Source organism: Lygodium microphyllum, chromosome 13 (assembly GCF_053477565.2).
Source record: "Lygodium microphyllum isolate KBCC chromosome 13, Lygodium_microphyllum_v1.1.10, whole genome shotgun sequence".
NCBI classification, from domain to species: Eukaryota; Viridiplantae; Streptophyta; class Polypodiopsida; order Schizaeales; family Lygodiaceae; genus Lygodium; species Lygodium microphyllum.
The window spans coordinates 46,496,595-46,640,773 of NC_141147.1; the positions used below are offsets into that span (position 1 = coordinate 46,496,595).

At 39.6% G+C, this 144,179-nt stretch overlaps 1 protein-coding gene across 6 annotated transcripts; it reads right to left on the reverse strand.

Moving 5' to 3' along the window:
* Positions 1 to 31,695: 31,695 nt before the first annotated feature.
* Positions 31,696 to 88,089, reverse strand: LOC148026587 (DEAD-box ATP-dependent RNA helicase 3, chloroplastic-like). 6 transcript variants are annotated; one of them, XR_015692773.1, is made up of 6 exons: positions 87,916 to 88,087; positions 87,130 to 87,841; positions 86,849 to 86,983; positions 86,669 to 86,755; positions 85,466 to 85,583; positions 31,696 to 31,803 (listed from the first exon to the last, which is right to left on the reverse strand). XR_015692773.1 is itself a non-coding variant. In XM_087690480.1 (5 exons), exons 2-5 carry the CDS (start codon positions 87,088 to 87,090, stop codon positions 85,572 to 85,574), a joined length of 246 nt encoding a protein of 81 aa, XP_087546606.1. In that variant the 5' UTR covers positions 87,091 to 87,841; positions 87,916 to 88,089; the 3' UTR covers positions 84,952 to 85,571. The 6 variants fall into 6 exon arrangements, 3 of the variants coding, with proteins under 3 accessions (XP_087546606.1, XP_087546604.1, XP_087546605.1); XM_087690480.1 differs by lacking the exon at positions 31,696 to 31,803 and having other exon boundaries at positions 84,952 to 85,583; positions 86,849 to 86,952; positions 87,048 to 87,841; positions 87,916 to 88,089; XR_015692775.1 differs by lacking the exons at positions 31,696 to 31,803; positions 85,466 to 85,583 and having other exon boundaries at positions 85,674 to 86,755; positions 87,130 to 87,468; positions 87,565 to 87,841; positions 87,916 to 88,086.
* Positions 88,090 to 144,179: the final 56,090 nt, after the last annotated feature.

Below are 144,179 nucleotides of genomic sequence, written 5' to 3' on the forward strand. Positions count from 1 at the left end.
AAAGCATATTGCTATACGCAATTTACACAAACAAAGTATTCGTTGAAGAATATATTCATCAATTTTTGTACCCGCAAAAAGGAGAAAGATCACAAAAAAGCCATTTTACAAAAAAGAAACAAGCCTTGTAAATCCAACATTGAACTACGCTCATCCCACTAACAAGATTTTGAGTGTGTGAGGTTGTTTGAAATTTTATAGGATGACTGATCAAAATATGGAAGATTTTATGGCCGAAGGAGATTTACTGGAACCAATGGTGGAGCAAAAATTGGACCTAATTATGATGCAACTTCAAGAGGAACGAAAAGCACATCAAACTTTGCAAGCTCAACCGGCCACTTTTCAACAATCTACTATCAAACAAGATGGACTGCAACCCGGAGATGTTATACGACGTACGATCGATTTGACACTCGAAGCACAATCTATCCGAAAAGAAGCCAAGATAAGTAAAAGAAATTTCAAATTCTGTACTTTTAATGGGCTACGTGATGGAAAGACTATTCTTGCTTTTATGAGTCAATTTGATTATTATTTCCATGAAGAACAATATGTTGAAAAAGACAAACTCAAGTGTGTCACTAATCATTTAGTGGATAGAGCATCACTATGGTGGACTACTGTCCGCAAAAGTATTGATTGTCCTACTACTTGAGAGGCTTTTCAAAAGAACATTTTACAGAATTTTCTTCCACCTCAATTCCACAAAAAAGCAATAAAACAATGGAATCTTTTGCAATAAGGAGATTGTGAGCCTATTTCACAATATACCAAGCGTTTCTGGAATGCCTTATTACAACTTTGAATGCTCGAAGATGTTCCTGAGGCAATCCATAAGCACAAGTTATGTCTGGTTTGCTTGGTCACTTTTATGCGGAGGTGAACATGTTCAAGACAACAACTCTCGAGGATGCGATTTTTTGCCTATGATACTGAAGATGAAATTCGAGGATGAGAGAAGCGACCGCAACAATTCCCAACTAATAGTAACTTCGGTACAAAGCAATTCAATTCTAACTTTTGAAGATTCAATCAAAATCGCTTTGTTCCATCTTCTCTTCGTAAATCTTGGACACGACCCCCTGCTTTACCATCCAACACAAATCCAAATCCTAAGCTATCTTTCCAGCCAAATCCCAACATTCCTAAACTCCCAGCTATTACCAATAATATTTCCAAGGCCAAAACCATAGACTGCTACTACAATTGCCATCAACCTGGACATCTAGCAGTGAATTGTCAATCTAAAAAGCAAATTGTTCACATCAACTACTCGAGAGCAACTGAAGATGAAGACCATGAAGAAATGCTCGATTTCATAGAAGACAATGAAGATATCAGTACTACTTCAAATACTCTACCAAGTATGCCAAATTCTCATTCTTTATTAACGATGAAATGTCTTGTGCATGGTAAAGAAAAGATTGTTTTACATGATGACGGAAGCACACCAGATTTTATTTTTGCAAAATTGGTCAAAGAATTGAATTTACATACTGTTTCATTATCACATCAAGGTTGCATTCTTAGGTACTAGATACAATGGAACACAAGAATTGCATGACTTAGAAATTAAAATTGGCAATTATGTTGAACGTAGAAATTTCTTAGTTGTACCTTTGCAATCTAGTGACATTATTTTAGGAATGCCTTGGCGTCATAAATATAATCCCGATATAGATTATTCTACGCATTCAATGAAGAATCATTTTAATGGGAAACAAGTCACATTATATGGTACGCATACTTTTGATAATTTTCCATTGCTTAGTCACACACAAGCTAAAGGTGCATTAAGAAAAGGTAGCAAATCCTATTTATGTTGAGATGACAAGCTCAACACATGCGGACATTGATGATAGACCACCTGTTTAGATGGGTCCACACGTCTACACTTAGCACATCGATGGTCATTATGACTCTCACATGGCCACTGACTCATTACTTATTATATTCAGGTTGTTACACCTATTTACAGCAGCTGGCATAGTTATAGTGCCAGTTGACTAGTGTAGTCGGTTATGCATTGTTTGACTTAGTAGGCCACTTTCCTTTATGTTGTATCTTATCTATACTTTGTGTACATTGTAAAGAGTGTGCAAGAAGAAGAAGAAACCAGCAAGAAAATGTTTTAGCCTCCATCTCTCTTTGTGTCTCTTGAGTGAGCTTCTCCTTGTGCATTCTGTGTGTGTTCGGCGCAGCATCTTGAGCAAGTTCCCCCACCACGCGATTCTTGACATGGTATCAGAGCCGCGCCACTGAGAGAGGCTGATTTCGAAGGCTAAAGTGAAGGAGAAGAAGCAAGGTTCGAGCAAGAAAGCCACGGGTAAGAAGCTCTCCCATCCTTCCACTCTTTCTCTTGGATAGTGCCTGTGGAGGCACCGGAAGTAGGGCAGAGCAAAAACCTCAGATTGCAGTGAGATTTGGTGTGTGAGAAGAGCGCTATGTATTCTGCAAATAAACCCTTTAGGGCTTTTTTCGTAGTTATTTTGGGCATCTGAGGCAGTTTCAAGCCCCGTTTTAGAGCCGCAAGGTTGCGGACATCAGTTTCAGGATACACTGTGATTTCGACTGTTTTGATCGAAAGTGGGTGCTCAGGGTACAGATTGCGAATCTGTCATTCTTAAGGTGTTTGCAGGAAGCAAACACAAGGTTTATCTGCAAACAAGTTGCAGATTGCATGTATTGTTGAGCAGATAGTGAAAAAGGATGTCTAGTGTTTTGCTGTGCACTACAGGTTGAGGGTTGCAGAAGATTTGCTTGCTGTTTGGTATTAGTTTTGTGATAATGGCAGAGAACAGTGGAAGCCCCATCATTAGAAGCTCGACAAGAACAAGTACCCTTCATGGAAGTTCCGTGTCACGAACTTCCTTATTGAAAAAGGCCTCTACGATTTTGTTTCAAGTGAAGAAAAGGAGCCGGACGTGAGTGATCCTCCAACTGCAGAAGAGACAAAGGCACGGAAGGAATGGAATGCAAAAGACAAGAAGATCATGTATTGGCTGTTTGCAGTAATTGACAATAATATGCTAGGACATATTAGAAATATTGAGAATTCATATGCAGCTTGGACCATACTTGAAAGTATGTTTTCCGTAAATACAAAGGCACAAAAGATTCAACTCAAGCAAGAGTTGAATACATTGAAGAAAGGGAAGATGCCTATCAATGAGTATGCACTGAAGGTAAGGAGCATTGTAGATGCATTGGGAACGATTGATGCAATGCCCGATGATGATGATTTGGTGTCGTTTACCTTGGGTGGACTTAACAATGAAAAGGCTTGGAAGTCTTTTGTAACTTCTATATATGTCAAAAAGCCATTTCTAGATTTCGATGAGTTGGTCTCCCTTATGATCATTGAAGAGATCAACATGCAGAGTGAGACATCTAAAAGAAGTGGTGAATAGGTCCAAGCTTTCTACTCCAGTTCAGGAAGGGGACGTGGTAGGTTCTCTTCAAGAGGCTGTGGTACAGGACGTGGTAGTGACAACCAGCAAAACAGATTGAATCAGCAATTTGGCGATATGAAGGTTTCAGGAGGTTGTGGTAACTTTAGAGGCAAGGGGAGCTTTAGAGGAAGAGGTGGATGGTAGAGGGAGCTTTAGAGGAAGAGGTGGATGGTAGAACAAAGGTTCTAACAACTCTGGTATTGTGTGTCACTACTATGGAAAAACAGGTCATATTGCAGCCCAATGTTATGCTAAAAAAGATGATATTCGCAGTGGTAAGTTGCAGCAAGGAAACTATGCATCGTCTTCACAACAGAATGAAGACAAAAATGAACGTATGTTTGTTATGCAGCATATGTTGAATGCTGTTACAGGAAAGGGAACACATGATGATGTTTGGTATGTTGATTCAGGTGCATCCAATCATATGACTAACCATGCAGAATGGTTTGGAGAGATGCAGGATTTGCAAAATGCAAGTTATGTGCAGACAGGTGATGATTCATGCCACCCAATTTCACACATTGAAAAAGTTTCCTTATCCTTGCATGATGGTAAGACAAAGAGTCTTTCAGATGTATTACATGTGCCATCTATTACAAAGAAGTTGGTGTCAGTCGGTCAAATGGTAGAGCAAGGGCTGCAAGTCAGATTTAATGCAAAGGGCTGCTTTGTAGAAGACTTCAATAACAAGTACAGGTTGGTAGCAAAGGGAAGTAGAGTTGGATGTATGTTTACTCTGGATGCTGGAATTCCTACTATGAATGCTGTTATGTATGCTAAAGGAAAAGGTGTTGTTGCAGATATTGAAATTTGGCACAAATGCATTGGACATGCAAATGTACAAAGGCTAAAATTAATGCAGTCCAAAGGGTTGATTACAGGTTTGCCTACATTTAGAGTTGAAAAATTTCATAAGGTATGCGAAGCATGTCAGTTTGGTAAGCATGCAAGACAACCCTTTTCACATGACAGAGATGTAAGCTGAAATATCATTTATGTTGTGCATACAGACATTGGGGGCCTACACAAAATGTATCTCTTGGAGACAGTTCATACTTTGTCACATTCATTGATGATTGTTCTAGAAAGATGTGGGTATATTTTATGAAGGAAAAGAGTGAAGCGTTTGAGCACTTTAGAACTTTCAAGGCTGCAATTGAAAGAGAAACAGGCTTGAAAGTAAAGTACTTGAGGTCAGATGGAGGGGGAGAGTACCTCTCGAATGAGTTTAGTGATTTTCTGAGGTCTCATGGGATAAAGAGATAGTTCACATGCAGATATACCCCACAGCAAAATGGGGTTGCAGAAAGGAAAAACATGCATATTGCAGAAGTTGTACGTGCCTTGATGGTTGAAAAGAATATACCTAAGCATTTTTGGTCTGAGGCTGTTCATACTGTTGTTTATATTATGAACAAAACTCCCACAACTGCAGTTCATGGGATGACTCCTGAAGAATGCTTTACTAGCAAGAAGCTTGATGTATCGCACTTGAAAGTATTTGGCTGTGTTGCATACGTTCATGTGCCAGATGAGCTACGGAAGAAGCTTGATCCAAAGGCAGAAAATGTGTTTTTATTGGATACTCTTTAGAGCAGAAAGGGTGTCCCTGTCACATGTAAGTTCAGAGTGAGCAGGGATGTCATCTTTAATGAAATGAGCAGTTGGTATGCATCTAGTGGTGATGCATTGGATGATGATGATGATCATGACACTCATGTGCAGGATGAAAAGCAAGAATCACGAACTCTTAGTGACCAGCACATTATCTGGTAGTCCTTGGTCTGGGAGACTAAGGAGTACCTCTACATCTTCAGGTGCATCTAGTAGCACTACATGTAAAGACAAAGGAAAGAATAAAGTGACAGATGGCATTGATGTAGTTCTTAATGGAGACTCTAGTGGCTTAGAGAGCTTGGATGATGAGCTTGGTATTCCTTCTGTCAGGACATCAGGTGTACAGAGAGCTCATAGTAATGTAAAGGCTCCATTGAGTGATCCGGTGGTACGCAGATCTAGCAGGGTCAGATACCCTGTTAAAAGATTTGGTTTTGAAGGTTATGCAGCTCATCATTATGCTTATATGGTGAAACTAGTTGAGGATGTTGAGCCCACATGTTTTGAGGAGGCTGTTGGTCATGCTCATTGGGATGCAGCAATGGATGAGGAGATGGCTGCATTAGAGGCCAATAAGACTTGGGATCTAGTATCATTGCCGAAGGGCAAGAAAGCTATTGGATGTAAGTGGATTTATAAGATTAAGGACAATGCAGATGGTTCTATTAGTAGGTACAAAGCTAGGCTGGTTGCAAAAGGCTATGCTGAGACATATGGCATAGATTATGAAGAAACCTTCAGTCCAGTTGCTAGGATGGCAACTGTCAGATGTGTGATTGCTTTGGCAGCAGCCAAAGGTTGGAGGTTGCAGCAAATGGATGTGAATAATGCCTTCTTGCATGGTGATTTGCAAGAAGAAGTGTATATGGATTGACCAGCAGGTTATGAAGATTTAGAGCATCCCACGTATGTGTGTAGGTTGAAGAAGGTGCTCTATGGGCTCAAGCAGAGCATGGTCTGACAAGATCAGAGAGTATCTTATAAATATTTTCTTTTATGTTTCTGATGCTGATCACTCACCTTATGTGAGAAAGGGAGATGCAGGTTTGGTCATCATAGTCATCTATGTGGATGCCTTGATTATTACAGGTGATAGTGATAGTGGGATTGTTGAGGTCAAGGATTTTTTGAAGAAGAAGTTTGAGATGAAGGATTTAGGTGAGCTAAGGTACTTCCTTGTCATTGAGGTGATCAGATGTGATGATGGTATATGGATGTCCCAAAGACAGTATGGCTTGGATATATTGTCCAAGTATGGTATGACAGCATGCAAACCGCTTTCAGTCCCATTGGAGCAGAATGTAAAGTTGAGTGCTGATGTTGGGGATGAGATAGAAGACCCTATTATGTTCAGGAGGATAGTATGGAATTTGATCTACATGACCATTACAAGGCCAGACTTGAGCTACGATGTTGGTCTTGTGAGTCAACTTATGCAAGTACCTAGAAAGCCACATTTGGATGCAGTCAGATGCATATTGAGATATGTGAAGTCCACATTACATTATGGACTTTTCTATGAGGCAGGTACAGATGTACAAGTGTTTGGATACATAGATGTAGATTGGGCTGGTAGTATATCTGATAGAAGATCTACCAGCGGATACATGTTCTCTCTTAGTAGTGCAGTAGTTGCTTGGAGCAGCAAAAAGCAATTTACAGTTGCTTTGTCGAGTACACAGGCTGAGTATAGAGGTGCTGCTGTTGCAGCATGTGAGGTAGTATGGCTAGAAAAGTTAATGGCTGATTTGGATGTGCAGGTGGAAGGTCCAGTTGTCATTTATTGTGATAACATGAGCAGTATACAGTTGGCTAGGAACCCTGTATTCCATGCCAGGACAAAACATATTGAGGTACACTACCACTTTGTGAGAGAGAAGGTACTAGCAGGTGAGATTGACTTGGTGTATATTAGCACACAGGATCAGATAGCTGACATCTTCAAGAAGGCATTGGGTACAGAGAAGCTTTAAAAGTTTCGAAGCTTACTTGGAGTTGCAGAGATGCAGTTGAGCTTGAGGGGGAGTGTTGAGATGACAAGCTCAACACATGCGGACATTGATAATGGACCACCTGGTTAGATGGGTCCACACGTCTCCACTTAGCACGTCGGTGATCATTATGACTCTCACATGGCCACTGACTCATTACTTATTATATTCAGGTTGTTACATCTATTTACAGCAGTTGGCATAGTTATAGCGCCAGTCGACTAGTGTAGTCGGTTATGCATTGTTTGACTTAGTAGGCCACTTTCCTTTATGGTGTATCTTATCTATACTTTGTGTACATTGTAAAGAGTGTGGAAGAAGAAGAAGAAACCAGTAAGAAAACGTTTTGGCCTCCATCTCTCTTTGTGTCTCTTGAGTGAGCTTCTCCTTGTGCATTCTGTGTGTGTTCGGCGCAGCATCTTGAGCAAGTTCCCCCACCACGTGATTCTTGACAATTTAGTATGGGTGAATGAAATTGAAGCTAAGGAAAATCAGATGCATCCTAGGCACACACAATTTCTTTCGCAATTTAAATATTGTTTTGCTGTTGACTTACCACCTGGCTTACCACCTACACATCTTGAAGATCATAAAATAGACTTAATTCCAGGTTCTCAACCACTATGTAAAGTACCTTATTGACATAATCGAATTGAACAGAAAGAAATTCAAACCCAAGTTGAAGAATTGTTAACCCAAGGACTCATTAGGCCTAGTAGTTCTCCTTTTGGCACACCTTTCCTATTAGTTAAAAAGAAAAATAACACTTGTAGGATGTGCATTGATTATCGTGCCCTAAACAAGATCACTGTCAAGAATAGATATCAGATACTTGTGGTAGACGACCTCATGGATAAACTACAAGGGTCCACAATATTTAGCAAGATAGATCTCAAGTCTAGATACCATTAAGTACAATTGGACACATCTGATATTTTCAAAACTGCATTTAGAACTCAATTTGGACATTATGAATTCCTTGTAATGCCTTTTGGTCTAACTAATGCACCAGCCACATTCATTCGTATGATAAATCACATATTTTTGAAGCATCAGCATTGTGTAATCGTTTTCTTTGATGACATATTGGTTTTCAGTAAGAATGAGAATGAGCATTATGAACATTTATCCTTGGTTTTCAAATTATTGAAAGAGAATCAATTATATACTAATCCTGAAAATAGTGAATTTTTCCAAACCCACATTGAATACTTAGGACATATTGTTTCATCTAACGGTATTAAAGTTGATCCTAAAAATATAGAAGCAATATTGAATTGGCCGATACCTAAAAATGTGCATGAATTATGTTCTTTACTAGGTCTTGCTAGCTTTTACAGAAAATTTGTGAGAAAATTTTCATTGCTTACATTGCCTTTGATAATATTATTAAAGAAAGGTATTGTGTATCATTGATCTGATAATCAGAAAAAGTCTTTTGATTTACTGAAGCATGTCTTAACACATACCCCTGTATTGCAACTACCTGACTTTAATAGACCATTCTTCATGGTAGTCACTGATGCTAGTGGATCTGGAATAGGAGCTATCCTTATGCAAGATTCACATCCCATAGCCTCCTCTAGCTACACAGTTAAACCATTTGAACTCAAGTATTCTACCTATGATAAGGAATTGCTAGCTGTAGTATAAGCTTTATGTCAATGGAAATACTATTTAACAGGATCTGAATTCATGATCAAAACTAATGTTGAGTGCTGAAATGATATGTTTTTGGGGCTGTTTTTTTGTTGTTTTTGTTGTTGAATGGTTGTTTTTGGTGATGGATTGTTTGAATTTGAAGATTTATAGAAGGGTTTAAGTATGTTTGAAGGGTTTATGATGGTTTTATGAGGATATATTGTTGTGTAGGGTTCTATAATTTTTTCTGTTTGGTTCTATAAGGTCTGATTTTCTTCTGTTTTGTTTCTGTTTTGGTAGTTGAGATGGTTAAATGAATGTTTTGAGAGATGGTTGAGGTTGCGTTAAAAGGTTTATGAAAGATTGAATTGGTTTTAGTTTGGTTTTTAGGGTTTTTATGATCTCTGTTGATCTTCTATAAGGTTCTGTGGTTCTGTTGTTTTGTATTTCTCTTGCTCTATGGTTTGTTATGTTTATTTATGTTTAGTGTTATGTTTGGATGTATGGATGTTTTAGAAAGTGTTTTTTATTTAGGAAATGATGAATGGAAGCTCTATTCAAGCTAATTGAAGTGAAGAAGCAGCTGATGAAGATTCACAACAGGTTACAGAAGAACAGTGATAGAAGCCAGATCTCACAGGACACTATGATGTCTCTGGTGTCATACCTTTTGGGAGGTGTATCCACGACCAAGAGAGGAGAATTGAGTTCCATTATTGAGTATTTTAATGAGGCTATGATGTTGTATTATTGAGAGAGCAAGAGTATGTGAGAGAGAGAAGTGAGAGAAACTTAGTTCTATGCCTAAAAACAATGTATCTACTATGAGAGATAGAGAGAGAACTATGAAGACATTGAAGATGAATACTATGTGATTGATTTCCATTCAAAAGTGGTGTATTGGTGCGCAGATCGGACGCAGAATGCTCACGTAGTGAATCCCAGAAGGTCCCCAAGAACAATGAACTCTACCTTTTTGCACAAAAAACCATGTAAAAGCATGCACGACAAGAAGCAAGAGACAAATTGGGTTCAATCTCCCCCATGCCTTGTGTGAGCGCTTCACAAAGCATGTATTTTATGTATATTTCAATCTTCATGCTCAATAATAGCCCAATTTACAAAAATATGACAAGCTTTTAGCTTTTGAGTTTGCTTTCTACAAAAATAGGAAAATAAAGCTAATGGACGGTGCCCATAGAGTCTGGCACGCCCAATCTCAATGTCCAAATAGAAATAACATATCCGGGCGCATAGGCGCATACAAAATAATAATCAATAATCGATGTCTCAATAGACATAACAAAATATAGGCGTGGCACCTATCAAAATATAGTCCAAAGGTCGAATACTCGCTAGACTCCAATGCTTTCCTCCGCCACTGCTGCTATCTCTACACATCAATTGAAGCATTCACAATCATTAGTAAAATAATACAATTAAACCGACAAAAGTGAATACCTAGCAGTCTTCAGCTACATAAATAAATGAACTGGTTAGAAATAAATCCTAACCTTAATTTATTACGAGTGCGCACTCTAAACTCATAAACGTTTATTAATTTAATATGCATTTTGCGGAATCACCCGCTATGGAATCACCCATGTACACACTAAATTAATGAAACGCCCGAAAAGGACAGGCGTCCCCATCAACTTCTCGCACAAAGAATCCTCTTTGTGTATGAGCCCTGGTCATCTAAGTTTACGGAATCCACCGTAAAACCTCACGGAATCCACCGTGGAATATGCCTCTTGGCAATATACCCCCGAGGTAGGATAGCAATTGACCTCAATTGCTATTAGCTCAATGTGGAGCTAACAGAGTGGGGAAAGCATTTAAGTCTCTAGCGTGCATCCATTGTGCTTCCTCTACAAGATGGTTCTTAAATTTAACTAGATATCTAGAATACCTTCGGCCAGTTCTAGTGGTCATGTAGTTAGTGTCTATGATGGCTTCTGGTTCAAGTATTTCAGTCTCTTCCTCTAATAAAGGTGGATTTTCATAAACAAGGTGGATAGGTAATTGGCCTCTAAATGGTCTCAATATACTAATGTGAAATGTATTGTGAATTTTCCAATGAGATGGTAATTCTAACTTGAATGCATTATCATTAATTTTATGAATGATTCTAAATGGTCCATAGAATCTAGGAGCTAATTTGACAACTGGATGTCTATCTACACTTTGCAGTCTACGTTTTTCTATTCTAAGCCAAACATAATCATCAACTTTGAAATTCATAGCTTGTCTTTTCTTGTTGGCTTGTTTGGTATATGATTGTTGGGCTTTAGCAATCATATCCTTAACCTCATCAAAAATACTGTTATGCATAGTAGCAATATCATCAGCACTCTGAATTCTATTAGACAAAGATGCAACAGGTGTAGATAATCTATATCCATAAATGACTTCAAAAGGTGCTTTCTTTGTAGATGTGTACGGTGTATTGTTATATGCAAACTATAATAAATGCAAATGAGTATCCCATGTCTGAGGTTTAGAGATAGTATATGCACGTAAAAGATCTAAAATGGTGCTATTTGTGGCTTCTGTTTGTCCATTTGTTTCTGGATGAAATGCAGATGAGAAATCAATCTTTGTGCCTAGATTTGCAAACAGTGTAATCCAAAAATTATTACAAAATCTAGAATCACGATCTGAAATAATCACTTTTGGCAATCCATGGTAAGTAAAAACAGTTTTCAAAAATAACTATGCTGCTTGTGATGCTGTTAAAGTTTTCTTACATGCAATGAAATATGCTTGCTTACTAAATCTATCTACAATTGTCCAAATCATGTCATGGTTAGATTTAGTATTTGGTAAACCAGTAATGAAATCCATAGAAATATGTTCCCAAGGTTTAGATGGAATAGACAAAGGCATTAGTAATCCATACTGTTTACCATGATGTCTTTTTATTCTTTGACAAATCAAACATTCAGAAACGAAATTAGATACATCTGCATCCATATGCGGCCAATAAAAATCTTCAGTTAACATGCGTAATGTAGATATGATACCTCTATGACCTTGATATGGGGGACAATGAGTTTCATTCAAAACAAAAGATCGGAATGGAATAGTAACACACAGTCTCTTTTCAAAAAACATAAATCCATCATTATATGACAATGAATCAACAGGAATGAAATTATTTTGAACTAATTTTTGCCAATCAGAATGAAAAGTAATATCCTGGTGATATGTATCTTTCATAGCAATCAAAGAATCAAAAGATATGATAGAAATATTATGAATTGCAGGTCTTCTACTCAATGCATCAGCAACTACATTCTCTTTTCCAGGTTGGTATTGAATGATAGGATGAAAACTTTGAATAAAGGAAGCCCATTTGATATGACGGTCAGAAATTTGGGGTTGGCTAAGTAGATGTCTAATGCTTTGCTGGTTAGTCTTTATCATGAATTCTGAACCCATTAAATAATGCTTCCACTGTTTTAATGCTTGTACAACTGCTAATAGTTCTTTGTCATAAGTGGAATATTTGAGCTCAGAGGGTTTCAGCTTAGAACTAGAATATGCTATTGGATGATTGTCTTGCATTAGTACGGCTCCTATTCTTGATCCGCTAGCATCGGTCACAACTAGAAAGAATGGTCTATTAAAGTCAGGCAATTGTAGAACAGGGGCATTGGTTAATGCACGTTTCAGTAAATCAAAGGATTTCTGCTGAGTTTCAGTCCATTGATAAACAATTCCTTTCTTAAGAAGTTTGGTTAATGGTAAAGCAAGTAATGAAAAATTACGTACAAACTTCCTATAGAAACTAGCAAGACCAAGGAATGAGCGTAATTCATGTACATTTTTAGGAACAGGCCAATGCAATATTGCATCAATTTTCTTAGGATCAGCTTTAATTCCTTCTTTTGATACAATATGACCTAAATACTCAATTTCTGTCTTAAAGAATTCACTCTTTTCAGGATTTGCAAACAATTGATTTTCTTTCAGTAATTGAAAAACTAATGATAAATGCTCATAATGCTCTTTTTCACTTTGACTAAACACCAAAATATCATCAAAGAAAACAATCACACAATATTGATATTTCAAAAAGATACGATTCATCATTCTACTGAAAGTAGCAGGTGCATTAGTCAATCCGAATGGCATGACTAAGAATTCGTAATGGCCAAACTGTGTTCTGAATGCAGTCTTAAATATGTCAGTTCTATCTAGCCTCACCTGATGATATCCAGACTTAAGGTCAATTTTACTAAATATAGAAGATCCTTGCAGTTTGTCCATAAGGTCATCAACTCTTTACAGTGATCTTATTTAATGCTCGGTAGTCAATACACATACGATAGGTATTATTCTTTTTCTTGACTAAGAGTACAGGTGCACCGAATGGAGAACTGCTAGGTCGAATTAAGCCTCTATTTAGTAATTCTTCAATTTGACTCTAGATTTCTTTTTGTTCTGTTTGATTGTGCCTATATGGTGCTTTGCAAGGTGGTTGTGTGCCAGGAATTAAATCAATCTTATGGTCTTCTGGACGTGAAGGTGGTAAACCTGGTGGTAGGTCTTCTGCAAAACAGTCCTTAAAATATGCAAGAAATTCCTTATGCCTAGGATGAATATGATTTTCCTTTGGGTGCAATTCATTCATCCAAATGAGATATGATTTAGTATTCTTGCGTAGTGCACGTTTTGCTTGAGTATGCGAAAGCAGTGGAAAAATATGAGATGCATGCATACCATATAATGTAATAGATTTTCCTTGAAAATTAATATTCATTGTGTGTGTGGAATAATCTATATTTGGATTATGCTGGTGTCTCCAAGGCATTCCTAAAATAATGTCACTTGACTGTAATGGGACAACTAAGAAATTTCTTCTTTCAATATATGAACCAATTTGAATTTCTAAATCTTGTACTTCTTGTGTGCCATTATACCTAGTGCCTAAAAATGCAACTTTTATGCGATAATGCGTAGGTACAGTCTGTAATTTCAATTCCTTTACCAATTTTGCTGAAATAAAGTCATGGGTACTACTGTCATCATGCAATATAGTTCTTTCCTTTCCATGCACCATACATTTCATAGTCAACAATGAATGTGGAGTAGGCATACCTGGTAAAGTGTCGGAAGTAGTAGTAGGATCATCCTCATCTTCAGTGAAATCTGGCATATCCTCATGCTCGTCTTCATCCATGGCTCTAAGATAGTTGATATGTGCTGATGGCTTCTTTGAATGACAATTTGCTGCGAGATTCCCTGGCTGGTGACACTTATAGCATACTATTGGCTTGGCTTTGGTTACATTATTTGCAATGGCTGGAAGTCTGGGTACATTTGGATTTGCTTGTGGAATAGGCTTAGGATTTGGATTGACAGTGGATGGTAATGCAGGTGGTTTAGCCCAATTCTTGCGGAAAGATGGTGATGAGAAACGACCTGGATTAAACCTTCTAAAATTGGAATTGAATTGTTTAGATCCATAATTACCATTGGCTTGGAATTGCTGTGGTCGTTTTTCTCTTCCGCGTAACTTATCTTCAGTGTCGTGAGCTAAGGAGATGGCGTCTTCAAGGGTAGCAGGCTTGAACATGTTCACTTCAGCGTAGTAATGTCCAAGAAGTCCAGACATATACTTTCGCTTATGTGTCATCTTTGGTACATCTTCAAGCATGCGTAGCTGTAGGAGTGCATTCCAAAAATGCTCTGTATACTGTGGAATAGGCTCATGATCCCGTTGTAGAAGTAAATCCCATTGCTTGATAGCCTTCTCATGAAATTGCGGTGGAAGAAAATTCTACATGAACTTCTTCTTGAAATCTTCCCAAGTAGCAGGACATTCTATGCTCTTGCGTACTACAGTCCACCAAAGTGAAGCTCTGTCTATCAGATGATTAGTAACACACTTGATTTTATCTTTTTCGGGATAAGTTTCCTCATGGAAATAGTCATCAAACTGGCTAATGAATGATAAAACAGTCTTTCCTTCTCGTATGCCATTGAAAGTGCGAAATTTGAAACTTCGTTTACTTATCTTGGATTCCTTGCGAATGGTTTGTGCTTCAAGAGTGGCATCGATGGTACGTCGAATCAAATCTTCAGCTTGAGGTTCTTCTTTGTCGGTAGACGCTCTTTGTAGTTTTGTCAATTGCGCTTGCAATGCTTGCCTAGCCCTTCACTCTTCTTCCAATTGCAGCATGATTAGATCCAGCTTTTGTTCCATGGTAGGCTCAGGTAAGTCGTCTTCAGTCATAGGATCATCCATATGTGGGGTAGTCATCCTGTAAAACCCAATAAACCTTTCTCACTCAAAATCAGGTTAGTGGGATGAGCGTAGCTCAAATTCGGGGTTACAAGACTATGTATTTTTTGGTATTTTTTTCTCAATTTTTAGAAAATCTGCAATATTTCCGTCTTCGTTTGCTGAAAATACTTCAATGAACTTGTAGATAGGTAGAACACCTTGCCACGAACAACTTTCCAGTTCAGAGTTTTTGCATAGGAACAAGTCTTCTATGAGTTTTAAGCACTAGTCAGTTCTGACTCCAGTTGACTAGTCTGACTTGCAGAGTTGCAGACTTAGCCGACTTGCAGAGTTACAGACTTGCAGAACTTAGGCCGACTTGAGGAACTTGCAGGACTTGATTCCACGTGACTTGCAGAACTTGACTTCAGAAGTGCGGGACCCGGAGTTGCTGAACTTGATTGCCTTAACTGACTTGCAAAAAGCTTAATGGTTTAAGCTTAGTAGCTTAGGCTTATGATGGAGGAGGAATCGTCAGAAAACGGCGCAAATCGTGGAGGACATGGGTATACGTTTGATGCCGTCGCAAAATTTTCGAACCCCCTCATACACCTCGTGATGAATTTTTTTTGAAGTGGTTAAGCTTTCTTCTAAAGCTTAAGTCAAGCTTAAACTTGAGAGAGAAAAGAGATATGAAATTTTCTCACTGTTTGTTGACGACTTGTTGAAGGAGATGGATGCGTGGTCCTCCGCCTACAGAGCCTGGTCCTTCGCGATCTGACAGTAGAAACAGGGGTTCTTGATCGCCAGAAGTCTGCCTATATCGACGGTTCGCGATGAGATTGATTGTAGAGCCCGTTTGTTCCTAGAGCTCCGCCTTCGCCCGAGATTGGTAGCGATTGGAAGCTCTTGATCTCTGCTCCGCTCTGATACCACTGGTGCGCAGATCAGACGCAGAATGCTCACGTAGTGAATCCCGGAAGGTCCCCAAGAACAATGAACTCTACCTTTTTGCACAAAAAACCATGTAAAAGCATGCACGACAAGAAGCAAGAGACAAATTGGGTTCAATCTCCCCCATGCCTTGTGTGAGCGCTTCACAAAGCATGTATTTTATGTATATTTCAATCTTCATGCTCAATAATAGCCCAATTTACAAAAATATGACAAGCTTTTAGCTTTTGAGTTTGCTTTCTACAAAAATAGGAAAATAAAGCTAATGGACGGTGCCCATAGAGTCTGGCACGCCCAATCTCAATGTCCAAATAGAAATAACATATCCGGGCGCATAGGCGCATACAAAATAATAATCAATAATCGATGTCTCAATAGACATAACAAAATATAGGCGTGGCGCCTATCAAAATATAGTCCAAAGGTCGAATACTCGCTAGACTCCAATGCTTTCCTCTGCCACTGCTGCTATCTCTACACATCAACTGAAGCATTCACAATCGTTAGTAAAATAATATAATTAAACTGACAAAAGTGAATACCTAGCAGTCTTCAGCTACATAAATAAATCAACTGGTTAGAAATAAATCCTAACCTTAATTTATTACGAGTGCGCACTCTAAACTCATAAACGTTTATTAATTTAATATGCATTTTGCGGAATCACCCGCTATGGAATCACCCATGTACACACTAAATTAATGAAACGCCCGAAAAGGACAGGCGTCCCCATCAACTTCTCGCACAAAGAATCCTCTTTGTGTATGAGCCCCGGTCATCTAAGTTTACGGAATCCACCGTAAAACCTCACGGAATCCACCGTGGAATATGCCTCCTGGCAATATGTATTCCTTTGTGTTCATTGTTCTATTGATGGATTCTATGAAGATATTGAAGATTATGGTTGATTCTATTAAATCCGTGGGAGATATCTACTATGATGCTGCATGAAGATTTGTTCTTTTCCTTGTTGTGGTTCTCAAAAGAATGAAACAAAAGCTTGTTAATGTTACAAGATCGATTTTCTTGTAGTAGAAACCCCTTTTCCTTGGTGTCTTTCTTGAGTCTCCATGTTTTTGGTGTGCAACCAAGGAAACTTACCATCAACAAGCATAAGAAGAGGCTGAAAATGAAGTAAATGGCATTACCAAGAAGAGGAAAATTTAATGGATGCTTGCAAAGTTCCTTCTTCCACTGAAGAGTTCGAGATTCTCATTTTCAAAGCCACTCTCTATAAGAAGTTCATCCTGAAATGAGGGAAATATATTATCATCATGATGCAAGCTCTATGTGGTGGACTATTTCCTCTTCCTGTTGAAGCAACAGAGACGTGCATCTTGGTTGCAATTTGTTTGGGAACAAACTGAAGGGTAGAAACAGAGAGAATTACCATCCATGGAAAATTTGGCATTCATTGAGAAGTTTCCAGACATCATCAAGTGGGAGATTGTGAAGAAGCTTCAGGAATCGTGGTCAGTGGAGATTCACGAAAACAGGAAAGAAAAGAGTTGGAATTTGTTCGTGGATGCTCAACAGGAGCAAGATATGTGGGATGCTTGGTGTTCTGACAAGTCCACTGGCAACCCACTGGAAGTTGGTAGATAGAGTGTTTTTCACAACATATATTATTGAAACCATCAGAAGCTCGCATTATTGTAATGATGGCACAACAATGATCCTAAGAAGAATGAGTTTTGATACTTTCAGAATAGAATATCTCCCCCTCTGATGGCACAACAATGATCCTAAGAAGAATGAGTTTTGATACTTTCAGAACGAAATATCTCCCCCTCAGTAGTGGTTTGAAAGCTGAGTTCAAAGATGTTGAAAAGAAGAAAGTAGAATAGATGTTGACCAGAGAATCCTCCAGAGACTTAAGCCCCTCTCTGATTCTATTCTATTGAGTACAGACCAACTGGTTAAAGCCAACCCCTGATGAATGATGCAACGGGAAACTTCGAATATGTGTGGACTTTTGAAAGCTAAACTTGAAGACGAAGAAGGATCATTTCCCTATCCCTTTCACAGACCAATTGTTGGACATAGTGGCATGTCATGAGCTCTATTCCCTCTTGGATGGATTCAGCGGATAGAACCAAATCCAAATCGCACAAGAGGACCAATCCAAAACAACCTTCACAACAGAATGGGGAACCTATGCCTATAGAGTGATGCTGTTTGGGCTATGTAATGCTCCTGCCACCTTCCAATGAGTAATGATGGCTGCCTTCTAGAATCGTCTGCATGATTTCATTGAGGTATATCTCGATGACTTCTGTGTCTATAGCTTAATTCGTGAGCATTGGGGACACCTAGAGCAATGTTTTGATAGATGCCGAGAGTATGGGATTTCTCTCAACCCCAACAAATGTGTCTTTGGCATCTCATCAAGAGTTCTTATGGGCCATATTGTCTTTGCACAAGGGATTGCAACAGGCCTGGCAAAGATTGAGAAGACTGCCGCCTTGACATCACTAACAAACCTCAAGCAATTGAGAGGGTTTCTTGGCCATGTGGGTTACCGTAGAAGATTTATTGCACAGTTTGCAACCAAGGAAACCCCTCTGCACAAGCTCCTAAGAAAAGATGTGGATTTCCTTTGGACTGATGATTGCGAAGAAGCCTTTAATACCCTAAAATAGTGCCTCATCCAAGCACCTATCTTGCAGCCTCCTGACTGGATGGAGTTTCATGTGCACACAGATGCATCAGTTGAAGGGCTAGGTGCTATCCTATGTCAAAAGGGCCCCTCTAAATTAGATCAACCAATCTATTATGCAAGTCGGAAAGTAACTGACCAAGAGCGGAACTACATATTGACAGAGCTTGAGTGCTTAGCAATGGTATTTACACTAGAGAAGTTTTGACACTATCTACTATCAACGCATTTCAAGTTCTACGTGGATCATGAAGCCCTCTCCTTCTTGATGAACAAAGAGGATGTCAAAGGACAACTGATGAGATGGTTGCTCCTATTCCAGGAGTTCGGTTTTGAAGTGGTCACTAAGCTTGGTCCTTCCCATGTCCTAGCCGATCATCTATCATGGATCCCTCAAGCTGCAGAAGAGGAACAGGATGATCCAGACCTTCCTAATGCTTCCTTGTTTCTAGTCGAAAGAGTTACTCCCTCGTATGCAGACATAGCCAACCTCCTGGCAACTCAACAGTATCCTCCTAGCATCTCAAGCTGTGAGAAGAAGAATCTTCTATTAGAATCAGCCCCCTATACCTTGCTAGACGGTGCACTATACAAGAGAGGCAAAGATGAAGTGTTGCGAAGATGTGTTGCAGGAGATGAAATCGGTATAGTATTGAAAGCATGCCATGACGAACCATGTGGTGGACACTTCGTAGGAGAAGCAATAGTCAGGAAGGCTCTATTAGCAGGATACTGGTGGCCGACCCTCCATAAGGATGCATATGACTACTGTAAGAGATGCGATGCTTGTCAACAAATGGGAAAACCTACCAAAACAAGTGCCATGCCACTGTAGCCTATCCTTCTCCTAAAGCCGTTTGAGAAGTGGAGGATTGATTTCTTGGGTTCCATTGATCCGCCTACTAGACGAAAGTAGAACAGATACATCCTGATATATACGGATTATGTCACAAAGTGGTGTGAAGCTAAAGCTCTAAAGCGGGACGATGGTAATAGCATAGCCCTGTTCATGTACGAGAATATTATCACCTGTTTTGGCAGTCCCCTTGAGCTGGTAAGTGGCAAAGGTACTCATTTCCTTAACAGGATCATGGAAGAGTTGATAGAACTGTATAAGATCCGCCATCGCAAGTCCACCCCCTATCACCCTAGAGCCAACGGCCAAGTTGAAGTTACCAATCGCATCCTCTGCTCGATCTTGACAAGGACGATTGCCGCACATCACCGCAATTGGGATGATTGTCTTACAGAGGCCCTCTAGGCATATAGAACCTCTTATAAGACAGCTACAGGAAAAACTCATTTCCAATTGGTGTATAATATAGAAGTTTTCTTTCCTGTTGAGTTGGAGTTGCCCTCTTTGTGAGTGGCAGTTAAAGAATGCCTCGGAGATGATGAGTCCCTCCAGCGTTGCCTGCTGCATTTGGCATGTTTGGATGAGATTCGGCGGATGGCCCTACAGTGCATGAAAACCACTCAAGCGCGACACAAGGCTTATCATGATAGCTTCATCAAGCACAAGGAGTTCAAAGAAGGTGATCTTGTCCTAGTCTATGATTCTCGATTTGGCAAGTAGCTTCAACAACGTTTGATGGGTCCCTATAAGGTACTTGCTATCAATTCTAACGTCTCTATCTAAGTGCAAACGGTTGATGCCTCTTATGATCCCTTTCTGATCAATGGCTATCGCTTGAAGAAGTACTTCCCTCCCTGGGGATCCTAACAATCACAATTAACACACCCTTTCCCTTGTGGGTGTCACACTGTCCTTTTCCTTGTGCTTCTGATAGCCCTTATGATATCCCTCATGAGGTGGTCTCGTTTTGCTAGCCCCTCCCAGACAGCTCCCATCCTTACTTTGTTCTCCTCTTGTCTGATCCAATAGTGGTAATGTGGATGGTCTTGCCATATGGTATTTCTACCATACTCTTTATTAAAAGGAAAAAAACAAAAAACAAACAAACTGTTATGGGAGAAAGGGAAGCGATTCCCTGTCATAGCAGGCCTCGTTCCAAGTAAAGGTTGAAAACACCCTTGGACAGGAAGCTGACTTTGGAAAAGGTGGTAACACCCTGCAGTTCAGGATAATTGATTCACCAACAAAACCTTTCCAAAAGTAATTTGAAGCTATCTCCCTTGGTGCGCTATCTCTGCAATATCAGTCTGTCTACCGTCCTTAACAAATGATCTTTCATACAAATTATTGAAGTACCAGACATGTCAGCTACCTCCCTGGGTACGCATCATCTTCAACACTCTGGTGACAACAATAGCAAACACGATCTTCATTGACAACCCCCTGAGTGATGCAAGCTTTCATCCTAACAGGATGGGGATGTGAGTATGGGCTGCCCTCTGTATCTATCAAAAGAGTGCGAGATAGAGAGTGGGTTGAGTGACCAGTCTTTCCCTTCAAATCAAATGAGAGGTGAGATGTGTGAATGGAGTGTTGCACGCACGGGTTGGGCCTCTCAATGCACAACGCACAATCTGTTCCTGTGCACTGCACCATAAGGCTCCCTGGCCTTCCTTCTTGCATTGTATGCCAGCATAGGGTGGGATGCACTGTTGCACCATCAAATGTGCACAAGACATACAACCTCTGCACAAGTGAATGTGAGGATTACATCAATGGGTTTCAGGAATGGACTGCCCTCTGTATCTTTCAACAGAGTGTGAGACAAAGGGTGGGCTGAGTGTGACTCGTGTTTCTCCTCAATCCATTCCAAGGGGTGAGATTGAGGGACGTTACAACAATTGAAGTCATGTACGATTCCGTTTCCCTATGCACACACAGGATGGGTCTCTGTTGCCATCACATGACACGTCACCCTATTCTGTACACTGTACTACAAGGCTCCCTGGCCTTCCTGTCTGCACCTATTCGAGATAGGGTTGGACACACTAATGCACCATCAACTATGCACCTTGGCATACTCCCTCTACACCATTCCCCTTGTCAATTTCTAAACTGGGTGTGAGATTTAGGTTCCCATCAATACTATCTTGAGTAATGTCAATAATGGGGCGAGTGACTGTCGTTCATTCCCATCTGAGTGCTACGAGCTGAGAGACTATCCTTCATCCACAACACCTACCAGACGAGCTTTATCAATCAGCTACCTCCATGGGTGTTGTTGTGTGGACCTTGCCGCGTTGGACGTATGCTGGAAGACACCTTAGTACCTCCTGCAGAGCCAACTGCAACACAGGGCGTGACATCAATCATCAACTGCAATGCTCGGTGAAACGGACCAAGTTTTTCTAACCCTATCTTTATGATTGCAAGTGTATGCAATGTTTTAAGTGTGGGGACGTTAGAGTCCACTCGATTGACGAGTCTTAGGTTATCTTGATGTATTTTACTATGTCCGTTAAGGTTTTAAGTGTGGGAACGCGTCTCTGCGCGTCTGATGTGCATACCCCCTATATATGCCTCAAGTTGATCATGCATGCATACCATGACCTATTTTTACCCTCATGGGGTCCCTTTCCCACCCACCCATCTAACTTTACCCCACCCTTGGGACTATTCCTTCACTATTTTCCTTTATCCCTTGTTTTGTCGTTTTACATGTGAACGCATCCTACGTTCACCGGAATCCAAATCCAACCTTATAGCCTTGTTTGTCCTTTTGACTTGCCCATTTTTCCTTTTCACCAACCCCTGTTTTGACACACGGTTCTTGAGCTATTAATTTTTGACGCATTTTGCATAAATTAGACAGTTTCCCATGTGAACGCCCATTTCTTGCTTCAGAACCGTGATTTAACATGGTAGCCCTGACAACCACATTCCCCTTGATTTTCTTTTTAAAACTCAGTGTCATTCCGATGCAGAGTTGGTCAGATATTAATTTTTGCGGGTTTTCGGGACATTTTCGTGCGTAATTTCCATATTTTTCCCATGTGCATATGCCCTGTTTGCATTGGACTTCCAATTTAATTTTACAGCAGTGTCTAGCCAACCTTTCCCCAAAATTTTTCTTTTTTCTTTCCCCTATTTCGACCGCTAGATTTTTAGTTATTTTTTTCACGTGTTTTCGGGTGTCTTTTTTTGTGTTTTTTACATGTGAACCCCTCCTGATTCCCCCGAAACTGTGTGTTGATGTGATGGCCCTGTGAATCCCCTTCCCACAGACATTTTTCCTTTTTACTGCCCTTCGTTTTGGTGACTAGTTCTTATTATCTTAATTTCTGCCTTCTATTTCGGAGTTGATTTTTGGGTTTTTTCCATGTGAACGGGTCTTATCTCCATTAGAACTGTGTTCTGACATAATAGGCCTGTCTGATATGACTTTTCTTCCTATTTTCATTTTTCTTGTGTTTCATTTTGGTGAATGGATTTTTTGATATTAATTGTCGTATGGATTTTCGGACTTGCTTTTTTGTCTTTTTCCCATGGGAACGCCTTGAGTTGATCCCAAACACCCCGTTGTACTTTTCCACAATCTCCCCCTCACCTTCCGGCCCAGTTTTCCTTTTTACCGCATTGCTTTTCGACTAATGGTTTGTGAGTTATTATTTTTTCTTTGTTTTGTCGTGTTCTCGCGTGCCTCGCCTCTCGCGTGAACGTGCGTGTTTTTTGAATTTTCATGCCTTAAGACGCCCCGTCGTCTTCGCGCCCTTTCGTACCGATGTCTCGGCTGTGTTCAATCCCATCAATGCAAATCCCCCTCCCCTTCGTGCATATGCATGGGATGGGGGTGCGCTCCCCTTTTCCAGGCTTTTCTTTTATTTCATTTCCCTTTTTTTAAATTTCCCCACCCACAGACCCAAATCATAAAACAAACAACACCAAATTCAAAAAAAAAAACCAAAAATATTAAAAACCACAAATTAATTAAAACAAAAAAAGCACCAAACAAAATACAAACAAACAAACAAAATTAAAAACCACAAATTCATTTAAAACAAAACAAAAAAAAACAAAACGAAGAAGAAAAAACAAACAAACTTAACAACATTTAAAAAAACACACACACATACAAAACAACCAACCACAAAATTAATACCAACTAATTATAAAACAAAAAACCACAAAAAACACCCAAAAAAAAACACACAAAAGTAAAAACAACACATTCATTTACAAAAAAACAAAAAACCACAAATTAATTTCCAATACATTAAAAAAACAAAAATAAATAAATCAGTCAATAAATCAACCCTAAAATTAACAAAAAAAACAACATTAATTAAACACAAAACCACGGAAAAAAAATATTAAACCAATCTTTTAAAAAAACAGTTGGCCCCTCCGCGACCAACCACTCTCCCTCTTCTTCTTCTTCTTCTTCTTCTTCTTCTTCTTCTTCTTGTGCCCTGCGCCTCCTCCCTACATTCCACCACCCTCGTCCACCACTCCTCCTCCTTGCTCCTCCCACCCTGCTCGCTGCCCTCGCTTTTTCTCCCTGCGCCTGCCTCCCTCCTCCTCTTCCAACCGCCCTCGCTCCTTCTCCTTGCGCTGTCGTGCGCCTCCTCCTCCTGCCCCTTTCGTCTTCCCTCTCCGCCACCATCTCCCCCACCTCCCTCCTCCTCCACCGCCGCCATCTCCCCCACCTTCCTCCTTCCCCACCACCTCCTTCTCCACCACCTCCTTCTCCACCTCCCTCCTCACCACCTTCCTCCTCCTATTAAGTCCCCCTTTCCACATCCCCTCTTAAGCCCCTCTTCGAGAGTCGTAGCCGAGTTTTTTTGATCAGGTTACCGGTCTTCATTGCAGTTGTTCACGCGCAGCTGTGCGTGGTTGTGGAGTCCGTGGTCTTTGCGGGCGTTCACGCGTGAGGATGCACATCAAACTCGTTCGTGGGCATGCATCGTTGCTGCTGTTCACACACGACTGTTCACCCGCGCGTTCGGGTATTCCTTTTTGAAATCCGACAAATAATTCCACAAAAAAATCATTTTTTAAAAAACATAAAATTTAACTTTAAAAATTCTAAAACATTAAAAAAAACATTGAAACTTTTTCCCATAGTTTAAAAAATTTTCTTCATGGAAAAGGCCATTAATTAATTACTGAAAATTCCAAATTGCCTAAATTTATTCATAAAATGATGGAAATTGATAAAAATTCCAAAAAAAAAACCTAAAAATTGGAAAAAAATTTCCAAAATTTTTCAAAAAATCACACTCACTTTCTTTTCCATTTGGGATATTTTTTTTGAATGAAAAATTATTAAAATATTTTTTGAAAATTACTTCTTTTATGGAAAAATCTTATAACAATGTAATTATCATAAACACATCCTTTGAAACTCCCAAACATGATAAGAACATTTCCATCACATTGAAACATAATAGTTTTCCTCATAGTATGAAAAATTGGTTTCTTGGTTATTCTTAGATTTTTTTTTAAAAACAAAATACACAAAAACAACACAAACCAAACCAACGAAACAAACAGAAATAAATCCTCATTTTTATTCATTATTTATTTTTAAAAAATAAAATATAAAAAATTAAATTAAAAAACACCAAATAAAAACAAGAAAATCACACAAATCAAAATATCCCACTAAAATTCAAATCCACATCTTCTTATTTATTTTGGTCATGTGTATCATTGTTTTTGTTTAGTGAAGGTGTTAGTTAGTTTTCGTTTTTTTTCTATCCACCAGGACGACTATTATCAGTTGACCTTTTGTCCGTTTTTGAGGATTTGCGTGGATTGTGCATTCCATTTTGGAGGACGTGGTTTCAGACCTTGCGAGTGTCCACCCACACATTGTCAGGTCCCTTTCTTTTTTTCCTCTCTCACTTGCACCATAACACACCATTAATTGTAAATAAAATCCATTGATCGTTGCACACACCCAATTAACAGAATACACATTATAAAGTTATAATTAAAAAGAATCGGGCGTTAATTATAAAAGGAACCCCGCTGTTGCACGTGCACCTTTGCAACCTAACTCATGTAATTTATAAATTAAACTCCATTCACAAGTGCACACACACACACACACACATTACAGACACATTAAATTGTAATTAAAATAAACCCCCCAAAGTCACACATGCATGCACTCAAGTGCCATACATCATGTAATTATAACAATGAACTGCATGAGTAGATACTAATTCAAGTCAAGTCGTGTCAAGTTTGAGAGGGGCTAGGTTACGTTTCTGACTCACCATGCATTAACGGATTAACTTAACAATGAATTGTGTTTAATATATTATCTAATAAAAAATGAGTCGTTAGTTTTATCCACCCACTTCACCGCACTATAGAATGCTGAACGTTACGTGGGATTTGGGATTATTAATCTGACTTTAGTCCATATGGTGTTTATTCTATTTTTAGTCAGAATATTTGGTTTAATCATGATTTTTTGAGTCTGTGTCTGGGTTACAATATGTGTGCCATTTTTTATTTTATTTTGCGTACTTGATAAGGGATCTCGAGTGCATGTTTGTTGTATAACATAAAACTTTCAGTCGCATATGTGCGTAGGTCATTTCAAATTTTCTATAGGATGTGGTTTGTTTGGGGTGGTTTGGTCCAGTCAATCTTGTCCTTAGTCTATTTCCTATCGCTAGTCTCAGTGGAGGTTTTGTTTGTGGGTTTTGCAAGTTTTCTCTTTGTCTTCCCAATTTTGTGTGTGTGGGTTTTTGCTATAGTCTGAATGGCACCTACTTCTACCTGTGGTACAACATGTTCCCCTCGCAGTCCATGATTATTCCCTCCTTTTATAGGCAAATTGCATCCAACATACAGGCCTCTGCCCATTTGTTGCCCTCACATTGTCGTCTGTGGGTGAGAAACTTTGTTACTCCTTGGCTTCTTACAAAAACCAGTCTGGTCTAGTTTATAACCGCACCTTCTGTTTATCTATAGCTAATACCAGTGAAGCACTGTGCTTGCCCATTTTTGCTTCATTTGTGCCTAGCGGTAACCAGTTACTCATTGCTAAAGAGATTGTTATGTTGATAAAGAAGGAAACTTCTACCCCCTTGCTCCTTAACCAGCTCATTAATAGTTCAGGGGTATCTCTTGCCCATATCTCTTCTCCCATATGGAAGTAGCTATGTCAGTTCCTCCAGGATCGGTTTATGTCGAGCAAGTCTGTATCCAAGTATCTATCTAAAGAACTGTTCACAGCTTTTGTGAAGATTCTAGAGGGTGCTAAGTTCAATTGGGCAGGATTTTTATTATCCAAGATGGACAAACATTTCCAGCGAGTACGGAAGGGTCAAAATAGTAATGTCTTCTATGGTTCCTTATTACAAAGAATCCTCACTTTTGCATCTCCTCGTGGTGGTGTTCCAGTGCCCGATCCAGCTCCTTTACCAGTGCAGCCTACATCTTTAGTTCCTTCTCCTCGGCCTATGCAACCTAATTCAGAAGATGAAGAGACCCTTGTGTTTTCTCGCAAGAAACGCCTTCACACGAAGGGTCCTTCCAATCCTCTTGTACTAGATTCCCTGGTACAAACATCCACTCCTGCTGTTTCTGGCAGTGGCCTTCCTTCATTCCTCTCCTGTACCAATCTATTTGCAGCCCAAAAGGAAGGACAATTAGATTTGCAGATTCCTTCTTCTTTACAAACCATATTATCTGGACCCATGCTTCCACGAATGGTTTCAAATGTCCAATCTACTCTGGAAGCCTCCCTCACTTCTTGCCTTTAGATGATGTACACAAGTGTTTACACTTCCATGCAAGACAAGGTGGATTCCTTAACCAATTAGTTGAGTAAGGCACTAGAGGATCTGTCTTCCGAAAGGGCTACACTCAGTGATATCCATAACCAAATGACTACTACCATAGCCTTAATGGATTCACAGAAGGTTTTAAGAGTTGGAATCTAAGATTGCTAAATTGGAGGAGGAGAATGTATCTCTGATGATTGAGAAAAATTCTACCCTTGAGGAAATGGTCACTTTGGCTAGTAAACTTGCTACTAATGAGGAATAGTTGCAGCACTCTCAAGAAATTGTAGAGTCCCAAAAGAAACTTATTTAAGAACTTAATCAAAGAGTGGTTGTTCTTTCTGTTTCTCCTCCTGCTCATGTATCTTCTGCTTTGTCTTCCAAAGAGGATCTTGATTAGTTGCAACAAAAAGATAAACTATGTGATGGGTTCTCAGCTAAGGTTGAATGCCTTCAGTAGCATATGGATTGCATGCAGAATGATTTTGTTAGTTATACTGAATTGGTATCACCTCCTCCTTCCTTTTGGGTGAAGTATAACTAGCAGAGATTTGCTTTATGTATATCCTTAAGCAATGTGGATTTGGAGCCTCCAGAGGTTGGATGGTTAAGTCTCTGGCATGTGGATCTCTTGAGAGCTGTTTTTGATTGCTTTGTGGATGACCTGATTTCCCATGAGGTCCAGTTACTATCTTTCATGTATCTTAAAGGCCATTTGCAAATCTCTGATGAAGAAGATTTGAATGTTTATATGGGAGATGTCATCTTACAGACAGTGATGTATGTGCACTCAGTTGAGCCTCTACTAGCAGAGAGTTTGCAAACCTATCACGAGTAGACATTTTGGTGTAAGGGACATGCTTGGCCTCCACCTTTGGAGGATGTTGCTTTGGAGCCTCGTCGAGTCAGAAATGTTTTTCATAAATCTGATATTCAACCTCTACAATCTCAGTTATTGAGCTTTATTGTTGATCACCTGTTATTTACTGAGTCCTTTTTTCAAGATCTTAATTTTTGTTGTTCTATTTATCCCTTAGATCCTGCAGATCTTCTTTCTTATTCCCTCATATCTTATCATTTCCCTCTTTATGTTTCTCCTAGTCGTGACACCATTTCCCTTTTATCCTTTACCCCTTCAGGATTTCCTCATATTCCTGTTTTTACTACATGTCCTTTCATTGCTGATCCTACATTATCTCCTACTCCTTCTGAACCTCCATCTACCGTTCCTCTTATTCCTTCTATTTTTCCAGCAGAATCCCTTCATACATTTTTGATGTATTCTTCGTCTTTTCCACCTTCTTTATCCCTTCATTTACCTTCCTTTTATGATCTATCCTATCCTCCATTACAATGTTCCCCTTTTATTCCATTGCCCTCTCCATCCAATTACATTAACCTTCCTCCTCAGACAGTGCTGGATACACCAGGGTATGATAGTGACATACTTTGTCGATGACAATGGACACTACATGATTCTGCAATAGGACTGGTGTTTAACTGGCCTTTTATCCCAGGGTCCTAGGATACCTCTGCAGCATGTTTGAACTCTTACCTCCATTTTGCTAGAGAACATGTTACTTCAGGGGATACCACTGTTCACCTTGCAGCTCATTTTTGCTGGTATCTTGCTTTCATGCATCAGCATTCCACCCTGAATACTCGAAAGAGTATCCCACAGTTGCAGATTAATTCAAATGAGGATGTAGCTGTTGCTCACAAGGATGTTCTGTAGTACTTTGCACAGGCCTTCCCTACCAGGTTCATAATTTTACTGGAAAGGATGTGTTGTCTACAGTTCCTCCAAAATGTACCTTAGTATTTTGTAGATGAGAACAGAGCCTTGGACTGTCTTAAATTTAGTATGCAATTTAAGAAGAAATACCTTCATCCTACTTAGTAGGAGGGTTTTCATGATTGTATCCTCTCTTTCTTAATGGAAACTTCTTCTTTCTCTCCAAATTTTTGGAGAATTGTGCAATTCAGACTATATTTGTATATGGGTATTTTTTGTATTGGGTTTTGTTTGTTTTTAATATTGTGAGGAGTTGATGAAGATGAAGCTGGGAAGATTGCTGATGATGGTTATAACATGGTTGCAGTGAGAATTTGGATGCTGAACTCTTATATCCTTTAATAGTTTGAGTTATTTTGGTTTTATGGTATTGGACTGGTTTTTTATGTTATTAGTTTTCCTTTCATATGTATTTTAGATACAAGTTCTATGAAGCTGATTTGTTGGGGTTGTGATAGTAGCTGATGATTTGAGCTGGAATGAAGATTCTTTTTAGTAGATATTAGATATTTTATTCTTTTTTTTCTGAGGTCGCGAGGAGGCTTCCTTTCTAAGTGTAGGGATATGTTGAGTGCTGAAATGATATGTTTTTTGGGCTGATTTTTTGTTGTTTTTGTTGCTAAATGGTTGTTTTTGGTGATGGATTGTTTGAATTTAAAGATGTTTTGAAGTGTTTGGAATGGTTTAAGTATGTTTGAAGGGTTTATGATGTTTTTTTATGAGGATATGTTATTTTGTAGGGTTGTGTAATTTTTTCTGTTTGGTTCTGTAAGGTCTGATTTTCTTCTGTTTTGTTTCTGTTTTGGTAGTTGAGATGGTTGAATGAATGATTTGAGAGATGGTTGAGGTTGTGTTAAAAGGTTTATGAAAGATTGAATTGGTTTTGGTTTGGTTTTTAGGGTTTTTATGGTCTCTGTTGATCTTCTGTAAGGTTCTGTGATTCAGGTGTTTTGTATTTCTGTTGCTCTGTGGTTTGTTCTGTTCATTTATGTTGAGTGTGATGTTGGATGTATTGATGTTTTGGAAAGTGTTTTTGTTTTAGAAAATGATGAATGGAAGCTCTATTCAAGCTAATTGAAGTGAAGAAGTAGCTGATGAAGATTCACACAAGGTTATAGAAGAACAATGATAGAAGCCAGATCTCACAGGACACTATGATGTCTCTCGTGTCTCTTCGCATCCGGCATACCTTTTGGGAGGTGTATCCATGACCAAGAAAGGAGAATTGAGTGCCATTCTTGAGTATTGTAGTGAGGCTATGATGTATTATTGAAAGAGAAAGAGTATGTGAAAGAGAGAGAAGTGAGAGAAACTCAGTTCTATGCCTAAAAACAATGTATCTACTATGAGAGATAGAGAGAGAACTATGAAGACATTGAAGATGAATACTATGTGATTGATTTCCATTCAAAAGTGGTGTATTCCTTTGTGTTCATTGTTCTATTGATGGATTCTATGAAGATATTGAAGATTATGGTTGATTCTATTAAATCCGTTGGGAGATATCTACTATGATGCTGCGTGAAGATTTATTCTTTTCCTTGTTGTGGTTCTCAAAAGAATGAAACAAAAGCTTGTTGATGTTACAAGATAGTTTTTCTTGCAATAGAAACCCCTTTTCCTTGGTGTCTTTCTTGAGGCTCCAATTGACCAACAAAGTATCAAACATCTTCTTAGTCAGCCACAAATTTTTGACCGTCATATTAAATGGGCTGCTTTTGTTCAAAGTTTTCATCCACTTATCCAATATCAACCCGAAAAAGAGAATGTTGTTGCTGATGCTTTGAGCAGAAGACCAACTATCCATAATATCTATGTGATATCTTTTGATTTCCTTATCCTTATGAAAGATGCCTATGACCAATGCCCCAGTTTTCAAGCTGATTGGAATAAATTAGTTGCAAATAATTGGATTCCAATTGATTCATTGTCTTATACTGATGGGTTTATGTTTTATGAGAAAAGGTTGTGTGTAACTGTTCCATTTCGATCATTTGTGTTGGACGAAATTCATTGTCCCCCATACCGAGGCCATATAGATATTATTTCTACTTTACGTATATTGGTTGAAGATTTTTACTGGCCACAGATGGAATCTGATGTTTCTAAATTTGTATCTCAGTGTTTAATTTGTCAAAGAGTTAAGCAACATCATGGTAAGCAATATTGCTTATTAATGCCGTTACCAATTCCAAAACGACCATGGGAACATATTTCAATGGATTTTATTACTAGTTTGCCTAACACCCAAGCTAATCATGATATGATTTGGACTATTGTAGATTGATTTAGCAAACAAACATATTTCATTCCATGTAAGAAAGCATTAACTACATCTCAAGCTACACAATTGTTTTTGAAGACTGTTTTCACTAACCATGGTTTGCCAAAAATTATTATTTCTGATCGTGATTCTAGATTTTGCAATAATTTTTGGACTACTTTGTTTGCTAATTTATGTACAAAGATTGATTTTTCATCCGCATTTCATCGTGAAACAAATGGACAAACAGAAGCTACTAACAGTACAATTTTAGATCTTTTGCATGCATACACAATTTCAAAACCACAAACATGGGATACACACTTGCATCTACTTCAGTTTGCATACAATAATACACCATATACAGCTACACAGAAAGCACCTTTTGAAATCATTTATGGACATAGACTGCCTGTACCTGTTACATCATTGTCAAACAAAGTTGAAGATGCTGATGATATTGCCAATATGTATGCTACTATTTTTGCTGAAGTCAAAGACATGATTGTGAAAGCCCAGCAATTATACACTAAACAAGCTAACAAGAAAAGAAAAGCTATGAGTTTCAAAATTGATGATTATGTTTGGTTACACATTGAAAAGAGAAGATTACAAAGTGTTGAGAAACACCATGTTGTTAAGTTAGCCCCTAGATTTTATGGACCTTTCAAAATCATTCACAAAATCAATGACAATGCATTTAAGTTAGAACTTCCTCAACACTGGAAAATCCACAATACTTTTCATATCAATTTGTTACGACCTTTTAGAGGCCAATTACCTGTTCACCTTGTCTATGAAAACCCTCCTTTGTTAGAAGAAGAAATTGAAAACCTTGAACATGAAACTATTCTAGATACTGACTTTATGACCGAACTGGCCGTAGATATTCTAGATATTTGGTTACGTTTAAAAATCATCTTATTGAGGAGGCCCAATGGATGCACTCTTGTGATCTAAGTGCTTACCCTTCACTGCTCACTCCACATTGAGCTAATAGCAATTGAGGACAATTGCTATCCCACCCCGGGGGTATGATGCCAGTAGGTATATTCCATGGTGGATTTTGTGAGGCCACAGTGGATTCCGTGAGGTTTTATTCCATAGTGGATTCTGTGAGGTTTTGAGATGGATTCCTAAAATTATATTTATTTACCGAGGCTCGTACACAAGGTGGATTCCTCATGCGAGAAGTTGACGGGGATGCCTGTCCTTTTCAGGCGTCATGTTAATTTAATGTGCACATGCGTGACTCCACAGTGGGTGATTCCGTAAAATACATATTTAAATTAATGGACATTTCTGAGTTTAGAGTGCACTCGTATTAAATTAAGGTTAGGACAGAGTTCCAACCTATTTATTCATTTTGTAGCTGAAGACTACTAGGTATTCACTTTTGTCGATTTAATTTTATTATTTTCTAACAATTGTGAATGCTTCAGTTGATGTGTAGAGCAGGCGACGATGGCATTAGGAAGCACTAGGCGATAAGCGTGTATTCAAATTATCTAGAAAAAATTATCAATTTTGATGGACGTGCGTCTTATCATTAAAGGCGTGGCGCTAATATTTATTTAGGGATGCTTATTTATTGAAGTGCTTGACAAATATTTATTATTTTGTATGTGCATGGGCACACGGTTTAAATATTTCATTATTGGACATTGTATTTGGGCATAGCCTGACTCTTGGGCCGTCCAATCACTTTATTCTTTATTTGAACAAAATCAAACAAAAAAGCTAAAGCATGCTTATTTGTAAAATTGGGTTATTTTTGAGTTTGGAGATGAATAAAATTATAAATACATGCCTTATGGAGCGCTCTCATAAGGCATGGGGGGAGATTGTACCCAATTGGTCTTTTTGCCTCATGTCATGCAAGTCTATTCTCTTGATTTTTGAACTTAAAGTAGAGTTCTTTGTTCTTGGGGACCTTCTGGTGCTCGCTACGTACGCATCCAACATCCAATTTGTGCACTAGCAAATGTTTATTTCAAGGAGCACTTGTTTAGAAGTTGCCTTAACAATGCAAAAATATGGTTAGTGGGTTGGCTAAAATTAGTTGAGGGTGAAGCATCACTTGCATCACTTGTTATACCATGCACAACAAAGATTATTGCAATGAAAGGTACCTCAATAGATAAATCACTAGATTGTGGACAACATTTGGTGCACAATGATAGTGTTATTGATGAATCCAAACACTACAACAAATTTCTCTCTAGAGACAATGCTAGAACCATTATCTACTACATACACCACTCTCTTGAGTTTGTGTTTATTTGTTAGTAGTGAAGTCTCCATCTCTTAGTGAAAGCCAACCACCTTAAGCCAATTTGAGAGACAAAGTAAAATGGAACACAATTTTTATTTTTCTTTACCACAGCTTGTATTGTTTTGCACATGGCCAATATTTGCATTCATGGTCTAATTAATGATGTGAGATGGCAAAAATCTCTAAGAACAATGGAATTAAATAGCTCCCATGCAAAAGAATCCTACAAGATTCTAGCACATTGGTATTAATTATAATAACATCATCTTTTTAATTCGTAAATATTTTTATGACCTCTCTTCCTCTCTCTATATCACTGTTTTTCCATTAAAATTACTAGTAGAACATGCAAAAGTCACTATTTTAACCTATTACACACCTCGATTATATATATATATATATATATATATATATATATAGTGGGAGAGTAGATGTGAGAGAGATACAGAGAGAGGAAATTGTAATCATTTTAATGATCTCTCTCTCTCTCTCTCTCTCTCTCTCTCTCTCTCTCTCTCTCTCTCTTACTATTACGTTATCAAAATTACCAATGGAGCATGCAAATGTCACTATTTTGCCACCAAAAGTACTTGAAGGAGAGGTGGAGTGCACTTAAAGTGAACTCTCACAAACTCAACTCTCAAGCATGTAATTGTGATGGTATCAGTCACAATTTTTTTCTGGGAGCTTAAACTATTCGGGAGATCTCAATAACTAAGACAAATTGCTTGCTCTTGTCTCAAAACAATAGTCTCTTGGCTCCTTGAATTTTAAAACAATCATTGAGATACATTGGCTTAAAACATATGCTTAAGTGCATGAAAAAAGGAAAGTAAAATAGGAGAGGAGAATATACAAATGCACAAATATGGATAGAAACTCTTATACACTTCATTGATAAAGGGATTTTTATAGTCAATATACAACATTAGCTTAGAGCTAAGCATGATCCATTTTGTTGATACATGAATAGGTAGGATGCCTCTTTATGGGGTCCAATGCACATGATTGTTTCCTTTGGTTGTCTAGTTGTGTGTGTATGTGTGTGTGTGTGTGTGTGTGTGTGTGTGTGTGTGTGTGTGTGTGTGTGTGTGTGTGTGTGTGTGTGTGTGTGTGTGTGTGGATCATGTATTATGCATCCAACACTTTTGTACCCTTGACTCTTAGGTACTCAAAACTACCCAACATTCTCTCAATTACATATTTTGGGCCTTGATCCCTCCTTGATGACTAATTAATGAAACCCAACCTGAAATAAAATTTGCCTATCTTGCATTAAAATAACCAAGAAATCAAGAAAATACATGTGAAACAAGGAGCCATAGCCATGCAATAGTGATGAACTTTGTATTAAACTATAGCACAAGGTAGCCATAAGTGAATTGAATCAAGGTACAATAAGAATAATGATGAGAGGCTTGTGCAATAAATCCACCACTTATAATGGTGGGCATTGAGTATCCACCCTCAAATTTGGTGGGGAAGGTATGAAACCCTTAACCTCAACGAATGGAGAGATTTAAAAATGTGCAAAAGATGTGTTACATTAGCACCCTCTTGCCTTTAATACCCCAGCAAAAAATAAACTAATTAACTAAACTAACATTATGAAATTTGTTTTAGTACAATCCATTCCTAACCAAAACTTTGAATAATAAAATGGTAAATGGATGGTAGAACTGAAAAGGTGGGAGTCCAATGTTGAAATAGGTTTATAGAAGCATTATCAAGGTTCAAACAATGGAAATCTGGAATGTTATCTTGAATAAGGTAGTTATAGAAAATGGCCCATAACTTTGGATAGAAATATTGGATCTACACATATGAGGTATAGAAATGAACTATACTTTATAAGGTATCCATCTAGATAATCAAAAGTCAAATTTAATGTCAATAGACCAATCATTTTTAACACAAAAATTATATACATTAAGTTATACACTGCTCAATGAACTAAGTATCTTCTTGAAGAAGCCATGGAAAATTTTCCAAATATGAAGCATGTTGCCAAGAACACTCTTCCATGGGAAAACCCTTCCACTTAACAAGATATTCCATGTTAATATAGTTCCTTAGAACCTTCTTCCTCTTGCCAACAATCCTCTTCTGAGGTTCCTAAATGATCAACCGATCATCATAAATGGGAGGTAGTTTCTCAAGAACTTGAATATTAGGGCCAATATACTTCTTGAGTTGGGAGACATGAAAACATTGTAAATGCATGTGGTTGAAGGCACATCAAGTTGGTAAGAATTGCATCACATAATCTTTGACATATTTCCAAATTCCTTTCCAATAAAAACATTTATGGATCTAATCAATGATCTTAAATAATCCAATATTCCCTTCCAAAGGACAAGAATGTGTCTCTTGTAATATGCATTGCTTAAATGATATTTGAGGATTTGAGTACACTCTCCCTTTGAACTAAATAAACTCATTTTTTTCATTTGAAATTAGGAAATTCAGATTCATTACCTTGTTGTAATTTCTTCATTCTATTGGTCATGTACTCATCCTATAAATATTCTTCTTGAATATCCTAGATCCAATCTTTATGTGGGGTAGAAATAGTAGAAATAAGATATGCCTACACACGAGCTAATGTATATGCTACTGCATTATCTTTGCTTTCCATATAGGAGATCTCAAAGTCATATCCCTACAGTCTAGCTAACCAACTTCTTTGTCTAGGAGAAAGATTAGGTTGTGAAAGAAAATACTTTAGCACTTAGTGGTCACTCTTGACTTTAAATGGCTACCATAAATGTAGTGATGCCACTTCTTAATGGAAAGTATGGCTAACATTTTCTACTCATAGACATGGAGTTGTCTTTTTTCATCATCTATCTTCCTACTTTCATAAGCAATAACACCATAATCTTGGCATAAAACATCTCAATACCATGACCACTAGCATTAGCAAATATAGTAAAGTCCTTGGAAAAGACTAGGAATACTAAAATATGTGTTGACATAAGGATACTTTTCAAATCATTGAAGTACTTTGTGGTTGTAGAATCCCAAAAGAAAGCTTCTTTCTTCAATCTATAAGTGATAGGAGCTACTACATAGGCATAGTTTTTTATGAATCTCCAATAAAAAGAGGTTAGACCTAGAAATCCTTGCAATGAAGTAGAATTTTGTGGTATGGGCCAATCCTTGATGCATTGTACCTTCTTTGCATCCACCATGATCCCTTTCTCACCAACTATGTGATCGATATATTCTACCTCATTGGCCATAAAAGTACACTCACTTTCCTTTGCAAAACAACTTATGTTTTCTCAATGTGAGACGGACTTCTCTAACATGCTATAAATGATCCTCTCTATTCTTGTTGTATATGAGGATATCATTGAAGAATACTAGGATTGATTTATACAATAATGGCTATAATATCTTGTTTACGAGAGCTTGGAAAGTAGCAGGTGCATTGAAAAGGCCAAATGGCATAACCAAGAAATGATAGAGTCTACCCCTTTTTGTCCTAAAGGCTATCTTGTACTCATTACCTTCCTTCATCCTGATTTGGTTGTATCCTGACTTCAAACCAATCTTGATGAATGCCTTTGCATCCTTGAGTTCATCCAAAAAATCATCAATGTGGGGGATTGGGTACCTATTCTTTATGGTGGCCTTGTTAATGTCTCTATAATCAATGCACATCCTAAAAGAACCATCCTTCTTAAAGCCATTTCTTTGCCACCGTTAGCAAATTCTAGCATTAATAAGTAATATAGGATAAGCAAAAGGTGACTGACTGTTGAGATATCGAGCTCCACTCATGATATGCCAGGGTGGCCGTTGTGCATTTATGTCACCGACGTGTTAGTTGTGCAGATGCGGTTGGTACACCGCCCATGAATAATAGCTACATGACAGCTATCCTTATCTACTCTAGTTCTGGCTCAGTTAGTATGCCACCTTAGTTAGTTGAGTTTGGTTTGAGACCCATATATAGGGTTCTTCTATTTCTTTGTATTAGAGTTCTTTTGGCTTCCACAACTAAGAAGAGGAAAATTGTTTTCAGCCTCCACCCTTGTGTGTATTCCCCCATTGTGCAAGCAAGAAAGCTACAAGTGAGACTCCTTCCTTCTCTCCCACAATCTTGACATGGTATCAGAGCCTTGTTCGTGGTAAGGAGCTCAAGAAAGCAAGCCAAGCTCGCGGTGTTCTGGTAAGAGGAGCAGTGTTGCTTTCATTTTCTGTTTTGGGAGCAGATCTTTGCAGGTAGCACAGCCGAAAATTGCAAGAGTGCATTGTCTCAGGTTGAGACGCCCTTCGCGGTGAAGCAAGAGGGCAGTATATGCTGCGGGAGAGGAGGCGACCCTGTTTTTTTTATTTGAGGCCATTTCAGGACCTGTTTTGGAGGCGGAAGTTTTCTGCACGCACTCAGGAAAAAGCCCAGTTTTATATTGTGCGACCACTGTTCTACAGGTCGGTGAAAAGTTACTACAGAAATTGCATCGTATGCTTGTGTGCAGAGACATTGGGAGTTACAGAATCATCCTTGTTGCCTGTTGATGCAAAATCGTCACTAAGAAGTGACTGTGTGGTTAAATACCACTTTCGTCAGTTTTGCAGATTTACCCTTGTGAGGCTGAAGCTGTGTTCTCTGCAGTGACAGAATTTTTTGCAGTATTCTGTAATGGCGTCTGATTCTCTTTTACAGATTGTAACTGAAAAGCTTGACAAGAACAACTTCCAAGTATGGAAGTTTAGAATGACGAATTTCCTTATGGGAAAAGGATATTGGGAATTTGTTGCAGGAAATGAAGAAGAACCAGTTCTTCCTGATGTTCCCAATCAACAGCAAATGCAGGCATTCAAAGCATGGCATGAGAGAGCCAGGAAAGTTATGTATTGGCTGTCTATCAGTATTTCAGACTCTATGATTGTGCATATTCAGGATGCAAGTACGCCAAAGGAGGCATGGGATACTTTGTCAAAAATGTACATCACAAATACTCAAGCCAGGAAAATGCAGCTCAAGCAAGAGTTGCATAATATGCAAAGAGAAAATATGAGCATCAATGACTACCACATGAAGATGAAGAAGATTGCAGATGCACTTGCTTCCATTGGGTCGCCAGTGGAAGATGATGATTTAGTTTCTGTGACCTTGAATGGTCTAGGAAAGGATTATGCACGGTTTCGGACATCCATTTCAGTTCGTGAAAGATTTCCTGATTTTGAGGAGTTGATTGCTCTTCTAATTTCTGAGGAGCAGAGAAATGGTGGTGCATCTTCTTCAGGATGAACTTCAAAAGAAGCTGTCTTCTACTCAAATGCTGGAAGAGGTAGAGGCAGAGGTAGAGGAGGCCGATTTGGAGGCCGTGATAGAAATCAGAATATGCAGCAAACTCAAGAAAACCAGTCCTATGGAGGAGGACGTGGTAACTCTAGAGGCAGGGGGAGCCAAAGAGGTCGTGGTGGATGGCAAAGAGGCCAAAATGCAAACAGTAATGTTGAATGCTACTACTATGGCAAAATGGGTCATATGGCTAAAGACTGCTATAAAAAGCAGAATGACATCATGAATGGAAAATTGCAACAAGGGAATTATGCGTCTTCTAGTAGACAGGGTGATGATAGAAATGAGCATTTGTTCATGGTGCAGCACATGAACAATTCTGTGACAAGTACAAAAGAAAGCAACAATGTATGGTATGTTGACTCAGGTGCATCAAACCACATGACAGGTCATGCAGAATGGATGGAGGATGCAAGGAAAATGGAAAAACCAGGATTTGTGGAGACTGGTGATGATACTGCACATCCTATTGTGCAGATTGGAAAAATTTCTTTGTCTATGTAGGATGGGAAAAAGAAATACATGTCCGATGTATTTCATGTCCCGAATATCACCAAGAATCTGGTTTCTGTTGGTCAAATGGTTGAGCAGGGCCTGCAGGTCAGATTTAATCCTCATGGATGCTTTGTTGAGGATATGAAAAATAAAGGTCGCTTGATAGCAAAAGGAAAGAAGAAGGGAAGAATGTTTACGTTGGATGCAGACATGTCTGAATTGAGTGCAGCAATGTTTGCACACGGGACCGGTGTAGTTGCAGATATTGATATCTAGCATAAACGCATTGGTCATGTTAATGTACAGTGACTTAAATCAATGCAGGCCCAAAATATTGTTGCAGGATTGCCCAAATTCAAGGTTGCAGAAATGCATAAGGTATGTGAAGCCTATCAGTTTGGAAAACAGGCAAGGAAACCATTTCCTAGACATGTTCAAGAAAGTAAGAAGCCATTGGAATTAATCCACTCTGATGTGTGGACTACTAAGGCTGCATCTCTTGGAGGCTTTCATTATTTTGTCACTTTTATTGATGACTATAGCAGAAAAGTTTGGGTGTATTTTATGAAAAAGAAAAGTGAAGTTTTTGGGCATTTCAAAACTCTTAAAGCTATGGTTGAAAAAGAAACAAGCTTGCAAATAAAATTCCTAAGGTCAGATGGAGGGGGAGAGTACCTCTCAAATGAGTTTGCAAGGTTCTTGTAGGAGCATGGCATAAAGCAGCAATATTCATGCAGTCATACCCCACAGCAAAATGGAATTGTAGAAAGAAAAAACAGGCATATTGGAGAGGTATCTCGTGCCATGCTCAATGAAAAAGACCTGCCAGATTTTTATTGGGCTAAAGCAGTTGCTACAGCAGTCTACATAATGAACAGGACTCCCACTGCAGCAATACATGGAATGACTCCAGAGGAGAGGTATAATGGTAGGAAACCAGATATTTCTCATTTGAAAATTTTTGGCTGCATTGCCTATGTACATGTGCCAGATGAGTTGAGATCCAAGTTGGATCCAAAAGCTGAGAAGTGCATCTTTATTGGTTACTCTCTGCAGCAAAAAGGGTATAGATGCTATAACCCTTCTACTCGTAAGTTTACAGTGAGCAGAGATGTTGTTTTTGATGAGATGAGTAGCTGGTATAAACTAGTAAATGTGATTGATGATGTAGATGCACAAAATGGTAATGCTGCACAAAATTCACAGCAGCAGTCACAAAATATTAGTGGACCTGGAGCGTCCTCTAGCAGTGGTTCACATTCTTTGCCATGGACAGGCAGATTGAGATCAGGAGAATCTTCTCAAAGCAATGCAGATAATGGTATGCAGGTATCACGAAAAGGAAAAGAGAAGGTTGATAAGCCCATATTTGATGTGAATGCAGGTCACTCTTATATGGATGGTGAATCCAGTGGCTCAGAAGAGAGCATTGATGATGAGTTGGGTATTCCTTCTATTGTTATACCTGGAGTAAGGAAGACCAGGGATGTTTTGAGAGCACCTGGGAGTGAACCTACTTTGCGCAGGTCTACAAGAGCTAGGTATCCTGTGGATAGGCTGAAATATGATGGATTTACAACCATTCACTATGCATATATGGTCAAAGTGATACAGGAACCAGAACCCACTTCTTTTGAGCAAGCCATGGAAAAAGAAAAATGGGAGAAAGCCATGGATGAAGAAATGGATGCCTTGGAAGCAAATGCTACATGGGAATTGGTACCTTTGCCTAAACATAAGAATGCAATTGGCTGTAAGTGGGTTTATAAGGTGAAGCACAATGCAGATGGTTCTGTGAACAGATACAAGGCAAGATTAGTAGTCAAGGGGTATGCACAAACATATGGCATTGACTATGAAGAAACATTCAGTCCGGTTGCAAGGATGGCAACCATAAGAGCAGTCATTGCTATGGCTGCATCAAAGGGATGGTCTTTACATCAGATGGATGTAAAGAATGCCTTCTTGCATGGTGATTTGCAAGAAGAGGTCTATATGGAGAAGCCACCAGGTTATGTGCATGCTATTCATCCTGAGTTTGTTTGCAGGTTGAAGAAAGCTTTGTATGGCTTGAAGCAAGCACCTAGAGCATGGTCTGACAACATAGGACAATATCTTGTCACTATTGGCTTTCAGATTTCCAAGGCAGATTTCTCACTTTATGTGAGAAAAACAGAGAAAGGTATTATGCTACTTGTCATTTATGTTGATGATTTGATTATGACAGGTGACAGTGATGAAGATATCCTTCATGTGAAAATGCTATTGAAGCAGAAGTTTGAGATGAAGGATTTGGGAGAGCTGCGTTATTTCTTGGGCATTGAGGTGATTAGATCACCAAGTGGGATACAGCTCTTGCAGAGGCAATATGGATTGGACATGCTGTCCAAATATGGGATGACAGGCTGTAAGCCTATTTCAGTTCCTTTGGAGCAGAATGTGAAGCTGAGCGCAGATGCAGGTGAGCTTCTGGAAGACCCTACTATGTACAGACGCATAGTAGGAAGCTTGATTTATATGACTATTACCAGGCCAGATTTGAGCTATGCTGTTGGATTGGTAAGTCAGTTTATGCAGGCTCCAAGGAAATCGCATTTGGATGCGGCTAGACGCATACTCAGGTATGTGAAGTCCACATTGCAGTATGGACTATTTTATGAGACTGGGGTTCAGATACAGTTGCATGGATACACTGATGCTGATTGGGCTGGTAGTATTTCTGATAGACGATCTACCAGTGGATATGTGTTCTCTTTTGGGAGTGTTACAGTCACTTGGAGCAGCAAGAAACAGCCTACAGTTGCCTTGTCGAGCACAGAGGCTGAGTACAGGGGCGCAGCAATGGCTGCATGTGAGGTAGCTTGGTTGCATAAGCTACTTTATGATATGCATGAGCCTACAGATGGGCCAGTTGTCATTTATTGTGACAACATGAGTAGTATACACTTGGCAAATAACCCAGTCTATCATGCTAGAACAAAGCACATTGAGGTGCATTATCACTATGTGCGAGAGAGGGTTTTATTAGGTCTTATTGATCTAGTTTATGTCAGCACAGAGGATCATGTAGCTGACATATTCACGAAGGCATTGGGCACAGAGAAGCTGCGCAAGTTCAGAGACCTGCTTGGTGTGCAGGAATTGGGATTGAGCTCGAGGGGGAGTGTTGAGATATCGAGCTCCACTCGTGATATGCCAGGGTGACCGTTGTGCATTTATATCACCGACGTGTCAGTTGTGTAGATGCGGTTGGTACACCGCCCATGAATAATAGCTACATGACAGCTATCCTTATCTACTCTAGTTCCTGGCTCAGTTAGTATGCCACCTTAGTTAGTTGAGTTTGGTTTGAGACCCATATATAGGGTTCTTCTATTTCTTTGTATTAGAGTTCTTTTGGCTTCCCCAACTAAGAAGAGGAAAACTGTTTTCAGCCTCCACCCTTGTGTGTATTCCCCCATTGTGCAAGCAACAAAGCTACAAGTGAGACTCCTTCCTTCTCTCCCACAATCTTGACACTGACTAGGTTAAATAAACTCCATTTTCAACAAATCTTTAATATGTTTCTCAACTTCTCCTCTCTCATACTTTGACAACATGTAAGATGGTTTGTTGACAGATTTAGTATCATATACAAAGTTAATGTGATGGTCCACTTCTTGCTTAGGAGGTAATGATGTAGGAGGCTAAAATATATCCTTAAACTCTTCCAAAAGTTTACATAGTCATGGATTTGTTTCTTAAGTGAGCAAGGTTTCCGATTTTCTTCCACCTTAGAAAGGAGAAGTGTGAAAATGCAAGACATAGCATTGACTTCCTTCTTCATATTATTTTTGTTGATTATTTTCATTTGTTTTCTCTCTATGCCATTGAGTGTTACTTGCTACCCATTACAAGTAAACTCCATAAACATATGATTGAGATCCAAAGAAAATATTCCAAGTAAACTCCATAAACATATGATTAAGATCCAAATAAAATTTGCCAAGATTTTTGAGCTAATCATAGCTAATAATGATGCTAATGGAACCCATATCTAGGAAAATCAAATCCTTGATAATGGTACAAGATTGGGATAACTCAATGGAATTTTATAGGTATATCTCCTTGCTTAACTCTTGAGCTCCATTTGCAATTTATACCTTTAGTAGAGAATCCATTTCTTAATGCAATAACTTTAGCTTATATAATGATTTGGTATTGACAAAGCTACATGTGCTACCCATATTAATGAGAATATGAGAAACCTTAAAGTTGATACTACCTTTTAGCCAAAGTTAATTCTCTCCTTTGCAACCTATCCAAGTATCTTGGGATATGGAACATAACATGGGTGAACATATAATAGTCAAAGAATCATTCATCTATAATCTACTTGGGTTAAATGGACCACTTCAAATGAAAATGTATTAACCGGTTCTAAATCCTATTGAGTATCCTAATCATCACGGTCATGTGTCTTATCACAAGTAGGACCTACCTCTACTTGTAATAGACTTTTCTCATGTGTCTCATCTTCATGCGAGTCTTCATGGTTATCATGTTAAACTTGGCATTGTTGGCTTTGCATTTCTATTTATAATTGGGTGACCATTCCTCACTATACTTGAAACATAATCCTTTTATCTTATCATTAGAAAAGGGCTTACTATTGATATTACGTGATTCTTTAGTTCCATCATCAGCTCTCTTGAAATCCCTTTTTGGTTTAATATTATACTTGAAGTTGTTATCTTGTTTAGAAGTATATGCTATAGGATAAGTGAGAATCTTGCTAAAAACATTTAGAACTCTATTTTTTTATCTATAACCCTCTCTTTATTAGCTAAACTATTGTTCAAAAATCATTAGCTGATTTGAATGATAAGTCACTCCTATTTTGGACTCAAAAGAGCTCAATTCTCTTTTATACTTTTGACTATAGCATTCAACATATTGTATGGTTTCATGGGCATTTGTAGAATTTGCTACCCTGATCTCTGCTAAAAGATTTAGATTAAGACAAAAAATGTAACTGTTTAATTTTTTTGAGTTAGATATGCCCTCAACGTACATGGAAAGATTTAAGAACTGACTTGAATCTTCTCTAATTGTAGAGCCTCTTTGCGCAAGATTAAACTATTTTCTTTCTAGTCTCTCTTTTTCCATTGGAGACATGAGTACTTGAGTCATGGCTGATTTAAAGTATTTCCATGCCTAAAAAATTTTTCCAATTTATTTTTCTCATATATCTCCACCATGTATGTGCATAATACTCTAGGTCTAGAGATGCATAACATATCTTTGCTTCATCATTACGTTGGTAGAGAGTTAAGTATATTTTCATATTTTTGATCCATTCTTCTAATTCCATTGGTGTGGGATTATCTCCTTTCAACTGAGGTATGCTAATATTTTCCTTATATTCTTTGTCATAGTGATAATGCTACCCATTATTGTTGGGTAGACTGATTGAGTGTTGTCTAATATGAGAGTAATTGCCAAATGTGTGCTATCCATGATTGTTTATAAAAGAATGGTATCTATTTTTCTTATTACCAAATGAATGATGGCCAAGTAAAGTATTCCCATGTGACTGATCACTTTGATTGGGTTGTCCATGTGGCATCATGTCATCAAGGTTTTTATCATGCTAAAATTTGTCATCTCTCCTTGGTTTCTCACATGAATGTGTTATAATCTTGACCATTCCTTGCATTAGGCACTTGATTTTTTTGGGGATAAAATTGTTTGTAGAAGGAATTACATCCATATATGTCATCATCTATATTAGCACACTCAAAATTATATGTCCATGATTCTTTGAGATGTTATAATTGGATCTTCCTCTATTCCATGAATTAGAAGGGAGTTGAACTGTTTCTTTAACTCTTGAAGGGCCACCATGCTCATAAGTTAAATGTACAAATTGATTGGCCACTTTAGACTTTGCATTATCATTTAGGAGTGGCACTCCATTTTCATTAGAAGATGGATTGCTTTGTCATTTATTATCCAAGTTGCTGAGTATTGCAATCATCTGATCAAATTTTGTTTCCAACATATGATTGTGCTATTCAAACTTTTCAAAATGGGTAATCATTTGACCAAACTTGTCATCTATTGTATGATCTAGTTGGATTATGCCTTCATTCATATTCTCAATCCTTTCTAAGAGATATTGCTAATCATTTGAATTAAGGGATACATTAACTTCAGTCATAGGTTCCAAGACTTGAGGGTCTCTTAGCCAATGTGTCTCCTCATTTGTATTGCTATCACCCATAATACTTTCCCCTTGGTTTGTTTCCCTCATGGATGAGTTAATATCTATATGCTAGTTAGCCAAATCCTCATTCGTATCCTCAAACACTTTCCATTTCTTCTTGTTTCTTGCCATTGGAATATGTGCATTAGTAAATGACTACCTACCACAGTAAATGGTTGATATCTTGAGTTACCCTCTTCTAATGTCTTTGATTATTAGCTCTAAAAAAATCTTATAATGTGCAGATAAGGTAGACTCATTAAAATAATAAGTTGGAAAGAGCTAGGGGATAGATCCAAGTTAAAAAAATAAACTCTATCTTGCTGTCTAGAGGCTATCTACAGTGACCAATTGTCATTAGTAAAATGACCATAACTTTTAATCCACATATCCATTTGCCAAACTTTTTGGCTAGATCAAATCTACGTTCATCATCTTAGAATGCAGTATAAGAAACCACTATTAGACTCAAGATATCTATATCTGATATTAATTCTTTGTGATTGTCCAGAATAAAATGGCAACCTATATACACATGTAATAGCATTGTTTAAGCCTTGTTTTGCCAAATATGACCATAGGTTATCATAGTGCACCTACGATTACTAAAATTCAACCATTATACCTTGCGAGTACCATCCAACCACTAGTGTATAACTTGTAAACCTATAAATTCATGCAATTCTTTATACTCACTACATAATTTATCCCTATTTTAATACCAATGATCCTTGAGTCTTTTCCACTCTTTTGCAAGTGGTCTTCCATGGTCTACCACATGTAGTGAGGGATAAAATTATGGATGGGGTATCTAAATGGGCTCTGAAACTCTAGAAGGTGTGCAAAGTTCCTTCCAAGCTAGGATGTGTACATCTACAAAGCCTTAAATAGCAAGGGAGCATCACCTCTCTTTCCTCTTGCTATCTCATCCAACTTTAACATCTTCTCTTGGTTCATATATTTATATGATAGTGCTAGTGTTCAAAAAATCAAAAATGATATGCATGGCTGAAATAAAAGCTTTGGATTCAATGATATGTAAGAATTGGAAAATTCAATGAAGATCAAAGAGGGTAGAGAAAGGTTTACCTTTAGTAATCACTGACTCATTGAATTACTAAACTCAAATTGTATAATTTCTTTAGTTTATCACTGTATAAGATCAACAAGAGATAAAAAATCCGAGATTAGCCAACACATAGGCAAGAAATCACTCAAAATTTCAGATGCCAATGTACTTAAATTCATGAATCAATCATGGGAAGTATTAATGGAAGTAAATAAATTGACAGGATGAATCATAAATCTCATAATGATTGAAATTCAATCTTTAATGATTGGAAATCAAAATTCAATCAATCAATACTGCAAATTAGAATTAAGCAATGAAGGTGTACTCAACCTAACCTCTCCTTCAACAATTGGTTAGGCTTCAACAAATGGAAATTTAGAGATTAGCAAAGAGAAGATGAAGAAGTTTTCAATGTTTCATGAAGAAAAATATCGAGTTTGATCAAATTCCATCATAATAGTTGATGGGAAATGCACATGAAACCTCCATTGATGGGAAATCTACTTTAACCCTCCAAATAGCTATGAGAGCATCATTCTTGAGCAAATGCCTTCAATGATGGCTAAAGAGAAGTCCATAATCCATGATAATACTCTAATCTTTGAGAAAAATAAAGAACTCAAGAAGATTCAAGACATTCTTGACTATTCAAGAATCTAACAACAAGAGGAAAATGCCATAAATCTTGATAGGTTGCTTCAATGTTGATTAGTTTCTTGTCACAATGGTACTCTCTTGGCTCGTAAAGATTAGAGATGAAGTTATGCCATCAAAGAAGAAAGATCAGGTTAGTGAAAGGTCATCAGGTCTAAGAAATCAGCCATGGAAGCTTGAACTAATTTGAGAGAAAAAAGAGAAACTCTTGTTTAGCCAAAAGTAAATGTACTTAAGTTTTTTCTAATCTTGCCATTAAATCCAATTAGACCAAGAACCTCCAAAATGGGTCTTATTTTGACCAGGAGCTGCTAAAATATCCAAGAAACTACCATTCTTCTTCAAATCCTCTCCAAGATCCTTAAAAATAGTGACAACTTACTGTAAAGAACCCCAACTAGTCACTATTTGAATTAAAACAAGATTTGCGAGACCAAGATTTAACTCTAGTTATCGTGCAATGGTACTACTAACCAGATCAAGCTTGAAAATGACCTTGCCATTGGATCAAAAGCAAGGCTCTAATGCCATTGAAATAAAATTTACCTATCTTGAATTAAAATAACCAAGAAATCAAGAAAACACATGTGAAACAACTAGCCATAGCCATGGCATAGTTGAACTTTGTATTAAACTATAGCACAAGGTAATCATAGCCGAATTGAATCAAGGTACAATGAGTATCAAGATGAGGGTTTGATGCAAGAAATCCACCTTTTACAATGGTGGGTATTGATTATCCACCCTCAGTGTTGTTGGGGAAGGTACAAAACCCTCAAGCTCCAAATGGAGAGGGTTTGGAAATGTGAAAAATATGTGTTACATTGGCGTCCTCTTTCCTTTTATATGTGAGCCAAAAAAAGCATATTTACTAGATTCATATTTCACATATATCGGCTAGCTTTGGGACTTCCAAATGTGTGTTGAATATTATTGATGCTATTGAGGGATATAGTGGACATATCTCATATCCTTGCATATGGGTAGCATGGCATACCATGGTATCTAGTATTGGAGCAAACTAAATGTTGAGATGGCAAGCTCAACACATGTAGACATTGATAATGGACTACCTGGTTAGATGGATCTTCATATCTACACTTACCATATCCATGGTTATTATGACTCTTACATGGCCACTGACTTATCACTTATTATATTTGGTTTGTTGCACCTACCTGCACTTGGTATAGTTATAACGCGAGTCAATTATTATAGTTAGTTATGTACTCTTTGACTTGATAGGCCAATTTTCTTTAGATTTTATCTTATCTATACTTTTTGTACATTATATTGTGTATGAAAAATAAGAAGAAAAAATCAACAAGAAAATATTCTAACCTCCATCTCTCTTCTAGTGTTCTTGAGTGAGCTTACCCTTATGTGCATGGTGTGTGTTGGTGCAACAGCTCAAGCAAGTTGTAACATGTCCACCCATCGGTTTTCTAGGCATGCTTTTAGCGGTATATGGAGAAACAAATCTAAGCCTCGCTGCCCGGAACTTCCATGGAATGTTCCAGGTTTTGTTGCCTAGGGTTTCCCAAATCCACCTCGCAACGAAATGTTCACGGCCAAACCCACTAGGATCGACCTGAAATTTGGGCTCCTAGTGGCCAAGGTCTCCTAACACCATTCTAGCATCGGATCCTAGACATCCTACTTTACGCAGAGATACCCAAGCCGAAGCAGACCCATGCCACACTTGGTTCAAAAAGAATGGGAAATGAGAGGGATGCATTGCTCGATCTCTCTACCCATAGGGCATAGTCCTAAAACAGCATGAATCGGGGTTCTATCCTAACAATTTCTAAGGTCAAAGACGGTAACACCTTGTGAGAAGCCTCCCAGTTCTCTAGGACCACCTTGCTGTAGGATGCACCCGTTGGGGGTTCCACCCACCCGCTTCCCTCAATAGATTTAGTTTTCTAATTAGGTCTTGCCACATTTATGTGTGACACTTAAAGTCAACTTCATTAATTAAGCCTTTTAGGGAACAGGATTTGTTCGCATAGCTTACAGCACAGACACAAAAACAGAGCAAGCAATCTATTGACAAACATGTTCAAACAAGTTCCTTAACTTATCTTCAAGTTAATCTTTGTCTCCCACCCATACAAGAGAAATTATGCATCCCTTTTGTCCAACAGAAATATCCCTTCTGCCCTACAGAAGTAACTGATTCAAACTACATGCCACCACAAATTCAATCCTTTATCTAGAATAGAATCTCCCAACATGCTCAGATGTTGGGGGCCACGGAGGTCTTCAACTCCATTCTAGACCTAGCAAGGGGGGTGTCTAGAGCTCCACCTGACCGGCAAGCTGTCTACGAGCGAAATATCATTCCCGTGGTTGGCCTTTTTACCACTCGACCTTCGGCCCATGAATCGAGCAGTGCCCTCTCTCGTTAATAGGTGGTGCGATCATGGAGGTGATCCACCTGTGCAATATATCCTTCCTTAATTAAATCCTTTAAGAATTCAACATAAGAAGGCATTCAGTCCTAATATCAGTTTCTAGGAAAACATTCCTTTATCCCCATGGCAACTTGTCATCACACACCCTTGCCATGCATTTACCATAAATCACAAGCACTTGGAACAATCATCCAAACAATAGACTAACAACCAGTTGAATGTAAAAGCATTTAGGATGTTGTTTGATGAACCAATAGAAAACCAATTGTATTCTTTCCAAACAATGCAAGAATAGTCGTGATAACATTTCATTGCATATCTGCTCTTCCCCTTGGGGTCAATGAGTGATTCTATGTAAAATTTACTTAATACTTGTATGCACAATTTTAATGTCATGATTATGCCATTCATAACCCTCGATCGATTCTTCCTTGTAATTGCTCTATCAACAAACAAGCCATATGCAACTAGGTGCAATTAACCTCCCTTGATACATGCACTTTGCAAGCTTGATCTTTTGAATACGTGAGATGAAATTTATCCCTTTTGATGACCTATACTTGTGTATCATAGGATAGGGCCTAACGTATCTCATACGAGAATCAAAACAGGCATCTATCAATTTGGAAATACATTACTTACGATCGGTACCGCAGTTGGATTGACAGTGATGCCTTCATCCGAAGTTTCGTTGTTGGTTATGGGATTGCCATTTGCACTGGACCTTCTTTGCTTGGGGGCCATTGTCCACAAGTAGACTCAAGAGATTAAGAAGGTGGAATAGATTCGAGATGGGAGAGTGTAAGAGAAGATGGTTAAGTCGAGGATCGAGATAGAGGGAATTGTGCAGCCTCTCGGGGTAACTCTTCTCTCTCTCTCTCTCTCTCTCTCTCTCTCTCTCTCTCTCTCTCTCTCTCTCTCTCTCTCTCTCTCTCTCTCTCTCTCTCTCTCTCTCTCTCTCTCTCTCAAGTTCTCCCTCGCAGTCTCTTGGAGGGGTATCCTTCTCTCTAACTCTCTCTCACAACCTCTCCTGGTCTCCTTACACTTCTTGTGCCTCCCCATGCCTCATATTTATAGTGAATTAGAGAAGAGGGCTTGTGGCTAAGAAGTGGAGCTCTTTGAGAAGGGGATCCTGGAAAAATCAGCGATCTGATGCTCAGATCATAAATCTGATGGTTCCATTGGCTCCAAAAGGGAGGTAAAACTCCAAGACATTTGATTAGAAAGCTCTCAGTTCACTCCTTTTCTCTGTTCAAAGTGTTATTTTTTGTCTGTAGACTGCAATTGCGGCGTGCGCGATTTCGTAAATCCCTCTCTTTATTTTTTTATTTTTATAAAATCTCCAAAACTAACTAAAACATCACTTGTCTTTTCTTTTAAATGACATCTAGTTCTAGAAATCTCCATATCTTTTTAGGATAATATCTAAAATATACTAGTTTTGCCCAAAATCTAATATCTTTGGACCATCCAAACTATACACATTAATACTAGTGATTAATATAGCTCATAAGTCTCGTTCACATTGTAACTTCCGTGAAGGGTGGCTATGGTCATTGTTAATCCAAGAAAAATATCAGATTTACGACTCTCAAATTTTTAAATAAATAAAAATTGTTAGTTAGTTTTTACCTCAGTTAGTTTTTAGTTAGTAATCTTACTAACTTATTAATTGACTAACTTTCGAACTAACCAACTAGCTTTTATTGCGTGAAAATATTACATCCTCCTCCGCTTAGAGAAATCGAGATGTCCTCATCTCGAGAGAAACCGGGGGTATCATTTTGGAAACTGTGGGTTATGGGCCCACCACGCTTTCGCTGTGCTACTCTAATTACTCATAGGCATGTGGTTTTTTGAAACAACAATCTATTGTATTTGATATATCGGAGACTTGATTACAAGAGAAAATTTATTGCAGTTACATCTCATGAATATCTTCTAGGTTTTTCCTAAGTATTGGATAATTTCCTAGTAGGTTCTAGATCACTTGAGCTTGTACAGCTTTATTTCTTGTAAGCTCGTTCTCGTTGAGTTCTGTTGGGACAATTGACGTAGTTATGTCCAATGTTGGAGCACTCGGAGCATCGGTGTTTAGGGTGCTTTGGATATTCCCTTTTGAAATGACCTAACTCCCTGCAATAGAAACATCACGGAACTTTATCACTTATGGTCACAAGATTCTTGGTTTTCCTTGGTAGGATTTTCTTCTTTAGACCAAATTGTCCTAGGATCCTTTTAGCAGATTGGAGCGGTCCTTTATCTCGAAAACTATGTTCCCAGATTTTCCTCTTCTTAGTTCAAGACTAAGCTCCATTGCTTGTAATACTATAGAATACTTCCAAGCTTCGACATTCTAGTAAGACTCAATCTATATTAGTTGAGAAGGAACGACTTAAGAAAAATTCATTGCAAGTTATAACTGTCATTCCTTGCCAGAGTATCTCTAATCATTTGCAAGTTCTAGAATCAAAATAGATGCAACTCATATGATGCAAGTTAATTATAGGTATAAGAGTAGGATTTATTGGGGTATTCTCAATACCAAATGTATTACATTTTTGAAAGATATCTAGGGTTTCTAATCATCCTGAAGAGGTGTTGTAGGTTCCACGTCTTCGTCTTCATCTGATTTCTCTATATATCTGAAGACTGCACTTGTGTAGCTTCGTTTTCTTGGAGGTTTAATGTCTTCTGGGGCACTGTGCTTGGACATGCCCTAGCTCATTGCAATGGAACCATTGACGGTAGGGACATCTCCTATGGATGTTCCCTATCTCTCTGCACGTGTGGCATCTCTTTTCTTGATCTCCGGAAACATCTTTGTCACAATTTCCCGATTCAAGTTCTTGGACGATTGGCTTTGCTCAAAGTAATGCATCTTGCAAGTCTGTCGAATGCATTGCTTTAAGACAGTGGTTCAGAGGAGTGTTTAGGCCATGGAAAAACTTGGATACTTGCTACGCAATATCCATAGGTGGTGTGTATTTTAGTAGGGTTACAAACGTTGAGTAGTAGGCTTCTAAGGTTAATTCCAGCTGTTTCTTGAGCTTGAAGAATTCATTCATCTTCAAAGTTTGGTAGGTTGGCGAATGGTATCCTCCGCGTACATAATCTTTCAACTGAGCCCAAGTGACAACGGCTTCGAAAATACCTTGATCCTTGCACCATTGCTTCCACCATAACCGAGCCTGGCCAACTAGCTTAAGTTTGGCTATCATTGCTTGATTGGTAGAAGCAATTCCCGAAGCAGAGAAATAATCACCCATTGACTCAATCCATATCTCCGCCTCTACTGCGACATCTATTCCTTCTCCATCAAACTCGGGTGTCTTAATTTTCTTGAGAAGGAATTTCTTCTCTTGCATGTCAGCATTTGTGGGTATAAGAGGTGCCTAACAATCAAGCCATACCATTTAGGTTATTCTGTTTAAGATATGTCTATGAACCATACATTAATCAATCACTCGTCATTACGATGTTTCGCTCTGATACCAACTGTAATGTGCCCGCCCATCTGCCCTCCAGACATGCTTTTAGCAGTCTATCGAGAAACGAATCTAAGTGTTTCTTCCCGATGCTTCCATGGAATGTTTTGGGTTTTGTCACCTAGGGTTTCCCAAATTCGCCTCGCAACAGAATGTTCATAGCCAAACCCACTAGGATCGACTTGAAATTTGGGCTCCTAGTGGCCAAGGTCTCTTAACAACATTCTATCGTCGGATCTTGGACATCCTACTTTATGCAGAGATACCCAAGCTGAAGAAGACCCATGCTACACTTAGTTCAAAGAGAATGGGAAACGAGAGGGATGCACTGCTCGACCTCTTTGCCCCTGTAGGGCATAGTCCCATTCCGGTCCCCTAAAACGACATGAATCAAGGGTTCTATCCTAACAATTTCTAAGGGAAAAGACAGTAAAACCTTGTGAGAAGCCTCCCAGATCTCTGGGACCACCCTATCATAGGATGGACCCATTGGGGGTTTTGCCCACCCGCTTCTCTCAATAGCTTTAGTTTTCTAATTGTCAAGAATCGCGTGGTGGAGGGACTTGCTTGAGCTGTTGCACCAAACACACATTGTATACACAAGAGAAAGCTCACTCAAGAACACAAGAAGAGAGATGGAGGCCAAAACATTTTATTGTTGATTTCTTCTTCTTCTTCCACACACTATACAATGTACACAAAGTATAGATAAGATACAACATAAAGGAAAGTGGCCTACTAAGTCAAATAGTGCATAATAGACTACACTAATCGACTGGCGCTATATCTTTGCCATCTGTAGGTAGGTGTAACAAACTAAATATAATAAGTGATAATTCAATGGTCATGTGAGTATCATAATGACCACCAACATGCTAAGTGTAGACGTGCAGACCCATCTAGCCAAGCGGTCCATCATCAATGTCTGCACATGTTGAGCTTGCCATCTCAACACTCCCCCCTTCCAAGTAAGCTTCGGAACTTTCAAAGCTTCTTTGCACGCAGCGCCTTTGTGAAAATCTTAGCTATCTAATCCTATGTGCTATCATATACCAAGTCAATCTCTCCTGCAAGTACCTTCTCTCACACAAAGTAGTAGTGCACCTCAATGTGTTTTGTCCTAGCATGGAACACTGGATTCCTACCTAACTGTATGCTGCTCATGTTGTCACAATGAATGACAACTAGACCAAATCACCTAATAACTTTTGTAGCCATACCACCTCATATGCTACCATAGCAGCACCTCTATACTCAATCTCTGTACTCAATAAAGCAACTGTAGGTTGTTTTTTGCTACTCCATGTAACTGCTGCACTACCAAGGGAAAATATGAATCCACTAGTAAATCTTCTTTCTAACATACTACCAGCCCAATCTGCATCTATGTATCCAAAAATGTGTACATCCTTACCTATCAAGAATCGTGTAGTGGGGGACTTGCTTGAGCTGCTGCGCCAAACACACACTGTATACACAAGAGGAAGCTCACTCAAGAACACAAGAAGAGAGATGGAGGCCAAAATGTTTTCTTGCTGATTTTTTCTTCTTTTTCCACACACTATACAATATACAGAAAGTATAGATAAGATACAACATAAAGGAAAGTGGCCTTCTAAGTCAAATAGTGCATAACCAACTACACTAATTGACTGGGGCTATATCTTTGCTAGGTAGGTGTAATAAATTAATTATAATAAGTGATAAGTTAGTGGCCATGTGAGTATCATAATGACCACTAATGTGCTAAGTATAGATGTGCAGACTCATCTAGCTAGGTGGTCTATCATCAATGTCCACACGTGTTGAGCTTGCCATCTCAACACTCACCCTCAAGCTCAACTCTATCTCTGCAACTCCAAGTAAGCTTTGGAACTTTTGAATCTTCTCTACACCCAATACCTTTGTGAAAATATCAGTTATTTGATCATGTGTGTTGACATATACCAAGTCAATCTCTCTTGCAAGTACCTTCTCTCTCACAATGTGGTAGTGCACCTCATCCAAGCATGGAATACTAGATTCCTAGCTAACTATATTGTGCTCATGTTGTCACAATGAATGACAACTAAACCATATCCTTGCACATCCAAATCACCTAATATCTTTTGCATCCATACCACCTCACATGCTACCATAGCAGCACCTCTATACTCAGCCTCAGTACTCGATAAAGTAACTGTAGGTTGCTTTTTACTGCTCCACATGACTGCTGCACTACCAAGGGAAAACATGAATCCACTAGTAGATCTTTTGTCTGACATGCTACCAGTCTAATCTGCATTTGTGTATCCAAATACTTGTACATCCTTACCTGCCTCATAAAAAACTCCATAATGTAAAGTGGACTTCACATATCTCAATATACATCTAACTACATCCAAATGAGGCTTTCTAGGCATCTGCATAAACTGACTGACAAGGCCAATAGCATAGCTCAAGTCTGGCCTTGTGATAGTCCTGTAAATCAAACTCCCTACTATCCTTCTAAACATAGTAGGGTCTTCTATATCATCCCCAACGTCAGCACTCAACTTCACATTTTTCTCCAATGGTACTGAAAGAGGCTTACATGTTGTCATACCATACTTGGATAACATATCCAAGCCATACTGCCTTTGGGATAGCCATATACCATTATCACATCTGATCACCTCAATACCAAGAAAGTATCTTAGCTCACCCAAATCCTTCATCTCAAACTTCTTCTTCAGGAAGTCCTTAACTTTAGCAATCCCATTGTCATTGTCACATGTAATAATCAAGTCATCCACATAGATGACTATGATGACCAAACCTTCATCTCCCTTTCTCACATAAAGTGAGAGATCAGCATCAAAAATACAAAACCCAATATTGACAAGATACTCTCCAATCTTGTCAAGCCATGCTCTAGGTGCTTGCTTCAGCCCATAAAGCACATTCTTTAACTTGCACACATATGTGGAATACTCTAAATCCTCATAACCTGCTGGCTGCTCCATATACACTTATTCTTACAATTCACCATGCAAGAAGGCATTCTTAACATCCATTTGCTACAAACTCCAACCTTTGGCTACTGCCAAGGCAATCACACACCTAACAATTGCCATCCTGGCAACTAGACTAAATGTCTCTTCATAATCTATGCCATATGTTTGAGCATAGCCTTTTGCAGCCATCCTAGCCTTATACCTACTAACTGAACCATCTGCATTATTCTTGACTTTGTAAGCCCACTTACAACCAATATCTTTCTTACCCTTAGGTAAGGGTAACAAATCCCAAGTCTTATTGGCTTCTAATGCAGCCATCTCCTCATCCATTGCTGCATCCCAATGAGCATGACCAATAGCATCCTCAAAACAAGTGGGCTCAACATCCTCAACTAGTTTCACCATATAAGCATAATGGTGAGCTGTATAACCTTCAAAGCCAAATCTTTTAACAAGGTATCTAATCTTGCTAGACCTGCGTACCACTGAATCACTCAATGGAGCCTTTACATTAATATGAGCTCTTTGTACAACTAGTGTCTTGACTGAAGGAATACCAAGCTCATCATCCAAAATCTTTGAACCACTAAAGTCTCCATCAAATCCCAAATGACTAGTAGATGCATCATTATCATCCAGCACTTTCTTCTTTCCTTTGTTTTTGCCTGCAACACTTATAGATACACCTGAAGATGTGGGGCTACTCCTTGGTCTCCCAGACCAAGGGCTCACTGTAGGTATAGTCCAGATGATGTTTTTGGTCCACTAAGACTCTGTGATTCTTGTTTTTCTTTCTGCACATAGCTCTCCTGATCATTATCATCATCTAATATATCACCGGTAAATGCATACCTGCTGCCCATCTCATCAAAGATAACATCCTTGCTCACTTTGAACTCACTTGTGACATGGTTATAACAACAATACCCTTTCTGCTCTAAAGAGAGCATCCAATAAAAATGCATTTTTCTACCTTTGTATCAATCTTCTTCTGTATCTCATCTCACACATGAACATATGCAACACATCCAAATACCTTCAAATGCCATACATTGAGCTTCTTGCCAGTAAAGCATTCTTCAGGAGTCATCCCATGAACTATAGCTACAGGGGTTCTGTTCATAATATAGACAGTAGCATGGATAGCTTTGGACCAAAAATGTTTTGGCATATTCTTTTCAGCCGTTAATGCTCGTGCAACTTCTGCAATATGCCTATTTTTTCTTTCTGCAACCCCATTTTGTTGTGGGGTATACCTACAAGTAAATGGCCGCTTTATCCCATGAGTCCTCAAGAAGCCACTAAATTCATTACAGAGGTACTCTCCCCCTCCACAAGCACTTCACTTTTAAGCCTGTGTCTTTTTCAATAGCAGTTACCTTAAAAGATTTGAAGTGCTCAAACACAGCACTCTTTTTCTTCATGAAGTATACCCATAACTTCCTTGAGCAGTCATCAATAAATGTGACAAAGTATTTGCTGCCACCAAGAGATACATTCTGTGTAGGCCCCAAACATATGTATGCACTACATCAAGTATTTTTCTACTCACTTCTCTGTCATGCGAGAAGGGTTGTCTTACTTGCTTACCAAACTGGTATGGTTCACAAACTTTATGCAATTCTGTAACTCTAAAAGAAGGCAACCCTTAACCAATCCTCTGGATTGCATTAATTTCAGCCTTTGCACATTTGCATGTCCAATACGTATATGCCATATTTCAATATCTACAACTACTCCTTTTTCTTTAGCATACAAAGCATCATCCATTGTAGGAATTCCAACATCTAAAATGAGCATGCGGCCAACTCTACTTCCTTTTGCGACCAACCTGCACTTATCATTAAAGTCTTCTACAAAACAACCTTTTGCATTGAATTGAACCTGCAACCACTGCTCTACCATTTGGCCAACAGACACTAGATTCTTTGTGATTGATGGTACATGTAATACATTTGTTAAACGCTTTGTCTGGCCATCATACAAGGACATGGAACCTTTCGAATGTGTGAAATTGGGTGGCATGAATCATCACCCGTCTACACATAACTTGGATTTTGTAAGTCCTGCATCTCTCCAAACCATTCAACATGACTGGTTCTTATGATTAGATGCACGTGAATCGACATACCATACATCATCATGTGTCCCATTTCCTATAATTGCATTCATCATATGCTGCATAACAAACAGATGCTCATTTTTGTCTTCATTCTATCATGAAGACGATGTATAGTTTCCTTGCTACAATTTACCACTGTAAATATCATACTTCTTAGCATAACAATTGGCTGCAATAATGGCAAACAATAGCAAAATTTCCAGAACCTCTATTCTACCATCCACCTCTTCCTGTAGAGCTCCCCCTTCCTCTAAAGTTTCCTTGACTTCTTGAAACCTGCATTTCACCAAATTGCTAATTGAACTTGTTTTGCTAGTTATCACCAGCACATCCCATACCACAGCCTCTCGAAGAGAATCTACCACGTCCCCTTCCTGAACTTGAGTAAAATGCTTGAACATGTTCACCATTTTTTTCAGATGATTCACCATGCATATTGATCTCTTTGGTAATCATGAGAGAGATCAGCTCGTCAAAATTTGGAAATGGCTTTTGTAAGTATACTAAAGTAACAAATGATTTCCATGCCTTCTCATTATTAAGGCCACTCAAAGTGGATGAAACCAAATCATCATCATCAAGCATTGCATCAATTGCTGCTAAAGTATCTACAATGCTTCTCACCTTCAAAACATACTCATTGATAGACATTTTCCCTTTCTTCAAGGTATTCAACTCTTGCTTGAGTTGAATCTTCCGTGCCTTTGTATTTAATGAAAATATGTTCTCAAAAATTGTCCAAGCTACATGTGAAGTTTCTGTATTTTTGATATGTCCCAACATCGTATTATCAATGACTGTAGATAGCAAGTACATCACCTTTTTGTCTTTTATTCATCTGCAGTCGGAGGGATACCCAGATCTGGCTCATTTTCTTCACCTGAAACAAACTCATAAAGGCCCCTTCCAATGAGGAATTTCGTCACACGGAACTTCCATGAAGGATAGTTGTTCTTGTCGAGCTTCTCAATAATGGGATTTCCAATGTTCTCTGCCATTATCACAAAAAAGGATAGAACACAACAAGCTAGTCTTCTGTAGCCTTTCACATCTAGTGCATAGCAATACACCGAGCAATATTTTTCACTGATTGCTCAGTAATACATGTAATCTACAACCTGTTTGCACATGAACCTTGTGTTTGCTTCCTGGAAAAAAACCTTGAAAATTATATATTCGAAATCTATAACATGTGCACCCACTTTTGGTCAATACATTCAAAATCACAGTGTACCCTGAAACTGTTGTCCGCAACCTTGCGGCTCTAAAACGGGGCCTAAAACAGCCTCAGATGCCCAAAAAAACTACGAAAAAAGCCCTCAAGGGCATATTTGCAAAATATATAGTGCTATGTTGGCACACCAAATCTCATAGCAATCTGAGATTTTCACTCCACCCTGCTTCTGGTGCCTCCACAGACACTATCCAAGAGAGAGAGTGAAAGAATGGGAGAGCTTCTTACCCGTTGCTTGCTTGCTCAAACCTCGCTTCTTCTCCTTCACATTAGCCTCCAAAATTATCCTTTCTCAATGGCGCAGCTCTGATACCATGTCAAGAATCACGTTGTGGGGGACTTACTTGAGCTGCTACACCAAATACACACTGTATACACAAGAGGAAGCTCACTCAAGAACACAATAAGAGAGATGGAGGCCAAAACTTTTTCTTGCTGATTTTTCTTTTTCTTTTACACACTATATAATATACACAAAGTATAGATAAGATATAATATAAATGAAAGTGAATTTCTAAGTCAAACAACGTATAATGGAGTACACTAATCGACTGGCGCTATATCTTTGCCAGCTGTAGGTAGGTGTAACAAACTAAATATAATAAGTGATAAGTTAGTGGCCATGTGAGTATCATAATGACCACCAATGTGTTAAGTGTAGACATGCAGACTCATCTAGACGAGCGGTCCATCATCAATGTTCGCGTGTGTTGAGCTTGCTATCTCAACATTACTTGCCTCATAAAAAAGTCTATAATGTAAAGTGGACTTCACATATGTCAATATACATCTAACTGCATCAAAATGAGGCTTTCTAGGCATCTGCATAAATTGACTGACAAGGCAAATAACATAGCTCAAGTTTGGCCTTGTGATAGTCATGTAAATCAAACTCCCTACCATCCTCTTGAACATAGTAGGGTCTTCTATCTCATCCCCAACGTCGGCACTCAACTTCACATTTTTCTCCAATGGTACTGAAAGAGGCTTACATGATGTCGTATCATACTTGCCATATTGCCTTTGTGATAGCCATCTACCGTCATTACATCTGATCACCTCAATACCAAGAAAGTATCTCAGCTCACCTAAATCCTTCATATCAAACTTCTTCTTCAAGAAGTCCTTAACTTCAACAATCCCATTGTCATTGTCACCTGTAATAATCAAGTCATCCGCATAGATGACTATGATGACCAAACCTTCATCTCCCTTTCTCACAGAAAGTGAGTGATTAGCATTAGAAATACAAAATCCAATATTGACAAGATACTCTCCAGTCTTGTCAGACCATGCTCTAGGTGCTTGCTTCAGTCCATAGAGCGCCTTCTTTAACTCGCACACATATGTAGGATGCTCTAAATCCTCATAACCTGCTTCAGTCCATAGAGCACCTTCTTTAACTCGCACACATATGTGGGATGCTCTAAATCCTCATAACCTGCTCGCTGCTCCATACACACTTCTTCTTGCAATTTCTAATGCAAGAAGGAATTCTTAACATCCATTTTCTTCAAACTCCAACCTTTGGTTGCTTCCAAGGCAATCACACACCTAACAATTGCCATCCTAGCAATTGGACTAAATGTCTCTTTATAATCTATGCCATATGTTTGAGCATAGCCTTTTGTAACCATCCTAGCCTTATACGTGCTAACTGAACCATCTGCATTATTCTTGACTTTGTAAATCCACTTACAGCCAATAGCTTTCTTACCCTTAGGTAAGGGTACCAAATCCCAAGTCTTATTGGCTTCCAATGCAACCATCTCCTTATCCATTGCTGCATCCCAATGAGCATGACCAACAGCATCCTCAAAATAAGTGGGCGCAACATCCTCAACTAGTTTCACCATATAAGCATAATGGTGAGCTACAAACCTTCAAAGCCAAATCTTTTAATATGGTATCTAACCCTACTAGACTTGTGTACCACTAGATCACTCAATGGAGCCTTTACATTACTATGAGCTCTCTATATATCTAGTGTCCTAACTAAAGGAATACCAAGCTCATCATCCAAACTCTTTGAACCACTAGAGTCTCCATCAAATCCCAAATGACTAGTAGATGCATCATTACCATCCAGCACTTTCTTCTTTTCTTTGTCTTTGCTTATAACACTTATAGATACACCTGAGGATGGTCTACTCCTTAGCCTCTGAAACCAAGGGCTCACTATAGATATAGTACCAGATGATGTTTTTGGTCCACTAAAACTCCGTGATTCTTGCTTTTCTTTCTACACATAGCTATCATGATCATTATCATCATCTAATACATCACTAGCAAGTGCATACCAACTGTTTATCTCATAAAAAATAATATCCATGCTCATTCTGGACTCACTTGTGATAGGGTTATAACAACGATAACCTTTCTGCGCTAAGGAGTATCCAATAAAAATACATTTTTTAGCCTTTGGATCAAGCTTCTTCCGTAGCTTTTCTCGCACATGAACATATGCAACACATCCAAATACCTTCAAGTGTGATACATTAGGTTTCTTGTCGGTAAAGCATTCTTCAGGAGTCATCCCATGAACTACAGCTATGGGGGTTCTGTTCATAATATAGAAAGCAATATAGACAGCTTCAAACCAAAAATGTTTTGGCATATTCTTTTCAGCCATTAATGCCCTTGCAACTTCTACAATATTCCTATTTTTTCTTTATGAAACCCCATTTTGCTGTGGGGTATACCTACAAGTAAAGTTCCCTTTTATCCCATGAGTCCTCAAGAAGCCACTAAACTCATTAGAGAGGTACTCTCCCCCTCCATCTGATCTAAAGCACTTCACTTTCAAGCATGTTTCTGTTTCAACAACTGCCTTGAAAGATTTGAAGTTCTCAAATACATCACTCTTTTTCTTCATGAATTATACCCATAGCTTCCTTGAACAGTCATCAATAAATGTAACAAATTATTTGCTACAACCAAGAGATATGTTCTGTGCAGGCCACCAAATATCTGTATGCACTACATCAAGTATATTTATGCTCACTTCTCTATCATGCAAGAAGGGTTGTCTTGCCTGCTTACCAAACTGACATGCCTCACAGACTTTATGCAATCATACATAGTAGCATCCATTGCAAGAATTCCAACATCTAAAGTGAACATGCGGCCAACTCTACTTCCTTTTGCGACTTAAAGTCTTCTACAAAACAACCTTTTGCATTGAATCGGACCTGCAACCCCTGCTCTACCATTTGGCCAATAGACACTAGATTCTTTGTGATTGATGGCATAGGTAATACATCTGTCAGACTCTTTGTTTGGCCATCATACAAGGACAAGGGAACCTTTCCAATGTGTGTAATTGGGTGGCATGAATCATCACCCTCTACACATAACCTGGATTTTCTAAGTCTTGCATCTCTCCAAACCATTCAACATGGCTGGTCCTATGATTAGATGCACGTAAATTGACATACCATACATAATCATGTGTCCCCTTTCCTATAACTACATTCATCATATGTTGCATAACAAAAAGACACTCATTTTTGTCTTCATTCTATCGTGAAGATGATGCATAGTTTCCTTGCGGCAATTTACCACTGTGAACATCATCCTTCTTAACATAACAATGGGCTGCAATATGATCTATCTTGCCACAATAATGGCAAACAATAGTAGAATTTCCAGAACCTCTATTCCGCCATCTATCTCTTTCTCTAGAGCTCCCCCTGCCTTTAAAGTTTTCTTGGCCTCCTGAAACCTGCATTTCACCAAATTGCTGATTGAACATGTTTTGTTGGTTATCACTAGCATGTCCCATACCACGGCCTCTTGAAGAGGATCGACCATGTTCCCTTCTTAAACTTAAGTAAAATGCTTGGACCTATTCACCATTTCTTTCAAACGAGTCACCCTATATTTCACCAAATTGTTGATTGAACGTGTTTTGTTGGTTATCTCTAGCACGTCCCATACCACATCCTCTTGAAGAGGATCGACCACGCCCCCATCCTCAAGTTGAGTAAAATGCTTAGACCTATTCACCATTTATTTCAAATGGTAATCATGAGGGAGACTAACTCATTAAAATCTGGAAACGGCTTCCGTACATATACTAAAGTAACAAATGATTTCCATGCCTTCTTATTATTGAGTCCACTCAAAGTGGATGAAATCAAATCATCATCATCAGGCATTGCATCAATCACTGCTAAAGCATCTACAATGCTCCTCACCTTCAATACATACTCATTGGCAGACATTTTTCCTTTCTTCAATGTATTCAGCTGCTTGAGTTGAATCTTTCGTACCTCTGTATTTACTGAAAACGTGTTCTCAAAAATTGTCCAAGCTGCATGTGCAGTTTCTGCATTCCAGATATGTCCTAGCATAGTATTATCAATGACTGCATATAGCCAGTACATCACCTTTTTTGTCTTTTACATTCCACTCTTTCCATGCCTTTAGTTGGAGGGTTACCCAGCTCTGGCTCCTTTTCTTCACCTGAAACAAACTCATAAAGGCCCTTTCCAATGAGGAAGTTCATCACAGGGAACTTCCATGAAGGGTATTTTTTATTGTCGAGCTTCTCAATAATGGGATTTCCACTGTTCTATGCCATTATCACAAAAAAGGATGCAACATAGCAAGCTAGTCTGCAGCCTTTCACAACAAATGCAAAACAATATACCAAGCAACATTTTTCACAGATTGCTCGATGATACATGTAATCTGTAACTTGTTTGTAAATAAACCTTATGTTTTCTTCATGGAAAATACCTCAAAAATTACAGATTCAAAATTTATAACCTATGCACCCACTTTCAGTCAATATAGTTGAAATCACAGCGTATCCTAAAATTATTGTTGGCCACAACCTTGCGGCAACAAGAATCTACATAGTCAAATGCCAATTCAACTCGTGCTTTTCGAGTTATGGACTAGTGATCCGCCCTTTCCAACGACCTTAGCATCGATTAGGTCTTCATAGGAATTTTTCCCTAGATAGTTTACCTATCTAACTCCTAAATGTTGTTGCGCATTGAGTCCACTAGGACATCCTTACCCTAGTGTTTAAGTCTCCCCTTCTTGGAAGAACAATAGAATTTTTCCGTCCCAAGTTGTGTTACATAACTTTGGAACCACAATTGCAAGTTGGCAATTGACGATCTGCTTAAATCGGGAAAACCTTAATTCCCTTATTTTGGCATAGTGTGCCCTAATTGGTAGAACAACAGAATTGAGAAGAACTTCTATTAAATCTTTCCTATGCGTATGTTGGCAAATGATGAATTCTTGTATGCAATTCTTTCATGAATTTCACAATACGCACTTTCCTATGAAGTAAATATTTCAATCACAAAACTGAATATCTAGGATGATTCATGCATATTTTTGGCTATTGATCCATCAAGAGAATGTGTAAAAAGTAGAATGCAATAACCTATTCCTTTCCATGCATTGAGTGTGACAAAATTTACGACTTTCATCAATGCAACCTTTCTTGAACTTATTATTATTATTATCATTTTAATCGATGCTGTCTACTCTTGCAACTAATATTTTTACATGTTAAAGGCGGATTACGAAGTCAAATTACGAGCTTAAATTCATCGAGAAGATATGAATCTAGGACCTGGTTCCCATCGGTTGAGATCCCATTAGTGGCGACGGTGCCGTCTCAATCGGACTTACTCGCATGGCTGTCGGATGCGCGCCTCTTAGGTGCCATATTTTGCAGGAAATTAGCGACCGTACACGAGGTAAATTTTGCTTAGGCTTCACAGAAAATTTTCTCCAAAAGCTCTCGTGTCTCTCATGACTCCCAAGCTTCTTCTCTTCATGACGAGATCTTTCGTGACTTTGGGAAGGTGATCAAGAGATTATGGACATTCTTCTTCACTCCTTCCTTCAGATCTTCATCTTTCTTTCTCTCTCAGTCTTGTTTTACTCCTCTTCTTCTCCTTCTCTCTCTCTCTCCCTCTTCTTCTTCTTCTCTTCTTCTCCTCTCTCTTTTTCCCTTCTCCGTCTTCTTCTCTCTCTCACTCTTCTTCTTCTTCTCTTTTTCTCCTTCTCTCTCTCTCCCTCTTCTTCTTCTCTTCTTCTCCTCTCTCTTTCTCCCTTCTCCTTCTTCTTCTCTCTCTCCCTCTTCTTCTTCTTCTCTTCTTCTCCTTCTCTTCCTCCCTTCTCCTTCTTCTTCTCCTTCTTCTTCTTCTACTTCTCTTCTTCTCCTTCTCTCCCTCCCTCTTCTTCTTCTTCTTCTTCTCCTCTGTCTCCCTCTTCTTCTCCTTCTTTATCTCCCTTCCTCTTCTTCTTATTCTCTCCTTATCCTCTCTCTCCCTCCTCTTCTCGTTCTCTCTCTCCCTCTTCTTCTTCTTCTTCTTCTTCTTCTTCTTCTTCTTCTCCTCCTCCTCTCTCTCTCTCTTCTTCTCCTTCTTCTTCTCCTTCTCTCTCTCTCCCTCTTCTTCTACTCTCACGCCCAGGGGGGCCCTATTCATGGATGATGATGGGGAGGGGGGGGGTTTCCCTGAACACGGCCAGGGGGGGCTGTTGACGTAGACGAGGGGGTTGCTGTTTCTTGCGGATGTCCAAGGGGGGCGCTTCCAAATGGAGGGAGGGGGGAGGCTCTTATAAGTTGGGGGGGAGAAGACGGCTGTCCACCGCCACCCACCTGGGGGCTGCATGTCCCCCACTCATTACTCACACACACTCTCTCTCTCCTCGCCATGTATATGGCAGGGGGAGGGAGAGGGAGATTTAAAAAATATTTAAAAATTTTAAAAAATTATGAAAGGGGGGATTCTCATGGGGGAGGCACGGGGGAAGCACCGGGGGGGGGGGGGGGGGGGGGGAAGGGGAGGGGGGGAATCTTACATCCTCTTCCCCTTAGAGGAATCGAGATGTCCTCATCTCAAGAAGACTTGGGGAAGACAAGCACTATTGGGGCTTACGACCTGTGGGTTAAGACCCACCATGCATCCGTTGTGCTACTCTTAAAGTTTCAAGTAGTGCACTCATATTATTCGAATTAACCATAGGTACAAGAGCAGGATCTATTCTCAATTACATATCGACTAAGCTTCTAGGAATTTTAGTCCTCCTAATAAGGTTTAGTGGGCTCTAGATCTTTGTCTTCATCTGATCCATCTTTATATCCATAGACTGCACCTGTGTAGCTTCGTTATCTTAGAGGCTCAATGTCTTCTGGACTTACATCAAGGCAGTCTGCTTGGATGTGTCCTAGCTCATTACAATGGAAGCATTGATGGTAGGGACATCTCCTATAGATATTCTCTATATTTGCGCACATATGGCATCTCTTATCCTGATCTCCATAGTCATCTTTGCTACAATTGCCCAATTTAAGTTCTTGGACGATTGGATTTTCTCAGAGTAGTTCGTCTTGCAAGTCCGATGGGCGCATTGATTCCAATCGAGTGTTTATGGGTGGATTCAACCCAACACAAAATTTTGACACCTGTTGTGTCATATCCATTGGGGGTGCATACTTTAGGAGTGAAACAAACTTTGAATAATATGCTTCAAGGGATAATCCTAGCTGCTTCAAGTCATAGAATTCATTCATCTTTTGTGTGCGGTAGGCAGGTGACAGATACCTCCCTCGCACAGCTTCCTTAAGTTTATCCCAAGTGACTGTCCCCTCCGAGATCTCTTGGTCTCTGCACCATTGTTTCCACCAAAGTTTCGCTTCACTTGTAAGCTTAAGTTTGGTGAGCATGGCTTGGTTAGCAGGTGTAGTTCCTGCTGCCTCAAAATAGTCCTCCATGGACTCAATCCAGATCTCGGTGTTGGCTCAAACAGTCCTTCCCTTGCCATCAAACTCAGATGGCTTAATTTGTTTGAGAAGGAGCTTCTTCTCTTGGGACTTAGTGTAGGAGTCGGACTTGGAACCTACGCTTGGGGTTGCGTCTGGACAATAAGACTCTTTATGTTAATATTTTATCAAACGTTTCCTATATTACGTTAATATGACTAGCACAGCTTTTAGCCAAGTGATTTAATCACTTAACACCTTAGCTAACATTTACGATCAAGATAGACAATTATAAAAAGTCTTATTTATTCATGAGAGCATAATCCTTTGAGTACATTTATTTTGGATAAGTAGGACAAGCTGATTGATACATCAGTTTTTGCGGAGAATAAGATGGTGTTACAATCAGCTACAGGGACGGAATAGTAATGTGGAGTGGGGTTATGGATTTCCAGGAAACGGTAAGTTACAAGAAGCTTGGGGTATCCCTTCCTTTGATACACGTTCTTCTCATAGCGCCCTAACACTTTGATCCTGTCAGTAGAGATCACCCGAGTCACCTCTTCATAGACATACTTGTTCTACTTGACTTTTCGACCGCTAACATGCAAAGTTGTGTTTACGTGAGCTTCGACAAAGATGAACAGCTTCACAATCTTTAAGTTCTCCATCAACTTGATTCTCTTCAAGTTGCTCTGAAGGTACACGAGTCAATGGACTGCTATCTAGTATATTCCTGAGTCTCCCATCCAACTCCGCTCCGCATACAAAGGTGAAGGGTTATAGATGCAGTCCAGAATGTCCATCATGCCAAGCCTTTGACGATGATTCGAAGCATGCATTGCAGTCATGAACATGACCTGGAACACCAAGAACTTGCTCCATGCTTCATGACTCTGCAACCCAGCATCCATAAGTGAGTAAAGAAATGTTTTCAATAGAAAACACTGCTCTATTCCACTCACCTTTTCCTGACTATCCCCTTATTCCCTTTATTTTCCTCCATTAAATTCCCTTGTAATCCTTGGATCTCGTTGGTTTGCTCTGATACCAATTGTAGCGTGCCCGCTCCTAAAATTGCGGGACACGTCTTAGCAGTCCATCAAGAGATATATCTAGAAGACGCCACCTGGCACTCCCAAGGAATGACACGGGGTTTGCCAACTAGGATCTCTCGAGTCTGCCTCGTAACGAAACTTATCCGGCCGTTCCCACTAGGATCAACTTGAAGTCCAGGTTCCTAGTAGTTGAGTCTTTCTAACAGCCTTCTAGCGTCGATCGACAGCTGCTTCAATTTGCGTAGATACAACTGGACCAAAGCAAACTCATACCGCACTTGGTTCAAAGATAATGGGAAAGAAGAGGGATGCATCACTCAACCTCTCTGCCCATAGGGCATAGTCCCATTTTAGTCCCCTAAAACAGTATGAACTCTTGGACATCCTTAACATTTGTAGGATCTATAGAGATTCCTTCATTTGACACAATAAATCTAAGATATTCGTTCTACCTCTTGAGGAAGGCACACTTTTTGCTCTTAGCATAGAGCTTATAAGTCCTCATGGTCTCAAGGATGATGCAAACTTGGGATTCGTGATCCTCCTCTTCCTTGGAATAAACCAAGGTATCATCAAAGAATATGAGAATAAAATCATCGAGATATGGTCTAAAAATGTCCCGCATTAGCCTATTAAAGGTGGTAGGGGCATTAGTCAATCCAAAAGATATTACTGTGAATTCGAAATGACCACTGTTAAAGAAGTGCATAGCTTTCTTGGATTAATGGGATGGTACATGATCTTCACTAAGGACTATTTCTTAATCGCAACACCCCTCACAAATTTACTGAAAAAGCAGGTTGCCATAGTGTGGATGCCCACCGAACAATCAAGTTTTGATCAACTCAAGCATAGCTTGGTGACAGCACCAATTATGAAGCTCCATGACTTGAGCAATGAATTTGAAGTTTTCATGGATGCTAACTCACTTGTACTAGGCTATGTACTAATGCAAGAAGGTCATCCTATAGCCTATTCCTCGAGGAAGCTAGAAACTCTAGAGTGCATCATCATTCGGTTTTCTTATTGATCTAGAGAGTCAATGCCATATTAGTCATTAGTGTCAGCATCCGTCGTGTGGATGGTGCAAAATACTAGGTTTTTAGACAAGTTTAACCTATTTTTGATATTTTGGATACTATTTCTTGTTAATATTCAAAAGCTGTAGACAACTTCTAGAATAGGATGACATGTAAAGAGTGGTTTGAAGCTGAATTCAAAAGCATTAAAAGAAAATCTTATGGGTTTTTCTTGAAAGACGGATATTTATGGAAGCATGCAAAGAAAAAGAGAGGAGCTCCAATGCATGTATTAGGAGATAGGGCTTCTCAACAACATGTGAGGTAAGAGTTCCATGAAAGTTTATGCGATGGACATAGATGATTTTGGGGCACATTTGCGAAGATCAAAGAGAAGTATTGGTGGAAAAACATGTATAAAGATGTGGAGCCTTATGTAGAATCATGCAGTGGTGGCTGTCAGTGTATTCCACGGTAAAGCATAGGGATGGGTTGCAACCGGCTTATCCATTGTCTATGCATTACAAATGGGTAGTTGATTTGGTACTATGCCTACAGGTTTATGGAATATGAGATATCTTCTGCTTGCACGAGAAGACTTGACAAATCAAGTGGAAGGTCGAGCTCTTAGTACAAAGACTACTCAAGCAGTTTGCAGGTTTTTATTGGAAGAAGTCTTTTGTAGGTATGGTTTTGTTGGTAAAGTGGTTGCATATAGAGGAGAATTGGATGTGAATGAGGCTCATGACTTCTTTTCATGATTGGGCATCAAGTTGGCTCTAACTTTAGCCTATAATCCTGAAGCAAATGGCAAAAGTAAAAGAGGTCATCAACCTATCATTAAGGCATTAGCAAAGACATGCAAGGGTACGATGAAAGAGTGGCCAAGAATGTTATCCTTTACTTTATGGGCTAATAGGACCACTCATAGTGCACTTACAAAGTATATGCCTACTGAATTAATGTATGGATAATAGCCAATCATGTCCATTGAGGAGACTATTGCTAGTTAGAAATCTACTATGGGAAGAGGGTTTGAATAGAGAAGAGTTACTAGTCCTACACATTAGACAATTAGAAAGAAGGACTCAAGACATTGAGACAGCCATGAAAAAGCTGAAGACTATAAGGATCAAGAACAAGAAGAGGTTTGACCAAGTGACACAGACTTTGACCACGAGCTATAAAAGAAGGGGACTAGGTGTTGGTTTATGACAACAGCTTGGAAAATCAGCATAGTGCCCATCAAAAGATGGCAAAGCAGTGGTTTGGTCCATATGTGGTAAAGTTTGTTTTTTACAACACTACCTATGCATTAAATGAGATGGATGGGACAGCTCTAAGGATTCCAATGGTTGGAAAACGTATCAAGCTCTTTATATGTAGGGAGTCTTCATCATATGAGTTGAAGGAGTTGGATACTGAGCATAAACATGAGAATATGGAAGAAGAAAAGGTAGAAGATGAAGATATTGACATGGTAGAGGATACTTCTTCTGACACTGCAGATCCATAAGACTTAAGCACATGTCGGAGGATGTGCTAGTTAAGAGGGGGTGGATGTTGTGCCGCTACACGGAGATAGTATGAAAAACTCTAGAGTGCATCATCATTTGGTTTTCTTATTGATTTAGAGAGTCAATGCCATATTAGTCATTAGTGTGAGTGTACGTAGTATGGATGGTTCAAAAATACTAGATTTTTGGACAAGTTTAACCTATTTTTGATATTTTGGATACTATTTCTTGTAAATATTCAAAAGTTGTAGACAACTTCTAGAATAGGATGACATGTAAAAAAAGCAAGTGGCTTTCAACCATTTTTGGGGGATTTTATGCAAAAAGAGGGATTGGCAAAATCATGCGACGTGCGATCCCAGTTTACATGCAGCAAACAACACTTCGAACTGGGAGAAGAAAAATGAGTGATCTGGGTGAATTCTGACCAGGTGTCCTCATATTTTACCCCCCTTTTAGAGCCAACAGAAGCATCAGATTGGCAATCTAGGCAGCAGAGAAGAAACTATTGTTTGATGCACGTTTTTGGGCTACAAGGGATTTATCTTCTCAAGAGTACTCAATTCAAGGTAAGTACATGAAATCCAAAAGAGGATGCATAAAATTCCATTGAAGGCACAAGTAATTGCTTTATGAGCATTGGATCCTTCTAAGGCTTCTCATGCTTTGACTTGAATATGAGTACAAGAATATCAAAACATATATAGTTTCAATGAAAGCTTACTATGTTATTGAACAAGATTAATCCCATGAGATGAAGTTTCTCACAATGGGTAAGAGGTACATTTAGATTGATTCAAAGAATAAATGATAGCTTCGTTGTTACAAGGCCAGTTCAATTTTGGAAGTAACATCTTCTCTTCCACTTCCTTATACTCCGTTCACCATATGGTGATGGCTTATATACTTTTATGGTAATACGAAGATCTTCGCTCCATAATTTCAACTCCTTTTACATAATTTGAGCTTGAAAACTCAAAGTAGATATACTCTCACATAAACATATATAAGAAATATGAATCGAACCCACTTTGTAGTTAGCCAGGCATATTGTAGGCTTTGAGAATTGAAAGGTCGACTTAATTACAATCAGCTAGCGAGTCAAATTGCTGCGACTAGATTCAGAAGTTGATGGCGAAGAGACAGCCTAGAAACTCTAATGGCCGGTCGACGTCAACAATGATCAGCGATGCACATAAGCTAGATGTCTGACAGCTTCTCCTCAAGCAGTCCAGAATACCATCACAACACCTCTCATCTGCAAGGGCCTCTACAATGCGCACGGTTGCATGGCCGTCATGAGCACTATGAGTGACAAGTATAACCTCAGGCTTCGTCAGTTTGTCCAGGATGATTACCACTTGGAGGCTGTCACCAAGATTAACAGTCACGGTCATCATGAAGAGTATTGCAATATAGAAGACCAGTCTGCTTCTCCACCTTTGTCATCTTCTTTTTCATCATCATCTACCGCCGTATGTCGCTCCTCCTCATTGCATTTATAACCATCTTCCACCTCGAATTATCATAGCTTTAGAAAAGCTTCAAAAAAGTATTGTTCTTTAACATCAATGATGACGTCTTGATGCATTCTGTATTGAGCACTATCAGAAAATGTCAATCAAGTCATCTTCATCCCATCACAAGACTCCAAAAAGCTTTCAATTATAAAGCTTTTTCCCACATCAACTTTACATAATGTCGTCCACCTTACGTAGACTGTAGTGTCATCCATGAATGCCATTGTCACCTGGTTGCACGTTCCTATGAACAACACATTTTTCACCTATCCAGCGTGTCTACGCCATCGCCCTGCTAAGCCATGGCGTCTGCAATCAACACCAGCAATCATATGAAATGATGTGGCTAAGAACTTAGGAAGTAGTGTTCTTAGAGGGAGAGTGTTGCGTCTCCGCTGTCTCTACAGCAACTGATGAGCTGGGCCTTGGCTTGCCTGTGGAATTAGATCCCCAAAGCCAGTCTTCAGGCATTACTCTTCCTGACTTATCTACTATAGTTCGTGGCTCAGTTAGTATGCCACCTTAGTTAGTTGAGTTTGGTTTGAGACCCATATATAGGGTTCTTCTATTTCTCTGTACCAGAGTTCTTTTTGGCTTACACAACTAAGAAGAGGAAAACTATTTTCAGCCTCCACCTTTGTGTATATTCCCCCATTGTGTAAGTGAGAAAGCTACAAGTGAGACTCCTTCCTTCTCTCCCACAATCTTGACATGGTATCAGAGCCTAGTTCATGGTAAGGAGCTCAAGAAAGCAAACCAAGTTTGCGGTGTTCTGGTAAGAGGACCAGTATTGCTTTCATTTTTCGAGTTTGGGAGCAAGTCTCTGCAAGTAGCACAGCCGGAAAGTGCAAGAGTGCATTGTCTCAGATTGAGACGCCTTTCGCGGTGTAGCAAGAGGGCAGTATATGCTGCGGGAGTGGGCTTTAGCCTTTGGTTGCCTTGTTTTTTTTATTCGAGGCCATTTCGGGGCCTGTTTTGGAGGTGAAAGTTTTTCTCACGCACTTAGGAAAAGGCCTTGTCTTTTGCTGTGCGACCATTGTTCTGTAGGTCGGTAAAAAGTTACCGCAAAAATTGCATCGTATGCCTGTGCGCAGAGACATTGGGAGTTACAAAATCATCATTGTTGCCTGTTGATGCAAAATCGTCACTAGGAAGTGACTGTGTGGTCAAATACCACTTTCATCAGTTTTGCAGATTTGCCCTTGTGAGGTTGAAGTTGTGTTTTTTTGCAGTGATAGAATATTTTGCAGTGTACTGTAATGGCGTCTGATTCTCTTTCACAGATTGTCACTGAAAAGCTTGATAAGAACAACTTCCAAGCACTGAAGTTTAGAATGACAATTTTTCTTATGGAAAAAGGATATTGGAAATTCGTTATAGGAAATGAAGAAGAACCAGTTCTTCTTGATGTTCCCAATCAATAACAAATGCAGGCATTTAAAGGATGGCATGAGAGAGCCAGAAAAGTTATGTACTAGTTGTCTATCAGTATTTCAGACTCTATGATTGTGCAAATTCAGGATGCAAGTACGCCAAAGGAGGCATGGGATACTTTGTCAAAAATGTATAGCACAAATACACAAGCCAGGAAAATGCAACTCAACCAAGAGTTGCACAATGTGCAAAGAGAAAGTATGAGCATCAATGACTACTACATGAGGGTGAAGAAGATTGCAGATGCACTTGCTTCCATTGGGTCACCAGTGGAAGATGATGATTTAGTGTCTGTGACTTTGAATGGTCTAGGAAAGGATTATGTACAGTTCCAGACATCCATTTCCATCCGTGAAAGATTTCCTGATTTTGAGGAGTTGATTGCTCTTCTAATTTCTGAGGAGCAGAGAAATGGTGGTGCATTTTCTTCAGGAGGAACTTCAAAAAAAACTGTCTTCTACTCAAATGCTAGAAGAGGTAGAGGCAGAGGTAGAGGAGGCCGATCTAGAGGCCATGGTAGAAATCAGAATATGCAGCAAACTCAAGAAAACTACTCCTATGGAGGAGGACGTGGTAACTCTAGAGGTAGGGAGAGCCAAAGAGGTCGTGGTGGATGGCAAAGAGGCCAAAATGCAAACAACAATGTTGAATGCTACTACTGTGGTAAAATGGGTCATATGGCTAAAGACTGCTATAAAAAGCAGAATGACATCATGAATGGAAAATTGCAACAAGGGAATTATGCATCTTCTAGTAGACAGGGTGATGACAGAAATGAGCATTTGTTTATGGTGCAGCACATTAACAATTCTGTGACAAGTGTAGAAGAAAGCAACGAAGTGTGGTATGTTGACTCAGGTGCATCAAACCACATGATAGGTCATGCAGAATGGATGCAGGATGCAAGGAAAATGGAAAAACTAAGATTTATGGAGACTGGTGATGATACTGCACATCCTATTGTGCAGATTGGAAAAATTCCTTTCTCTATGCAGGATGGGAAAAAGAAATACCTGTCAGATGTATTTCATGTCCCGAATATCACCAAGAATCTGGTTTCTGTTGGTCAAATGGTTGAGCAGGGCTTGCAGGTCAGATTTAATCCTCATGGATGCTTTGTTGAGGATATGAAAAATAAAGGTCGCTTGATAGCAAAAGGAAAGAAGAAGGGCAGAATGTTTGCGTTGGATGATTGCCTAAATTCAAGGTTGCAGAAATGCATAAGGTATGTGAAGCTGTCAATTTGGAAAATAGGCAAGGAAACCATTTCCTAGACATGTTCAAGAGAGTAAGAAGCCATTGGAATTAATCCACTCTGATGTGTGGACTACTAAAGCTGCATCTATTGGAGGCTGTCATTATTTTGTCACTTTTATTGATGACTATAGCAGAAAAGTTTGGGTGTATTTTATGAAAAAGAAAAGTGAAGTGTTTGGGCATTTCAAAACTCTTAAAGCTATGGTTGAAAAAGAAACAGGCCTTTAAATAAAATGCCTAAGGTCAAATGGAGGGGGAGAGTACCTCTCAAATGAGTTTGCAAGGTTCCTACAGGAGCATGGCATAAAGCAGCAATATTCATGCAGTCATATCCCACAACAAAATGGAATTGGAGAAAGGAAAAATAGGCATATTGGAGAGGTATCTCGTGCCATGATCAATGAAAAAGACTTGCCAGATTTTTACTGGGCTGAAGCAGTTGCTACAGCAGTCTACATAATGAACAGGACTCCCACTGCAGCAATACATGGGATGACTCCAGAGGAGAGGTATACTAGTAGGAAACCAGATATTTCTCATTTGAAAATTTTTGGTTGCATTGCCTATGTTCATGTGCCAGATGAGTTGAGATCCAAGTTGGATCCAAAAGCTGAGAAGTGCATCTTTATTGGTTACTCTCTGCACAACAGAAAGGGTATAGATGCTATAACCTTCTTCTCGTAAGTTTACAGTGAGCAGAGATGTTGTTTTTTATGAGATGAGTAGCTTGTATAAACCAATAAATGTGATTGATGATGTAGATGCACAAAATGGTAATGCTGCACAGAACTCACAACAGCAATCACAAAATATTAGTGGACCTGGAGTGTCCTCTAGCAGTGGTTCACATTCTTCGCCATGGACAAGCAGATTGAGATCAGGAGAATCTCCTCAAAGCAATGCAGATAGTGGTATGCAGGTTTCACGAAAAGGAAAAGAGAAGGTAGATCAGCCCATGTTTGATGTGGATGCAGGTCACTCTTATGTGGATGGTGAATCCAATGGCTCAGAACAGAGTATTGATGATGAGTTGGATATTCCTTCTATTGTTACACCTGGAGTAAGGAAGACCATGGATGTTTTGAGAGCACCTAGGAGTGAATCTACTTTGCGCAAGTCTACCAGAGCTAGGTATCCTGTGGATAGGCTAAAATATGATGGATTTACAACCATTCACTATGCCTATATGATCAAAGTGATACAGAAACCAGAACCCACCTCTTTTGAGCAAGCCATGGGAAAAGAAAAATGGGAGAAAGCCATGGATGAAGAAATGGATGCCTTGGAAGCAAATGCTACATTGGAATTGGTACCTTTGCCTAAAGATAAGAATGCAATTGGTTGTAAGTGGGTTTATAAGGTGAAGCACAATGCGGATGATTCTGTGAACAGATACAAGGCAAGATTAGTAGTCAAGGGGTATGCACAAACATATGGCATTGATTATGAAGAAACATTCAGCCTGGTTGCAAGGATGGCAACCGTAAGAGCAGTCATTGCTATGGCTACATCAAAGGGATGGTCTTTACATCAGATGGATGTAAAGAATGCCTTCTTGCATGGTGATTTGCAAGAAGAGGTCTATATGGAGCAGCCACCAGGTTATGTGCATGCTATTCATCCTGAGTTTGTTTGCAGGTTGAAGAAAGCCTTGTATAGCTTGAAGCAAGCACCTAGAGCATGGTCTGACAAGATAGGACAGTATCTTGTCACTATTAGCTTTCAAATTTCCAAGGCAGATTTCTCACTTTATGTGAGAAAAACAGAGAAAGGTATTATGCTACTTGTCATTTATGTTGATGATTTGATTATGACAGGTGATAGTGATGAAGATATCCTTGATGTGAAAATGCTATTGAAGCAGAAGTTTGAGATGAAGGATTTGGCAGAGCTGCGTTATTTCTTGGGCATTGAGGTGATTAGATCACCAAGTGGGATACGGCTCTTGCAGAGGCAGTATGGATTGGACATGCTATCCAAATATGGGATGACAGGTTGCAAGCCTATTTCAGTTCCTTTGGAGCAGAATGTGAAGCTGAGTGCGGATGCAGGTGAGCTTTTGGAAGACCCTACTATGTACAGACACATAGTAAGAAGTTTGATTTATATGACTATTACTAGGCCAGATGTGAGCTATGCTGTTGGATTGGTAAGTCAGTTTATGCAGGCTCCAAGGAAACCGCATTTGGATGCGGCTAGACGCATACTCAGGTATGTGAAGTCCACATTGCAGTATGGACTATTTTATGAGACTGGGGTTCAGATACAATTGCATGGATACACTGATGTTGATTGGGCTGGTAATATTTTTGATAGATGATCTACCAGTGGATATGTGTTCTCTTTTGGGAGTGATGCAGTCACTTGGAGCAGCAAGAAACAGCCTACAGTTGCCTTGTCGAGCACAGAGGCTGAGTACAGGGGTGCAGCAATGGCTGCATGTGAGGTAGCTTGGTTGCATAAGCTACTTTATGATATGCATCAACCTACAGATTGGCCAGTTGTCATTTATTGTGACAACATGAGTAGTATACACTTGGCAAATAATCCAGTCTATCATGCTAGAACAAAGCACATTGAGGTGCATTATCACTATGTGCGGGAGAGGGTTTTACTAGGTCTTATTGATCTAGTTTATGTCAACACATAGGATCAGGTAGCTGATATATTTATGAAGGCATTGGCGCAGAGAAGCTGCGCAAGTTCAGAGACCTGCTTGGTGTGTAAGAATTGGGATTGAGCTCGAGGGGGAGTGTTGAGATATCGATCTCCACTCGTGATATACCAGGGTGACCATTGCGCATTTATGTCATCGACTTGTTAGCTGCGGATGCGGTTGGTACACCGCCCATGAATAATAGCTAGATGACAGCTATCTTTATCCACTGTAGTTCATGGCTCAGTTAGTTACCACCTTAGTTAGTTGAGTTTGGTTTGAGACCCATATATAGGGTTCTTCTATTTCTTTGTACCAGAGTTCTTTTTGGCTTACACAACTAAGAAGAGGAAAACTGTTTTCAGCCTCCACCTTTGTGTGTATTCCCCCATTGTGTAAGTGAGAAAGCTACAAGTGAGATTCCTTCCTTCTCTCCCACAATGTTGACATGGATGACTTTCTTTCCTCATCCTTCTAGTCTATTTTCTCCTCTAGTTCCTTAATTATGTCATTAAATTCTTTAATCGGTCCTTGAGTTAGAAGCAACAATTTGGAGGAGGACTCTTCAATGCATGGGACCTTCACCATTCTATGGTTTGACTTCATTCATCAGAACCAACCTTTAAGATTGTTTTGGTGTCACCTCTTCTAATATCCCCTCGCCTATAGCCTTATTTTTTCTTTCTATTTGCTTTAGCCTAGACACCAACTCTTCTCCACCTATAAAGTTTATTTTATGCTATTTGAGTTGGAGGCACAGTGGCACTTAGGATCAATTCCTTTGACTGAGGTGGTGGGGCTGGTAAGGCTTTGATTAGCTCCTTTCCCTTGCCTCTATAGGCTTAGGTGAGTCTCCCTCATGATGCTTTTGCCTTTGTCTACACATTTGCTAGATCCAAGCTAGAGTGGAGTGTGACTACTAGGATTCATGGTTTCTATCTCTTTAGCTTAGCTAGTTGCTATGTCAAAGCTCTAATTGCTAAGCTCTCTTGTTATTTTTCATTTCTTCCAAGTTCTTCTTCTTCTTCTTCCCTAAGCCTAGCATGCCACTTCTCTTCTACTTTTTTGGATCTCTCTTTGGATATTTCCATATCCTTCTCTTGAACTTATCTATTCCATTATTTTTCTTGCAACTTCTTTTATCCATTTTTGAAGTCCTAAGCTTTCCTTTCCCCTATTTTGTGGTAGGTGGAGTTCTTTTGTGTTATCCTTTTGGGATTTCTCTTTCACTTCCAACTCAACACTTTGAGCAACTTCATCCCTCTTCTTTTTCTCTTCATTTAGCTTATTTTTCCTCTATGTTTGGACTTTTCATTTTTTGGTTACTATGTGTTGGCTCACTTTAGTTTCTATGGATTGGCTCTATTTTATTGAGAATATGGATATTTTTATGCAAGAATCTCAATGGGTTACTATGTGTTGGCTCACTTTAGTTTCTATGGATTGGCTCTATTTTATTGAGAATATGGATATTTTTATGCAAGAATCTCAATGGGTTACTATGTGTTGGCTCACTTTAGTTTCTATGGATTGGCTCTATTTTATTGAGAATATGGATATTTTTATGCAAGAATCTCAATGGGTTACTATGTGTTGGCTCACTTTAGTTTTTATGGATTGGCTCTATTTTATTGAGAATATGGATATTTTTATGCAAGAATCTCAATGGGTTATGAGTTTCTTTTGGATTTCTTTATACTTTTTGGCTACCTCATCGGCTACCCTTTGTAGTTGTAGGTCTTCATTATCAAGTGGTATAGGGTTTGAGTACAGTTCCTTTCGATGTGCTACTTCTTTGCCTATGGAGGACACCTCTTGCACTGATGATACTATTGCTCCTTCCTCTATCATCATGAAAAAAAGTTCCTTGATTATTGTGGGATCATTTATGGCCTCCAATATGATGGCCATTAGGATTCCTCCAAATCCTTCAATTGATGCTTTTTCAACTACTTTCTTTTTTTATGTCCTTCCATAAAACTAAAATATCATCCAAATCCTTCACTCTCTTTGTGCCTCCTGGGCTTTGGTGGTTGCATGTATTCTCTCCCCTGTGTAGGAATTAAAGTCCTGTTTTTTTAATGTTTCACATCAACATGTCCTCTAATAATTCCATGTGAATTTTGTGCATTGTGGAATTGTACTTGGTGTGCTAGAGAATAAAGTGTGAACCATCTTGGCCTGCATTCACACTTTCAAGTCAAGAATGGCTTCTAGCCTAAGACCAACATTACTCATTTTTTATTTTGGTATTCCATATTATGCACAAATATCCACCTTTGTCCTTGCAAATATTTCAATCTATTCAAGTAATTTCAATGCTCTCTTTACCAACTTGACCTTTATGATACTATAATCTTGTGTAAGCCTTCATTTCTCTTTACGATCACTTTCCCTATTTTCTTGTATGGTTTATAATTGTTAGGAACTCTATGCACTTTGGGCAATATTTAAAACACATTGTTCCACCAGCTCTTTTGATTTTGGATCTCCAATAGCAACTTTGCCGAGTTTGTGATTTTTCCTATTACACAAGTTGTGGTGTTCACAAATATCTAGGTTTGAGTTGCATCTAGCTTACTCCTCATCACTCAAATGGGAGCTAGGGTCTTTCAAGCCTTTCTTGCACAAGCTTATCACTAGTTCTTGTCATTTTTCTAAGTGAATCTACATCACTCAAAAGGGAACTAGGGTCTTTTCAACCATCCATGCACAAGCTTATCTCACTAGTTCATGTCATTTTTCTAAGTAAATCTGCACACAAGAAAGTGAGATCAAAACTTAGTATTTCTTTGGGAAAAAATTATCCAAATTTTGACACATTTCAATGAAATATTGGCTCCCTTCTAGAGTGTAGTGAGTTTGGTGATATTTTGAAACTTTCTCTTGGATTTGGTGAACTCTCTAAAAAACTACTTTCTAGTCTCCTCCCTTGTCATGAAAACTTCTAATGCTTCCTAGATTTGCAAGGGGCAACTATGATAAGTTAGACTAGTGTAACATTCTAGTTTTTCATATCTAGTGTGACATTTCAGTGGTGCATGACTTTATGATGTTTTGTAAAAGATAGAAAGAAAAAAAATTTAACAAATGTTTATATACAAAAAACTAGGGGATTCTAATAATCCTTGCATCAACCACTTGAAGAAGTGAGGATTGGATTCAAGTGACACCTAGTGACCCATGTCATATGATCATATGCCAATATGAATTATGTAAGTTAGGTCATCTATTTAGGAAGTTGTATGATCCTAATCTACTTGCCACATGACGTTCTTCCTCGCTCATTATCATGTCTTAAGAAATGGTAGTATTATTCTCAATGATTCTATTGTTGGTCATGGTTGGCATCCTAAAGTATGTGGGAGGGACCATATTCATTTGTCTTAATGGCTTGTCCTCATTGGGACCATATTCATTTGTCTTGATGGCTTGTTGATGTTCAATGTTTGTCATGATTTGAGAGTCGATCCTTTCCCATTGCACTTGCTAAAGTGAAACACTTTTGCAAAAAACAAGATTTTGGTTTTTATAGGAGATCCAAATCATCTATGCCCTCCTATGTAGCATCTAGACAACTTTGAGTGAAGGAAGTGATCAAGCAGCCACCATGAGTGATTTATCTTCACACTTGTGCCTCTATCACTTCTTCTAATGTGGTGGAACACTTGATGAATATAATTTTATATTCCTAGGAACATGGAAGGGTTTTTACTACTTTAACTACCTTGCAAAAAAGATAAAAAGTATTACCTAGCAATTTCATGCATGTGATGAAGTTTCACCCATGTCCATAGCCATGTCAATGACTAGTTTCAAGCTTGATGGTCTATCATATATGATGGGTGCAAATCTAGTGTTGATTCCAGTTGAGTAACATATAGATGATGGTTATGCTTACTTGATACCTTTGGAGGCATTGATCATGGTTGGGTTGTGGATTGACTCTTCCCTTTTGTTTGCAATTGTGCTTCACTTTAATTCTAGTTGTGGAGGATTGTTAACAATCAATAGCTATTAACAGTGGACTAGCTAGTAGTGGTTGCAACTTTGATGAATTTTGGTTCTCCAATGAAGCAATTTCTGAAGAGAGAAGCAAGGGAAAGTAGCGGTGAACATCGGTTCTTGCTTGGCCTTCCCTTTGTTGTTGGAGTTGCCAAATGATAATGAGGACATTATTGGTGGCTGTAGTAGTGCATTTTCTTGCACAATCAATGCTTTGTTAGCAACTAAAGGTTTTTTGAGCACCAATTTCTTCATAGAAGACACATGGTTACAGCACATTTTTCTTTATAGGACTCAACTATGTCCGTCAAAGTGTCCTCTTGTAAATTCCCTATGTGCTTTGATGATCATATCCTGCAACTCATGTTTACACACACATCTTCTCATAAGACCATCTAGACCTAATCGATACAATCGCCCTACCATCAATTGTTTGGTAAGGTTTGGCCTTAAGGAGAAGACATCTAAGTATTGCCTTCTTGATTGGGCACTCCAAAAGTCCCTTCCATGTATGTCTTAAGGAGAAGGATTCTTCAAACAAATGTCCGGCTCCATAAACCCTTGAATAACAACAATGATAACTTGTGAGTGGGTCATAAGCTTCCTGAATCAATCTGAATAACCATCTTGCCCATATGTTTCGGAGGCAAAGACATTGAAACAATTTTATTCCTCTTCTAATTCAGCGTCGTCTCGATCTTACTTTTGCTTAATTCAAACACCCTCTGTCTGTGTTATAGAATACACTGATTACCTCCTCTATTTATCGGCCGTCTCCTCTACATAACTAATTATGAAGACCAACCCTCCCAGTATCATCTTCTTCAGTCGGAGAATTCTCCTTGGTTGATGAATCACAAGAAACTCTAAACTAATTACTATATAAGAAAAAAAAAGAATTTGCTGGTTAGATTTCCACATAACTAGAAAGAGTCTAATATAGGAAAATTCAAACTTTACTAGAATGCCAATCTAGAAAGATAGTTTCCAATATAGAAAGATTTTTCTAGTTAACTTACTATATAGAAAGATTTTTTTGGTTAGTTTACTATATAGGAAGTTTATTATCATAACTATCTATATAGTAACTTTATTAAAAAAGTTACTATATAGTAACTTCATAAATAGACATTACCTATATAGTAACTGCATCGAAAAAGTCACCATATAAGAAATTATAACATATAACATCTATGAAGCAACTTTATCATACAACTTAGCATATAGGAGGCATATAATGACAAAATACAATCTCATAGAATGACATTTTTATATCTCTGATATAAATAATAATAATAAATACTTGATTTAAAAAGTGATTTTAATAAAGTAAAAGTGAATAATAGAATTTTTGCCAATGTTCACAATATAAAAGTAGCATACTATAATGTGAAATCCAAATTGTCCCTATTCTACTACATTAACATCATCTAGGCTTAAACTAAAGTACAAGTGCTAAGGGTGTGTTCACACCCGAGCACGAACATAAAAAGGCATGGTGGCCCTTTATTCCCAACACTTTCCCACACTTCACCACTCGTCTCAACCTTGTGTTGATGCACAGCCCTCCCGCTCACCCTTGAACAATGAAAGTGCAAAGGTTTGTCATGCTGAAATCTCCCCTTTCAACACTTTCCCGCACTTCGCCACTCGTCTCAACCTTGTGTTGATGCGTAGCCCTCCCACTCACCCTCCAATAATGAAAGCGCAAAGGTTTGTCATGCTGAAATCTCCCCTTACAGTCCACCCATGATCAATCAACCCTTCAACGCTGCTCTAATACCATATCAAAGTGCAAAAGCATATGACCAAATTGAAGAAAATGAACACAAAGAGAAGAGGGAGAAAGAAAAGAGATAGTAGAATGCAAAAATTTGCAAATTAATGAACACTAAAATGAAGAAGGCATGTACAATGAGCTATCAAGTGTATCTCTGCTAGAAGCTCTCTCTCCACCTCAAAAAACAAGTGAGAATGACCAGGGTAGGCTTGCCAATAAATAGGCAATAAAAAATAGGTAAAAATGATTGGGTCAACTGGTAAAAAGTGGCCAACTACTGCGAAAACCGATCGCAGTAATAAAATAATCATAAATAATTATGTGCATATAATTTGCATGCCACATAGCATCCTACGCAGCCTGTCCAGCTTGCCCAACTTCTCAAAACTACTGGAAATAACCTAGCAACTGCATGGGACTATCCGACTTGCTCTAGGAAACAAGTAAATTTGTCCGAGAGTACTAACTATACAATAGTACACTACTTGTGCCTATCTAGGGGATTATTAAATTTCTAACAAAAGTAAACATAGAGAAAGAAGGAACAAAACAAACTGCACTATTCAAAACACGAAAGCTGACTACAAGGCTGTGACAAACCCTGCATGTTGTTGGTTTGCGTGAGTGAGGGCACCAGAATAAGGTAGTAGAATGCTAACAATAGCAAGATATGAATGAGAGTGGAGCATACAAATCTGGTTGAGCAAGCATGCTGAATGGGGCAACTATACAGAGCTGGAGAATGCCAAACTGGCCGACCTCCTATAAGTGGAAGACAAAATGCTGCAAACTGGCTAGCCGTCAGATGATGAGGCAAAAATGTTGTTCAGCCAACCCATAATGCTGCACCTGCCTGCCACATGGCATAAATTGCAAAATGCAACCACTACACAATGTGAACAAAACTTGAGACTAATTATGATATTGGAAAGTGAAATTCAAATGCATAAACAACTATCAAAGCCCCTTTATCTCTGTCAAACTCTAACAAAGTGTATAACCAGGTGATGACTAGCATGGAAAACATGGAATGTCAACAGTACCACCAATCACATTCAAAAGAGGTTACATGACTATGGTAGACCATATCTAGCAAGGACAATCTATCATAAAACCATGGCATGTTTATGATGGCATCAATGTGGGCAAGGCATACTACACAAAAATGTGAAACTTCATGGTACAATTGAATCGCAAGACCCAACTGCAACACCAATCAACACCATCAAGCTCCCCAAGTAACGAATCTCATATGCACAGCCACAAAGAGCTATGTGGGGCTTGAGACTTTGTACCACAAGAAGAAATATAAAATTATCAATAGATCCATATAAGAGTAGCAAATGACCTTTAAAAGGTCACACGAGCCAAACATGGACTTTGTGATGTGACAATCCAAGCAATCAAAAGTATTAACGAAACATCTCTCTCTGGAAATCAATAGTTTTGTATGATTTACCGAAGTTTTGATAACAAGTCCAATGAAGGTTTAGAGGAGCAAGCAACTCCTCCAAGCCATGAGGGTCATTCTAATAGCATCTTCATAGCTTGACGGGTAGCACGTGGGGTGGATGAAAAGAGCCTAGAGCAGGCCCTCTGAAGTGAAATGCTAGCAATTAAAAGCATGGCTCATTTTGATCCATACGAATTCTATAGCATCAGCCAAATTCAAATTAAACTATTGAATTGAGACCTTAAATCAAAGCATTTAATTAGTGGTAGAGTAAAACCACAATGCTAAATCAACAATTATTATCAAACTTTCCTAAAATATCTGCAGTGTTGTAAATTGCTAATGCTTCTGTAGTAAGCTTGAATGACAATACCTAAAATAGCTACCAAAAAAATGGTTCCCAACAAGACAACATGCTACTTGTCACTTTAGCTAGCATGTAAAGATCAACTTACCAAAAATTATCACTGTTAGTTTGCATGCAGTTGCTCGCATGAATCCAACTTCAAATTTGAGAAATCAATTGCATGATGCCCAAGCTGTCCACATTCAAGGCATTTTCTAGGAAAAACACTGCAAGTGACCACATAAACTATCAATCCAACACATGTTGATTCTAACTTTTAAAGGAAAAAAGATTCACAGCTTCTTCAAATCAATCCAACTCCTTCTTATTATAGCTCTCAAAGAAAGACAATGTAACTTTTTATCTTCTCCATAAAGACGACTGTCATTGAGCAAGCCCTTGTGCCTGCTTTGCAACCAATCTTCTATGCATGTTGCCTAGATGACAAAGTTATGGACCATCATCAAGTCTAAACTTTTTATAAGCAGTTGATAATGTCCTTGTTTTCTAAGAAGGGCAATGTACCATGAAAGCTAGTGAGCAGTATTGTACCAAGTCACAGTGAACGAGCTTCAAAAAACATGCATAGTAGTCACCATACAAACAAATATGTTGATGCAAAAATCAATGAGGCAATAAGGTCATATTCTTGGAGTTCTCTGGTAGGAAAAACCTCAGATTCATGCTTGCAAAGAATTTATCACTTCTAGTGTCAAAGAAAGACATCATCCTAAAGTATAGTGAGGGGCAAGGGGTGAAGCATACATAACAACATTACATAATCAGATACCCTCAAAACTCTTTTTTACATGAACCATTGTCCAATTAAATTGATGTATATGTATAAGACATTTAGACTATTTGCTTTCAGCTGACTACGTCTTCTTCACCACACGTGTATGCAGACTTTCAAGTTCCTCTAACTATGATCATCAGTACCACATTGCTTGTACAGAAACTAGCCTTTGCTATAGTGTGTATTACTCATATATCTACACCCTTGTACTCTTGGTTGTGCTTCTATGGGTTCACTTTTTATTTCTTTATAATTCACACTTCCTAGTAGTTGAAATGCCATTGAGCTACACATGATTAAATCTGTGTGCTCCAAACATAGCTGAAAATATGTTTCCGCTGAGATATGTGCAGATATAAACTTTACAAATAGGGTAAGGCAATTACTATGCACACATGAGATTCACAGGTGACAAGAAGGCATTCGTGTATTAGCATGCATGTGCTATCTGTAGCAGGAAAGAATGCTCTTTGAAAATCATGGCATATTATACTCGAAAAGGGAAAAGCAAATAACCTTCTTTATAGCTTCTATTGAATCTAATTTTCTTGATAGAAGTTCATTAGCAACCCTCTCTGGCAGGTCAAAAACTACACCTTGCACCTGTCATATCAAACAAAGAACATCAAAAAATAAGGGCATTGGACAAGCAATCATCTAGTTAGTAAAGTACCCTCAAGACAATGTGGTCCTTACCTCACTATCAGTTAGCAAGGAAATTCTGCGAGCACTAAGTGCCGTAGTAGGATAAACTTGCCCCAAGTAATGGGTCACCATGTCCATTGTAACATCAATCTGTCCTGGAAAAGTGATCTTTAGTGTCATCCATCCCTAACCAAAAGCAATTATGCATTAGGTATAAAACTGTAGGGAATAGCATCAGAATCTAGACTACCTGCATCATGAAACTGGATAGAGATGTACAATTCACAACCCATATTGCATTTGAGCCTCAAGGCAAAGTATAAGCTTGATACCTATTCATATGAGATTAAAAACCGTGAAGTGGAGATCTGATTACAACCCTGGCCCTTGTTCTGACAACAATTTCTCAACAACAGGAAGAAAAATGTCCAACTCTGAAGCTACATTCTGTATAAACCTGCTTGCTTTGCTGAGCATTTTATTACATCCTCCGCAGCAGGAGGTTCTATATTCTCAAACTTGAACCCCAGTTCACACTCAAGTAGGTCAAGTGTAGCTTTTTGCATCTGATTACACATGAGAATCACAGTGTCTTTTTTGCCAGCTTGACCTGTTTGCTCAGAATGATGTAGAAATACCTCAACATCATTTGCAACTTCATAATGAACAACCTACACAAACAATATGCTTTAGCACCTTAGTGAATTGTTCTGCTACTGCAGCAGAGGCATACATCTGTAATGCAGTCCCAGAGTGGAAAGGCCAACCGCAGGTCCACCGTTGCCAGGCAGGTGGCTTTAAAGCTCTTTTTTTAAGGATGCTGAATATGTCTGCCGCCAAAGTCATCCTTTGAGTAATCTCCCATTGAGATGAAATAAGTACCTTCCGTCCTGCACCAACAGATCGTAGAGCAATGGAGCCCAAGAGCAAACATGGATGTTCTGAGATGGACGGTTTTCGATGGCTGCCCAAGCACTTATGTAGGCCGTGTTGCGACAGAGCGCATGTGAATTCCTGACAGCTGGCATGAGCCGCAGGCTATAGCTGTGCAAAAAAACAAATTAATGAATACACGAATTCCAGAAAAGGCAAGCCAGGACATAGGCGGTAAACCAGACCATAAAATATTAGTGCGCGTAGGGAAGGAGCATGACGTTTATCATTGCACCATAACCCCAGTCTCTCTGCCTTCGGTAGAAGATCATAGACCCCCTCAGTTTTAGATCGTGCCCAAGAGGTATTTGGTAAGACGAAATAGCATATGTTCTGTAGACAGTGACCAATACCTAATTAGTAGTGATCTTTGGTAGGCAAAGCTTTTATAAGTCCCACCACACCCAAGTATATATGCTTGCAATGGCAAGACTGTTAATAAGCAAGCTAACAAGCCACCCACAAGAAATCGATTCAGAATACTTGACTATTTTTAACAACTGATTACGTTGGAGAAGCAGAGACAAGATCTGTTTGCGGGGAGAGAATGGCTACATTGCCTATTTTTAACAACTAAATAATTGACTATTTTTAACAACTGAATACGTTGGAGAAGCAGAGAGAATATCTGTTTACGGGGAGAGAATGGCTACATTGCCAATGGTTGTCAACCGCATTAGCATTACTTCTGCTAGTTAATGCAATATTCACCATCTTTGATGATACTTAGTTTACCATAAGTTCTGTTTTTGCCAATGATAAGGTTAAGTATAGTTAGGATCTTCAGCCATGCAAGTTATTTTTTTTTAACTCTAATGGCTCATGCAGGTTAGCTCTTAAGCTGTAGATCCTCACTTCATAGAAAAAAAAGAATCGATTTGGGTATATTCGAGTGATTTTTGAAATGTGGGGGGTGTTTTGGTATTTCAAAGAAGGGCATCTTTGCATAGCCACAACATCCTCATAAATGATGGCTCTAACAAGTCACCTGACCTATTTTGAGATGAGAACTAGTGTTGGGGAGTCCTAGACTTTGTTTTGTCTCACTTGTATTTTTTAAGTCCTGTTGCTTTTGGCCTTTTAGGGAAAAAAAGAACCAACCTTCAAGGTGCTTTAAAAATTTCTTGTAAAGCTAACATTGTCTCTATAGAGGTATTGTAAAAATCAATATAATCTCACTTTACATTTAAAAAAACAAGGCACAAGAGCATTGCCTTTTGTTATTAGCATTATTTCTCAAGAGTAGATGATTTAACTCAAGCTAACAATTTTTAATTTATCAAACAAGAATCATGTTATCATTGTGCCATTGTAATAGCATATGCCCTAACCAATAATGCTAAGAAAATCTAGGGATATTCGAGTTGCTAGCTAAGGTTTCCATAGAAGAATGGCCCAACTAGTATAATACATGCATAAGTAGCTCAAGATGGCAAGTGTAATGCTTAGTTTGGTGGCTTGATAATGCATCTACCTTTCACTAAAAACACCTACACATGAAGAACCTAGAATGAAACCCAAACATCATAATAACAAGCTAGTGTACCCTATCCTACATTGTTAAGACTAAGACTTGTGAGTCTAGCACATTAATTAATACCATTGGAACTTATTCATTATTGTTTTGACTAAGACTTGTGAGTCTAGTGCATTAATTAATACCATTGGAACTTATTTATTCTTGTTAATACTAAGACTTGTGAGTCTAGCACATTAATTAATACCATTGGAACATAAAGACACAGAATCTTGAGATAATTACTCTTGAAGACGTACATCCACATAACTAACTTAATCTTAAAGCACAAATTGCAAGCATCCTTGGTTTCACGAGTCATAGAGACTCCAAAAATTGATAGCTTGCTTTACAAAATACAAGGAGAGATTACAAGAGGTGGGCTGTTCAAAAAGGGTGAGCTAGAATGCCTTCTATGCAAAGGAGGGGGCGGGACTTTCCATACTAAGATGTGATTTACTACTACACCATTGTACCACATCTATTTTGACCACTATCCATGATAGTTTACAAGGTTGAGTGAGTTGAGAAACCTCTTGATTGCCTTCCTCCGACACTTCTAATCTGGCTTGATGTAGCCAATGCCTAATTTTAAGGACTCCTTTTTTCCAAGATCCACAACTCTTAACTCATAAAGTTGGCCACTTTACTCAAGATAGTGAGCCACTTAACTTGAGTAAAGTGTGGCTAATTTTTTAGAGCCATGCACCACCTTGCCATGCACAATTTTACTAGCATATGCCCTAAAGGGCAATGCTAATAAAATTGCGAGGAGAAGGGAACAACTATTGATCCAAAAACTCATGTCCTCGACTAGCTTCCCATCAACATTTCAGCAACTCCACCTCCCGTTATGACTAGCAGTAGCCTCTTCAAGCTGCACCCTGTCCCAAGTGATCCCTCACATGAGGATGAAGGCACCCTTTCCCAAGCGATCCCGTTATGACTAGCAGTAGCCTCTTCAAGCTGCACCCTTTCCCAAGCGATCCCTCACATGAGGATGAAGGCCCCCACCTCCACAACAAATGATATTTTTGAGCCACCTTTTCTAGATCGGTGATGGTAACCTAGCACTATTAATTAGTGCTCCATAATCCCTCCAATATTTAGTGCATGGCCAATAGCAAGAGTTCTCTCTCCTATCATCCCCCTTTCTCATGGACATGTAAACCTTCAACATCACCCAGAGTTCATGGGGGGCATAAACATTTCCATGGTTTCTCTACAAAAACACAAGACAACATTAGGAGCACAATTCAATAGGACATCATTAATAAGTGGCATAAACATTGCCATGGTTCATAGGACATCATACTCATAAATCAGTGAAGCTGGCTCTACAATGGTGAGCTCCACTTTACACTTGCAAACTTCTATGACTTTTTGCTTTGTGCAAGATCATGCATATCCTCTATAGCTAGTCCTCAATACTATTTTTCGTACCTAAAATAGCAAGCCTCGATTCATGCATATGTGCGGCTGCATCTTCAAGGTAAAACAACTAATACTAGTGGCCCATCCCTACAATTCTAGCACTTTTCAACTTGAAAAACTAGTTTATTTCATGACCTCTTTTATGGGCCAAATCTCCTCAACAAAGAGAAATATGAGATGTAAAGAGTTGTGTAATATATGATCAAAGAACACTATATTAGGAAATTTGGAAATTTCCATGCACTTTGGAAATTCCCAATATCTTTATTATTTGACCACATGGTCAAATCTCATTCTCTTACTTAAAGGTGGAGTCTATCCTAAATACTATATAAGCTACCTTCCCAAATCCCACTTTCAAATATGGATCAAGATTTAGCCACATGGTCAAATATTTATCACTTATTTGAAATTGGGACTTGGAAAATTCCCAAATTCTCTAATATGGTGTTAAAGCCTTCAAGTTTGGCTTTCATTAGCTTGGTTAGTAAGCTAACTAAATTTCAACTTGGCAGCTTATCAAACACTTCTTGTGCTTTTGCAAGCAAGCTAAGTTCAACACACATATCTACCAATACAATGCCACAACTACTATATCATGTGTATTTCTCAGCCCTTCTATGCATCCACATGCCTTGAAGATGCAACCAAAAGTGACTAAATAAGCCCCAATTTGTGTACCTTGGTATATACCTTTTTTCCCTTCTTTGATACAAGCTTTCATAATGCAAGTATGGGTGACCAAATTTGTAGACACACCTCTGAAATGTCGCCAAAACATCTCAAAGCTTCAGCACCATGTCCATGCTTTGCCTATTTCTAGTGATCAAGGCACTCCAAGAGACTCTGTTTGGTATTGGGAACTTGTCAAACACTTCTTTTCCTTTTGCGAGTGCAACACACTTGGAATACACATAGAGATGGGCAATACCAACACAGATGTCCTTTTTAAGAAACCTCATCTTGATGATATCTATATGCATCATGCTACCTCAATGGAAGTCCTACAAAGCTTCTTTGGCTTGATAGCTAATTAGGTAGAAAACATGGAAAACCCTACTAGCCATTAGTAAAACCTCTTCTTCCACACTATCTTTCATGTGCTATATACCCTTATTCTTCTAATCCCCATTGAAATCAATAGATTTCATGTTATCTTTTTTCCTATAACATTTGCTAATGTGAAGGGTTCCTAATCTATAAGAGAGCTATATGATATTCAAAGAACCACATAGAAGCTTGAAGAAGAATTCAAATAAAATAAAAGTGTGCTCTACACAATGCATACTAGATGTTCTACACAAATGTACTTGTGTGTCCACACTCGCACAAAATTTCTCTAGACATGATATGTACGAGTGGACTAATGTATTGCGTCTTACTCTCACACATGTACAAAGTGCCCCAAAGGCCTTATACCCTAGTTCTTATCCTAAGGTACTTGAAAGTGTGTGTACAAATGCATCTACAATGTGTGAAAGTGTTTACACTCTTGTTCGAAAATCGTGCAAATTTGGCCTTATATATTACCTAAGTGCATAAGGTAATCATGTGCTTCAATATGTCTAAGTAATCGAGTGGCTAAGGTGTTCTTTTAGTAAAATGCTATGAGCCATAATGACATGGGATGGCAATTTTCTAGCTTGCCATCCAAGTCCTAGCTTATCCTCAAACCAACCCACATCCCAATCCCGTCCACTTATTAGAGCCCTCTTTGATGGTGACAAAGGAGGGCAATTCTAGTCCACATCCCCATTCCCATTCCCAAAACTATCCACATCACTATGCTATGAGCACTAAGTAGTAGAGTGTGATGGTGGTATAGTGTCTAAGTATTGTATAATCATGTGCTAACGCTACCTAGAGTGATTCATGAGTGCCCAATGTGGCCTAAATTGTTGAATGAGGCTATTGTGATCAGAAAAACGAAGTTCTTGATGTGGTCAGAGGGTGCCTCATGATCAAGAGTAAGAGAGTGGAGATGGTTAAGTGAGTTGAAATAAAGTGCATGATTGTGCAACTACGTAACTATGTGATTGAGTATGTGCACATGGAAGAGTATGCTTGAATTTTTGCCTAATTAAACATGTGGCCAAAGTGCTCCAAGTAGTTAGGACGTGCTTCAAGTGATCGAGTGCTCCAATGTGGCTAAACAATCATGTGGCCTATTTGCATAGTAGTTGAGTGGACTAAGGTGCTTAAGTGGTTGGGTGAAAAAGGCAATGTGTGGTCCTCATAATGAAGAGGGAAAAGACAGTGTGATTTAGGGGTAATGTATTGAATGCTCGTGCATAGCCATGGTTGATGCAAATATATACCCATATATTGATAGCTTGTAGATATGCTGCAAGGGGAGACTCATGTAGGTACTTATGATATAGGGGAGATGCCATGTACACCTCAACCTATAGCCAAGTGAGAAAAATGCTACTCGATGCAATTGGAACAACACACCACTCGTCAATAAGCTAGTTACTTGTGCACAAGTGAGAGATTAACTTCTTCAACTAATTTTGCAGCTAATGCTCAATCCCCTAAGTTAATCTTTGGAGTATGTGGTGTAATATTTTAGTGGTTCACTACCAATACTTCAACCATTTACTTTGCTGCTCTAATCATAGACCATGTGTAAGAATCAACTCGATGGTATTGAAGCGATCATTGCAATGGCAAATTGAGCCTAATTAATTACAAAAGCATACAACTAGCAGATAGTGTAAATGAGGATGACTGATCAATCACACTCAAAATGATTAGTTCTAACATAAGCCTAAACTTAACTTATATTTTTTATTTTAATATTATAATTATAATTAATTAATTAAAAATTTAATGAATATGAATAACATAAAAGAAAATAGAGGCAACAATGTACTCTAAATAGATTAGTACAATCGCTTTAAAGCTAAAGCATATAAATAACTTCATGTGATAATAGTCTCCATAATAATAATAATAATTTCACATTGCACTCCACTAGTGATCAATATTACAATCGTTACATCTCCATACTTGTCTAGTTATTTGCTCACCAGAAGTATAAAACAAATTAATTGCCTACTATCGTCTGTCTAGCACAATATGATCATCATCACACATATAAAAAGTTAGAACTGTACTACAAATAGGCCAAATTTAATGAGAATCCACAAAATAACTAAATACAACTTAATTTTATAGAAGTAACAGATGATGTGTAAGCCTATCTTACTCTCTATATTATTTACCTTAAATTAGAATTAGACTCAATATATACTAGGCTTAGACTACATTAAAGTTTAGTGTTAGGGCTAGGCTTGTAGTAAGGTAGAGCTTAGGCTTAGATTGGATTAATGATATAGGCAAGGTATATGCATAGGCTCCTCATATAGATAAACTAATAGAGGCTATAGAGTGGCCAATGTATGTTTAAGATACACAAGCACAACAAACTCTAGACCACTTACTATATAGAAAGTTCACACTATAACTAGGAAGAATAGCAACCAAACTAGGAAGAATGTAGAATTTTCTAGTTATAACTAGATAATTTTGTCATCACGAATCTCTTCTAACTAGTAAATCCCTCTTTCTAGATAGTATCTAGAAAATTGAAGCCTTATCTAGTAAGTTATTGTATATCTAGTAACAATATCAATATAACTAGGAAACTAGGAAATTATGGATAGTCTTTCAAGTTAACTTAGATTCATGATTTTGCTAGGTATAACTAGTAAATAAATATTAGTTGATTAGAAATTTACATTTGTATATTACTCACTTATAAGCTAAGCTTTTGATTCCACACTTATAACTATACTCACTAGTCTGTGTAGCCTATGCTTAGTCTAGCCTATCCATAGCTTATACCTAGCCTAGCTTATACATTAGGCATAGGATAAGCATATGCTAGGTTAGGCATTGGCTCAATATAAAGTAAGAACATTCTATGCTATGCATTAGAATACAACCTATATCAGACATTTTCTAGGCACAAGGTAAGCATAGAATAGGATAGGGCTGTGCTAGGTGTTGGCTCCTAGAATATGCTTACCCTATGTCTAAACTATGCCTAGATTATTCATAAACATAGGATAGCCTTAACCTCTTCCTAGAATATGCTTAGAATATGTATAAGCATAGGATTGGCTTATGGTATGCCTAGTTATTGCCTAACTTGCCATATGTGTACCCTATGCCTACCCCTTCACCAAGCCAACCTTCATCTATCAAATAAATCCTGCTGACAGATAGTTCGATTCAACTCCCCCTCAATCGTCCTGATCGCCACCTTTTTATTCACGAAAATATAACGCTAATTGCATTCTTCAAAGCTTAAAGCTATCCTTAAGCTTTAATTGTTTCTTATTTTTCCTTCTTTACGACTTTCAAAAAACTAAAACCCTAAAATCGAGTGACTTTTAGTTGTATTTCCAGCGGTCCCCCACCTTCGTCCTTAAATGAGAGCTTCCTATCAAGTGCCCTAGCACATGTAGCTACAACAGTGGCATGTGAATCATCAAATGCAATCCTGAAATGTACTACAAGTTCTAATTCTAGTCCAAGTACATAGACCCAAATTGCCTACCAGTTCCACACTTCCAGTTGAACTCGATTCTGAGACATGTTTATAGTGAAAGGCTGACAAGGATTTATCCAATATCTTAGCTAACATCAAATGAGCTACAACCCTTTGTCCAAAGACCACACTCCTAGTAAATGCCACTGCTTCATCGATAGTATAACGATCTACCACAAGATCATCTTCCGTGTGCAATAGATCGCCTTCAATGACATTCAATGGATCAACATCATTTTAAGGATGAAACTACTTCTAGTATCCTTCTTGCCTTCAATGACATTCCATGGATCAACATCATTCTAAGGATGAAACTACTTCTTGTATCCTTCTTGCTATCTCGTATGTGCTTGCTCCACTTTAAGAAGATGACATTTCCAATTTTGTTTGAGGTAGATTTGATTTTCACAAAAATGCCTGACAATGTAATGTTTTTTTCCTTTTCATACAGAAATTGAACAATAAAATTATAACAATAGTAGTAGCCATCAAGTGATGCATCCAGTTGTGCATGGTTTGTTACTAGGATAAATCAATGTAGTGATCAACACAAATAATGTGAAAGGTGTTGTGAAAGGTAATATCAAAACTTTTTTAATTGCAAACACCATTTCTGATCCTTGCCTTTCATTGGTTAAGTATTCATCTTAGCATCACTAAGCTACATACTCATGAAAATCATTAGGAAAGTCCATTTTATGCCCTCTAACTTGGCATAATATTGCTCCAATAATAAACTTAGAAGCATCAATATGTATACGTAAATTGATCGTCCAATATGGGCTTTTAGGATAGTGCAATTCTAAGAGCCTTTTTGAAATATTCATAAGCACATTCACATGCCCACTACAAGGATATCAGGCCGTAGCGACGTCGATTAGCGACGATAAATAGCGGCGTCACTATTTATGTCGCTATTAGCGTCGCAAATGTGACGCAAATAGCGACAGTTCACAGAGAAAACAAACACAGGCCGAAACCCGAGTGCGCTTCATTTCGTGCATTCATGAATTTTTTCTTGAGGGAGAGAGAGAGAGAGAGAGAGAGAGTGTGTGTGTGTGTGTGTGTGTGTGAGTGACCGTTTTGCTTAGAAGGAGAGAAAGAGAGGAAGAAGGCTTCTCACCGCCGCCGCCGTCGTTTGTGAAGAAGAGGAGGAGCCGCCATAGCGAAGAGGAGCCGCCAAACCCTCCTTCGAATCTTTAGGTGAGTCCATTCTCTCTCTCTTTTACTTGTTTAGGGTTTAATTTGTGTATATTGAGAGAGGGAGAGGAAATGAGAGAGAAAGAGAGGGAGAGGGAGAGGTAGGGGGAGGAAATGAGAGAGGGAGAGTGAGGGAGAGAAAGAGAAAGAGAGGGAGAGGGAGAGGGAGGAAATGGGAGAGGGAGGGGAGGAAATGAGAGAGGGAGAGGGAGGGAGAGTGCATTCTCTCTCTCTTTTACTTCTTTTTATATAATTTGTGTATATTGAGAGAGGGAGAGGAAATGAGAGAGGGAGAGGGAGAGGGAGAGGGAGAGGGAGAGAGAGAGAGAGAAAATGGAAGAGGGAGGGGGATGAAATGAGAGGATGAGAGGGAGGGAGAGTGCATTCTCTCTCTCTTTTACTTTTTTTTGTATAATTTGTGTATATTGAGAGAGGGGGAGGAAATGAGAGAGAGAAAGAGAGGGAAAGAGAGGGAGAGGGAGAGGGAGAGGGAGAGGGGGAGGAAATGGGAAAGGAAAAGGGAGGGAGAGAGAAAGAGAGGGGGAGGAAGAGGGAGGGAGAGGGAGAGGGAGAGGAAATGAGAGAGGGAGAGGGAGAGGGAGACATTAAACATAATAGGGAAATGAGAGAGGGAGAGGAAATGAGAGAGGGAGAGGGAGAGGGAGGGATACATTAAACATAATAGGAAAATGAGAGAGAGGGAGAGGAAGAGGAAGGAAATGGGAGAGGGAGAGGGGGAGGGGGAGGGGGAGGGGGAGGGGGAGGGGGAGGGGGAGGGGGAGGGAGAGGGAGAGGGAGAGCGAGACATTAAACATAATAGGGAAATGAGAGAGGGAGAGGGAGGGAGAAGAAATGAGAGAATGAGAGCAAAAGGAAATGAGAGAGGGAGAGGAGAGAGAAAAAAAGAGAGAATGAGAGGAGAGAAAAAAAGAGAGAAAAGATGTTAAACATAATAGGAAAAGAGAGAAAGAGAGGGTGTGGGTGAGGGTGAGGGTGAGGGTGAGGGAGGGAGAGGAAATGAGAGAGGGAGAGGAAGAGAGAAAAGGAAATGAGAGAGAGAGAGAGAGAGAGAGAGAGAGAGAGAGAGAGAGAGGAGAGAGAAAAAGAGAGAAAAATCATTAAACCTAATAGGGAAAGAGAGAAAGAGAGGGTCAGGGTGAGGAAGGGAGAGGAAATGAGAGAGGGAGAGGATGAGAGAAAAGGAAATGAGAGAGGGAGAGGAGAGAGAAAAAGAGAAAAAAATCATTAAACCTAATAGAGAAAGAGAGAAAGAGAGGGTGAGGGTGAGGGGGGAGAGGAAATGAGAGAGGGAGAGAAAGAGAGAAAAGGAAATGAGAGAGGGAGAGGAGAGAAAAAAAATGAGAGAGGGAGAGGAGAGAGAAAAAGAGAGAAAAATCATTAAACCTAATAGGAAAAGAGAGAAAGAGAGGGTGAGGGTGAGGGAGGGAGAGGAAATGAGAGAGAGAGAGAAAGAAAGAAAGAAAAGTAAATAGGACCTTACAATAAGCTCATCCTAGGCTCATAGGGGTTAGACCGATCCTCAACAAACCTAAGGGATATATGGCTAGAGAGCCCTAGCATACTTGTGCCTCCTAGCATAATGTTCTTCCTGCAAAGAGACCTCTCATACATGGGGCTTGTCCTAGCCTCCACCATGCAAGTATACAACGAAGGCAATCAGCCTATCAGCATAAAAAACATTCATTTTTCATAACATAAATCCAAAAATAACTTTGGATATTCCATAAAAATTAATCTCCTCTTAAAAAGACAAATACAAAAAACTAAAATAGCATCATTCATATGCTTCGCAAAACTAAAACAGCATCACCACAAGATCTCTTAGGAAACTCATCTTCAACTATCAATTTTAATTAATAAATATAATATAAAATCACTTGCAAGGAAGGACACTCTTTTGTCATTAACCCTCTTTCTTCCTTAGAATAGTCTTAGGAACAAATTTCTGCTCTAACAAGCATATATTTGAGCATAATAACTATTTTAAGGTTTATTCCACGAGTAGTAGTAGTATATATGCAACCATCAAGCTAGAGATCATGCTTTGGTATATGTGGAGATCCCAATCTCATGCCCTCATAGAGATTGTAGTGTGCAATAGTGTGGAGAGAAGGTGGGTGAGTTGTAAATGGTAAAGGATAATTCTATTGATGATGGAGAGAAGATGAGGTGAATGGCCAATCCTATTCTTAATGAGTGCAACCTACCCATAGTATGGCATCCATGACCGATTGAAATCAATAAGACTTTGAAATCCTACCTCGAGTATTATAACTATTGTTTTATGGTGGATTTTCTTGCCATAATTCAATGTCAATTTGTGCTTGTGTTTTCCACGGTGTGTTGACTATGGGTGTCAAATGCTCTAGTCAGATCTCTCTCTCTTTCTCCTCTCTCTTCTCTCAACTCTTGTCTCTCTCTTCATCTCTATATAAGTAGTCGTAGTCGTGGTCATAGTCGTGGTCGTAGTCATAGTCGTAGTCGTGGTCGTCGTGGTCGTGGTCATGGTCGTAGTCGTAGTCGTGGTTGTGGTCGTAGTCGTAGTCACGATCATGTTTGTGGTCGTAGTCGTAGTCATAGCCGTGGTCATAGTCGTATTCATATTCGTAGTCATAGTCATGGTCGTGGTCGTGGTCGTGGTCATGGTTGTGGTCGTGGTCGTGGTCGTCGTAGTTTTAGTCATGGTCATGGCTGTGGTCATAGTCATACTCGTAGTGGTGGTCGTAGTCATAGTTGTAGTCGTAGTCGTGGTCGTGGTCGTGGTCATCGTCGTCGTCGTCGTCGTGGTCTAGTCATGGTTGTAACGTAGAAAAAGAGAGAGAGATGAAAGAAGAGGATAACAATTTAAGAAAGAAAAAAAAAGAGAGACATGGAAGGAGAGGAGAACAATTTAAGAAAGAAAAAAAGAATGATAACAAAAACAAATTGTTTATCGTAACGTAGACAAAATGGAAAACGATGAAGATCCTGTTGTTCAAGATCGCGAGGCGTATCTTAATCAGCGTGTCCCATGTCCTTACTCTCAATGCAAGCTGGTAATTAGACAAAAACGTCGATTATCTATAGAACACGTATGACGATTTGGTGAGGTTCAATATTAGATCATTGATCAGGCAATTGTAGATTTTCAGAAAATGGTAAGAAAATTTAATATCAATCATGCATTGTACTCGCAAGCTAATTGAATACCATATACAATAAGATTGGGTCTGGCTGGCAAATTTTCTATCCAGGGAGGTGACGTCTCGTCCCAAGGAGGAGTGCACCCTTTGTGGCCAATTAGAAGAGTTCGTGGGCGTGCGATGGATGGAGTGCATGAGCCAATCCACCACTTGCAAGGCCAATCTATACCGTCAATGCCAAAGGAGACAGGCAGCCTTCCAGACCTACCTACAATCTTGGAGCCTGCGATGGAGGCAATCATCGATGCATTGATTCCCATGGATGTCGAGACTTCTGATCCGCTTAGAGAGAAGCATCCATACCATTATATGATGGGTGTCGAGTATCTCACCTGAAGACACTGCTTGCACTCTTGTGTGCAAGCAAAATATGGATGGAGCGATGTGAGTATGACAAATTGAGGAAAGTGGTATTTGACCACACAGTCACTTTCTAGTGACAATTTTGCATCAACAGGCAACAATGATGATTCTGTAACTCCCAATGTCTCTGCGTACAGGCATACGATGCAATTTCTACGGTAACTTTTCACCGACCTGTAGAACAGTGGTCGCACAGCAAAAAACATGGCCTTTTCTTGAGTGCGTGCGGAAACTTCCGCCTCCAAAACAGGCCCTGAAATGGCCTCGAATCAAAAAAACAGGGCAACCAAGGGCTAAATCCCTACCCGAGCATATATTGTCCTCTTGCTATACCGCGAAGGGTGTCTCAATCTGAGACAATGTACTCTTGCACTTTCCGATTGTGGTACCTATAGAGACTTGCTCCCAAACTCGAAAAATGAAAGCAACACTAGTCCTCTTACCAAAACACCGCGAACTTGGTTTGCTTTCTTGAGCTCCTTACCACGAACCAGACTCTGATACCATGTCAAGATAGTGGGAGAGAAGGAAGGAGTCTCACTTGTAGCTTTCTCACTTGCACAATGGGGGAATACACAGACATGTGGAGGCTGAAAACAGTTTTCCTCGTGTTCAGGTACCTTGTACATACGCTTTGTTGATTTTTTTCTGTACTATTATTAAAAATATTTGTGCTTTTTCAAGGTATTTTATGATTTTTTTCAGGTTATTGAAATATCATATATTACCACCTGCAAATACCATGCCTGAGTCTTGTGATGATGCACGAAATATTTTATGAAAGCTTGGCATGGACTACAACAACATCCATGCATGTATCAACAATTGCATACTGTTTCGAGGAGAATACGAGACTATGGAGACATGTCCAAAGTGTGGTGCTCACAGGTATCAACAGGACTTGCAAGGGTAAACTATCCCTCAAAAAGTTCTCAGACACTTTTTGCTTATCCCCTGCATAAACCACATGTTTCGTATGTCCGGCTACATGGTGAGCTTGACAATGTGGCATGTGCAGAATAGGTCCACGGATGGAGTTCAACAAATATCAGCGGATTCATGTGTATGGAGCCACATTGACTCTACCTTCCCAAGCTTTGCTCGAGAGCCAAGGAATCTTTGGCTCAGTCTTACAGTGGATGGCGTGAACCCATTCGGTCTACGCTCAACTTCTTACAGTGTGTGGCCTATAGTCCTTCTCAACTACAATATCCCTCCATGGCTTTCTACGAAGAAAGGACATCTCATCCTTAGCTTACTCGTCCCCGGTCGCTACAAAGTCAAAAATATGGACGTGTATCTTCGTCCATTAGTCAATGAGCTTAAGATTTTGTGGGAGCAGGGGGTCACTGTGTAAGATATGAGCAAGCGCGATGGTTGGCAGTCTGCCAATATTCGAGCCATTCTCATATGGATGATGCATGACTTTTCGGGATTCGGAGAGTGCTCAAGTAAATAGGCCTCCGTTCTCGTTGGTAATATCTATATTTTATCTCATTCAAGCTTGTATTCACTGGGTCATGGTGTTGGAACAAGTATGATTACCTCAGGTTATCATGCATGTCCATTGTGCGGGCCACAGTTAGACTCCCGAAGGTCACGAACCATGAAGAAGATGGTATATCAAGGACACGCCGCTTTCTTGCCAGAGGATCATCAACTCAGGGAAGATTTTCTTGGATGACCTCCAATATGTATGAACGCTGCAAGCTGGTACGAGCTGAAAATGGTCCACGCAGAGTCACATCCAAACGGAATGCAACAGTTCTCAGTTTTCTATGAGTTGCCATATTGAACCCACTTACAGGTCAACCACTTGTTGGATCCCGTGCATATTTTCAAGAATGTGGGCAACTTGCTATGGGACCACATCACAGGAAAGAGAGACACTATAGGGGCACGAATGGATTTGAAGGAGATAGGTAAGATGGAGGCACTTTGGCCGCAGTCGAGTGCTGATAGTCACGTGCAGCTACCTTGCGCTCCTTAGGGTTTTGTCCACTAAAGAAGAGCGCATTGTAAAGCAAGTAATCAAGTCTATCTGCACTCCGACGGGTATGATGCGTTCTCTTAGGTCTGCATTTTCTAAAGACGACCAATTATCAAGGCTAAAATCCCATGACTGGTATAAGATATGTCAGGTTTGTACTACGAATGGATTGTAATTGGCGTGCACATTTTGCTATTTGGAGTGTAGCCATTATTCATAATGCTTTCTCATTTGTGGCAGTTTGTACTACCGATCGCGATCACAGGATGTCTTACTCCAGAAATACGTGGGGCCATTTACAGGTTGTCGACTTTTATACAATGGATCTCACAAAAGGAGATTAAGACATCCCCTATTGAATCCGCGAGATGGGGAGCAGTGGAGACTGTCTGTCTCTAATTTGAGAAATACCTGTCTATCAGCATGCTCACGATACAAATCCACCTTCTTGTGCATCTTGTAGATGAAGTGGAGATTGCTGGACCTATCCATATGCGATGGATGTTCTTCTTGGAGCACTTCATGAAAACCCTGAAAGGCTTTGTTCGACAACGAGCTCAGCCAGAAGGTAGCATGGCTGAAGGTTGGTTGGTGTCTAAGGCACTAGTACATATTTTACAATGGCTACCAACGGTGGATCCAGACAACAAAATGCTATGGTCGCTGAAGGACGATGATAGATTGACTAGAGATGTGGTGGTTGGAAATGGGATAGAAAAAAGAATGGATGCTACAATGGAGGAGAAGGTGAATTGCTTTTGTATGTTGTACCATGCCTCTATGGAGACGTGGCTCGCCAAGTACCAGATCTCTAGGCAAGATCGAGAGGAAGCGCGATCTGAATTCCAACATAGTATGCGTCATCGGCCAATTCGATATCCTGAGGGTATGGAGGAGATGCCGCGGTTCATGTCAACGCGATGGTTGCATGGAGCTTTGACCGGAACGTCTCGCAAAGGGGCAGAGGTCTCAATGGAGAAGTGGGAATTCTCGAGGGGATATAGTCCAAAGGTGATGAGGTGTTTAGGATTTATCGTATCTATATTTTATATGTGACATCTAATTTGAGTGTTTCAATGTACAGTACAAAATATATAATGCAGCCTGGTCACGCGGACGGCATTTTTGCGTGGAGCATATTGACAAAATACGCTCCACAATGGACTATGGTATCATGGCAAGGTTCAAGCAAGAGAGCCGATGATGAGCAACGGATCCAAACACGGTTATAGATGAGATGGAGTATTTTAAGAACTTGCAAAGTATTGTTACGATGGATTACCGTAGCTTCTCCATGATACTATTCAATGTGCAGTGGTTCAAAGTTGTACTTGAAGGAGTTGGAGCAACAATTTGACAAGGTCCATCTGGATTTCTCGAAATAGATTCTAAAAAAAATTGGACGGATTTGTGCGACACCTTTGTGTTGCCGGCCCATTGTGAACAGGTGCATGGACTCATTTGTTTGTTAATTGTATTATAACATGGTACATGTCATAATAGTTTAAACTCTCCTGTATGTGTTTGTGAACATGTAATCTTCTATCCAAACCCCTAACAACCTCGATGGTGGTATGTTATACCTTCAGCTCCCCGAAGTGCAAGAGTATATGATCAAAGTGATGTTCCGAGCATAGATGAAGACAATATGCAAATAGAGGGGTCGATATTGCAAGGGGTGGAGGCCACCAAAAGCTTGGAGCCAGCATCGGCTAACAATGATGGAAATACAAGAGTCCAAGAATTCTTTGAGAACGAGGTGGACTCATCCTTTTGAGGTGACATGTCTATCGACCTTTCAGTGTCTGCGGAGTTGTGTCAGGAGATTGACATGGGACCATAGAATACTTCATACTTGGAGCATCCACTTACTCAATTCATTGACCAATCGCTTATAAGGGTACATAAGATATGCATTTTAAGTGATATCATTTTTTAAGGATTTATATTACCGTGCTTTGTATGATTTACATTGATTATTCTAACATCATTTTTTATCTGTGCAGGTGATATTTTCAGGATGAGTTGAGGGATGAGAGATGAGGATTTGCAGGATATATTCACGCGCATGTCTCCAGACCAGATCGCGAGATTCAGAGACATATTTGGAGTGCCACACGACATATTTGGAGGACTTTGTAAGTTTTTCTTTTTTCTTTTTTGCTTATTTATTTTTTTGCAATATCCTTTGTACTGACAATCATGTTTCTAACAGTTAGTATTTTGTTTTCTTTGCAGCACTCCATTACAAATCGCGATCCGACCGGCCTTGAGACTCGATATGCAGAGAGGCACGGTCTCACTGCATTGATTGACCAATTGTGTAGACACAGTGGCCCTGTAAGTCACTCATCTTTCTTGTCTGTAGTTACCATGTTTAATTAGAATGCATTATTGTATGGTGGACTAATGTGTTGTTGTTTCTTTTTTTGCAGAGTCTGTTTGATGCTCCTTTACAGCGGAATGAGCTTTCGGATGGCGAGGATATGTAGCTCGCCCTTGGATCCCTAGAGCTCATACACCTTTCTTTTTTGGTTGCCTGATTTTTGTAGACATTTTCTATGTATTAGTGATATCTTGTCATGATTGTACCAATCGCTTTCATTATGTGATCATGTATTTATTTCATGTATCAGTGTTATGATTTCAATATACTTTGTTTTTGTTTGCACGAGCATTATACACGGTGCAAAAACTTTTTTGTATGGCCCAAATAAAGCACACAGTGCTGTATGTGGCAGGGCAGCTTGCTGCCCTGCCACAATCCCTATTACCATCGCTATTAGCGTCGCAAATTTACTACTCGTGTCGTTATTATCATCACAGACCGTCGATATCAGTGTCGTTATTGGCATACGCTGATACCAACGCCAATAATGACGCTGATACCGATTGTTCTATAGCATCGCCAATAATAACACTTTTTGCGACGACGGGGGCAAATTTTGTTATTTACATTTTTGTCGCTTTTAACGTCGGTATAAGGCCTATATCTTGTAGTGGCCTCAATCCATTCAAAGACAACAAGTAGTTTATATAAAGGCCTAGTAATGAATGCCTAAGTAAGCACAAACCACCCACATCATCCTGTGTGACTGAGGAACCACTAAACACCCTTGTAGTTAGTTGGAGGTGGGAAATCAAATGTAGTGGGTTGGAGGAAGAAGCTCAACAATTCACTTTGACTTTCAAGTATTTTATAGCAAGTCCATTCCTCAATAGAATATGCTCTAGGATATGTAACCCATGTTTAATCCAAAACTGACACTTCAAGGGGTTCAAAAAGACATTGTACTATATTGGCACTTTTTCAAGACCAATTAAAGGTTTTGATCTACTTGTTATTCCTAAGCAAAGTGAACACAAAGATAATCCACGAACACTTTGAGCCACTATCTAACCATACCTTTGAATATTGCACCATGAGATGTTGAAAGGTTGCAAGGGTACTGGTCAAGCCAAAAGGCATGGTTATGTATGAGATCACTTTCCATTCTATGGTGATGAATGCCTTTTTGTGCCTACTTTTTAGATAAACTTGCACTTTCTAATACTTAGAAAATCCAGCAAGAAAGTTATATGTCACCTTCCTTACTACACTCTCCAACATACATTCTATGCATGGTAGAGGATAGTTGTCTCTCTTTGTAGTAGCATTAAATGTTTAACATCTAACATACACATGGACATTTTCATTCTTCTTTAGCACAATGTTGATTGGTGAGACCCAATGTGTGTGTTCAATTTTGTAAATGAATCCAAGCATTAGAAGTTTGTTGATTTCTCCCTTGATGTGATGTGCATGCTTGAGATTCATTGCATATGGTCACTATCATACTGATGTGGCATCAAGGACCATTGTTATATTTTGTGTGATTTCTTTAATTTCTCCATTGACTAGGCAAAGAGATCAAACAATTGTTTTAAGAGTCTCAATAAGTTCAACCTCTTCCTCCTTTAGTTAGGTTGTCACAATAATGAAAATGGGTTAAGGATGTTACCCTACATCGATTAAATTGTCTTCCTCCACTTTGGTAGTGCTTCAATAGGTTCATTGGCCTGTCCTTCACATTTTTCTCCTAAGAATACCACAATTGAATCTCCTTATTTAAGCTTCATAAACTACTTTGAGAGGTCTAGAGGTTTCTTATATGTTTCTTCAATTGAATCCTCCCCTTTTCCCTTTCTTATGTTTCCAATATAGTACGATGTCTATCTCAACTGGTTGCAATCCATCTCATCAACTCCTCTATTAATGAGAATGTACAAGTATCCTGTGATTTTGAATCTATATTACATGCCTATCGATGTTGCAGTTTATTGTTTAGTCCTCTATCCTAGAGGCCTCATCCTCATAATCATCATTATTATAGCTCGTCTTCTTATGTTCCTTTATCATGCAACTCATTGTAAGGTTGCTCATCATTAGTTAGAGTTCTGTCCTTTTCTAGGAGGATACAGTTGTACATGAGATTTTTAGGGCATGCACCCTTGTCCACTTCCATTTACCAACCTCCAAGAGTTCTTCTAAGGACCTCAAGTTTATTGTTGGGTTTCTCTTAAAGGCTTATTTAAATAAATCCAATATTTTTTGCAGCTCTATATTATTGGTTGATACTTTAAATTTTATACTAAGTGTCCTTCCTACACTTCTTACCATCATACCAAGGGATATTGAGGATAGGGATTCACCCAATGCTTTCTTCATTATTGATATCTTTCCACACTTAGTATTTTATTCAAACATTGCCTTGTAATCATCCTTGTCATCGAAGAAAGGCAAGTTGATGGTTGCAAAGATATGCATCCAGTCATGCTTGTCCTTGTTGACTACTGAAATGACTTGATTTTTTGGTTGATTTTTGTTGTTTTTGAGGACTGAATGGTTGCTTTTGATGGATTTCATAAGTTATTAGTTCATTTGGAAGAGTTTGAGAGTGTTTTGGATAAGTTTTATTAGGTTTAAGAAACTCGGGATAGTTTTTCAATGGAGATATGATGTTATGTTGATATCCTAATAGTGTCTAACTATTTCTGATGATTGGTTCTATTTAGCTTCTATTTTGTTCTGTTTTCCTTCTGTATGAGAGGATATAATTATGATTGATGGATTTTGAGAGTGTTTTGAAGCTTATTGATTGATTCTTGATGGTTTTGAATGGTTTTAGTTAATGTGGGAGCTTTCGCTCAACCGCCAAGACCCACGGACCGCTTATTGTTTCAAGCGTTCCAAGCCGAGCACTAATGGCTACCTCTCACATAGCCGACGCGCCATCCATATCTACACGTGTAGTGAGCTTACCTCCATACCGATTGAGTTACCTCCTCTCCCTCGCACTCCGGTAGCTCCATGATCCAAGTGCAAGCTTCAAGCAAGCTCCATCCTCAAGCTCCATGCTCCAAGCTCCATAGCCGCAAGCAAGACAAGAGAAGAGAAGAGAAGAGAAGAAGAGAGGGGAAGATGGAGAGCTTCTTCTCCCCAATCGCTCACCCTCACACACTCTCACACTCCCTCTCTCAAGCACAAGCTCAAGCAAGCAAGCAAGAAGGAGAAGAAGAAGAAAAGGAGGAGGAGGAGGAGACCCACTTTTGGCCACACACAAGAATGAGCTTATCATTCACTTTTCAACTTTATATACAAAACCATAAATCCCTTTTGGGCGGTCATCCCCTTATCCCCTTTTTTACATGGCCAGCTAGGCCCTTTTTCCCATTGTCCTTCTATCTTCCTAGCTTCCTTTCCACCGCCCATCTACATTTATAAATTGCACAGGTGAGAATTTGGCGCTCCTTAAATTAAATCATGATGCGCTTGCGCTCTTTTACAAAAGTATTGACTTGCACTTTTCCTTGTGTGTCTTTTTCCCTTATTTAGGACTTTTATGCGCTTCTTGTGTTTCTAGATTTTTCTTGGCGCACCTTCTTCTTCCGTTTCACTTTGCCTTGGCCTTTGTCTTATGCTTTAGCTTTTCTAGATTTTTCACCTTATTCATATAACGGTTAACATTACCCCCCTCCTAGATGAGTGCCAGTCCCATGGCACTCTCCATCGTAGGGAGCAGGCTTTGGCCTACACTAAAGACATGGGTGAAAGGGAAATCGGTGGTTGCTGTGGAGGAATGTTGGTGGTGATGTGGAGGAAGGTCGTTGGGGGCACGTTGGTGACCTAGGTAGCTGGTGGTAGGGTTGTTGGAGTTGGTGGTAGGGTTGTTCTTTGTTGGGGATTGCACTGATGGCTAGCACAAGTGTTGGTTTGTTGGGGATTCCACACATGACGATTCTTGGCGGGCTTACAGGATGATAAGAATTCAGAGTTGGGTGTCGATGAAGAGCAAACCACACTTTCGTTGGAGTCTTCACTACCTGCAATTGAAAACCTCTCATAGATGGGCTCTCCCTAGGGATAGTGCTAGTCTTCTCGATCGTGCATAAGACATAGTTCAATTAGTTTGGGAGATAGGTCGAACTCTAAGCAAGCTGAGAGTATTGTCCTGCACTTGAGGACCCAAACTGTGTATATATCTCAGTGTAGATATTATATGAGTGCTTGTGCATACTTAGATATTACATTGTAAGAAAACCCTAGGTTGGTTTCTCGTAACAATGTGTGGATGAAGCAAAGTTGTCCACGTTGAGAAGAAGTACATGTGAAGGTGTATGAGACATCCTTTGCGTTGTGACTGCACGACGTAGCATAATTGAACACAGGGACACCACACTTTCAATAGCCGGGAGCTATTGGACTTGCTTGATGAGGACGGTGTACTTTTCATGTCCATTCGTGCGGTGCTTACCACAATTGATTACAATGGCATTAAGGCAGAGTTCAAGAGGGAATCGTGCGAATGGGTCAGGGTGACAAGTCTAACCATATGCGAGACAAGTGCCCTAGGTATGTCCTGCCCTTGATGTGCCTTGAACAATTGTGGGCGATGCTAAAGGGCTAGGGGACTAGGGACGGAGCTAGCCAACCAAGGTCACTAGACGTGCCTAATTTGAGGACCCCTAGGTGTTGTGCTGTGATCGTCGATGCTTCGTATCTTTTCATTCTTTTCTTTTCTTTTTTCCTTTTCTGTTTTCTTTTTCGTTTCTTTTTCTTGTGCTTTTTTATTTATTTATTTATTTATTTCTTTCTTTCTTTCTTTCTTTATCTTCTCTTTTCTCCCTTTTTTTTTAAAGACTTGCATGAGTACAATCATTGCAATATGTTGGGGCTATCAGCCTTTCAATGGGTTGAGAAATGTCAAGCTTCGAAGGCTCATGAAATGGATATTACAGTGATCATTGTGTCCTAGCCTCGTTGTTAGAGAAGCAGTTGTTGAGATGGAGAGATACACTTGAAATATTGCAACCCTCTTTGGAACGTGCGATGTGGGTTCAATTGAGGTAACAGCTGCCGTGAGTGCCCAGCGTAGAGTATAACCCAGAAAGAGAAAGTGGTTAAGATCATGCTTTGGGCCATGCAATGTGGGCACTCGCAAGGGTGATTTTTGCTTTTGGCAGCATGGCTTTGTCACGGCTCTTTGTGAGGTTGGTGGTCTTACAATGACTTGGGCATTGAACACGTTCACACGAAGACCTGTGTCGTCCTACATCCACTTGTCACTTCATGAGAGTATATGCAAGTCACATGCATTAAGTACAACGAACAGATGCAATCATGTCAAGATATTACTTTATCAAAATCCTATGATACTGATTGTGATGCATATTGTGGTGCTTGTTAAAGACGTGGCATATATTAGCAATAGGTAAGGAAAGTGTATATAGGTTGGGAGCTGCCCCTTTAACCATTTAAAGATAAAAAGTTATGGCAAGATGGCCTTTGTTCAGTTGCTAATATATCATAGGGTCTACTCTATTTGCACGAGGCGAGGCGAGTCCGAGTGATTGATCAACTAAGGCTCTACCGCCGGTCTCCCTTGAGTCCTCCTCCTCTTGGCTTGGGGGGTTTTTGGCCTACGTCCTAGGTGGTGTCGTTTAGGGCCTCTTTTCGGTGCGTACCTCTTTAGAGTAGGCACGTAGCGTTTTGGTAGGGACGCTAGTGCCTTATGCTCTTCCGACGGTGGAGAGCTTCCTTGCATGCCAGCTGCACTGTGTGGTCCATGGTTGCTACCGTAGGGGGACCTACAAAATGTGAACCAAGGATTAGGCCTTGAGGCATGATAAAACTATTCACATGGAAGGGATTATACAATGGGTTATCAAGCGTATATGATGAGGAGGGGTGAGGTGAGGCATGCAGCGTTTGTTGTAGAGGGACAACCCCCTGTTGATATTCTTTTTGTCTCCAACCATTAGTAGATCTTGGCTTATGCTAAGTTGCACAGAGTGGTTGTCATGGAGTGGAGCAGGGCTCATCACTAGAAGGATAGACCGAAAAAGGGGAAAGGTGTATAGAAAGGGACGGTGCCCCATCTACACCATCAGAGATGTTGGTCAAGGCTTCCTATGGTGATAATGAGGGTTGCATGCCCTCCAATTGGAGGCAGAAATGGTCACACGACTTCTAAATGTGTGGTGAGAGGAGAACCTGAGGAGATTAGTCTATCAAACCCAACTCTTCTCCCTGCGCTTGACTATCATTGCTTGTGTGTGTTGATATTATCTATACAAGGTCACAAAATTCATTGTTTATTTATGTACATGTTTACGAATCCATGTCACTTCACGAGGATAAAAACCAATTTTAGAACTCAGGATTGTACTGGATTGTGGCACACGCATCCAATACTCGTAGCAGCTTACTCAATAACGATGGATATTTTGCAACATCGAGTAGCATGGCACCTGTCCGAGTCTACTAGCAACATGTAGCATCGGTACAGCATCTGGAGCTATGATTTCCTACTCCACATAAGCTGCAATTTTGAGACTGGTTTCCATCAAGGTGATTTCTGTAGTTGGCTTAATCAATTTCACTGTCAGTTTCATTCAGAGGCCCTTGCATTCAAGCTTTTCCCTCCAATACAGCAGTTAACCTTGGTTTAAGCAACTAAGAAGTTCTTTTCAAAAGAATCATCGATTTCCTTGATTGACTGCCTTATAGAATTTTGGTTATTTGAAAGTGAATAATCTATGTTAACACGAATTCCAGGAGACTGTCGATGATTTTTAGCCGTAGTAGCATTGTGTGTTGATCCATCTTCTGGACAAGAAGCGGCAGTAACAGCAGAAAATTCTGAGGCAAGAGACTGCATAATTACAGAGGCGCAGCAAAGCGAGTTTCAGCTCACGGATATCAATCATTTGACCAGCATCAACATACATTACGTATGACGCTTTCGGCCTCTGATCCGCATGTAATCTGCTCAGACGACTTGATGGCTCTTGTGGTCTATCTCACATAATCCCTGCTTCATCCCATCCTCAGTGTTTAATGAAGTCACAATGGCCAATCCTTCTTTCAAAGTTTGACGAAGCCTCAATAGCCATCCTTTTGACATAGAACATTGCCGCACCAAAAACATGGCCAGCATAATAAGCATGAAGTCGGATATCTGTACCCACAAACACAGCTTTTTCGCAATTCAACAGCAATCACTTTTTTCATACACTCATGAACCTGCAATACAGTGAACTCCTCCTGTTAGCTTCTTCTCTCTGTCATTTCTTTTCAATAATCCTCAAGCTTCCAAGGACATAATGCCTTGGTAGGAAAAGTCATAAAAAAAACGCCCTTCATAGCAGCAGCAGTACGAATCTCCATCTCCAGCTTTGTTGGGTCTTGAGTGGGTCAAATCGTTTACTCTGTATACAGAGACAATAGTTTCTAGGGTGTTTTACATTGATATTAGAGTTGCCAACCAGTAAGTCAATTTTAAGCTTGGATATGGTGTTTGTAGTTATTCGTAACTATGGTTACAAATCTTAGTTGCCCTTATTCTTTCCTTTTGCTATCAAGCGACCTTTATTTTTCATATCCTCAACAAAGCATCCATGAGAATTAAATCTGATCTGTAAGCCCTGCTCAACCATTTGACCAACAAAAACTAGGTTCTTAGTGATATTCAGGACATGAAATACATCCGACAGGTATTTATTTTTCCCATCCTAAATAGACAAAGGAATTTTTCCAATCTGCACAATAGGATGTGCAGTATCATCACCAATCTCCACAAATCCTGGTTTTTCCATTTTCCTTGCATCCTCCATCCATTCTGCATGACCTGTCATGTGGTTTGATGCACCTGAGTCAACATACCACACATCGTTGCTTCCTTCTGCACTTGTCACAGAATTGGTCATGTGCTGCACCATAAACAAATGCTCATTTCTATCATCACCCTGTCTACTAGAAGATGCATGATTTCCTTGTTGCAATTTTCCATTCATGATGTCATTCTGCTTTTTATAGCAGTCTTTGGCCATATGACCCATTTTACCATAGTAGTAGCATTCAACATTGTTGTTTGCATTTTGCCCTCTTTGCCATCCACCACGAGCTCTTTGGCTCCCCTTGCCTCTAGAGTTACCACGTCCTCCTCCATAGGACTGGTTTTCTTGAGTTTGCTGCATATTTTGATTTCTACCATGGCCTCCAGATCGGCCTCCTCTACCTCTACCTCTACCTCTTCCAGCATTTGAGTAGAAGACAGCTTCTTTTAAAGTTCCTCCTGAAGAAGATGCACCACCATTTCTCTGCTCCTCAGAAATTAGAAGAGCAATCAACTCCTCAAAATCAGGAAATCTTTCACGGACGAAAATCGATGTTTGGAACTGTGCATAATCCTTTCCTAGACCATTCAAGGTCACAGAAACTAAATCATCATCTTCCACTGGCGACCCAATGGAAGCAAGTGCATCTGCAATCTTCTTCACCTTCATGTGGTAGTCATTGATGCTCATACTTTCTCTTTGCACATTGTGCAACTCTTGCTTGAGCTGCATTTTCCTGGCTTGCGTATTTGTGCTATACATTTTTGACAAAGTATCCCATGCCTCCTTTGGCGTACTTGCATCTTGAATATGCACAATCATAGAGTTTGAAATGTTGATAGATAGCCAGTACATAACTTTCCTGGCTCTCTCATGCCATGTTTTAAATGCCTGCATTTGTTGTTGATTGGGAACATCAGGAAGAACTGGTTCTTCTTCATTTCCTGCAACAAATTCCCAATATCCTTTTCCCATAAGGAAATTCGTCATTCTAAACTTCCATGCTTGGAAGTTGTTCTTGTCAAGCTTTTCAGTGACAATCTATGAAAGACAATCAGACGCCATTACAGAACACTGCAAAAAATTCTATCACTGCAAAGAACACAACTTCAGTCTCACAAGGGCAAATCTGCAAAACTGACGAAAGTGGTATTTGACCACATAGTCACTTTCTAGTGACGATTTTGCATCAACAGGCAACAAGGATGATTCTGTAACTCCCAATGTCTCTGCGCACATGCATATGATGCAATTTCTACAGTAACTTTTCATCGACCTGTAGAACAGTGGTCGCACAGCATAAAACAGGACCTTTTCCTGAGTGCATGCAAAAAACTTCCGCCTCCAAAACAGGCCCCGAAATGGCCTCAAATCAAAAAAACAGAGCAACCAAGGGCTAAAGCCCTTGCCCGCAGCATATACTGCCCTCTTGCTACACCGCGAAGGGCGTCTCAATCTGAGACAATGCACTCTTGCACCTTCCGGCTGTGCTACCTGCAGAGACTTGCTCCCAAAATAGAAAAATGAAAGCAACCCTGGCATATCACAAGTGGAGCTCGATATCTCAACACCCTTGACCAAGTATATCCCATGCCTAGAGGACGAGCGGGATTGGAAGCACGTTCTTGCTACAATCGACCTGCCATTCTCTGATCACGAGGCATATGAGCAAGCCATCAAAACAATCGGCAAGTCTAATGACACACCCTCCGCACCAGTCTGCATGATGGCAAGAACCCTTCGTAGGAAACCTAAACCTGTCAACTTCCAAGTCCCAACCAACAAAAGGGAACTCCAGGAGATACTGGGATACTTAACGGACAAGCTAGCCGGCAATCCAGCTGCAAACTTCAAACCACTCCAGGATCTCCTAGATGAATCCAAGTGGCAATGGACTAGAGTACATGACTTAAACCTCATGTATAACTGGGCCCTAGTTCCTGACCAACGACAAGAGATATACCAAGCCCTAGGAGACAACGAGCAGTCTGACAAAGAGGACTCTAACAACGAATAGGAAGACTACCAATCCTTCAATGATGAAAGTGAGAGTGAGGTGGACACCATGGAGTACGACACTGAAGGGCAAGAAATAGAGCAAATACGAGCAGACTTTAAGCTACAGAAAAAGAGTATCTTCAGGATAGAGCAAGGATTCATGCGCATGGAATGTGATCGTGCCTGGTTGAAACACGTAGGGGCCATAGATCTTGAGCAAGCAGGCCTAGCCCAGCCAGGAATGACATCAGTGCTTAGGATAGAGTCGCCGTCCGAACTGCGCCCACCAGGGGAGACCACCTCTTCTAGCAATGGTGGGAAGTTCAACTCTGAGTCGGAGATTAGTTCGGATAGTGATCCATAAATCCCTAGGCTGCCCACGACCAGATGCACCAAGGGGGACCTACCCGTCCACCTGAGGCACAAACGATTAAGGCAGAAAAAGGCAAAACAACCCAGGGATGCACAAATGGAAGAACAGCGAAAACCGCAAGACCTCCCTAAACGATTTATGAAATTCAAAAAAGGGGATAGGGTAGTAGTTCTGTTGGGTGCCAAGCGTCAAGGGCAAACGAGCGAACCGATCGAGGGACCAGCCAAGGTCAAGGAGATGAACCTAGCCCAGGAAGGGGAAACACCCCGACCAGTCTTCATTGCCGATGACTTGACTGAGGAAGAAGAAACGAGTCTTGTCGCTCTCTTATGAGAGTACATAGACGTGCTCATCTGGTCCTTAGAAGAGCTTGAGGGGGTAGATCTAAGTGTTGTGACTCACAACATACCCATGACGCCAGATGCAACGCCGGTCAAGCACAGCGACCGTACCCTATGAATCCAAAACATGCTCATGCTGTCAAAGAGGAGATTGATAAGTTGATGAGAGCAGGATTCATTTACAAAATTGAACACATAGACTGGGTATCACCCATAGTCATCATGATGAAGAAGAATGGAAAAATCCAAGTGTGCGCCAATTACAAGAAGGTGAAAGCTGCTACTAAGAGGGACAACTATCCATTTCCGTACACCGAGCATATGCTTGAGAGAGTGGTAGGCAAGGAAGCCTACAGTTTTCTGGACGGCTTCTTAGGGTACAACCAGGTGCAAGTGCATCTTGCGGACAGGCACAAGACTGCCTTTGCCACTGAGTGGGGCGTCTTTGCTTACATAGTCATGCCCTTCGGGTTGACTAATGCCCCTACCACCTTTCAACGCCTCATGTGCACCATCTTTAAAGACATGCTTCGCAGGGAGTTGAAAGTCTTTGTCGACGACCTCTGTGTCCACTCCAATTGGATCAAACACTTAGACAAACTCCGCGCAGCCTTTGAGTGGTGTCGCTTATATCGTCTCTCCTTGAACCCCTTAAAGTGCCAGTTTTGGGTAAAGCATGGATGCATCTTAGGGCACATGGTGTCGCAGAATGGCATTGCCACTGACTTTTCGAAAGTCAGGGTTATTGTTGACCTTCCACCCCCAATCAGCTACAAGGGAGTTCAATGCTTCCTAGGCCATATGGGGTACTATCAGCGGTTTGTACTGAACTATGCATTGATCGCCAGACCTTTGTACAAGCTACTGATCGTCTTCGAATGGACCGAGGCATGCCAACGAGCATATGAAGAGTTGAAAAAGGCTCTAATCACAGCACCAATTCTACAAGCCCCAAATTGGACCATTATTTTCCACGTGCATATCGATGCTTCTAAGTTTGCCATGGGGGCAGTGTTGTGCCAACCTGGCGAACACAACTTAGACTATCCAATGAGCTTCGCTAGTAGACAACTCACTGAGACAGAAATGAACTACTCGATGACAAAAAGAGAAGGATTAGCCATGGTGTTTGTTGTGAAGAAATTATGGCACTATCTATTGGCCACACCTTTTACCTTTTTTGTGGACCATCAAGCCATGCTCTATCTAGTAAACAAACTTTGTGCTACAGAATGCATAGCTCAGTGGCTCCTTTTGCTCTTGGAATTCGACTTCTCCGTGGTTGTACAAAAAGAAAAACAGCACTACATGGCTGACCATATGTCGCGCATTCCCACGGGAGAAGCCGCTGGACAAGGCATTGTTGACAAATTACCCGACGCCCATCTCTTTAACATGTCCAGCGGGAGAGATTTATTCAAGGCTGATCTAACGCCATATTTGGCGGATGACATAGTCTAAGTGCTTGAACACGGACTGCCTGATCGACCGATAGAAAAAGCCCGACTTAGGTGATTAATCTTTAAGATCCAGCCCTATCAGCTGATGGCAGGCCAACTCTATAGGCTGGGGCAAGACGGATTGCTGTGCAGATGCGTATGTGAACATGAGATGCACGGTGTGCTCTCAGAGGCGCACTGCGGCATTGCTGAAGGGCACTTTAGCAAAGACACGACAGCACGAAAAGTGTTGCAATCTCAACTGTGGTGGCCCACGCTTTTTCGCAATGCAGCGCGATTCGTCAAGCATTGTGACGAGTGCCAATGGACAAAAGTCCCGATTCACAAGGATCAGATGGAGTTAACCCCAGTTATCGCACGACAACCCTTCAAAAAATGGGGAATTGACTTCATAGGACCCATCAGTCCTACTGCCCAATATTCACAGGCCAAGTACATCATTGTGGCCACGGACTACCTCACGAAATGGAAAGAGGCAAGAGTGACACAAAAAAACGACGCTAGGATGACTGTCAAGTTCTTATGGGAGCAGGTGATCTCGTGATTCGGCTGTCCCATCGAACTGGTCAGTGACCAAGGCACGCACTTCATCAACGAAGTGATAGCGCATCTCCTGTCCACCTTTCTCATCATCCATCACAAATCCTCACCATACTACCCTTAGGCAAATGGTCAGGCAGAATCCACGAATAAGATTCTTATCAATGTCCTGACCAAGGTAGTCTCTGTCAAGATTGTGGGAGAGAAGGAAGGAGTCTCACTTGTAGCTTTCTTGCTTGCACAATGGGGGAATACACTCAAAGGTGGAGGCTGAAAACTGTTTTTCTCTTCTTAGTTGTGTAAGCCAAAAAGAAGTCAGATACAAAGAAATGGAAGAACCCTATATATGGGTCTCAAACCAAACTCAACTAACTAAGGTGGCATACTAACTGACCCACGAACTAGAGTAGATAAGGATAGCTGTCATGTAGCTATTATTCATGGGCGGTGTACCAACTGCATCTGCACAATTGACACGTCGGTGACATAAATGCACAACAGTCACCCTAGCATTTCACTAGTGGAGCTCGATATCTCAACACTCCCCCTCGAGCTCAATCCCAATTCCTGCACACCAAGCAGGTCTCTGAACTTGCGCAGCTTCTCTGCACCCAATGCCTTCGTGAATATGTCAGCTACCTGATCCTCTGTGCTAACATAAACTAGATCAATAAGACCTAGTAAAACCCTCTCCCGCACATAGTGATAATGCACCTCAATGTGCTTTGTTCTAGCATGATAGGCTGGGTTATTTGCCAAGTGTATACTACTCATGTTGTCACAATAAATGACAACTGGCCCATCTCTAGGCTGATGCATATCATAAAGTAGCTTATGCAACCAAGCTACCTCACATGCAGCCATTGCTGCGCCCCTGTACTCAGCCTCTATGCTCGACAAGGCAACTGTAGGCTGTTTCTTGCTGCTCCAAGTGACTGCAGCACTCCCAAAAGAGAACACATATCCATTGGTAGATCGTCTATCAGAAATACTACCAGCCCAATCAGCATCAGTGTATCCATGCAACTGTATCTGAACCCCAGTCTCATAAAGTAGTCCATACTGCAATGTGGACTTCACATACCTGAGTATGCGTCTAGCCGCATCCAAATGCGGTTTCCTTGAAGCCTGCATAAACTGACTTACTAGTCCAATAGCATAGCTCAAATCTGGCCTGGTAATAGTCATATAAATCAAGCTTCCTACTATGCGTCTGTACATAGTAGGGTCTTCCAGAAGCTCACTTGCATCTGTGCTCAACTTCACATTCTGCTCCAAAGGAACTGAAATAGGCTTACAGCCTGTCATCCCATATTTGGACAGCATGTCCAATCCATACTGCCTCTGCAAGAGCTGTATCCCACTTGGTGATCTAATCACCTCAATGCCCAAGAAATAACGCAGCTCTCCCAAATCCTTCATCTCAAACTTCTGCTTCAATAGCATTTTCACATCAAGGATATCTTCATCATTGTCACCTGTCATAATCAAATCATCAACATAAATGACAAGTAGCATAATACCTTTCTCTGTTTTTCTCACATAAAGTGAGAAGTTTGCCTTGGAAATCTGAAAGCCAATAGTGACAAGATATTGTCCTATCTTGTCAGACCATGCTCTAGGTGCTTGCTTCAAGCCATATAATGCTTTCTTCAACCTGCAAACAAACTCAGGATGAACAACATGCACATAACCTGGTGGTTGCTCCATATAGACCTCTTCTTGCAAATCACCATGCAAGAAGACATTCTTTACATCCATCTGATGTAAAGACCACTCCTTTGATGCAGTCATAGCAATGACTGCTCTTACGGTTGCCATCCTTGCAACCGGACTGAATGTTTCTTCATAATCAATACCATATGTTTGTGCATACCCCTTGACTACTAATCTTGCCTTGTATCTGTTCACAGAACCATCTGCATTGTGCTTCACCTTATAAACCCACTTATAGCCAATTGCATTCTTACCTTTAGGGAAAGGTACCAATTCCCATGTAGCATTTGCTTCCAAGGCATCTATTTCTTTATCCATGGCTTTCTCCCATTTTTCTTTTCCCATGGCTTGCTCAAAAGAAGTGGGTTCTGGTTCCTGTATCACTTTGACCATATATGCATAGTGAATGGCTGTAAATCCATCATATTTCAGCCTATCCACAGGATACCTAACTCTGGTAGACCTGCGCAAAGTAGGTTCACTCCCAGGTGCTCTCAAAACATCCCTGGTCTTCCTTACTCTAGGTGTAACAATAGAAGGAATACCCAACTCATCATCAATGCTCTGTTCTGAGCCACTGGATTCACCATCCACATAAGAGTGACCTGCATTCACATCAAACATGGGCTGATCTACCTTCTCTTTTCCTTTTCGTGATACTTGCATACCACTATCTGCATTGCTTTGAGAAGATTCTCCTGATCTCAATATGACTGTCCATGGCGAAGAATGTGAACCATTGTTAGAGGACGCTCCAGGTCCACTAATATTTTGTGACTGCTGCTGTGAATTCTGTGCAACATTACCATTTTGTGCATCTACATCATCAATCACATTTACTGGTTTATACTAGCTACTCATCTCATCAAAAACAATATCTCTGCTCACTGTAAACTTACGAGTAGAAGGGTTATAGCATCTATACCCTGCAGAGAGTAACCAATAAAGATGCACTTCTCAGCTTTTGGATCCAACTTGGATCTCAACTCATCTGGCACATAAACATAGGCAATGCAACCAAAAATTTTCAAATGAGAAATATCTGGTTTCCTACCAGTATACCTCTCCTCTGGAGTCATCCCATGTATTGCTGCAGTGGGAGTCCTGTTCATTATGTAGACTGTTGTAGCAACTGCCTCAACCCAATAAAAATCTGGCAGGTCTTTTTCATTGAGCATGGCACAAGATACCTCTCCAATATGCCTGCTTTTCCTTTCTGCAATTCCATTTTGTTGTGGGGTATGACTGCATGAATATTGCTGCTTTATGCCATGCTCCTGCAAGAACCTTGCAAACTCATTTGAGAGGTACTCTCCCCCTCCATCTGACCTTAGGCATTTTATTTGCAGGCCTGTTTCTTTTTCAACCATAGCTTTAAGAGTTTTGAAATGCCCAAACATTTCACTTTTCTTTTTCATAAAATACACCCCAACGTTTCTACTATAGTCATCAATAAAAGTGACAAAATAATGACAGCCTCCAAGAGATGCAGCTTTAGTAGTCCACATATCAGAGTGGATTAATTCCAATGGCTTCTTACTCTCTTGAACATGTCTAGGAAATGGTTTCCTTGCCTATTTTACAAACTGACAGGCTTCACATACCTTATGCATATCTGCAACCTTGAATTTAGGCAATCTTGCAACAATATTTTGGGCCTGCATTGATTTAAGTCGCTGTACATTAACATGACCAATGCGTTTATGCCAGATATCAATATATGCAACTACACCGGTCCCATGTGCAAACATTGCTGCACTCAATTCAGGCATGTCTGTATCCAACGTAAACATTCTGCCCTTCTTCTTTCCTTTTGCTATCAAGCGACCTTTATTTTTCATATCCTCAACAAAGCATCCGTGAGGATTAAATCTGACCTGCAAGCCCTGCTCAACCATTTGACCAACAGAAACTAGATTCTTGGTGATATTCGGGACATGAAATACATCCGACAGGTATTTCTTTTTCCCATCCTGCATAGACAAAGGAATTTTTCCAATCTGCACAATAGGATAAGCACTATCATCACCAATCTCCACAAATCCTGGTTTTTCCATTTTCCTTGCATCCTCCATCCATTCTGCATGACCTGTCATGTGGTTTGATGCACCTGAGTCAACATGCCACACATCGTTGCTTTCTTCTGCACTTGTCACAGAATTGTTCATGTGCTGCATCATAAACAAATGCTCATTTTTGTCATCACCCTGTCTACTAGAAGATGCATAATTCCCTTGTTGCAATTTCCCATTCATGATGTCATTCTGCTTTTTATAGCATTCTTTAGCCATATGACCCATTTTACCACAATAGTAGCATTCAACATTGCTGTTTGCATTTTGGCCTCTTTGCCATCCACCATGACCTCTTTGGCTCCCCCTGTCTCTAGAGTTACCACGTCCTCCTCCATACGACTAGTTTTCTTGAGTTTGCTGCATATTCTGATTTCTACCACGGCCTCCAAATCAGCCTCCTCTACCATTGCCTCTACCTCTTCCAGCATTTGAGTAGAAGACAACTTCTTTTGAAGTTCCTCCTGAAGAAGATGCACCACCGTTTCTCTGCTCCTCAGAAATTAGAAGAGCAATCAACTCCTCAAAATCAGGAAATCTTTCACGGACGGAAATGGATGTTCGGAACTGTGCATAATCCTTTTCTAGACCATTCAAGGTCACAGAAACTAAATCACCATCTTCCACTGGCGACCCAATGGAAGCAAGTGCATCTGCAATCTTCTTTACTTTCATGTGGTAGTCATTGATGCTCATACTTTCTCTTTGCACATTATGCAACTCTTGCTTGAGCTGCATTTTTCTAGCTTGCGTATTTGTGCTATACATTTTTGACAAAGTATCCCATGCCTCCTTTGGCGTACTTGCATCTTGAATATGCACAATCATAGAGTCTGAAATACTGATAGATAGCCAGTACATAACTTTCCTGGCTCTCTCATGCCATGCTTTAAATGCCTGCATTTGCTATTGATTGGGAACATCAGGAAGAACTGGTTCTTCTTCATTTCCTGCAACAAATTTCCAATATCCTTTTCCCATAAGGAAATTTGTCATTCTAAACTTTCATGCCTGGAAGTTGTTCTTGTCAAGCTTTTCAGTTACAATCTGTGAAAGAGAATCAGACGCCATTACAGAACACTGCAAAAAATTCTGTCACTGCAAAAAACACAGCTTCACCCTCACAAGGGCAAATCTGCAAAACTGGCGAAAGTGGTATTTGACCACACAGTCACTTCCTAGTGACGATTTTGCATAAACAGGAACCAAGGATGATTCTGAAACTCCCAATTCTGTTACTGTAAAAAACACAGCTTCACCCTCACAAGGGCAAATCTGCAAAACTGGCGAAAGTGGTATTTGACCACACAGTCACTTCCTAGTGACGATTTTGCATAAACAGGAACCAAGGATGATTCTGAAACTCCCAATGTCTCTACGCACAAGCATACGATGCAATTTCTACAGTAATTTTTCACCGACCTGTAGAACAGTGGTCGCACAGCATAAAATAGGGTCTTTTCCTGAGTGCGTGCAGAAATGTTCCGCTTCCAAAACAGGCCCCGAAATGGCCTCAAATCAAAAAAACAGGGTCACCAAGGGCTAAAGGCCTTTCTCGTAGCATATACTGCCCTCTTGCTTCACCGCGAAGGGCGTCTCAACCTGAGACAATGCACTCTTGCAATTTCCGACTGTGCTATCTGCAGAGATCTGCTCCCAAAACAGAAAATGAAAGCAACACTTCTCCTCTTACCAGAACACCGCGAACTTGGTTTGCTTTCTTGAGCTCCTTACCACGAACAAGGCTCTGATACCATGTCAAGATTGTGGCAGAGAAGGAAGGAGTCTCACTTGTAGCTTCCTTGCTTGCACAATGGGGGAATACACACAAAGGTGGAGGCTGAAAATTGTTTTTCTCTTCTTAGTTGTGTAAGCCAAAAAGAAGTCAAATACAAAGAAATAGAAGAACCCTATATATGGGTCTCAAACCAAAATCAACTAACTAAGGTGGCATACTAACTGAGCCACGAACTAGAGTAGATACGCACAACTTATAAAACGGCTGTCAGTCAAACCCCTTTCAAGCTGACCTATGGAACTGAAGCGATTCTACCATTAGAATTTTTTGTTCCTAGCATGAGAATAGCACTTCAAGAATGATGGGAAGGGAAGGAGGCATAGACGCAACACCTGGTTGAACTCGAGCGCCTCTCAGAGACTCGCCTTCTAGCCACCCATGCGCTTATATGTGAAAAGGCCCGACGCAAGAGTTGGTTTGACAAGCATGTCAAGCAGCGCGACTTTGAACAGGGTGGCGCTCTATATAAAAAAGGCAAAGATGAAGTGTTGGAAGATGTATTGCACGAGATGAGATTGTAATAGTGTTGAAATCATGCCACAAAGAGCCCTATGGAGGACACTTTGCAGGAGAAGTGACAGCCAAAAAGGATTTGCTCACAGTAGGAGGATATTGGTGGCCAACCCTCCATAAGGATGCCTATGACTACTGCAAATGTTATTATGCTTGTCAATGGATGGGAAAGCCTACCAAATCTAGCGCCATGCCACTACATCCCATCCTTCCCCTAAAGCAATTCAAGAAATGGAAATTTGACTTTGCTGGCCCCATTGATCATCCCATGAGAAGGAAGTAAAATAGATACATTTTGGTCTGTATGGACTACATAATGAAATGGTGTGAAGCCAAAGCTCTAAAGCAACGGGATGATGGCAATAGCATGGCCCTATTCGTGTACAATAATATTATCACCCATTTTGAAAGTCCCCTAGAGCTAGTATGTGACAAAGGTACTCACTTTCTCAACAAAATTATGAAAGAATTGACAGAGCTTTATAAGATCCACCAACCATCACAAATCCACCCCCTATCACCCCAGAGCCAACGGCCAAGTTAAAGTTAGCAATTGCATCCTTTGTTTGATTTTGACAAGGATAATTGTTGTACATCACCGTGATTGGGACGATTGACTTACAGAGGCCCTCTTGGCATATAGAACCTCCTATAAGGCTACTATAAGACAAACACCCTTCCAGATGGTGTATGGTATAGAGGTTGTTTTTCCTATTGAACTAGAGTTGCCCTCTTTATGCGTAGCTATCAAAGAGCACTTGGGAGATGACGGGTCCTTGTAGCACCATCTTCTACACTTGGAATGTCTAGATGTTGGATGACCCTATAGTGCATGAAAGCCACACAAGCTTGAAAAAAGACTTATCACAATAGCTTCATCAAGCGGAAGGAGTTTAAGGAAGGTGATTTAGTCCTTACTTATGATTCCCATTTTGTAAGTTTCCAAGAAAGATTCAACAGTGGTGGATGGGCCCCTACTATAAGGTACTTGTTGTCAACCCTAATGGCTCTGTCCAAGTGCTAACAGTTGATGCTTTTGATGATCCCTTCCTAATTAATGGCTATTGCCTCAAGAAGTTTTACCCTCCCTAAGAATCCTAACAATCACCGCCAATAGTCTCTTCATTCCTTGTGTGCGCATCCTATGTTTACCGAAATTCCAATCTGACTTTACAACCTATTTTTCCCTTCGAACTAGCCACTTTTCCTTTTCATGGTCCCCCTGTTTTGAGTCATGATTCATGAGCTATTAGTTTTTGAAGAACTTTCTACACAGACTAGACATGTTTTCATACAAATGCGCCTTTTTTACATCGAAACAGTGATATGATATGAGAGCCCAATCTACACCTTTCCCTTTACATTTTTTCTTTTTACTACTTCACTATAAGGATTTAAGCCTATAGCGATGGCGGGTAGCGATGCAGGTCGCGGTGTTGCTATTTGCATAGGAGCCGCCAAACCCTCGCCATATCTCATCGGTGAGTCTATTCTCTCCTTCTTTTGCTTGTTTAGGGTTTAATTCTCTTTCTCTTTTGCTTGTTTAGGAGAGGAAATGAGAGAGAAAGAGAGGGAGAGAAAGAGAAAGAGAAAGAGAGGGAGAGGGAGGGGGAGGAAATGAGAGAGGGAGAGAAAGAGAAAGAGAGGGAGAGAAAGAGAAAGAGAGGGAGAGGGAGAGGGAGAGGGAGGGAGAGTGCATTCTCTCTCTCCCTCTCCCTTTTGCTTTTACAATTTGTGTATATATATTGAGAGAGGGAGAGGAAATGAGAGAGAAAGAGAGGGAGGGGGAGGGGGAGGGAGGGAGAGGGAGGGAGAGGGAGAGGGAGGGAGAGGGAGGAAATAAAAGAGGTTGTGGGCAAAACTCTCTATTCACTTTTTTGAAGTGTTCAAATTAACATAGGATGCATGCATAGATCATTCTTGTGTGTGCAAACTTGAGAGCTCTCTTCTCTCTCCTTGTATCCTATCTTCTTATGCTTCACATTGAGGGTGAGGGTGAGGGTGAGGGTGAGGGTGAGAGAGAGTGAGAGAGGAATTAAGTGAGGAACTAGAAGATTGAAGCTTCTCTCCTATCTTGCATTCTTCTCTTCTTCCCCTTCTTCTTCTACAATTTGGAGGGTGAGAGGTGGAGTTGAGATGAGGTTTGGATATCCCTCTTTCTCTCTTTGTTGGAGTACTTGAGGAATGGATGGATTGCAAAATGGAGTGGCATAACCAATTGAGGGAGCCATGCTTGGATTGTGAGGCTGAATTGATTTGAGATGATGATTTGATTGGTTGAGTATATTAGAGTAGATAGAAATCAACAACTCAATTTTTTATAAAAAAAACTCTCTAATCATTTGTAGTAGAGATTCGAATTGCATTGATTGATGATTGCTATGGAGGATTAGTTATGTCCAACATTTATCAATTGCATTAGGAAAGAAATTAGTTATGTCTACTGGTATGTCTAATGATTGCTATGGAGGATTAGTTATGTCTAATGTTTATCAATTGTATTAGGAAAGAAATTAGTGAATTTTTTTTGCTTACGACATGAAATTAGTTCTCTAGATAAAACACCCTATGGGTTGCATTCAAATTGAACTCACAATGTAACTCATCTAAATGCAACTCAATGGAGAGTGTTAGGAGCATTTAAATGGAAGGACCTCTTGAGTGAAAGCTAGCAGGAAGAGAGGGAGATATTTTCCAAATAAAACATTTAAGGAAGAAAATGAAATGAGAGAGGAGAGGAAGAGAGAAAACGAAATGAGAGAGGGAGAGGAGAGAGAAAAAATGAGAGAGAGAGAAGAGAGAAAAGGAAATGAGAGAGGGCACTAAGGCTCAATACATAACCTAGAAGCATATAAATACCACTGACAACACTATGACAGATATAAGTACTAGATCCAAGACAAAACATCAAACCATCCTACGATAGGAGTACTATATCCAATGAGTATCAAGAGAGCATGTACATGTCACAATTAGTCCTATTGTCTCACTATAATATATCTAACAAATGGCACATGTATCATCCAATGATAAGAGGCATGAAGTGTCTTAAATTAATGCTTGATGTGAGAAGTGACAGTCAAACTCAATGAGACTAAGCTTCAATCTCAATCCAAGTGCATTCTAGAAGCATGGCCAAGTATATGGCATCAACCATAGACATAAGTGTAGCATGCAAAGTAATCAATAAGCATCAACAAGCAATAAGCATGAAGTTTCTCTAACAAAATAGCATTCAACCCTACTTATTACAGAAGTGAAAACCTCTATAAAATTGAGCAAGTGAGTGCTCAAATTAGTCCAATACCATGCCAAGACATTGACATAACATCCCAAGTGATCTCACATCAAATTGACATCTCGAGAAGCATAAGTGACCTTCAATAAACAATGAGTGAAGGGTTTTCCCAAATTTTATTACAAGTCATTAAATTGTTTTTTGTAGCGTAGACAAGATGAAAAACAAAGAAGGTCATGTTGTTCAAGATCGCGAGGCATATCTTAATCAGCGTGTCCCATGTCCTTGCTCTCAATGCAAGTTGGCAATTAGACGAAAACGCCGATTGTCTATAGAACACGTACGACGATTTGGCGAGTTTCAATCTGAGATCATTGATCAGGCGATTGCAGATTTTCAGCAAATGGTAATTTGAAGTTAATATCAATCATGCATTGTACTCGCAAGCTAATTGAATACCATATACAATAAGATTGGGTATTGCTGGCAAATTTTCTATCCAGGGAGGTGATGTCTCGTCCCAAGGAGGAGTGCGCCCTTTGCGGCCAATTAGAAGAGTATGTGGGCATGCGATGGATGGAGTGCAAGAGCCAATCCACCACTCGCAAAGCCAATCTATACTGTCAATGCCAGAGGAGACAGGCAACCTTCCAGACCTACCTACAATCTTGGAGCCTGAGATGGAGGCAATGATCGATGCATTGATTCCCATGGATGTCGAGACTTCTGATCCTCTTAGAGAGGAAGCATCCATACCATTATATGATGGGTGCCGAGTATCTCGACTGAAGATACTACTTGCACTCTTAAGTGTGCAAGCAAAATACAGGTGGAGCGATACGAGTGTGACCGAGTTGTTCAGGTACCTTGTACATATGCTTCATTGATTTATTTTTTTGACACTATTATTACAAACATTTGTGCTTTTTCAAGGTGTTTTATGATTTTTTTCAGGTTATTGAAATATCATATATTACCACCTGCAAATACCATGCCTGAGTCTCGTGATGATGCACAACATGTTTTACGGAAGCTTGGCATGGACTACAATAACATCCATGCATGTATCAACAATTGCTCTCTGTTTCAAGGAGAATACAAGACTATGGAGACATGTCCAAAGTGTGGTGCTCACAGGTACCGACAAGACTTGCAAGGGCAAACCATCCCTCAAAAAGTTCTCAGACACTTTTCGCTTATTGCCCGCATAAACCACATGTTTCGTACATCCGACATGGCGATCTTGACAACGTGGCATGCGCAGAATAGGTCCACGGATTGAGTTCAAGGAATATCAGCGAATTCGCACTCATGGAGCCACATTGACTCTACCTTCCCAGGCTTTGTCCGAGAGCCAAGGAATCTTTAGCTCGGTCTCGCAATGGATGGCGTGAACCCATTCGATCTGGGCTCAACTTCTTACAGTGTATGGCCTATAGTCCTTATCAACTACAATATCCCTCCATGGGTTTCTACGAAGAAAGAACATCTCATCCTTAGCTTGCTCGTCCTAGGCCGCTACAAAGTAAAAAATATGGACATGTATCTTCGTCCATTAGTCGATGAGCTTAAGATTTTGTGGGAGGAGGGGGTCAGTGTGCAAGATATGAGCAGACGCGATGGTCGGTTGTCAGCCAATATTCGAGCCATTCTCATGTGGACGATGCATGACTTTCTGGGATTGGGAGAGTGCTCAGGTGAGCAGGCCTCCGTTCTCGCTGGTAATATCTATATTTTATCTCGTTCAATCAAGTATTCACTAGGTCGTGGTGTTGGAATAGGTCTGGTTACCTCAGATTATCATGCATGTCCATTGTACGGGCCACAGTTAGACTCCCGAAGGTCACGAACCATGAAGAAGATGGTATATCAAGGACACGCCGCTTTCTTGCCGAAGGATCATGAACTCAGGGAAGGTTTCCTTGGACGACCTCCAACACGTATGAATGCCGCAAGCTGGTACGAGCTGAAAATAGTCCACGCGGAATCACATCCAAATGGAATGCGACGGTTCTCAGTTTTCTACGAGTTGCCATATTGGACCCACTTACAGGTCAACCACTTGTTGGATCCCATGCATATTTTCAAGAATGTGGGCAGCTTATTATGGGACCACATCATAGGAAAGAGAGACACTATAGGGGCACGAATGGATTTAAAAGGCGCTTTGGCCGCAGTCGAGTGCTAATGGTCGCGTGTAGCTTCCTCGCGCTCCTTGGGTTTTGTCCACTAAAGAAGAGCGCATTGTGAAGCAAGTAATCAAGTCTATCCGCACTCCGATGGGTATGATGCGTTCTCTCAGGTCCGCATTTTCTAAAGACGACCAATTATCAGGGCTAAAATCCCATGACTGGCATAAGATATGTCAGGTTTGTACTACGAATGGATTGTAATTAGCGTGGGCATTTTTCTATTTGGAATGTAGCCATTATTCATAATGCTTTCTCATTTGTGGCAGTTTGTACTATCGATCGCGATCGCAGGATGTCTTACTCTAGAAATACGCAGGGCCATTTACAAGTTGTCGACTTTGGTACAATGGATCTCACAGAGGGACATTAAGACATCATCTATTGAATTCGCGAGGCGGGGAGCAGTGGAGACGGTCTGTCTCTTTGAGAAATACCTGCCCACCAGCATCCTCACGATACAAATCCACCTTCTTATGCATCTTGTGGATGAAGTGGAGATTGCTGGACCTGTCCATATGCGATGGATGTTCTTCTTGGAGCGTTTCATGAAAACCCTGAAAGGCTAGGTAGCATGGCCGAAGGTTGGTTGTTGTCTGAGGCGCTAGTGCATATTTCACAATGGCTACCAACAGTGGAACCAGACAATGAAATGCTATGGTCACTGAAGTACGATGATAGACTGACTAGAGATGTGGTGGTTGGAAATGGGGTAGAAAAAAGAATGGATGCCTCAATGGAAGAGAAGGTGAATCGCTTTTGTATGTTGCACCATGCCTCTTTGGAGACGTGGCTCGCCAAGTACCAAATCGCTAGGCAAGATCGAGAGGAAGCGCGAGCTGAATTCCGACATAGTATGCGTCATCGACCGATTCGATATCCCGAAGGCATGGAGGAGATGTCGCGGTTTATGTCAACGCGATGGTTGCATGGAGCTTTGACCACAGCGTCTCGCGAAGGGACAGAGGTCTCAATGGAGGAGTGGGAATTCTCGAGGGGATGTATTCCAAAGGTGATGAGGGGTTTAGAATCTGTCGTATCTAAATTTTATATGTGACATCTAATTTGAGTGTTTCAATGTACAGTACAAAATATATAGTGCAGCGTGGTCACGCGGACGACATTTTCGCATGGAGTGTATTGACAAAATGCGCTCCTCAATGGACTGTGGTATCATGGCAAGGTTCGAGCAAGAGAGCCGGTGGCGAGCAATGGATCCAAACACGATTGTCGACGAGATGGAGTATTTTGGAAACTTGCAAAGTATTGTTACGGTGGATTACGGTAGCTTCTCCATGATACTATTCGATGTGCAGTGGTTCAAAGTGGTACTTGAAGGAGCTGGAGCAACAGTTCAACGAGGTCCATCTGGATTTCTCGAAATAGATTCCGAAAAAAAAATGGACGGATTTGCGTAACACCTTTGTGTTGCCAGCCCATTGTGAACAAGTGCATGGACTCATTTGCTTGCTAATTGTATTATGACATGGTTTGTTTCACAATGGTTTGAACTCTCTTGTATGTGTTTGTGAACAGGTAATCTTCTATCCAAACCCCCGACAACCTCGATGGTGGTATGTTATACCTTCAACTCCCCGAAGTGTGAGAGTATATGATCAAAGCAATGTTCCGAGCATAAATGAAGATAATATGCAAATAGAGGGGTCGATATTGCAAGGGGTGGAGGCCGTCGAAAGCTTAGAGCCAGCATCGGCTAACAATGATGGAAATACAGGAGTCCAAGAATTCTTTGAGGACGAGGCGGACTCATTCTTTTGTGGTGACACGTCTATCGACCTTTCAGTGTATGCGGAGTTGTGTCAGGAGATTAACATGGGACCATAGGATACTTTATACTTGGAGCATCCACTTACTCAATTCGTTGACCAATCGCTTATAAGGGTACATAAGATATGCATTTTAAGTGAGATTTTTTTTAAATGATTTATATTATTTTGCTTTGTATGATTTAAATTGATTATTCTAACATCATTTTTTGTCTGTGCAGGTGACATTTTCAGGATGAGTCGAGGAATGAGCGATGAGGAGTTACAAGACATCTTCGCACGCATGTCTCCAGACCAAATCGCCAGATTCAAAGAGATGGCAGACCAGGAGTTCTCTCGGTCTTCGTCAAGGTGCTCTGCTAAATCTGCTTCAGTGCAATCGGATGCTTCGGCTTCGAGCAGACGATCTTGACACTCATGACTTGGGCCAGAGGGAGGGAGTGCATCAGGATCAGGGGGATGCTGCAGAGATACAGAGGCAGTGAGCCCGTGGTCGACAAGGGATATAGGTGCGACTCTTCGGTGGCTCAGGTGGATGCTGTGGAGACACGGACGCGGTGTCTCTGTCTCATCATTCAACTGTGGAGCTGTGTCACCTCCAGGATTTGTCACACCTATGGGGACGTCTACTCTAGTTACTCCGGCTTTTGCGCAACCGTCAACAGGTGGCACCCCTGTGGGTGCCACTCCAAGAGATATTACCCCCGTTGGTACACGGGATGCACAAGGGTCTCCTGGATATGCCCAGGAGCGTGGACGCAGATGGGAGAGGACCCATCTTAGGCAAACTCCTAGGGGTTATGGATATCTAGTCGATAGTAGGTCAGGAGCCATCATCATGAATGATGAGGGGAGAAGGGTGATGGCTCGCATGAGAGAGTTGTGCCAACAAGTTTTTCGGCACAACGTCTTGGATCATTGGAAGAACATACCGGAGGGGAGTAAGGACAACATAGTAGCATCTTTGCACGAGGAGTTTTCGGTGCCAGCCGCCGCAGTAGATAGATTCTCTACGGGCTGGATGATGGATTGCATGTGTGCATACCGATCATGTATCAGTTTTATGATTTGAGTATACATTGTTTTTGTTTGCAAGCGCATTGTACACAGTAGTGCAGAACTGCCCTGCCACCAAAAAAAAAAATCATTTTACCGTCACTATTAGTGTCACAAATTTTACTGCTCGCGTTGCTATTAGCGTTGTTATGCACGTCGCAAACCGTTGCTATCAGCGTCGGTATTGGCGTTGCTATCAGCATCGCCCACACTGATAGCGACGATTTGCGACGTACATAAAGACGCTAATAGCAACGCCAATACCGACTGTTCTATAGTGTCGCCAATAACGACGCTTTTTGCGACGAAGGGGGCAAATTTTATTGTTTGCATTTTCGTCGCTTTAAACGTCGGTATAAGGCCTATATCTTGTAGTGCTTGTCATTCCAATGCATGGTTTGACTTTATTAAATATTGTGTGTTTTCAAGTATTTGTGTGTGATTTTTGACTCTTTTTCCATGTATATTTGCCCTAATCTCCTCAAAATTCACTTTTGATTCAATAGCCTTGTCCAGCCTGCTCCCTTACACATTTTTCTTTTTCCTCCATCATGTTCTGGACCACCCATCGTTGTGTTATTAATTTTTGCATATGTTTTCGTGCTCATTTTTACTACTTTTTTCCATGTAAACGCGTCTCTCTTACATTGGGATCTCATTTTGATTTGAGATCCCTATCAATCACCATCCCTCAAACATTTTTCCTTTTTGTTGCCCCTTCTTTCGATTTACAAGTTGTTGATAATTAATTTTTATTCTGCTTTTTTAGTATATTGTTACAATTTTTTTATATGAATGGATCATATTCTCATCAAAACTACGTTTTGATGTGACAGGCATGTTCGACGCTTCATTCCATATAATTTTCCTTCTTTCCATATTTCGTTCTGACTAACAATTTTTGTGAAATTAATTTTCGTGTGAATTTTTATGGTTGCTTTTTTTTATTTTTTCACGTAAACCCCCTTTTTTGTTGACAAATGTGCCAGAAGCATTGTTCATGTCATTCCTCCCATCACCCTTCCCAATTTTGCTTTTTACGACATCTTCATCTGATGCCCAAATCTCTCCAAATTATTTTTTATGTTTAATTTTATATTTTTCTCCCCCGCATATTGTGTAGACAGTCGTTCCCATCTGTGCAATTTTTTTACCCCCCACCCCTCGCATTCGTGTGCGGCGGGATTAAGGGGCACACTTTTCAATTTACTAATCAAAAGTCTACTTTTATATTAAAGAAAAATTACTTCTCCCTAACTGTCATCTTAACCCACCCCCTCCTTCCCTCTCCCCCTCTCTCTCTCTCTTTCTCCCTCTCCCGCGTGCCTCCTCCTCCTCCCACACCTCCATATCCTCCTCCCTCCTTCTCCCCTTTCTCCTCCCCTACCTCCTTTCCTCTACACTTCCCCATCTCCTCCATTCTCTCTTCCTCCTCCCACCCTCCTCTTCTCCTACATCTGCCCTCCTCCTCCCTTCTACTCCCTCCTTTCTCCATCCTCGCTGCCACACCCCTCATAGCGTTGCGCACCAAGGACTTGGCACTGGCACCACCACGATGCGACCCTTGTCGCACCGCCCACCAAAGACCTAGCACTAGTGCCACCTGTCGCAACCCTCGTTGCGCCACCCGCCAAATCCCTAGCAGTAGCATCACCCGCCCGCCCCCCGACCTTGCAGTGCCTATCATCCTGAATGCTACCGACAACCCCTCAAGGCTCCCAACCCCCCATCCTTGCCCACCTGCCCCCCCCCCCCCCCCCCCTCCCCGAAGGCTCCCACCCCTATCCGCCCCCAAAGGTACCCACCCATAAAGGTACCTATTGGCGGGCCTCCCACCCTTTCCCAATCCTACCCACCCACCATCTTAGTCCCCCCACGCACCACTTTAGTCCCTTTCATTTAAACCACACAAAAAAAACAATTCACCCTTCCCCCATCCATTTTTCTTACCCTTCCCCCCTATACTTCCCCCTCCATCACGTGACCATCTTCTCCTACCTGCCCCATTGGCGTGTCGCCTTCGACGAGTCCATTTATGTGCAGGATATTGGTTTTTGTATGTGAGCACATTTGTGATAACGAGCATTCATGTGTGAGGACACATGTGTGGTTTTTTCCATGCGATGGTGCACTTGCACTTGTTCACACGCCGCAAAATGCATTCCTCAAATGGGTACCCTATTCTTCATATTTTTTCAAATTTCCAAAAAACCATAAACACATTTAAAAATATCCAAACACCATTAAAATTTTAAATAAAATACAAAATACAAAAAATAACCCCAAAAAATCTAAAAAATTGCTAACAATTTTGATCATTTCCTATCAATTTAAAAGTTATCAATAAAAATAAAAAATTCAAAAATTCAAAAAGAATAAGTTTTTATATATCATAAAAATACAATCAAATCAAAAAATAGCAAAAATTTCTTTAAAACTCCAAAAAAAATTCATCATGATTATGCCCAACCAAAAATAAATTAAAAACATAAAATATGTTAAAATTATTTATTTGAAAAAAACAACTTAAACAATGAGAAAATGCTTGGAAATTTTGAGAAATTTGAAACAAATGGTTATTTGAATATATAAAATTCTAACTAAATTTGTGTTTATATTCTCAATATTTGTGTTACCATTTGGTTATTCATATTTATTTATTTAAAAGAAAAAAATAACCAAAACTTAAAAATTTTAAGAAACAAGACCCAACTTAAAACACATAAACACAAATATACAATTAAAAAAACAAAGCAAAACCCCAACACATAATCACCCAAGTAACAAAGCCTTCCTTGTTCCCGTTCTTTTTATTTTGATATTAGTATTTTGTTTTTCGTACCTTACAAGAGGACAATTTCCACTTAGTCGACCTACTGTTTTTGTGTGTGATTTTTTCTATTCTACGGCGTGTTTGGACGTTGGATTTTGTGTATCAAACCTTACACATGTCCATACATCGCCAGGTTCTTTTTCTCTTTCCCTCCTTCACATGCACTGTAACACACATATAATTATAATTAAAAATAAATCGACCATTACACCCACAAAACAAATAGAATGCACCTCATAAATTTAAAAAGAACTAACTATTAATTTATAAAAGGGACCCCGCCGTTGCACGAGCACATAGCACCATAACCCACTAAATTTTGTAATTTAAAATCCATTCACAGTACACCTGCATACACACTATATACACATTTAATTTGTAAATAATAATGAACCCCCCAAAGTCACACTGCATACATGCACCTTGTACGATAGATCATCTAATTTTTAAAAATGAATTGCATTTGTAGAGACCCCTAGTCCAATCGAGTAGTCAAATCAATCTAAGTAAGGGTTGGGATAAGAATACGACTCACCATGCGCTAATAGAAGATTTAATAATGAAATGTGATTAATTGATCATCTAATAAAAATGAGTTGTATATTTTTCACTCACCCACTTTATCGCGCCATAGGTATATGCCTTACGCTTACGGGGATTGAGGTTTCTTGGTTAAAGGTCTTGTCTATCTTTATTTATTTTGATGGTCCGAGTTTATGGTTTAGTCCTGATTTATGTATTGTATCTGGGATATGGTATGCATGGTATTTTCTTTTCTTTTGAGTGTTTGATTACGGGGTTTTCGGGTGCCTATATGTATGCATAGCATGAAGCTTTCAATCGCATATGTGCGTAGGTCATGTCAAATTTTTCGTAGGATGTGGAATGGTTGGGGAGGTTTGGTATACTCCAATCAGTTTTTTTTTTTTCCTTGTTATCTATCTCAGTGATGGTATGTGTGGGTTTTGCAAGAATACATTCTCCTTTTCATAGTTTTGTGTGTGTGGGTAATCCAGTGTGGTCTAAATGGCATCTTCTTCCAACACTTTCTTGTTATTCAGCATGTACTATTACCATTCCATGATTATTCTCTTATTTTGGATGTTGATTGTATTCGCAAGGCTGGTCTTCATCTCTTTGTGGCCTTGAGGTTCTCTCTGTTACTCTTTTCTGGAGACTTACAATAAGCTTTTAGGGTTGGTTTATGAACCTTGGTTTTGTTTATCCCTTGCTACTGTATGAGGCCTTATTGCTACCTTTTGCAGCTTCCCATGTGCCTAGTGGTAATCATTTATTATCCACTACAGAGATCCTTGCCTTGTTGCAGAAGGAGACCTCTAGTCCTTTGGTAGCAAATAAGGTTATCACTAGTTCAAGAGTATCAGTAGCACATATTTCCTCTCCCTTTCTTATGGAATCAGTTATGCCAATTCCTCGAGGACCGCTTTATGTCAACGGTCGAGCCTACGTCAAAGTGTTTGTCTCGAGAACTCTTCACGACCTCTATCAAAATCCTGGAGGGGGTTAAGCTTGATTAGACAACCTTTTTGTTGGTTGAAATGGATCAACATTTTCAGTGTATCATGAAAGGTCAACTTAATACTGCTTCCTATTGGGGTTTTCTATAGAAGATCATTCAGTTGGGCACCTCCCCTAGGTGGCATTACTATGCTGATCGTGTTCCACTTCCACAACAGTCTCCTCATGTTTCTTCTCCTCCTATGGAAGTCAATTCAGATTTAGCAAATGTACCCCCTATCAGAATCATTCAAAAGAAGCGTTGCACATAGGGTCCTTTTGATCCTCTTTCTATTCCAACCCCTATGGTATAGATTTCGATACATGAGATGTCTGATAGCTCCCTTCCCTTGTTCTTGACTTGTACCAACCTCTTTTCAATGCAACAGGAAGGACAATTGGATCCACAGATGCCTCCTTCCTTGCAAACAGTACTTTCTAGGTCTATATTTCATAGCTGGTTTCTAATGTTCAGTCTGCTTTGGAGACATCCATGACTTCCTGTCTTCAAACAATCTATACAAGAGTGTATGCCTCATTGCAAGATAAGGTGGATTCTTTTACCAATCAGCTTAGCAAAAGCTCTGGAGGATTTAGCTTCTAAAAATATTGCTTTGAGTGATATCCATACCCAAATGACTACGGTTATAGTTTTGATGGATTCATAGAAGGCCATGATTAAGGAGTTAGAAGCTAAGGTTGCCACTTTAGAGTAAGAGAATGTGTTTTAAACCAAGGAAAAAAATTTCACTCTTGAGGAAATGATTGAATCAGCTTGTAAGCTTGGTATATGTGAGGGCTAGTTGTAGCATTCCCAAGAAATTGTAGAGTCACAAAAGAATTTTATCAAAGAACTTAACCAGAAAGTTGCTACTCTTTCTATTCCTCCTCTAGCCCCGATGATGTCTTCTTTGTTGTCTTCTAAGGAAGATCTAGATCATTTGTAATAGAAGTCTAAACTGTGTGACGGGTTTTCTTCCAAGATAGAGTACCTTCAGGAGCATATGAATTGTGTTCATGAAGATTTTGTCCACTATGCTAAATTGTGTCACCTCCATCATCCTTCTAGATTCAGTATCAACAGCAATGCTTTGCTTGTACATTTCCTTGAGTAACATGGACTTAGAGCCTCCAGAGGATGGGCAGCAAAACATGTGGTCTATAAATTTACTCAAAGCAGTGTTTGATAGATTTGTTGATGACTAATCTCTCATGAATCCTAGTTATTATATTTTATGTATCTTTGAGGAGATTTGCACACCCATGATGAGGAGGACATGAATCTTTATGTAGGAGATGTAATTTTGCAGGTAGTCATGTATATACATTCTGTTGAAATGACTTTAATTGATGGCCTAAAGATTTATCATCAACATACATTGTGGTGTAAAGGCTATGCTTGGCATCCTCCCTTGGAGGATGATATTCTAGATCCTCACCGTGTCATCAGAGTGTCTTTCATAAGTTAAATATTTAGCCATTGAGATCCCAAGTGTTGAACCATATTACTAACAATCCCTTATTTATTGAGGATTTCTTTTCAGCTTGTGATTTTCGATATTCCATCTATCCATATGATCCTCATATGATATCCTATCTTATTCCTTAATTTCTTATCAATTACCCTTGTATATTTCCATCCTCACATCTAATCCAGATAGTATCCCTCTCTTATCTTTTACCCCTGCAATTTTCCCTCAATTTCCAATATTTACTGCATATCCAATTATCGTTGATCATATATCCTCGCCTACTCCTATTGAACCTACTCCTGTTGTCCCACCTATTCCTTCTATTTTTCTAGCAGAGTCCCTTCAAAAATTTCTACTTTCTTTCCCTTCTTTCCCATCATCATTATCCATTGAAATATCTTCATTTTATGATTTATCTTACCCACCTCTTCATTGTTCCCATATTATTTCCTTACCATCTCTACCTAACTATATTAACCTTCCTCCACAATCAGTGGTATAACAATGACATTTGTTGAAAAGTGCGGATTTAGAGCATGGTAGGAGCTATGGAGGATGGAAAATGAATACACAGCTCATGATGACATAGACCAATATAGAGACCAACTGTTACATAAGTGAATTAGGTTCCAAGATGGAAGCTTGGACTCATAAAGACAATCTTGTGTATTGGACTAACAATGACACTAATTGAAAGAGGAAAGCATCATAATATTTTATTACTCATTGTGAAAGTACAATGCTTTATAGTAGTTGGGTTGTTCAACTCTCCTCACTATGCATATGGGATTCAAGACATCTCTTCCTAGAGCATACATCATTTGTCTATCTTCTAGGCTCTTCAGGGTATACATCTAGCCTTTGTGGGCAAGCATCATTTGTTATTCTCAACAATAACCTCCATCGACAACAATGGACATTGAATGATTCTTTGGCATGACCATTGGCCTATCGTTCCTGGTTCTTCCTAGGACACTTCTACGTAATGCTCTACTTCTTATCTTCAATTTGCTAGCGCACATGCTTGTTTTGAGAATACTTCAGCATGCTTGATGTCTCATTTTGGTATCTTGCTTTTATGCATCAGCAGTCTTACCCGAATACTCGGAAGAGTAACTTGATGATTAATCATAATGAGGATGTGACTATTGCTCTGATGGATATCCTATATTATTTTGTACAAGCTTTTCCTACCACGTTTGTTGTTTGTAGTTTTTCGAGAATGTGCCTCTACATTTTGTGGATGAGAATAAGAGTCTGGAACGTCTCAAGCTAAGTATGAAGTTCAAGAAAAAATATATTCATCCTACATAGCTTGTGGACACTCTCTTGGAATTACGGATCCTTTTAATGAAAAACTTTTTCTTTGCTTTTCATTTTTTGGGAGCATGTGCCATTTAGACTACATTATCTTGTGTCTATGTGAGTTTTATATATATTCTATGGTGTATATGTGGTGTTTTATCCTTCTTGCGTGGAGTTGAAGATGAAGATGAAGATGAAGTTGATTGATGGTTGTTCGTGATTCTATCTGATGGATGGATGTTTATTGCGAAACAAACCTCTTATATCCTTTAGAAGTTTATCATTCTTTTCTATTTCAAAGTTGTGTTTAATGGATAAAGGTGTTTCCCTTTCATTGCAATTCTTTATTAGATGCAAGTTATGAGTTGGGGTCGTTTTTAGATGGTGTTTCTTGAAGATACTATGGAAGATCAAGCTGAGCTATATTTTGAACTTCTATTCTCTTTTTCTAAGGTCGTGAGGACGCTTCCTGATTAAGTGTGGGGATATGTTGACTGCTGAAATGACTTGATTTTTTGTTGATTTTTGTTGTTTTTGAGGATTAAATGGTTGATTTTTTATATGTTGATTAGTTTATTTGGAAGTGTTTGAGAGTGTTTTGGATAAGATTTATTAGGTTTAAGAAGCTCGTGATAGTTTTTTAGTTAAGATATGATGTTCTATTAATGTCATGATAGTGTCTGATTGGTTCTCTTTAGCTTCTATTTTGTTCTGTTTTCCTTCTATAAGTATGAGAGGATGGAATGATGATTGATGGATTTTGAGAGTGTTTGTAAGCTTATTGATTGATTCTTGATGGTTTTGAATGGTTTTAGTTGAGTTAAATGCTTTCCGATGACCTTCTATATGATATTTTAGACCCTCTGTTGACCATCTGGTAGAGCCTCTGTCTTTGTTTTGTATGCCTCTATAAGTGTTATGTGGGATGGATATGTAGCTTGAGGAAGTTTTCTAACCTTAGAAAGAGGTGAATACAAGTTCAAAATAGCTCAAAGAAGTGAAAGAAGTAGCTATTAAAGATTCAAGTGAAGATTGAAGTGACAGTGATATTGTTGAGCCGCAAAGGGACACTATAGTGGCTCTGGTGACCTTTCATATTAGACATACCTCTTGGGAGGGGTAACCATGACCAAAGAGGGGTTATGGATGATTATTCTTCATTATTCCAAATAATGTACCATTGAGAGAGAGCATGTATGAAAGAGATAGATAGTGAAAGATAGCCAAATCTATGCAAAACAATGTATCTATGAGTGAGAAATCATGAGAGAGACTATGAAGACTATGAAACTATTAAAGATGAATACTATGTGATGAATTCCATTCAAAGTGGAGCATTCCTTTGTGTTCTTTTGTTATTTTGATGAAGAATGTGTTTTGTTGTGATAAATTTGTGGGAGAGTTGTTATATGAAGTTGCGTGAAGATTTGAGAAGATTGGTGTTGTTTTTCTTGTTGTGGTTGATGAAATTATGAAGAACATGCTTGTTGATGATACAATATAGATTTTCTTGTAGTAGATTCCCCATTTTCTTGGTGTTTCTCTTAGGGCTCTAGTCCTCTAGATGGCATGCATTGCAAGTCTCCCTTGAGCATTACACAGAGATGGATTCTAGATCAATTAAAGAGGTTTCAATTGTGTTTGTTGATGCTAAAACTAATACAATTTGATTTTTGAATAACATTATCCCACTGTCCTAATCCTCCATGACTCAAGAATTTCTCATCAAAGGTCTTCCTAGCATGATATTGTAATATACTCCCATCATGATGATGAATTTCACAAAGAATTGGATACTTGCAACTTTCACTCGCCAAACCTTCAAAACTCCAAAAGGTCTCATTTTTGTTCCATTGGCCATTGTTACAATGAAATGAGCTATTTCCATCATGGGATTGCCCTCCTTGCTTCTAAGACAACATAACTGAGAGGGCATTCACACACCAACTCCAATGTCAACAATCCCCCGTCAAGTTGTGTTTCCTAAGCCACAATTGGTAGAACTGCATACATCTCCATTCCATGCCAAAGCATCAATTTGTAAACTTTAAGCACTAGGCGAGTGTTAGGCCAAATATATGTGTTTCAGGAACCACTTCTTGCATGTTTACATTTTTTACTAGCTTTGTAGGTCTATCTATCCAAGCTTTGAAGGCTTGTCTCATCATTAGGTTTTGTTTCATTAGTAGAACAAGAGGCATTGAGATTTGACTAGAGGCTAGGGAAGCTTTTAGTCATGCATCTCCCTTATTGAACTTGTTCTTCCTAGACCTCCAAATTTCATAACCTTCCCTTGGAAGGATAAGGATTAGCTTTATTGTTCCCAATTAACTCAAGGCAACATTGAGGATGATGATGGTTCTATGCTTGAAAAGTTTTGGGCATCTTGATATATTAGTCACATACTCAACCTAGATATATGTAAGCAAGAGGTTACTAAATTGTATAGAAAACATGGGTGAAATAAAGTTGCATTGATTCAATTTCAATATTTAAATATTAACTTCTTTAAGTGCTCTCCTCTATCCACAAGACTTATATCTTCTTTGCCTCTTGCACAAACTTTGAAATTTACATTAGAAAATAGGAAGTTGATTGAGCTAGTAAATTGGGAAGTTGATTGAGTTTTGAAACCTTGATGTTAACCAAGGCTTGTGGCCTAATCATGGCAAATCTCCGATTCATGATTTTTGGAACTCCCTAGAATATAAGGAAATAATAATGTTTTTCCCAAATATTTTTTGTGTTATATTGGATGTGTTCTCAAAGGATATATTCAACCTAATCAATTACTTCCAACAATCAAAGTGAGATATCTTCATCAACTAATCAAGCACTCATAAAATTGGTTCCAAAAATGCAAAAGAGAGGAAGCCTTGCAAGCCTTTGATCATGTTGAATTACCGTATAAAATGAAGGCTAAGGCTATGGCCTTAAGTATTAATTTTATGTTATAAAAAGTGTTGCATTGACGGCAATATGGGTTTGTTCATTATAGGAAGATTCAAATTTTGTGTTAAATATCTTAACAAATATAAGATATTGTGCATAAAATCTAGGTGGTGATTGTGTGCTCATCAACATGGACCTAGATAAAGAGTACAATATAGTTGATTAGATCTTTATCTTCAAGGTGCTAGAGCATTATGGTAGTGGTATGATATTTTGTGAGATTATCAACACCCTTTTTATGAATGTTTTGGCCGTCCTATGTAGTAATGGGAATAGCATACAAAACTCTACTCTCAAAAGCTGTATATAGCAAGGATGTCCTATTGCCCCTTTGCTTCTTACATTACCTACTTGATGACATAAATTATGGTATGACACTTTGAAACTCCCAATCAAAGGAAACTTTGCCTCCCTTTCATGTCAATGTGGAACCTTGATAGATTATCTTTTTTATTAATTAATCATGGTCAACCAACATCAAAATTAGACTTGTCTCACAAGAACTTGAGAAGTCATCAAAGTACCACTTAATCATTGTGTTGCAATGTTAGTGAAACTATTAGTTCCCCATGGTCATTTCTATTTTTTTGCAATGTTGCGCATTGGGCACGCTCTCTAAAGTTGGTAATACTAAAGGCATGAGCATCACTTTAATTGATTGAGAAGGTGGAGATGAAGATTGCTCCATGTCAACATGAATGGGTGAGCTACCAATGAAGATGAAAATAGATAATGGGTGGCCTATGTGAAGATTGAACCAGTGAAGTTGAAAATAGATAATACTCTATTAGCACCAACTTGAGTATATTGAGGGGTGGTCTATCTCTTCTAACTGTCAATTTTTTTACTCTCAAATATTCACAAATGATAAGTAGCATTTAGTAGCAGTTGAAACATGTCCAATTAAGGGGTTGTTGGATGTCTGAGTGAAGTTTCTTGAAGTCTTAGGATCCATGATAAGCAAAGAGATGGCAAGAGTTCTTCCCCTTGTGTAGGATGATTCTTGATGATGCTAATGTGTTTGGCTCCACAAAGATTAAGAAGGGGTCAGTTTTCATGCATCTAGGCAGCCCTATAAGTCTTGGTGTAATCATGAAACAATGGTTTGACTAACTTTTAGATAAGTTTAAGACAAATTGTAGAGAAGAAGTGGTTTGCAATTGGCAAAGTCAATCTAACTCCAATAATGATTTTCAATGCTATCCCATTATCAAAGTTAAACTCAAGAAGGTTAGAAAAAGTTTTTAAGAGCTATATCTAGTCCTTCAATGATAAGAAAAGGATGGCAAGCAATATTATGGGATCAACTTGTCACCCCTAAAATTGTAGTTGGTGCTAGTTTATACAGCCTTTACAAGAAGAGGCTAGAAGGTTGAGGATCCAATTGCCAAAGAGGAGATGGCCATAAAACATGGGAGATGTTGCTTACATCATGGGAACAAACTACCACAATTGATGAGTGAAATGGTGTTACTTGGGGGAAAATTTTGTTTTGAAAGCAAAATACCACAAGTGGTGAGTGCGATCGGGGGGGGGAGATCGTTTTGTAAGAAGATTAAGACAAACTTGAACAATTTGAAGTGGCACAATAGCTAGCTAGAAACAAGAAGGGCATTCTTTCTAACTTCAAGTGGAAGGGTTTCCTTAGTGGGCAATTTGATGTCTATTTGCCTTAAAATATATGGTTTCAATCCAAAGCCTTTGCTAAATTTTTCTTTCCTACAAGTAGTAAACGCAACATCTTTATCCATTTATCATCAAGGTGTTCGAAGTTAGTCTCACCTTCAAGATAATGGCTCTTTCACCTTCGAGGACATTGAAACTGTAGCAAGGGAGCATGTGTTGAACAAAGTGGAAAAGGATTAGCTATAGGAGGACCATATTCAAAAAATGGAAAGCTAGCCCACATCATTAAGGGTTGTCAACAATAAATCAAGTTCTAGGTCAATCAAAGAGATAAATTTGCAATTGACCTTTAAGACCAAAGATTTTGTCAAGCTTGAGCTTACATAGTTAGAGAAGGATAAAGCTTGATGAGATACTTCAAAGACAAGGAATTAATAAGATGTGGAAGACTAAGGTTAGAATCAACTTGGAGAGCCACTCATTCTCCCAAATAGAATCTTATGCAATGGAAAATTGCAGCTAACAAGATACCAAGGACAAGGTTAAGTAGCTAATGATCTCTCTCTTATGCCTTTTCGGGAGGGAACAAGAGGATAAAACACTTTCTTTGAGAATATGGAAGTGAAGCAAGGGTGCCAACAACCCATGAAGCTATGAAGACTTTGGGTTTGCACCACTAATTCATGATAGGTGGGGCCTGAATGAGCAGCCTTAATAAGGTGTGGTCCATCTTGAGAGTTGCTATATGCTAGTCTATTTGGAACTGTAGGAGTGATATTATTTTTGGTAGACATAAGAACTTGAGAAACATGGCTACTTTTGTGCATAATGGCCTTATTTATTGGTGTTTTGACTAGAAAAGTTAGCTCTTTCTAAGCTGTTAGAGATTTTCTTAAAAAGCTGATCAGCTCTTTGTAAAGCTGTACACATTTAGTATTAATGTAGTTTCTTACATTGTTTTTTTTAAAGTAATATATCAACCCAATCAATTAGGCATAATGATACATAACATAATCTATGTCAGAAAGGCAATTATGCAGAACAAAATAAAGAGCATAGCTAATCCCCCACAGATTCATCAGCAGCCAATAACGAGCTATTTTAGTTCAGAGAAACAGCTGTTGTCCTCAAAAAATTTAAGGTGCTTGTCTATATTCATAAGGAATTTATACTGCACCTTAGTCATGTTCCTTTTACTCTTGGACATTTGTGCATCCTCCATAAACTGTCAAAACTGTTC

What these genes read in the sequence shown, in the direction of transcription:
- LOC148026587 (XM_087690478.1), bottom strand. Translation starts at nt 87,090, where the DNA reads ATGGGTTGTGAATTGTACATCTCTATCCAGTTTCATGATGCAG. An exon ending in TATCCAGTTTCATGATGCAG is followed by an intron (nt 86,953 to 87,047) that starts GTAGTCTAGATT and finishes TCACTTTTCCAG; the next exon opens with GACAGATTGATGTTACAATG. An exon ending in CCTTGCTAACTGATAGTGAG is followed by an intron (nt 86,756 to 86,848) that starts GTAAGGACCACA and finishes TTGATATGACAG; the next exon opens with GTGCAAGGTGTAGTTTTTGA.